General features: G+C 34.8%; 5 protein-coding genes and 1 pseudogene across 7 annotated transcripts; 2 read left to right on the top strand and 4 right to left on the bottom strand.

The window, feature by feature from the left end:
- Nucleotides 1-1,581: 1,581 nt before the first annotated feature.
- Nucleotides 1,582-5,716, bottom strand: LOC132600797 (ATP synthase subunit d, mitochondrial-like). Its single transcript, XM_060314189.1, has 5 exons — nucleotides 5,417-5,716; nucleotides 5,177-5,258; nucleotides 2,911-2,975; nucleotides 2,038-2,124; nucleotides 1,582-1,931 (listed from the first exon to the last, which is right to left on the bottom strand). The coding sequence occupies exons 1-5, from the start codon at nucleotides 5,585-5,587 to the stop codon at nucleotides 1,830-1,832; spliced, it is 507 nt and encodes a 168-aa protein (XP_060170172.1). The 5' UTR covers nucleotides 5,588-5,716; the 3' UTR covers nucleotides 1,582-1,829.
- An 8,136-nt stretch (nucleotides 5,717-13,852) lies between these two features.
- LOC132600799 (E3 ubiquitin-protein ligase RSL1-like) lies at nucleotides 13,853-22,224 on the bottom strand. Its single transcript, XM_060314190.1, has 3 exons — nucleotides 21,470-22,224; nucleotides 16,728-17,497; nucleotides 13,853-14,266 (listed from the first exon to the last, which is right to left on the bottom strand). The coding sequence occupies exons 1-3, from the start codon at nucleotides 22,163-22,165 to the stop codon at nucleotides 14,080-14,082; spliced, it is 1,653 nt and encodes a 550-aa protein (XP_060170173.1). The 5' UTR covers nucleotides 22,166-22,224; the 3' UTR covers nucleotides 13,853-14,079.
- A 12,673-nt stretch (nucleotides 22,225-34,897) lies between these two features.
- Nucleotides 34,898-37,331, top strand: LOC132643811 (uncharacterized). Its single transcript, XM_060360339.1, has 4 exons — nucleotides 34,898-35,070; nucleotides 35,383-35,950; nucleotides 36,182-36,638; nucleotides 37,060-37,331. Exons 1-4 carry the CDS (start codon nucleotides 34,898-34,900, stop codon nucleotides 37,329-37,331), a joined length of 1,470 nt encoding a protein of 489 aa, XP_060216322.1.
- A 2,610-nt stretch (nucleotides 37,332-39,941) lies between these two features.
- LOC132600800 (NEDD8-activating enzyme E1 regulatory subunit AXR1-like) lies at nucleotides 39,942-58,032 on the top strand. 3 transcript variants are annotated; one of them, XM_060314191.1, is made up of 16 exons: nucleotides 39,942-40,096; nucleotides 44,906-45,078; nucleotides 45,173-45,336; nucleotides 46,243-46,353; nucleotides 47,735-47,814; nucleotides 50,985-51,135; nucleotides 51,234-51,327; nucleotides 52,633-52,721; nucleotides 53,562-53,635; nucleotides 53,728-53,890; nucleotides 54,728-54,813; nucleotides 54,988-55,029; nucleotides 57,048-57,131; nucleotides 57,221-57,401; nucleotides 57,538-57,636; nucleotides 57,715-58,032. In XM_060314191.1, exons 1-15 carry the CDS (start codon nucleotides 40,059-40,061, stop codon nucleotides 57,619-57,621), a joined length of 1,614 nt encoding a protein of 537 aa, XP_060170174.1. In that variant the 5' UTR covers nucleotides 39,942-40,058; the 3' UTR covers nucleotides 57,622-57,636; nucleotides 57,715-58,032. The 3 variants fall into 3 exon arrangements, with proteins under 3 accessions (XP_060170174.1, XP_060170175.1, XP_060170176.1); XM_060314192.1 differs by lacking the exon at nucleotides 54,988-55,029; XM_060314193.1 differs by lacking the exons at nucleotides 44,906-45,078; nucleotides 45,173-45,336 and having other exon boundaries at nucleotides 39,984-40,096.
- Nucleotides 58,033-84,956: 26,924 nt separating this feature from the next.
- LOC132600801 (LOB domain-containing protein 1) lies at nucleotides 84,957-87,324 on the bottom strand. Its single transcript, XM_060314195.1, has 2 exons — nucleotides 87,043-87,324; nucleotides 84,957-85,622 (listed from the first exon to the last, which is right to left on the bottom strand). The coding sequence occupies exons 1-2, from the start codon at nucleotides 87,265-87,267 to the stop codon at nucleotides 85,281-85,283; spliced, it is 567 nt and encodes a 188-aa protein (XP_060170178.1). The 5' UTR covers nucleotides 87,268-87,324; the 3' UTR covers nucleotides 84,957-85,280.
- A 29,007-nt stretch (nucleotides 87,325-116,331) lies between these two features.
- Nucleotides 116,332-118,844, bottom strand: LOC132643812 (tRNA-splicing endonuclease subunit Sen2-1-like; annotated as a pseudogene).
- Nucleotides 118,845-144,179: the final 25,335 nt, after the last annotated feature.

Below are 144,179 nucleotides of genomic sequence, written 5' to 3' on the forward strand. Positions count from 1 at the left end.
GTGAGAATATGCTACCCCCTATCTTTGCAAGAAGAAAATGACCCACATTCTTGCAATTTTCCAGTTGCTTGAGAGCCCAATTATAGGTCCAAAGGAGAGAGTAGTTATAATAGGGTAACTTATGTAAGAGAGTAGTTAGGAATAGGATAACTTAATGTAACAAGCTATAGTTTTCAGGTTTCTAACCCACCGTAGCTACTATTTTTGTAATTATAATTCGTAGCTATATTTTACCTGTTTCGCGTGTATACGAGTGTATTCGGTCCAAAATACAGTCAGTCAAATACATATGTATATAAATCAGTCAAACAACATATTAAGTTAAATACTCTACTTTGTCAAAATACAGTCAGTCAAATACATATGTATATAGATTAGTCAAGCAACACATTATATATCTAGTTTGCCCAAACATACAGTCAATCAAATATATATACCTTATAGTTGTTGTAAATACAAATACCTTATAGCTACGATTTGTAATAAAATTAAAGTATAGTTATCATACTTAAATGCTTCTTATATGTTAGCTACACCACGTAAAAACCCCATAATAACTAACAGCCAGCTGGTTACATAAGCCAAAAGGTGCCTTATCTATGTTCCATTGTTATTTTACCCCAAAAAAGTAATTTCCGCTTGGCATTTAACATGAATTGACTTAATACAATAGCTATCCTAAACCATAATACTACTTTCCCCTATCAACCACATAGAAAGTGCCACATCAACCATAATCGATCCTTATGATTCTAGGCGTTTAAAATAAGAAAAGGGCTAAGCACAATTCACATGATGCTAAATAAAGGCACTCATTATCCTCTTGACTCCATTAAGCAAAAGGACCCTGCTGATATTGACTACCGTCTCAAATTATTTATTATAATTATTTAAAATAATTAAGTCAAATTATTTATCATTTAAAAACTTCAAGAAAAAATTAATTAATTTCATTTTATCCTTAATAAAATTTTATCAATAATTGAGATGACACACATAAATAGAGTAAATATTTAATGGCTAGATATTATAATTTAAACATAAATAAGAATAAAGTAGTCAAAACACCCTCCAAATTAATATTTCTTAATAGGCGTGTAAAAATAAAAAAAAAGGACAAATAATTTGAGTCGGAGAGAGCAACCTGTTGCAATCCTATCAAAGTCTATTTCGTCACAGCCAAATTTTCTCTCCTGGAAAATAAAGCTGACAAGCATGTCAGAAATTGGAAAACAGAGACAGCCGTCAACAAAGACCGCAAAATAAAATTCCACAAGAATGTTGAGAAATGGAAATGCAACTCTTCTTTGCACAAGAGTAACAGTTTAACCACGAATACAAAATGCATTGAACATGGAACTTTATCCTGACTGGGTAAAATTTCTTGAACCCGTGATATAATAAATTCCAGGATGTGCTATAATACACTCAGCACTGGATATTACATTAAATATTTGAGAATCTCATCTCTTCTTTTGTCAAACAAGCAAGGATATACCAATCATAACATCAAATCAGCAAAACACAAGTCGCGGTCAGAAAAAAGACAGGAAGATTAACGCCAAATAGTGAGGATTCCAGTAGAAAAGAATTCAAGATTTCTTCAGAAATGGAATTATGATATACTTGTCCACTCAAGACATCTTTGTCCTCCAAACAGATGCTACATTTGTCTCAGAGCTGAAGTACATTGTAGCTGTTAAAATTCTTCAAAATAGCCCAGCAAATGAAAATCAAACCAATTGGTTCTTCCGTTTTATTTCTAAATAACAGATGAACACACAGAATCCACGCCACAGGAGGATCCCAAAAACTGCTCATTAGGCTAATTAGTAGCCCCAGTAATCATTTCGAATTTCATCATCAAATTTCTTCTTTAACTCAGGATGCTTCGCAAAGTACTCTTCTGCAGTCATGGTACTGAGTTTGTTCTGTAAATCAAAACAGAGCTACGATTAAATACGCATATTGAGGAAGAGAAATAACTTGATATGTTTATCTGGAGGTAAAGGAAATTAAGCGGCAGCTCTGCATCACCTTCAACTCTTGCACTTCAGCAACTTCCTTTTCTAATCTTTCAGATTCCTTAAGAGATTGCTTCTCAGCTTCTTTCAGTTCCACCAACTGCAGTTTTGTTTTGAAAAAAAATCATTAAACAATTTCCGGAACATGAAACTTTTAACTATATCTTTGGAACATGGAATTTTAATTTAGCATCAACACTTCTAGAACATGCACACAATATAAGAGGAAACAAGAACATAGGTCTCTATTGTAAGTATCAAATCTGATGAAACATGACAGCCAATTAAAAATCTAGATTTGAAACATGTAAATTCACAAGATGATTCTTGTATTTATCTCATTTTGTTAAATAACTTCAACCTACTTTGCCTTTTGTTCCATTTGAAGAAGTTGATCCCTTTCTGTAAGTAGCTGACTACAGACTACCCCTCTTAAAGAATTCAATTAGCACAGAAGTAAGAGTTCAGAGTAAGGACTTCAGTTCAGAGTATTCGTTCAATTGATAGGACTCTATTTTACAACTAACTTGGCGCACTTAGACTATTTCACGGGGCACCCGCTGTCCCCCACCGGCACATGTACCAGGTAACTGTATCCACCAAGGTTTAGGCAGATGGGAAAAAGTTACTTAGCAAATTTTTTTTTTGTCTCCGCTAGGATTTGAAATCCAGTCTCTAAAGTTTTCATCCACTTCATTGATCGCTAGCCCACACCCTTGCGTGTATTTTTTTTTTTTTTACTCACCATTATACTAGAACGGCATCTATCCTACAACTAATTATCCCACCAGTATAAAACAGAAATAAAATAATAAGGAAACAAAAAAGAAATTACAAGACCAAAAGATCAGTGAAGAGGAGAGAGTAGTATCATGATTTCCCTTACCAAGGCATCAAACTTGGGTTTGTATTGAGGAGTAACTGTGTCCTCAAACTTGGGGATCTCAATGCCTGCAAGACAACATAGTTCAAATCACTAGCTCTAGACGAGGATATTTGAAGGAGTAACGTCACATATATAAGTTGAATCACAGTAAACTAGCTTCAGATAATTGTAATTGCTTCTTTCAATCTATATTAAGCAGGACCTCCATGACAGAAGGAATTGCATATAAACAAGGCTATCTAGACTTCAAACAATCAAAAATTTCAACTGAATACAAAGAAAATTTACAGGAGACAGGTAGGTGAAATTTAGCCCATGAAAAAACAACCCACCTTACCCGCACAGGTTAGGATGGATTGGCTTGGGCAGGGCATATATTCATTGGCGGGTCATTTTGGTAAAAGATTGCAAGAAAAAATCAGATTAAAGAGGGTAGCTCAAGTGGCAAGCACCCTCTCCACGTCCAACGGTTGTGGGTTCAAGTCACCATTTTACCACATCCAAAAAAAAAAAAAAAACGAATTGGAAAAATTTATGTATCCTATTACAGTATTATGGAACAAGCTGAGGGAAAAATGAACAAGACCTAGCAAGAATTCTGATTGATAGGGAGGAGAAGGGAATATATTGAAATTGTTTTTTCCATGTTTCACATAACTAAGGGAAAACTCTTATTATGCTGGAGGGGGCACATATTTCAAACAGGAGCTATGTCATTTCCAGAGAATTCTGAGCCTAGAAAATCGCGGTGGATTGAGTCCTTCGTCAAACAAGTGAAATTTGAGTCGACGAGCAGTTCAAAGAAGCAAAAAGGAAAGAGTCTAAACTCTAACAATCTTTTGTAAAGCTGGTCAGTGGTCAGCTAACCAGATGTAATGCAAGAATTCGAGAGCGAATAACATTAGCTTGATAGAAAAGTTGCAGCTGCTGTTGGCTATGCTAGCTATTGCTTCGTGGTTCGTTCATTTTATAACAAAGTTAAGACTCAGTTTTCTAGTGTGAAAGGTTTCTACATGGTCTTGCAGTTGGAGAGGGAATTTCTCATTTCTTTGTGTCCAAAACAAATTTGAAGGTATAAATAGGAGACCAAGTTTTAAACAAACACATAACTCATCATAACGGTACATGAGGACACTTCATGCTCTTTAGTTCTTCCGAATTTTGCATCAGACCTCAAGTTAAGACCTCTCTATTACTTCTTCCCCTCACCCCTAGCTACCTTAAAGCATAGCTTTTCAAGTCTATCACCCTCATGCTGACGGCCAAAATCTAGGTTTCTCTCAGCCGTGTCAACGTACCCAAAACTTGTGTATCTTGTGGACTTGACAGCTGCACAAAGATATTATGTCTTTCATATACTTGAGTCTGAATAAAACAAAAGATAAAAATCTTTCATCCCCAAGCAAATCAAAGTGATAAACCTGGAGTCCTTAGGCCAAGCTTGATTTAACTTTCATGTAACAAGAAATTCCTTTTTTTGGCTAATTCTTTAACGTTTGTTAACTACCAATTACTTCTCAGGAACAGTCCTATTTTCAGATGATTCACGGCAGAATTGGATCCATCAAGTTCAGGCACCTCACTTAACCTTCATTGCACTAAACATTCTCTGCTGTGGAAAGTCAAACATTCACTCGCCCTAACTTGCTAATTAGCCACCATCAAGAATATTTAGCTTTTCATGTCAAAGATAAATCAAGAAAGTCCCCTAACTCTGGAACGTCGATTAAACCTAACATGACACATGGCAGGTCCAGGCAAGCAGTAACTTATATACATAGACTTTATTAAATAACTGATCCAATTCTAGATAGTAATATTCTCCAAATTATGCACCACGTCAAACAACGAATATAATAAAACGAGCACACATCATTCTTAATAATATTCATTACATCGAGAAAATGGAAAATGATCTCTTGTATGACAAAAGAAGTTGCACAAATAGCTCATTCCAGAAGCTCTTCATCCTTATCAATTACAGTATTAGTTATGGCCATGCACGCAGTAATTTCTCAAGAAGAGGCATCCTTCAACAAGAACTTTAGGATAAGGCGTTTGGAAAACATTCGATTAGAGTTTGACATTTTCTTTTAGCAGTGATGATTTTGATTATTTTCCAGACAGAGTTGCAGACGCAAAGGAAACAAAGATTAATCAAGAAATCATATGCTTGTCTTCACTAGACTCTGCTAAAAAGGGATTTGTGGCCAATATTTCTTAGAAAAGATGGTGAACACAAAAAGAAATGGGGTGTTCCACATACTTTCATAGGCCTCTTTGTACATGTCGACCAAGCGAGAACCAATTCCTTTCCTGTAATATTCCCAGTTTATGGGCTCAGGCTCCTGCATGATTAGAAGCAAAGATCCCTTCTGTGTTAGAGCCTCTTATCCAAGTTCAATTAAATTAAACATAAATTAGAAAAAAAACTGATTAAACAGCAACCTAAGCGCAGATCCAGCAATGAAACCCTAGATCTACACATAAGAGATGAGGTACGTACCTGGCTGAACTTGGTTTGGAGTTGAGAGTTAACATCATCGAAAGCACGACGGAGATTAGAGAACTCCTTTTTAGCTTCATCGGTTACTAAAAGCTTAGCCATACCTTCCCAATCAATAGTCCTACCTGCCTTGAATGTTACATCTGCTATCTTCTTCACTGTTCCACTCATTTTTTCCGATCTCGTTTTCTTCTGCTATTCGGCTCTGTTTTGGAGATGATGCGATTTTCAGGCTCAAGGCAAGGGCTTCCTTCCCCCTATTCTCTCTTTACCCCTTCTTTTTTTCTTTACTTTTCACCCCATTCCACTTTCTTTATCTCAAATTTATCTGATATTACCATTTTTGTTCTTTTTTCCTCTTTTCTAATTTGTGTGATATAGATATGGAGGTTAAGAAATAAAGGAGGATTTTTGAAATTTATGGTCTAAAATAAGTTAAAGATATTTGTATGGTTATAAATTATCTCGTTAAGTGTAAAAGATACTCCCTTCGTCCAGTTTTACTTGACACGCCTATTAAGGAGTCAAAACTAGGATTAAAAGTTTACCATATTACCCCTAATTATTGCTAATTACCGATTGGAATCAATTAAAGGTTATCAAAAAAAAATGTGTAGCCAATTAATTAAGTAATGGGTTCCAACGATTTACCTATTCCCTGTAAAAAAAATAGTTTTGACTAGTATAATTCCAAAGTGTTGGAAAAGGGAATTGAAAATTTTGACTTATTAATACTAAGGGTAAAATAGAAAAAAAAGTGGTAAATTATCTCTTGATTTTCTAAAGTGAACAAGTAAAATTGGACACATATTTTTAATATAGTGGACAAGTAAAATTAGACGGACGGAGTAAAGTTTAAAGTTAAATTGTTGTCAAATGAGGAATGTATCATTCTTTTTGGGATGGTCTAAAAAAAAGTGTATCACATAAATTGGGACAGATGGAGTAATTTTTATCTTGAATTTAAATATGAAATTTTTAACTTTGTTGGTATAAAATTGACATATTAAGAAACTGTGTGACAAATATTATAAAACAAAATTGTTAACATTTCAAATATTTAAAACAACATACCCTGATCCCACCAAGTGGGGTCTGGGAAAGGAAAAATGTTGGGAAAAAGGTCGAAAATATTACTCTACTTTGGGAAAAGGGCCAAAAATATCTTTCATTACAAATTTGGGTAAAAATATCCCTCCCGCTATTAAAGTTTTCAAATATACCCCTGTCTCCCCAAAATAACACTATTTTATTTTTAAACCCGACCCAACTAAATGAAAAACCCGGGTTACCCGCTCCTGTGCCTAGTGACTCCAGATATAGGACTCGGGAACAAGTTGGTCGCATATGAATTTTTTATGTAGTTGGATCGGGTTTAAATGGAGGGGGTTTAAAAATGAAATCGGGTTATTTTGGGAATTTTCTTTAAGATAGGGGTATATTTGAAAATTTTAATGACGGGAGGAGGTTTTTTACCAAATTTTATAACGGAGGATATTGTAGCCCTTTTCCCAAAAATGCATGCAAAGCTTACCCCCCCCCCCCCCCCCCGAAGGTAGGCACGTTATTTCTGATAGGCCCTCGGTTTAAGAGGAAATAAAAAAGCAACACTGATAATAGACAGTAGTAACAACAAGATAAACTTTATTTTTTGTTTTTGTTATGATTCATTATTTGCATCTAATTAGCTCTTCTTTTTTTTTTTTTTTTTTCAGTTTCAACATTGACTTATTTTGCCGAGAAGGTTAGGGTTCGAGTCTGTATAGCCATGTCAAATGTAATAATGAAAAATACAAAAACAATGTATAATTTTCATTTCTTCATTATTATTTATTTTTCTAGGATTGTTGCTCAATTGGTTAGAGCACCTCCCTGTTAAGGCGGAAGCTGTGGGCTCAAGCCTTATCAGTCCTGAATATAACTACATTGGTCTTAGTAAAAGGTATTTTAGATGCACGTGGTTTCAAGTTAATGCTAGATAAAAAAAAATCGGTTATAGTTTTATGTGCGATGGTCCAGGATGAGGTGGTTTGATGACTTGACGTCATCTTTACCTTCCTCCGACTTATCACTGGCAGTCGATTCAAGGTTCCTAACTCACGATGACAATAAGGAATAAATTAGACAAATAAACCATGGATAAATCCAAGCGATCTTTTCATAGGCACTTGCGCCCCGATTGAAACTATCAAGTTTTACTACAGATCTAAGAATAAGCAAATGTAAAAAAGGTACTAATACTCCTGGTACGGAAAAGAAATCGGTGCGGCAACTTACTAGTCCTCTACTCTAATTCTCGGCCTCCACACCGTCCTACCAAGGGTCATGTCCTCGGTAAGCTGAAGCAAGTATGATTCTATATGGGTGATTGTGGATAGACTGACAAAATCAGCCTATTTTCTTCCAGTCAAAACTACCTATTCAGCAGAAGATTATGCAAAGTTATATCTCAAGGAGATTGTGCGACTTCATGGCGTCCCGATATCTATTATTACAGATCGAGGAGCCCAATTTACAGCTAAATTCTGGAAGTCTTTCTAAGAAAGTTTGGGTACTCAGGTAAAGCTTAGCACGACGTTTCATCCGCAAACTGATAGGCAAGCCGAACACACTATTCAGATCTTAGAAGATATGTTACGGGCATGTGTGGTATATTTTGGTGGTAGTTGGGATGACCACTTACCTCTAATTGAGTTTGCTTACAACAATAACTACTATTCCAGCATTCAAATAGCCCCATATGAAGCTCTATATGGAAGAAAGTGTAGATCCCCAATTGAGTGGTTTGAAGTAGGAGAGGTACAACTAATAGGCCCTGAGTTGATACAACAAGCGGTGGAAAAGATCAAGGTTATCCGAGATCGATTAATGACAACCCAAAGTCGCCAAAAATCCTATGCGGATTGATGACTAGGTATTTCTGAAGGTATCACCAATAAAAGGAGTGATGAGATTTGGAAGGAAAGGAAAATTGAGTCCTCGATATATTGGACCCTACAAGATTGTCCGCAAGGTGGGTCAAGTAGCTTATGAATTGGACTTACTTCCAGAACTTGAATTAGTCCATCCGGTTTTCCATGTCTCAATGCTCCGAAAATGTGTCGGAGATCCTACTAGGATCGTGCCGGTAGATGATGTTCAAGTGATAGAAAAGTTGGCTTATGAAGAAGTACCTATCGCTATACTAGATAGGCAAGTGCGGAAGCTCAGAAATAAAGAAATAGCTTCAGTCAAAGTCTTATGGAGAAATTATAACCGAGAAGAAATGACTTGGGAAGAGGAAGAAAATATGAAGTCTAAGTACCCACACTTGTTTCCACCCCCAGAAGATATCCAAGATGAAACATCAAGATTATGAGGTATGTATGCTTTCTTTTCATGCTTTCGGTCGTGTGTGGCCATAAATATATTGCTATTGTGTTGTGGTCCTATGAGGCATGTTCATTGTGGGATGTTGTGACAGGGTGATAGCGCTATGTTACAGGGGAAACTCTGGCGAAATTTCTTTAGAATTCTCGAGAACTTAACATTCGAGGACGAATGTTTTTAAAGGAGGAAAGAATGTTACACCTCTCGCTTTCATAGTGGGGAGAATTACGGTTTTCTAGCCAAGTATGCCTTGAAATGGAAATTTATACCCGAGCATTGAGATGCTAAGCATTTTACCCCGTGTATGGGGGTACTAGTGGGTATTCCAGGTATATTGCAGGATTAGAAGTTGAACGGATTGAACCGACTCAGGCTGAGGAGACTCAGGAGAATCTGCAGACACTAGACATCATCGACGGACCGTCGATCATGTCGACGGGCCATCAATACGAACCGTCGTTATGATTTTGAGAATTCTGATCTGCAGAAACCGATCGACGAGACACGTCGACGGACCGTCGACACGTAGACGGGCTGTCGATCTCCGCCGTCGATATGGTTCTGGAGCTTCTGATCTGCAGAAGCACGTCGACGGACCGTTGACATGTCGACGTGACCGTCGACCCGCTCATCGAACCGCTCGTCAGGAACATTCCAGTTCCAGCTATAAATAGACAAGTTACCCCCCAAAATTTCAGATTTCATTCTCTCTCCAAGTGTTGAAGGTTCTAGAAAAATTCTCTCATTATATCATCACATATTCAAGGGAAATCAAGGAGTACACACCAAGAAATTGTGGAATCAAGGGTGAGGATACTCTCTAGGGTTTGTGGAACTCAAGGATCTTTTGGTGTTGAAGTAGGGTTTTCTCCAAGTGAAGAAATTCCATTCAAAGTCCATTCCTACATCACCAAAGGTAAGCTTTATGTTTATTTCATGCTATTAAAAGTATTGAGAGGTTGAAAGACTTTGATTATGAAAAGGAGGAGAATATGGAGTACAAATATGGAAATAATAATATTCTTGAATCAGGACTTAACTTGAATCATAGTTTTTGATAGGTAAGGAGAATAAGATTGCTATGAATAGTATTAAAGAGGTTGTAGAGGCATTGTGTGGGATGGCTACGGTATGGTGCCACAGTTAGGGTTATAAAGGGGCTTGATAGGGAATGTTGAGAAATTAATAATGTCTAGCTTGATGAAGTTATTGATTGAGATATTGTGGGTGTTGTTATTGATGTTGAGAATCGCTTATTATGTGAAGGAAGTCATCGAAACAAAGGAAATGTTATCCAATTTTCGTTAGCTTTAGCCTAAGCTTAAGCATGCCTTCGATTACCTGATTTTAGTATGAACTTTCTTGAAGGTAGAGACGTGAGTATTGGAGAGAAGCATTCAAGTGATACAGTAGCTAAACGAAAAGGTATGTAAGGCTAGCCCCTTCATTTCTAAGGCATGATTCCTATGATATTATTTTCCTTATTCTCCATGAATTTCTTACATTCTGGAAAATATGAGTCAATGTTATATAGAGCCTCTTATGAGATAAAAAGAATAAGAGATATGTTATGAATACGATAAAGGTAATGATGAACCTAAGTCTAGAGATTCTAAAGCTTATGATACGATATTCTCACGATGTTCATGCTATGAATATGATATGACATTTTACGAGGCTAATGATCATTATATGATTCCTTGATGTATTCATTGTTGCTAAACCCACCTTATAATGTTAGTTCTTTCGAGGTGAGGTATGATGATTACGATTACTCCATAATGGAATCGGGGGTTCTCGACCTTACGTCACCCCGATATGGTTATAGATTACCTTCGAATTCTAATGCATGCTTTATGATAAGTTTATGATAAGTATGTGATGATGATGATTACACCGTGCCTAGATGGCCGGACATATCACCGCGAAGGCGGGCTGCATACGATTCCACCGTGCCTGGATGGCTAGACATGTCACCGCTAATGCGGGCTGCTTATGATTACACCGTGCCTAGAGGACCGGACATGACACCACTAGTGGGCGGCATATGATGGTTACCCGGACGCGGGTTAACGACGATGGTACATATGATATGTTTATATATATGAGATGTATAGCACGTGTTTACTTTTAAAGGTTGATCAGGTTATATCCTCATATCATGCTTCCTGATTTCTTATTATGCCAGTATTATTCATGTCTTACATACTCAGTACACTGTTCGTACTGACGTCCTTTCTTTTTAGACGTTGTGTTCATGCCGACAGGTAGACGGGGAGGTGACCCAGATTCATAGTAGCTGATCAGCGGACTTACAGGAGCACTCCATTATTCTGGAGGTGCTATTTTGTTATATTATTTTGTGTACATAGGTTTTCGGCATGACGGGGTCCTGTCCCGTCCTCATGTATAGTACTCTAGTAGAGGCTCGTAGATACGTATGTGTGGGTATTATGGTTTCATGATTTTCCTCATTGTATATATATTATCTTGATAGCCGAAGGGCTTACGTATATAAATGTAGATATGTTCAAAATAAAAAAATGGTTTTCCTTACGACTAGAAGTGTGGAGCAATAGATAAATGCAGAATAAGTATGATGACTAACAGTATGAGCGGTGTTCGGTAGTCAGCTCCGAGTACCCGTCATGGCCCCCTAGTCGGGTCGTGACAAATCAAATGTAAAAAAGGTACTAATACTCCTGGTACGGAAAAGAAATCGGTGCGGAAACTTACTAGCCCTCTACTCTGATTCTCGGTCTCCACACCGTCCTACCAAGGGTCATGTCCTCAGTAAGCTGAAGCTGCGTTATATCCTGCCTAATCACTTATCCCCAAGACTTCTTTGGCCTACTTCTCTCTCTCCTTAGGCCCACCACTGTCAACTTTTCACACCTCCTCACTAGAGTATCTGCGCATGATCGAACCATCTCGATTTTCCTTTCCACATCTTTTCCACCACGGGGGCTACTCCCACCTTGTCTCGAATCACTCATTTCCCAATATTATCTTTATTGGTATGCTAGCCCATCCATCTCAACATCCTTATTTCTACTACTTTCATCTTCTAGACATAAGCTTTCTTAACTGGGCAACACGTCTCCCCGCATAACATAGTTGGTCTAACCACCACTCTGTAGAACAATTCAAGTATTTAAAAGGCATATGAAAAATTACGGTCAAAGAAAAACTCATTTGACTCTCAAAATAACGGTGCCACATAAATTAGACGGCGGAAGTACTGTAGTACAGGATTGACAAAATGTTATATTTATTTATTTTTGCCTTTCCCATTTATTTATTTTTCCTTTGCGTGTCTATTTTACAGTTTGAATAATCTGAATTAATCAGAGTTTCACTTTAAAAGGTAAAATGGTATATATTAAAGGTGATTTCATTTTTGGAGCTCGAACTCGAAATCTTTGATTGAAAATAAAGAGCTACTTATCCCGCCACGATCTTTGGTGGTTCCTATATACACTTTGAATTGTGAACAAGAATAACTTGCCAAGTTCTGAAATATGAAAAGATTCATTTTATTGATGTAACATATCAGGAATTATACCAGAAAATAATGTAATATATAAATTTAGATTGATTTAGAAAAATTATCTTGATTTTTCTGTTTATATAACTTCCTGGCCGTTCAAAAATAAATAAATAAATAGGAAATTATTTTTAGTCCTTGTATTATTGCATTATTCCAGCTTTAGTTCTTATAATATTCAAATTAAAATATTTGACTTTTAATTAAGCAATGCTTGTGCTTTTAGTCTTTTTACTAACAAACACCGAACATAATGACGAGCTATTAGGTAGTGCAAAAATTTATCCTAATAAAGATGATGTGTTGTTATGCTTGGAGGAGAATTCTGGAGTGGCAGGTATTAGTCGACAAGTCTTGAATTGGGCTGGAGAAGTTCAGTGGGGTGAAACTGTTTGTAAAGACAAAGGCAATGTGGCTACCATCTTTAGAATGACATTAGCAGCCTCTATCTATGACCTGTGGCTTGAAGGAAATTCCAAAACACACAAAGAAATGGAGATGCCATTGTGAAGAAGATAGTTCAAGAGGTGTTTGTTCGAGCAAGCATGCATGTGAAGCTAGCTAGTTGCTTGAATATGCTATATTTTTTATCCTATCTAGCTTAATTTATGAGTTGGGGTAGTGAAGATGTTGGGCATGTCCAGATAGTTGGCTATAGGCACGTCTCTTTTTTCCTTTTGTTTTGAGATGTACAGTGACACTTTTAGTAATAAGATATGCTCAGTTACAACAAAAAAAAAAAAAAAAAAAAAAAAAAAAAAATGATGACTCTTGTAACAATTTTTTTCTCTAGTCATGATACGGGGGCAACCATAACGAAAGCTGAAAATGGTCAACTACCCTTTTGAGCAGTGCTAGGTATATACCAGCAGCCACATACCTGAGGGGCAGGGGCAACATTTGCTAGATACATTTTTGTTCAAGTGTGGTAATTCTGGGAAATAAACGAGAAAGAATTGGACAAATAATTTTGGTACTAAAAAACCACAGATAATTGAGCCTTTTATACTCCTTCCGTCTCAAAATATTTGTCGCTTTTTATTTACACGCCCCGTAAGAAATAATGATTAGAACGTCATTTTTACTACTTTAACCTTGTTTATGTCCAAGCTATCATCTCTCTATATTAAATTTTCAAATCAATTTATGTGTTAATGAACAAATTTATACTTCATAATACAATGATGGAAGTTGTTAACTATAGTGATTGCATTTTGTAAAACGTGATGAAGAGTTTAAAATAACAAGGTTTTCCGATTGTTGGTACTTGCACAAGAGTAACTACACCCCATAAACAAAGAGTTTGTAGTCTTCAAGAAAAATCCTACCAAGGGTCAAATAGGAAAAAAATGTTCAATTTTGCCTTGAACTCCGAAAACGACAAATAATTTTGAGACAACTATTTTTAATAACCACGACAAATATTTTGAGATGGAGCAGTAATCAAAAGGATGTTTGGCTTTCTAAACATAAGTATGCCCTTCCAAGTTCACCTCTGAAAATACACAATTAGCTCGGGCTACACCACCAAAATATATATATATATATCAAAAAAGGAGGCAATGTCCTATACTGATGGAGTGACCAAGACAACCACCATAATCATATGTACAAGAGCATGCACCACAAAATGTGATAATTTCTCCGGCAAATACCCAAAATCCACTAAATGTTCCAAATAGTCAAGTACCAATATATATAGAGAGAGAGAATGATGAACACAGCACTGAGGCTGCCACTACAACGTTCAGTAGTAATCATCAGAATCGGTATCATAATAAGCAACATATTCATCATCATCGCCGTCATCCTCATCCTCATTCTCATCTTCATCAGAATCTAAAATGTAATCCACGTCCCAAAGCTTACAGGAGCAAGTTGCTTTCTTGTCCTTCCATGGTGCCCCACATGTATAACAAAATTCATACCCACATCTGTACATACAGGTCGGAATGTTGTTAGTACATCATACACATACAATAAAACACAATTGTATTCAACAAAGACAGAAAAGTCGAGTAGTCCATGTGACACCCAGCTTAGGAGGAAAGTCTCACATCGGCATAACACAGGAGAGACGTTGGGTATATAAGTAAGCATACCTTACCTCCTAGTAACGCGTTTTAAAGGCGTGCAGGCCTAGGCCCATCGTGGAAAGTATCACTAGCGAGTTGGTTCGTTGTCCATAATAGAGGGTGTAAGTGACACCCCAGCTTAGGAAGAAAGTCTCACATCGGCACAACACAAGAGAGGTGCTGAGTATATAAGTAAGTATGGCTTACCTCCTACTCCTAGTGACGCGTTTTAAAACCGTGCGGGCCTAGGCTCATAGCGGACAATATCACTAGCGGGTTGGGTCGTTACAGTACCGTAAGTATCATGTATGACCACAATTGAGGAAGAACGAAACATCTCAAGACAACAGATGACTAGTTCATCTTTGATCTCTACTACACACATTTAAAAACAAAAAATAGAAAAAGGAGAATAGAGTCACTACTCACTACCTCTAACCCCTCTGACTTTTGTTTGTCCTGCTAGAACTGTAGCACATTCTAATCTTCTTACTGTTTAGTGGTAATAGTAAACTCATATGCATTAGTCTATGGACCTCCTATACATGGCTCCCGATGCACAACAGGATTAACGAAGTTTATTATCCTTTGGCCCGTGGGTACTAATATGATCAACTAAAGCAGAATGTGCATATACTAACCCAAACATACTAGTGCTAGTAGGGAAGTGGTCACCACCATAACTTGATAAAAAGATCAAGACATATTAGCCAGAATTGTTATAATAAAAAAGGTAGTGCTGAAATACTTCTTCCAAGGTCAACCGATATCCACAAAGAGCACAGACCACAATTTCATTACATTGGAAACATGTACCTCCGCACTGATCTTGGAGAGTAAACTTCCAGTAACATGTTACACAAATATATTCACCGAAGTACTTTCTGTTTTTTGATAAGCATACTAAAATACTTAACAATACATCTAGCGGATATTGAACCAACTTGATAACCTAACTCATCCGCTCCACCGACAGGAAAAAGAGGGGGGTGAAATAGAAAAGAAACCATGCAAAGCCAGAGCAGGACACCTCAGCTGAAAGAATCTACTAATACAGCTGAAATAGTGTCTGGAACAAGCGACAAACTTCCATTTTGACAAGGAGCATATGGCTTAATAGTGTTTACTTGATCCAGTCTAACTCTCACGGAGATTATAAATAGCAAATATTTATATTTGGGTTAAGCGGGTATGAGTCGTATCAAAGTAAAGCATAGCGTAGACAGCAGAAATATATTGACAGGACATACTACTTGCATCAAGGAAAAAGACAAGCTAACGTGATTCCAAAATTTGAGTTTACTAATTATTAGGGATGACAAAACTAGCCCAAACCCATTTGATCCGCTCAAGCTTTAATGGGTTTGAGTTAGAGTGATTTTGAAGATGGACTGATTTGGGCTAGCCAAGTTGACCCATCACAAATCATCAGACTGGCCCATCAACTGAGCCCAAACTGACCCATGAATTGTCCTCTGTTCATAAGAATAAAAGCTACAAAACATGATTAACTTTTTTTTTTTACTTGTTATTTAAATTTATTTTTGTAGTTATTTTTATTTTTTAAAATCTTCATGTTTAATTTTCTTTAGAATTTTTTTATTTATTTATTTAATTTTTTATTTCCTTATTAAATTTTTTTACTAGTAGCTTTTTATTTTTAAGTTTTTAATTTTTTTCCTGAGGGTCTATGCTGATCCGTTTTTGTTTAACCGATTTTCGACCCACCATATTCGACATACGTTTGCCACTCTTAGTTATGTACAAGACAACCATAAAAATATATAAATAAGACAAAGGGGTAAAAGAGAGGAATCTGACAAAATCAATATTCATTACGTCAAGTAACATTTAATTTTCTTTTGATTTATTTTCGGAATAGTTTCGAATATAATTTATGTACTAGGATAACTTACAAGGAAATATTTACAGTGAATATCTTTATTATTTTGAGTAAAAACATATGTTTGAGTTTTTTTTTTTATATCCAAAAAGTATTTAAATTTGATTTTCAAAACATCGTTTATTTAAAAAAGCATGAGTGAGAGAATATTTACAATCAAAGAATATCGATATTTTTAGTTTCTCAAAATATTGAAACGGTGGGTTAAGTTGGGCGGGTTGGGTTATGACCCTTCATTTAGCCCATCTTGACCAACCCATCTTAGCCCAAACAAGCTTTGGGCAGGGTTGGGCTTTGTCCCATCTATAGGTTCAACCCATCTTCACCTGCCCAACTTTAGCCCAAATGGCCCATTTGCCACCCCTACTAATTATATGTTTGAGTCAAACAAATGGAACTTGAAACCCATGTCTTTACCTGCAAGTCATGTGGTAGCACCCTGCAGCAAGTTCAATCATGTGGTTGCACTTTACACATTGGCGCCACAAATTCGTTGCTGCCAGAGTTTTCAACTTAACATCTTCCGGAGGAGGAGGATTTCTCCTTCTATACTCATCGCACGTGATATTGCAGTGCCAGGGAACTTTGCAATTGACGCAAAACAGGCCATTGCATTTTGTGCATTTCCTAATTCCGAGTCTTTCAGCTCCCAGAAAGGAACCATTAGAATATTCTAAAACTTCAGATTTCGACATTAGAGCTGAGCACTTTGGGTAAGGGCAGTAAACTTTTTCAGTTACAGGGATAGAGGCTTCCTTGATGTGTTGCTTCATAATATCAATTAACTTAGGTGTCAAAATTTTACTGCAGCTATCCAGTTTCAAATCTGAATTGCACTCTGCATGAGGACACTTAGGCAGTATGCCATGAAGCAGCTTCACTTCAACATGTTGTTTCATACAGGAGACACAATAACGGTGCCTACAACCATCAACTGAGAAAATCTGACCAATATCAGTATCTTCCAAACAAATAACACAAGTTTCGTACGCTTTCCTTGAAGCATCCGACTCTGCGACTTCCTTTATTTGAGAAGTCATCGCCTCTCTTGCAAATCTAAATGCAAACTTCATTTCATTTCGAGGCACAAGAGAGGGCTGGCAGAATAAAAACTTCTGTCGAAGCAAAGCCACTTGGTTTAGTAAAGCAGCAACCTTCTGCTGTTTGGCTGACCATCGGCCTGTAATCTACAGTTCCCCAGACACATAATTTCAGCAAATTAAGCACTATGGAAAGCTTGAGTAATAATCAACAGTTCAATATATGACAGCAAAACCAAAAAACAGTAGTAAATGTTGTATTTTGTGCAAAAAAACTTACCCTAACAAGTCTAGAGTTTTCCCTTTATTGTAGATAGGCTAAAATAAATTCAACTAACAAAGCAACTAACAAGTTTGAGCCATAAATTTTTGGAAAGATAAATTATTCCTTCATCAGGATAGGTCAGCTTAAAAGAAAACACTGCAGAAGGAAACCTCTGATTAGCGTAAATCATGAAATCGAGATAACATTCAATTAAACAGCTCCTTAGTTATACCATCTATGTAGGCTTACACATGTGAGCTCATTCTGCTCATAATACCACGCAGACAGACAATGCAGTGATCCCGTACTATTTTTAAGTCAGGTAAACCTTAACTCTTAGGGGTCGTTTGGTTTGAACACAAGTTATGATGGGATTAATTACGTTGGGATAAGTTATACTGGGATTATTTATGTTGGGATTAATTATTCTGATATTGTTTTTTATTGATTGTTTCGTTTGTTGTATTAAAAGTAACATATATTGCATAACTTTTAAGGAAAAGTTGTTTGTTTACAAAAATATCCTCCACCTTATGTAGTAGAAAAAGGGTTTTGAGAACCTCAAGGCTATTTTAGTCAATTTCACTGTTTTATCCTGGGATAGAATTACTATTCCACCCTCTGATGGATATAAGTTATCCCAGCACTATTTTTAATCCTGGGATAACTTATCCCACAATTAGTAACCAAACAAAGGATAAGGTGGTACTAAATTTTTATCCCATCACTATTTTTGCTTATCCATCATACCAAACCATCCCTTATATCTTAAGAAAAACATTAGCTCTTTAATCCAGAACATAAAGATGTCCTTGTATTGATTTACTTTATGAACCGGGACCAACATTATATCATGCATGTATCCTAATCTGTTTTTCTTAATAAAAAGACAATGTGCCAGCAGATAGCTAGGAATGGAGCTCTAATGACTAATCTTCTGGAGCCTCAGAAGTCAAAACAGATTTGCTCAACGCCGAAAAAATCTTACCGTTCCTAGTCACTTAGACTTTACGGTGTGAAGCTTAATACTCCCACTATCCCAATTTATATGACACTCCATTTGGCTTTTGGGACATCACAAAATATTTGACATGTTTGTATACAACTTTCAATCAAAGTGAATGAACAATTTTTTATTTTATTTTTGATTAAGCACCGGGTGTCCGGGTCTCTTTGAGCCCCGACTAATCCCGGGGGTGCACAGGCCCTCGGCAAGGAGTTTCCCGCAAGTGCACCACGGGTAATTCAGGGTTTTACCCCAGTCCGATGGCCCTCAGAAATTGTTTGCACCCAGTGGGTTTCGAACTTGAGACCTTGAAAGGGAGCACCCCAAGGCTCAAGCCAATTACCACCAGGCCAACCCCTGAGGGTTCTTCTTCTTCTTCTTTTTTTTTTTTTTTTTTTTTTGGCTTTGCTACGATTCTTTTATTTTTATTTTTATGAAAGGCAAAAGGATTTTACTGGGATTTTGAATCCTGGCCTCCAATTGTTCATTCACTTTGAGATAGCTAATAACAGTATTAGCTACACGGGTATTATTTATCTCCTTTTAATATGGGTGTCAAATATAGCCCAAAAGATGATGGCCCGCCCAAAATTTTATAGGTTGGGCTCAAGATAATTTTGCATTGGGCTGATTTTAGCCCAACCCAACATAGCCCATTTTAAAGTGATCTCCAACTTAGCCCAATACCAGCCCTATTCTAGCCCATTATTAAGATTTACTTAAATTTGGGTTTATTGCTTGAGATTTAATTTATCTTTTTCTATGTATTTTCTTTTCTTATATCATGTATTTTATAAATTTGTGGTGTGTTTGATATGAAGGAAAATATTTTTGAAAAATATTTTTCACGAAAAATCGGCGAAAATATTTTTCAGGAAAAATATCTTTTCGCGAAAAACATATTTCTAGAAAATATTTTTCACCTAGAAAAGTGATCCGTCAAAAAAACTGGGTCAAGTTGGGAGTGTACCAACCCATTTCAGCCCAAGTAACTTTGGGCCAATGTTAACCCAACCCATTTATTACCTCAGCCCATTTTGATTGGGTCAATTTCAGCCCAACTCGCCCATTTGACACCCCTACCTTTTAACAATCCTTGCACTATAACCCCTGTATAACCTCACATTGGGATGACAGTATTATAACACCATAGAAATTATTAACTGATACTACCGTTCGTTTCGCCTTGCTATGAGCTGAGGGTCTCCCGAAACAACCTCTCTCTCTACCTTCTCAAGCTCAAGGTTGAGAGCTAAGGTCTGCGTACACATTAACCTCCCCATACCCCACTTGTGGAATTATACTGGGTATGTTGTTGTTACCTCCACCGTTTCAATTTGTTTGTCTTACTTTCCTTTTTATTCTATTTCAAAGAAAATGTCTCTTTCCTTTTTTGGCAACTCTTTAATTCCAACTTTTCACGTTACATGTTTAAGACCACAAGATTCCCACAAACCACACAGGAGAGATAACCCGCACTAGACAAGCCCCGTGCGACGAGCTAGACCTAGATGGCAAATCCCCTGTTGCCGTAGGCCAGGGGTTTCAAACCTGAAACCTCCATTATGGAAGCCCCGTGCTCAACCAACTTAGCCACCCTTGCGGTTTTTTTTTTTTTTTTTGAAACTCTTTAATTCCAACTTTTCACGTGACATATTTAAGACCACAAGATTAAAGGGCATTTTGGTACATCTACATATCTTTCACCAGCTTTATTTATTTTCTTAAACTACGTGCCAAGTCAAAAGCAGACAAACAAATGAGTAACCTTTAGAAATTATTGACTGATAAAATGAAATATGTGGACTTACAAATTGGAATACAGGAAAGTAATCACAAAAGAAACAACCCTTTTCAAATCCAAAGCAATTGTAGCATTCAAACCTTCAATAAGTGCCTTAAACTCAATACACTGTCTATTAATCCCACATCCATCAAACGGTTTCCTCATTTCAAACAACAATTCATCTCTTGAATCACAAATAGCCTATGTTGCTCGGACTCTCCAAAATGTTGCTGCACCCGTGTCGGAGAATCTCACACGCACCCGTCGACATTTCTAAAGAGTCCGAGCAACATAGCAAATAGCAACTCCAATCCCACCAAAAACAACCACCTTCTAAGAACAATAATAATTCTCCAATCTCCACTAATAAACCCTTACAATAAACCCTAAAAACCTCTTTCTTAAACTCCGTGACAAGTCAAAAGCAGACAAATAAATTGAAACGGAGGGAATACTATAAGTCACAATACTTAACAATTTAAAATATTTAAAGGGCATACGAATAACTAGCGGTCAAAGATTTTCTTATTTGACTCTCGAAATCCAAACTGTATCGCATAAATTGGGACAGAGGGAGTAAAAACATAGAAATTATTAACTGATAAAACGAAATGTTTGGACTTACAAATTGGAATATAGGAAAGTAATCACAAAAGAAAACAACCCTTTTCAAATCCAAAGCAGTAGCAGCCTTCAAAACTTCAATAAGTGCCTTAAAATCAATACATTATCTATTCATCCCACTTCCATAAAACGGTTTCCTCATTTCAAACAACAATTGTGGGATTATACTGGGTATGTTGTTGTTGTTACCTCCTCCGTTTCAATTTGTTTGTCTTACTTTCCTTTTTAATCTATTTCAAAGAGAATGTCTCTTTCCTTTTTTGGCAATCCTTTAATTCCAACTTTCCACATGGCATGTTTAAGATTAAAGGGCATGTTGGTACATCTACACATCTTTCACCGGTCTTATTTACTTTCTTAAACTATGTGCAAACAAGACAAACAAATGAGTAACACCATAGAAATTATTAACTGATAAAATGAAATGTGGGGACTTACAAGTTGGAATACGGAAAAGTAATCACACAAAAAAACAACCCTTTTCAAATCCAAAGCAATAGCAGCATTCAAACCTTCAATAAGTGCCTTAAGCTCAATACACCGTCTATTCGTCCCACTTCCATAATACGGTTTCCTCAATTCAAACAACAATTCATCACTCGAATCGCAAATCGCAACTCCAATCCCACCAGAAAACAAACAATCACCCTCCTTCTCAACTAATAAACCCTTAAAATAAACCCTAAAAACCTCATTTTCATCGTCGTCGTTGTTGTTTTTCGACGTTCCTTCACCAAACGGAACCTCGAAATAGTCCCCGTTGTTGTCCCACTCATCTTCAGGCATACGTAGTATCTCTTGAGCAACTTTTTGATCGTGGATTCGACGGTTCAGATCATCTCTCATTTTCCTGAATTCTAATTCGCACAGTTCTCGATCGCCGACTTCGCGTTCGAGTTGGAGCAGTTCCAGTTGTAGGTACTTTGAAACGGTGTCGTTTTCGGGTTTTGGTGGTTGGGTGGGTGGGGTGGGGGTGGGGGTGGTTGACGTGGAGGGTTGTAGAGAGATGGAAGCGTTAATAGCTTCTTGGAGTTGGAGTTGGAAAGCGAAATCGAAGTCAGAGGTGATGTCACGCGCCGCCGTGAGTTGACGGCGTTGCTCGGCGGCGAGTGTTTTGAGTTCTTCAGAGTCCATGTCGGAGTAAAGGAGCAGTGTTATTGTCTTTTAGTGGAAATAATATTGTTATAAAAAGATTTGTTTAACCTTTACCCTTTATATAATAGTGGGACACTTATAATTTTACTTCCCCATTAAGATTTTGGAAGCTTTGATCAAACAGGATATGAATTTTATTTTTTTAAAAGTGTTTTTGGATAAAAATTTATTGTTTTAGATTCTAAGAATATGTTTTTATTACGCTCAGAAGCACTTATTTTCTTTTAAAAATTTAGCTAAACACCTCACGTTTTTAAAATAAGCATTTATTGAAAAGGAAAAAACACTTTTGGGGAAAATAAGTTTGGCCAAATAGGCTATAAGGAGTATTTTGTCTATTAGTAGAAATGAAAATGTATAATTGTGGGACTCTTAGGGTCGTTTGATTGGAAACAAGTTATTCCGGGATTAGTTATTTCAGGATTAGTTATTCCACCCTTCCATAGGAATAAAATAACACTACAATCCCGGGATAACTAATTCTGAGATTAGTTATACTGCGATTTTATTCCAACCAAACGTGGAATAAACTCATCACAAATATAATCCCGGAATTATTTATTTTTATTCCTTATACCAAACGAGCCCTTATATGGTGTTCTTTCCCCCTTTTAGGATGTCATATACTCCCTCCGTTCACTATTACTTGTCCAATATTCTAAAAATAGATTTTCACTGTTGCTTGTCACTTTTAGCATATCAAGGAGAAGACAATTTTTTTTCCTATTTTACCCATAGTATTAAATACTCACTTTAAATCATTTTTCAAATTCAATGAAAATATGCACCAATTAATATAGATATATTGGTAAATTATGGATTTCATTTATTATTTCTTAAGGGATATGTAAAATTAAAATCGGACAAGTAAAATTGAACTGTGAGAGTAACAGGGAATAATACATACGCACCCCTTGCTAACTTGTGTTTTCTCAATTACACACTTAAAAGTTGAGCTTTTGGCCAAAATTATTCCTTATATTTAGGGGTAGGCTTAACTTTTTCCTTTTAAGTATAAGCCTGAGCACTATTTGTTTTTTTAAGGACCCGTTTGGCCATTAGCATTTTTCACCTTTTTTAGGGAATTTGTTTCACTTTATTTGAAAATAAGCGTTTGGTCATGAAAATTTCAAATAAAACTTGAAGTTGTATTTGGTATTTGGAAAACACTTAAAAACTTGTCTTCACTTTTTTTTTCACTTTTTTCACTTTAACTACATTCACATAACAAAATATTCTTTGTAAAAAATATAACCAAACAAAACACCATCTTCAACTCCAATTTCAAAATTTCAAAAAAAGTGAGAAATATTTGGTTGGGTGTTTTTGCAAAGAATATCTGGTTGTTTGAATGTATTGAAAGCAAAAAAAAGTAAAAACAAGATTTTAGATGTTTTTCAAATTTCAACATGGCCAAACAATGATTTCTAAATAAAGTGAAATAATTTTCCGGAAAAAAAGTAAAAAGTTCTCATGGCCAAATGGATCCCCACCCCACCTTCCTGCCTCCCCCTTTTTATTACTTTATTTTCTTGATTTCCTTCTTTTCAACTTTTAATAACGTGCGTAGGGTTAGAAAAATTAGTCAATTATACAAACTCTATATTTACAAGTTCGGAACTTTTCAAACCCAAAAAAAAAAAAAAAATGGAACCAAACTAACCCATTAAAAAAAAAATAACCAAAGTAGGCTTCACGCACAAAATCTTCCATACTTTGACCGAAGATTAGTCACATTTCAAAACACCGGAATATAAATATTTTATATAGAACTTAATAAATTTTTTAGTGTGCAATAATATCGACTCATTACATCAAGTAGACATATACATTTAGGTCGTCGTTTTAGGGATTGTAAAGTGCTCCGAAGTAAGTTTGAAAACTTGTTATATATATACATTTAGATCGTCGTTATAGGGTTCTAATTAATATAGGACGTCGCACGAGTTATTATTAATCGACAATAAATACTAAAATAACTAATTATCATTAAAAAAATAATACCCAAAAATATATATAATATTAACATATAATGTACATTTTATTTACAAATATACAATCTCCTAAGGCCTAAGGATCCTCCTAACCCCACCACCCTCACTATCATCAGGATCCTCTCTCCTCCTCTTAATGACAGGTGGATTTATGCCATGATCATCTTTTCTTCCCTTCTTCAGGCCCTGGGTGAAAATATGCTTCCTGTGAGAGACGGCGGCGGTCGAAACCTGAGTAGCCTCATTAGATGCCTCAGGAGATGACTCAATCGAATGAGACTGGACCACAGGAATAGAAAAATGAACCTGAACAATTTAATTTAGATTTATCATAAACTAAACATGAAATAACATATAAACAATTATTTAAAAAATTATTTCATTGTAAAAAAACAAACCTGTGTATCGACGGCCTCTTGAGATGGCTCGTCAGAGGGCTCCTTAGCTGGCTCCTCAACGGTCTCCTGAGCGCTACCCGGAGCTGTAGCTGGAGATGGAGACGGGTCCACAGGCGCAAAAGAATGAACCTATAATACATGTAAATAATATAGTTTAGATTAATAAAATAATTAATTAATACATTATTTTATTGTAAAAAAACAAACCTGTATGTCGACGGGCTCCTGAGATAGGATGTGAGAGGGCTCCTGAGCGGCCCGCGGAGCCAGAGATGCAGATGGTGTCGTAGGCCTGGCTGTAGGACGAAGAAAGTACTCATCGAAAATAATATCCAAGTTTAAGTCCTTATTGTCCGTCTCCCATATGTAGATCACTAACTGGCACCTGTGGAAATGATGAACAGGGATCATAATGTGTGAATATCTCTGGCGTATATCCAGGTCTCTGTGAAGTTGACGACCTGGAAGAAGAAGTCGATGGGATGTCTGTAGCCGATGGACCCTGACGGGCTATATCGTCAGGCTCATCTACTAGACCTCTGTCAGCCCGACCACCTCTGTCAGCCCGACCACCTCTATCAGCCCGACCACCCTCTGGAACACCCTCTGGTACAGGCTCTGGAACATCCTCATCGACACGATGCCACTCCTGTGCCCGTGTCATGCTAGTGTCAGTAAGCTGAACTATCCGTGCTGCATATGCCGCTATCCCGGGGTCGGTGAACTCCGTAAGGGGAATGCTCTCATGGCGTATCATCAGAGTCATCTGTAGCTGCATATATTTGCAAATTTTAAGAATTGAATAAATTCGTAAAGTAATACATAATAAGACGATGGATTAAGTGTAAGACTAATAAAACTTACCAGCGCCTCATACGCTCCTGAGAGTGATGCATATCCTCGGCCATCAAGACGAGGCATCGGGGTTTGGCAATCAAGGAGCGAGTCATGTATATGTACCACATCATGTACTCATGGACCGGAGTGTCATGTTCGACCGCCGCTATAGTCATCATCCTCGCGTTCCATGCATCGACTTCCTGGTGCATACGCTCCCGCCGTGCTACATTGTCGATCGACCGCTCATTCCTGGTATAGTGGGCGTGCTCCAACGTGTAGTTGCGGGTATGTTCTGTACATGCCCAAACTGCCACAACACGCGGTCGGGCGCGTGATGCTCAACGATGTCCATATGGATCAATGGACACCGTGTCATCCACATGTGCTCACCAGCCCTACAAAACGCCGACAACTGACCCGAAATCTGATCATACGGCGTCCATATGAAAGTCTATAAAAAGAATTCAACTAGTTAACAACAAAAGACTAACAAAAATAACAAACTAATTAACATAAAAAAAAAAAAAAAAACTTACCTCGGGCGTCGTCATGTGGTCTAACTGATCCCTAAACGGGAGAATAACATGGTGCGTCGCCACATCTCCGCGCGTATGGCATATCCTCTGCAACATAGTCATCGGGTGGGCTGAAAAGGTCTCAACCTAGTCCACATCCATATTTGTCATAGTCATCAAAAAAAATATTTATCAATCGTCGTTTCGAAAAAATATATTTAGTGTTTTATTACACACACTTGAATATATTACCTGAAGAAGAAGGCTAAATGCAGCGACCTCAAGCCTCTCGCCCATAGAGGCTCGATCAAATCCTCTGTACATGTAAGCCAGGACAGCGGCGCCCCAACTGTAACATCTTAGCTGGTCTAGATCCTCAACAAAGAGTAGATACCTCATGCTTATATCCGCACCCGACGTGTTCGGGAACATGATGCCCCCGAATATGATGAAAAGATATAAGCGAGCACGTCGATCAACATCAGCCTGAGGCGTCGCCTCGCCAGTCGGATATTGCAGATGTACGAGGCGCAAGTGAGCACGGAGGGAGGACCACAACAACCGACTCCGTCCACGCATATCCCTCTGCAGAGGCACGAAACCAGTGAGCCTAGTCAACTCCTGGGGATACGACAGTTGCGGAAGCTCCACTCTATACAATGCCTGTCCATCAATATGTAGACCATAAATCACCTCGACATCCTGCAGGGTGATGGTAGCCTCGCCAGTGTGGAGATGAAATGTATGGGTCTCCGGTCGGCAACGCTCTATCATGGCCGTCACTAGAGCCCTATCGTGCACAAGCCGACCAACCTCGATGCACCGGTAGATACCGCCCTGACGTAGTATATTTATGACATGAGGATGTGGGGGAATAGCCTCTAGAATATCCCATGTTGAGTCCCCCGAACGGGTACGAACCACTCTACTAGAGGATACCGGTGTATCCCATACATACCGGGACCTATGCTCATGCTGTAAATAAAGTACCCCTCTGTTGTCGAAGGGCCCCGGCTCCATGGAGGTGTCCTATCTATTTTAGGCATTTTAAATTAATCATTAATACATGAAGTAAGGATTAAAGTGGTATATTTTTTACGCATTTTAAATTAATTATTATTTTTTTAATTAATCTCTAATACGTAGTATTAGTTATGTAATCTTTTACCTAGAAATTATACAAATGATTGAATCCTAGACTAAGGATTTTCAATTATATTAGCAAATAAATAAATTAACAATTAAAGATATAAAGATTAATAATTAACAAATAAAAAAAATAACAATTAGCTAGCAAACAATTAGCATATAATTAATAAATAAACAATTAACTAACTAATCAAACAATTAACAAATTATTAGCATATAATTAATAAATAAACAATTAACAAATTATTAGCATATAATTAATAAATAAACAATTAACTAATCAATCAAATAATTAACAAATTATTAACAAATAAACAATTGGCTTAACAAAAACTAAGTAAATAATTAGCTAGTCTAACAATTGAAATAACTAATCTAACAATTAACAAATACTAAATAAACAATTAACAAATAAACAAATAAAAAAAAATGAAAAAATGGGCAGAAACAGCCCCCATTTTGCGCACAAAAAAAGTGCGTAATTTTTTTTTTTTGTCGATATCTGCAAATAATACACAATAGTAATGCTTAGGTTAATAATGTAATAGAAAAATCATAGTAAAATACCTAGATTGAAGCTTTGCTTTTGAGTTTTTGAATTGAATCATACGCCTCTTTATTGCGCAGAAACTTGTTCCTAGACTTCAATATACCAAAAATATTGACTTTTGGGTTGGAAATCAACAAGAAAACGATGTTTTTGATCGCGTAGGACCTCGAAAATGCACCTTTAATGGCTGTTTTTTTTTTTTTATTTTGATCGTGGGGGACCAGTGGTGGGGAAGATGGAGTCGGTATATTTAAGAGCTTTTACGCATAGAATCTGTGCGTAAAAGGACTTAAGTGTAAAACTACACTTTGGTCCTTTTAAGCACAGATTCTGTGCGTAAAGCCTGTTTTGGTTTTTTTTTTTTTTTAATGGGTTATTTTGGTTCCAAAAATTTATTTTTGGGTTACAAAAGTCTTGGACTCCTATATTTACCCCATTATCTCATAATTATACCCCACTTAATTTTTCATCTGAATACAACACTGCTCTCATCTGTTCCCTGCAAACATTCGGTCATACAAGTATTCGATCCGTCATTTAAGCTATTTACATTATTGTTCCAAGAGATCGAATAAGAACTTCTTCCTCTTTTATTATTCAGTTCTTTGATTATTATTAACTGTCTCGCCTTACTTTTTAGTTGTTATTCGTTGCTTCAAACGTTCAATCAAAGATATACAAATTGTTGAATTAATTTTCATTGCTAAATGCCCTTTTTAAACAAATTCAATTGGTTTTTCTAATAAACTAATTTTAGGCTAAACAATGTTGATAACAATATCTAGTTGAAATTTATAACACGGAAATAACAACAATAAAAAAATAAAAAGTCATAAAAAATCAACTCAATTGCAAATCATGATAGAATTTTATTAATACTAATTTATTTTCTTTCTAATCACATCACTGTTTGATCACTATCAAGAACCCTGGAAGTGTTTCCAATTAAAGTTGTTATTTGGATGCGTGACGTCGTTTGAGTTGTTTTTAACGGCTCACTCAAAGAGTCGGAACCAAAATACCCTAAAAAAAACATTTTGAACTAAAATATCCCAAATAAAAAAAAAAGTAACCAAAGTACCTTTAGCGCAGTATTTTACTGCGCTATAGCACTTGACGGAGACGGAGCCGTTAAGTGCTATAAGGCAGTAAAATACTGCGCTAAAAGAAACTTTCTCTCACCTATAGCGCAGTATTTTACTGCGTTATAGGAGCTTGTCTCTCTCCTATAGTGCAGTAAAATACTGCGCTATATTACTTCACTATAACTCGATCGGGTTCCACCACTGGTCCCCTCCAGTGGAAAAAAAAATTCAAAACGTCATTGGAGGCGAGCCAAGGTGGTCCCCACGTCTTAAAAACGCCGTTTCCTATTAAATTTCATCCGGAAAGTGTAGATTCTCGGTATATTCAAGTCAAGGAGCAAGATTCTAAATTCGAATTTTAAGAAAAAGCGGCGTACAACTCGATTAAAATAACTCTACAAAAAATCTTCGATTAAGGTTTTCTACTATGAACTTTTGTTATTATTTTGTTATATACATTATATTGCATGCACGTTTAACATTTAATCGTCGTTAATTTCCAAAAAAAATGCATAAATTTCGTTTTTTTTTTTGGTTGATCGGGCTGGGCAGTGGCCTCAGCCACTATTCTGTTTTTTTTTTTAATTCATTATTTGTTAAATGTTTATGAATTGTTAATTTGTTATATGTTTATGAATTGTTAATTTGTAATATGTTTATGAGTTGTTAATTTGGTTAATTATTTATGAATTGTTAATTTGTTATATGTTTATGAGTTGTTAATTTGGTTAATTATTTATGAATTGTTAATGAATTATTATTTTGTTAATTGAGTATTTGTTAAACATTCTTTATGAATTGAAAGAAGTTGATTGGTAATGAATTATTATGTTGTTAACACTTTGTTTGGATGATTATTATGTATTGTTTTGACATTTATCGTATTGTGTTGTATTGTATAGGACTAAATCAGTGGTTACATAAAATAGAGTCGTTACATAACAATATAATTAAAGTAGCAATCAAAGCAAACATTTTATTTAAATTAACAACATAATATAATACAATAGGTAACAGCCATCCAAACAAGTTGTAAACGATTATGAAATGTTAATCTATATAATTTTAAAAGCGTGAATATATATGTTAAATAAAAAAAGATTATCTTAAAAAGAATAGTTAAAGTTCTTCTTTTCATAAATACATAAGCTAACGAAAAAAATGTAAAGTTTATAGAAAAATATGTGGTCGACAAATATACTCTTTTAGTTTAATTTTATCGTAGTTGTGTTGGCTATTTGGTCAACTAAAAATATATCACATATTCAAAATAGAGTTCCAAACAAATATTACTGCTGAATTTCGATTAGTTAATATAATTTATCTTTCATTTCAAGAATAATGACTAATTTAGTTTGTACAGACCGGACTCTTTCATGGATCTGAATGTTCCCCCTGGGCCCGATGTTCCCCCTGCGCCCGATGCTCACCCCGGGCCCGCTGTTCACCCGGGGCCCGCTGATAGATCAGTATTGTCTTTGCAAGACAATCATAGGTCAGAGTTATTATGGGTCGGTACTATAGGGATATCTACTAGGCTCCGTCCCCGTAGGCTGCAGAGAGTGTGGGCTCTTTTACGCGAGCACCCCCCACACCCTCGCGTGTTGGAGATATTGTTTCGGGGCGGAATCTACCGTTGCGTGTCCGTTGGTTGGGTACAACATGATTGGGCGCTCATCACGGCCATGGTTGAGCGGTGGAGGCCAGAGACACATACCTTCCATCTTCGCATTGGTGAGGCCACGATTACGCTTCAGGAAGTGGAGGTCCTCTTTGGATTACGGGTAGATGGAGAGCCACTGTACACTCGGTACGAGCCTCCTCCTGGTAGGACATGGGTGACGGAGTTGACTAAGCTCACCCACTTCGTGCCTGATGCCGCGGCCCAGATCTCGGGACAGAGTCGGGTTCAGCTTAGTGCACTCTGCACTTATTTGGAGGGTCTGGATCCGGTTGACGACGGCACCCCGCAGGACGATGTTGATCGCCATGCCCGTTTGTACCTGCTTATTATATTCGGGGGCATCTTGTTCCAGAATTCATCGGGTGCCTTTGTCAGTTTACGTTACTTGGTTTTCTTGGAGCATCTGGACCGCTTGGGAGACTACAGCTGGGGCGGTGCTGTTTTGGCGTATCTTTACAGATGCCTGTGCCGAGCGTCTATAGGTGCTGTCAGAGATGTGTGTGGATTTTTTGCTCTTCTCCAGGTAATATTTTAAGTGTGTGTTCCTTTAATGTCAACAAACCTCTTAAAAGGACGACTAAAAAATCGTATTTTCTAATATCGCTTACAGTTATGGGCGTAGGAGAGGATGCTGCCTTTTCAGCCCGTACCTAGGCATCACCTTGAGATTGACATGCCTTATGCGAGGAGGTGGACAGCGGGTTTTGACCGGGATGTCGATATGCACCACAGTATTCTTCCATTCCGGGACCAGCTTGATCACATGACGGACAATGCGGTAAAACTATTTAAATTTACATTAATAATTTAATTAAACATCTTTTCTACTTGGTGATCACTGATTTGTATTTATATGTTATGCAGCTATTTATATGGACGTCGTACGCTACTATATTAGATGGTTTGCCCCCCTTCTGGAGGGCAGGTCAGCGGGTTCGGAGGTCGCGGTGTCCATTGATACACATGGACATCGTAGAGGATCACATGCCCGAGCGTGTCTTACGACAGTTTGGGTATACACAGAGTATACCCCCTGATGTCCGTCATGAGCTCTGACACTACCAGCGGGACGATCGGGTTGCCGTTGATGACGATTTTTTGGCTTTCATGGATGTCCAGCTCCACCGTTGGGAGAACAGGTTGGGCACTTTAGCGGTGGTCGGCCATTTGACTCCCATTGAGCAATACATGCGCTGGTATCATCAGATCACACGCCGATTGATCGGCAACCCAGCTCTGCGTCCCCCTAGGGATGTAGGATACTCAGCACTCGCGGGGCAGTACGAGGCATCGGTAAGTTTATCGTATTTAGATTTATCTAATTTCATTAATTGTTACGTTTTAAAAATAAAGTTTTTTTTTGTTTTTGTTAAACACAAATGCAGCTGGTGGTCGTACAACGTTTACGCATCTTGGGGTTATAGCATATGCCTTACCCTGGGCTTGCGGGGCTTGCCGTGGAGATGGTTAGGATTTCCGAGGATGGTATACGGCAGGCATGCGAGATTAGACGCATGGCGGAGCCTGTTCCGGAGGCTGAGTATCAGGCAGCACCGGGTGCTCCCAGAGGAGGAGGCCTTACTGGCAGAGGACGCCGTGCTGCCGGAGGACGCCGTGCGCATAGAGGACGCGACTCTGCTGCTAGAGGACCTGGTGGTGGAGGACACCATCTGGTAGATGAGGCGGATGAGGTCGATCCCATTCCAGAGGGTGTTCACGGTCTAGTCCATCCGCAGCCCTTCCAGGCCGGTGCCAGCTCACCTACGTTTACGCCGGCGCTCTTACTTGCTGAGATACCCGGGTCTTCATCACAACCGAGCCAGGATGCATACATGGAGGAGTGTGATAACGTTGATTGGGCGGCGTTAAGCGCTTCATTAGCTGATGAGCGGCCTGTGAGGAATTTAGAGGGAGCCCGGATTCTTGACTTCGATGAGTTTTTGATCCCGGTTAGTATTTAAAATACTTATTTGTTCATTTAAATTATTTATTTTAAATATATATATGTTACTCATTATTTAGTACTATTTTATATTTTAGGATTCGGCGCCAGCGGGTCCACCAGAGCCACCCACTCAGGCATTTTCTCATGGGCCTGTCGAGCCAGCGATGTCTTCCCATGTGACTGTCGAGCCACATGTAAGCTTTTAATTAAAATTAGTTTTATTCAATATAAGGTCAATATTTAATATACATATTTGATCATTTAAAGTACTTACTATTTCATTTTTTTTCATATTTTAGGATTCGGCACCAGTGGGTCCACAGGAGCTGCCCATTCCGGAGCATTCTCATCAGCCTGCCGAGGCAGAGGTGTCTTCTCATGAGACTACCGAGGCGCATGTAAGTTTTTTACTTAAAACTAATTTTATTCAATATAAGTTAAATATTTATTTAATTTTTATAACCTTTACTTGGACTTCGAACAACATGTCGTCCAAGAGACTACCTCATATTCACCAGCACACCCATCTCAGGAGCCTACGGACCCATCTCAGGAGCCTACTCAGGCGCCCGTTGACACACAGGTTTGATTAAATAAATAACGTTAAAGTATTCAATATAAATAAGAAATGGTACTAATATTTATATACTTTTTAGGTTCATCGTTCGGCGCTTGCGGTGGCGACTCCCGACGAGGAAGAGGTCGAGTTTCCAGACCCAGCTCAACCTGAGGTTCTGAACGTGCCAGCGGGAACAGATCCCAAGAAGAAACACGTTCTAGTTAAGGGCGCAAGGGCTAGGGGAAGAGGAGATGATCATGGCTTGGAGCGCCCGGTTATTAAGAGGAAAAAGGGCGATGGAGACGATGGCGAGGGCGGTGGGGATGGTATGAGCCTTAGGCCTAGGGATAGTCTCCGGCATACTACATGTGGGACCCATCCTCGATAGTGTATATACATTAGTGTTGTACAATTTATCGTAAATATTATCTATTTTTTGCATATTTATAAATATTATCTTAGTCTTTATTATTGTTTATAGTTTCACATCCTAAATTGATAATAAAAAAAAACGTGACACATTCGAAATAAAGTTAAACATTAATTTAAAACTAAGACGAAACCCTAAAAGATAAATAACTTAAAGCTAATGACTGCAAGTCTTCAAACAAAAAAGGACTTCGAGCACTTTTCAACCACTAAAATGACAATCCAAAGTATTGCGAATTCTTCATGTGTTGAGCCTGTTTTATTAATTGTACAAATATAACTAGAGTTCTATATAAAATATTGAAGTTCCGGAATCTCAAAGCATGATTAATATACGGCTAAACTACGTAAAAAGGATAAACTACGTAAAGAGGAGAGAAAATGTGATGTTCTTGAAAATGGCGGACTCCTATAACGCAGTAAAATACTGCGCTATAGGTGAGAGAAAGTTTCCTTTAGCGCAGTATTTTACTGCGTTATAGCACTTAACGGCTCCGTCTCCGTCAAGTGCTATAGCGCAGTAAAATACTGCGCTAAAGGTACTTTGGTAACTTTTTTTTTTGTTGGGGTATTTTGGTTCAAAATGTTTTTTTTAGGGTATTTTGGTTCGGGACCCTCACTCAAACATGGACTAAAAATGCGACAATTTTGTGTAACTAGAGGACCATTAATGCTCCAAATTTTTCTACTTTTTAGAAGAGTCGGTTTATATAGCAAGATCGTCGTCCGTCCTAGGCCCACTTTTTTATTTTTCTACAATATTAGAAGAGTGGGTTGGATCTTCGTCCACCCACTCTTCTAATATAGTTAAAATTTAAAAAAAAGTAAAACTTACACAAATAGCTACCTTTTAATAGCCTCTAACAAGTTATAGCTATAAGTTGAATATTTACTTTTCGTAGCTGGTTTTTGATATATTTTAGATGAATCTCGGCTAGCTGAAATATAGTGAAATACATTGATATATAGATCGGCAGTTGAGTAAAAAATGGCTATATTTATGGCAATAAGAATCTTTTCCAAATTAAATGGTGATTTGTATTAATGTTCCATGATTCACGCAAACCTCATGAGGTTCCATTACAGCTAACGTCTGTCAATCAAATTAACTCCATTCAAATACTTTTTGAATTCAAAAAACAAAATCAGCATCTTATCTTTCCCAAAATATAGCAAAAGTTCCTTTTTTTTTTTTTTCAACAATCTGCTTTGCGCTAATACAGAAAAAATCTCTTTCGTTTATTAAATTTTTCAACAATCTGATTGGAGATACGTTGTTCTAGTGGAGAGCAGTAGGAAGATCAGATTACAACGTATCGCTCTATTTGTAATGATATAAATGGCCAGCGTAACCGCTTTGATCCGACATTCTGTTTTTTTTGGAACGATCAAAATTGTTTTGTTAACTAGAAAATAGATGCAATTGTATTCAGTGATTATTGCAAATACGATGAACTGGTTGCTACGATTTCAACTCAACTTGGTTTGGATAGTTGCAGAAACAAAATATCAATAAAATATGTTGTTGAGGGGGATACTCAACCAATGGAAATACACAACGATATGGGAGTTAGGGTGTATGTTGAGCTTAAGAGGGAAAAAAGTGTTTTGGGGATGTATCCATTGTGCGTTAGTATTACAGATAATGATATTGAGGAGATTGCAATTGTTGAGTGTGTTTTTAGAGACGATGTGCTTCAACTTGGATATGATGATAATTTGGAGGATATGGATGCGTATGATTCTAATGAATTCGATCTATCAAATTGTGGAAAGGTTGTTGTATTTTTAGAGGAGGACAACAAATTGATTATTTCCAACACAGAACAGAAGGAAATTTTTGTAGATCAAATTTACTAGGATAAGGATACATTGAAACTTGTAATGGCGAATTATGCTATTTGAGAACGATTCAATTTCAAAACTGAGAGATCAAATGCTATAAGGTATGTGCTTTCCATATTCTAACTTTGCGGGAGATAATAAATGCATTACAAACTGCTCGTTACTGAGAATGACTTCATACTGATCTATGTTTTATTTTGTAGCTATACAGTCGTATGTATGTCGCCTGAATGTGAATGGAAATTACGAGCTTCAAGTGTTGGAAAATCTGAACTGTTCAGAGTTAGGTATTTCCATGACGAACATACATGCCCTTTGAAGGACAATGTATATTCACAGAGGAAAGCAACAAGTTGGTTTATTGGGGAATCGGTTGTTAAGCCGAAAATAGCTAACCACAAGAGGAAAGTTAGCCTTGGGGATATAATGGACGACGTAAAAAATGAATTCGGCGTAGATGTTTCTTACATGCTGGCCTGGAGAGCTAGAGAAAAAGCTATGAATGATTTGAGGGGGGATCCTGCTGCTTCATACAATAAATTGCCGGCATATGTCTATATCCTAGATAAAACATATCCTGGATCACATGTTAAAATGCATAAATCATGTGAAAATGAGTTCTTGTATTTATTTGTTGCACTCAAAGCATTCATAAAGGGATTCGAGTGTTGTAGACCAATAGTGGTAGTGGATGGTGCACACCTTAAAAGCACGTATAATGGTACATTTGTATCCGCAAGTACTTTGGATGGTGCAGGTATGTCTATTCCTGTGTGTTTAATTTCAATAATATAAACTGAAAATACATTGTATAAACTGAAATATACTGTGAAATATATATTACATTACTCTTATCTAGACTTAAAATATAGACTGATAAAAATACACAGTTTATGATTAACTTTTTAAAATTCAAATGTATATACAAGTAATATTCTACCACTGCCATATGGTTTGATAGATTAGGAAAATGATAAGTCCTGGACTTGGTTCTTTGAGCAGTTCAAGCTAGCTTATGGTATTAGGGATAACATGTGTGTCGTGTCCGACAGACACGAAAGCATAATCAAAGCGGTGTATCGGGTGTATCCTACTGTTCCTCATTTGTCTTGCATATGGCATTTGTGGAAAAATGTGACTAAGAAATACAAGTCAAATGATGAAGTATTGAGTCCTGTGTTTTATCCACTTGCCAAAGCATACACACAGGATGAGTTCGATAAACTGATGGAAAAGATTGAGAATGTTGATATACGGGTAAAGGAATATTTGGATGATGCTGGAAGGGAGAAATGGTCTCGGCTATATTCACCTGTTAATAGAGGTTGGACGATGACTTCGAATATAGCGGAATGTATTAATGGAAAACTAGTAGCGGCAAGAGAGTTGCCTGTTTTTTATTTCCTTGAAGAAGTTAGGAGGATGTTTGGGAGATGGAATTGCACAAATAGAAAAAATGGTACATACACATTCTCAACACTTTCGAGACGATACCAAGAAATGCTTTCAATGAACGAGTATAAATCGTTACGCATGAGGGTAAGTTTTTTCTTGATGATAAAACTAGTTTGTTTATATCTCAGGGTACACTTCTCTGTGTTTTTATGTATTTCATTGTATTTAGCTAACTGCCTTAAGTTTTCTTTTAAGTTTATGGAACCTGACATGCAATGTATTTTTGTTGTTGAATGTGCATGTTTCTTAGGTTGAAGCATCAACTGAATATGTTTATACGGTTAATGATGGACCGCGGCGTTTCATAATTGATTTGAAGAGGAAAACTTGTAGTTTCCGGATGTTCCAAATGGACGAAATACCATGTTCACATGCCTAGGCTGTCTGAAAGAGTAAAAATCTAACGGCTGATGCATATTGCTCAGAATTATTCAAGCCAAATACAGTGGTGAATACGTATGATGTGCCGATTGATCCACTTCCTCACGAGAGTGAGTGGAATGTTCCAACACACATACTGGAGGAGGTTGTTCTTCCACCGAGATACAAGCGACCTCCTGGTAGGCCAAAAAAGAAGTGGGATAAGCCATTAATGGAGCTGATGATTGGTAAACGTAGGAATGCTTGTAGTACATGTGGACGTCTTGGTCATAACAGGCGTTCGTGTGGTAATGAGCCACTTAAGAAGAAGAAATAAATGTCTAGTCTTCATTTGTGTTTTATTTCTAGGACAGTTGTCCGATGATGTTAAAAAAAAAAAAGAATCAACTATATTCCATCTTGAATTCATTTTTTTTTTCTGTGATGTATTTCACTGGTGTTATGTTATAGAATTGAACTAATATGTTCAATATAAAATTACAATGAAATAAAATTGAAATACATTGGTCAATACTTGTGCCTCAAAAAATGACTTTATATGTGCAATGATTGTTTTGGGAATACATTTGATTCATACAGAACAAATTGGCCGAATTATAATACAAAAGGAAAAACATTCTGGAGTTTTGTAAATTCACCTCATCAGTTTTGGTGGCTGTTTGGACGTTGTGAGTGGTTCGTTCCGGGCTGGTTGTTTCCTAACAGTAGAATCTGTAACTGAAACCTGTCTGCGTTTCTTATGAGGGGGTGAATCAGATACGGCAGACCGTTGTTGCTGTTTACCCCTTACATTGTGTGGTGGTGTGGTACTGAAGTCATCATAGCCATCATCAACCATCTTGTTTCCTTCGGCAACTTCAACTCCGTCTGTTGGGTTGGGGATAGCTTGTGAAACAACAGGAGGCAAATTAAGTCGTTCCAACTCAGCAGTGGTTGGAACAACATCATCAAAAGTACAAATCTGTGAAAAAAAATAGAAATAGTGAGATATACATTAAGTACATAAAAAGAAATTGAATGAAATATATTTGTATGGATACATATAATGGTGTCAACAAAAATATATGGAAACATTTATGATATTTGAGGGCTATAATGAGAAAAACAGTGATATAGAGGACTGAGTCGATGAAAAATATAGTGAAATACATATGATTACACCCCCTGAAAAAGCGATGATCTACATTACAGTAAAATAGAGTGAGAAATATACTGAAATACAATAAATATATATGGAAAATACAAGTGATATACATTAAGTACATCAAAAGAAATTGAATAAAATATATTTATATAAATACATATAATGGTTTCAAAAAAAAATATATGGAAACATTTATGATATTTGTGGGCTATAATGAGAAAAACAGTGATATAGAGGACTGAGTCGATGAAAAATATAGTGAAATACATATGATTAACCCCCCTAAAAAAGTGATGATCTACATTACAGTAAAATAGAGTGAGAAATATACTGAAATACAATAAATATATATGGAAAAATACAAGTGATATACAATGGGATGCAAATGAATAAACTTTGATTCAAATACAGTTAGAAAAAAAAAAAGGAATGCATGTGTAAAATTTACCGGGTGTATGTCATCTCTAAACATGCCTTCCATCAAAGCATCAAATTTCGGTCTTTCTTCAACAGTCCGCCAATTCAAGATTCTTGGAATTAAATTTTCCGACTTAATTGCAATATTGGATGGGACTTTTGAGCAAGATTCATACAGCCAAACTTGCATGGCAATTGACATTCCGTGAATCCTATAATATTGCTTGAAGTCGGCATATTTCTGACTAATGCTTGTAACCAACTCTTTGAAGGACTCTTTGCCCCAAGGATAATCAACATATCTCCCATCCTCTACAACGTCAAAATGTATCCTAGGTATGTTCGATCGAATAGGCTTACCGCAGAATACGAATGTATTTATAAAATACGATTGAACTATTACTGAATTATAGATCCCACCAATATTTGGACCATGGAAAAAATACTTAAAAGAAAGAAGGAGGTAAAGTAATATTCAATAAAAAAAAAAGTATTTCATCGAATTAAATCTAACATCAGGTTTTTCATCTTAATCTTCTCTCGAGTCGCCACAATAGGGATTCAGAAGAAACACCAAATCAGACGTAAAAGAACACGACACAATTAATATTGAGCACAAAAAGTTGCTAGCCAAATCTTATTTAGGTCTCTATTTCTATTCCTTCTACCAAAACAATCTACTTTACAATTATTTAAAAAAAAAAAAAAAAGAATGATCACAAGATTGTACACAATAGTAATGACGTGATTTAGTATATTTATTTTAGGATGGTAGTTTTAGAATTGTAGTCAGATAACAATTATTTATTTTATTCAAATCAAAGTCCTAGATATGTGGAATTTCTTTTTTATATATTACAATTATATCCACTATTAAACACTCTTTGACAACAAATCAAAAATTCTTTTCAAGCTTAATGCTAGTAAAAGTCTATATGAATAGTTAGTAACTTCACTCCAATGTCCGTAATATTAAGGTCAGTTAGAATTCAATTAGTGTTTGCATTACGTTAAATTCCTTTCTACTAAAAATTCTTCCTCCTAGTTAATATGTATTTTCAGTTGAGTCCTGTTCTTATTTGTTATTGAAAAAATTAATGTAAATAGTTTAACCCTTTAGGATACGTTATGTATGCCTTCATATTCCAAGTAGGATTTTATTTGATTGTGTAGTGGAAAGTTCATAACTAACCTCAAAATCCTAAATTTTACTTAATTCAAAATTAAATATTGATGGTGATTACAATTTTATCCTAACTTAACTTAAAATTGAAAGATATAAAAGTCGTTCAATATTTAAAGAATATTTTAATTAATCAACATTTATATTCATGCTTTTATAATAATATAGATTAAAAAAAAATACAATACTATTTTTTGTATTGGGTCTTCCCCCAATTCTTTCAAGGTTTCGCGTTAAATAATAATATATGCTCTTCAGAAAAATCCCAGTTACACTCTCTCTATATCAACTGTTCAACAATGGCGGAACCGAAAGTAAAATACGATCGTCAGCTCAGGTGAATTAATTACTCTATACTTTTCTTATATTTCCATTTGTAGCTCTTATTGCTCTTGCACTAAAATAAAAATTGATAGCTGAAATGAGAAAATGCCTCTGTTTTTTTAGGTTTGTGCAAAATCATATATATAAAAAAATATCAATTGATTATGACTCAATCCCAAACTAGTTGATGTTGGCTGGGTAATCTTCCATATCTAATCCACTCCCATTTTGTTCCAGCACTAAGTAGGCGTTTCGACATGCGATTTGAAACCATGAGATGAAATTAGCGTTTGGACGTGCATTTCATCTCATGGTTTCAAATCCCAAATCATCCAAAAAGGCATGATTTGGGTTTTCAAACGATGGTTTCAAAAAATTTAAATATAAAACTTGACCCATAAGTTTATATTTTGTAAAAAAAGATCCATAAGTTGGTAGATATTTTTAAACAATTACTCCCACCAACCATTTACCAACCTTTATTTATGTCCACCATGTGGGAGGATTATATTAAAGAGTAGTTACATTACTATTCATGTTAAATTTTCTTTTTTATTGAACTAAAGTTTGATCAATTGATGTTGTATTTTTAGAAAGGCCTTCTAGTAGCGTATTAATTTTGTTATGAACTATGACTTGCTCATTTGGTAAGATTGTATAAGAATTGAGAATATTTTAATAATTTTCACAACTTGTGAGGTTTTTATGTCTATAAGAAAAAATACAACTTAAGAAATTCAAATTGCATGTTCAAACATGGTTTCAAACCATGGTTTCAAACCATATCCAAACGGCTCCTAGATATATAGCACAACGGACGGAATGAGAAGAAATCCCTCGGATTTTCACCTAGGGGGTTCAAATATATGAAGAAGCCAAGGGGTTCAACATTACTGTATATACAAAAAATAATAATTTTAATTTCTGTTAAACTTTTTCTGCACCGAGGTTTTATGGTATATTTTACTTCTCTATAACAACATTTTACCTATAACAGTAACAACCAACTTTATAACAGTACGTCTCTTTGTAAAATTACCCCCATATAACAACTATTTTTTTTATTTGGTAATATAATAATTAACCATCTTTATAAAAATAGAATATCTATAATTTTCAATAATAAGTGTAGAGATTTTGATCACATTAGACGGAGATGACAGTCATACTTTCATAAACTCTTGAACGAAGAAGGGGACAGAGACATTGTGTTGGGAGATTTGGAGTACTCCGATAGGCGTCGCGACTTTGGATATTGTAGGAGTATAAAGGTTGAGGAGGTTAAGGGAGCTGTTCGTAGGATGCGCAGGGGAAGAGCGACCGGACCTGACAAGATCCCTGGGGAATTTTAGAAGAGTGCGGGCAAGGTAGGCTTGGAGTGGCTGACTGGGTTGTTTAATGTCATTTTCAAGACGGCAAAGATGCTCGAAGAATGGAGGTGGAGTACAATGATTCCCTTGTATAAGAACAAGGGCGACATTCAAAGCTGCAACAACTATAGAGGTATCAAAGTGTGGGAAAGGGTGGTGGAGATGAGGGTGAGGAGAGGTGTGTCTATTTCAGAGAACCAGTTTGGATTCATGCCGGGATGCTCGACTACAGGAGCCATTCATATTGTAAGGAGATTGGTGAAGCAGTATAGGGAGCGGAAGAGGGATTTGCACATGGTATTTATCGACCTAGAAAAGGCTTACGACAAAGTGCCAAGAGAGGTTCTATGGAGATGCTTGGAGGCTAAAGGTGTACCTGTGGTGTACATTAGAGCGATGAAGGACATGTATGATGGAGCCAAGACCAGGGTAAGGACAGTAGGAAGAGACTCGGAGCACTTCCCTGTTCTGATGGGGTTGCACCAGGGATCAACTCTTAGCCCATTTTTATTTGCCTTGGTGATGGATGGATTGACGTGACAAATACAAGGTGAGGTGCCTTGGTGTATGTTGTTCGCGGATGACATAGTCTTGATTGATGAGATTCATAGCGGAGTTAACGCTAAGCTGGAGGGTTGGAGACAGACGTTGGAGTCTAAAGGATTTAAGTTGAGTAGGACCAAGACAGAGTACTTGGAGTGCAAGTTCAATGGCGTACCATATGAGGCTGGCGAGGAAGTGAGGCTTGGTACCCAGGCCATCTAGAAGAAAGGAAGTTTTAAGTATCTTGGGTCCATTATTCAGGGAGATGGGGTGATCGACGATGATGTTTCACATCGTATTGGTGCAGGATGGATGAAATGGAGGCTCGCTTCTGGAGTGCTGTGTGACAAGAAAGTGCCATAAAAACTTAAAGACAAGTTCTACAAAGTGGTGGTTAGACTGACTTTGTTGTACGGGGCGGAGTGTTGGCCAGTCAAGAACTCTCACGTCTAGAAGATGAAAGTCGCGGAAATGCGAATGCTGCGGTGGATGTGTGGGCACACTAGGAAGGATAGGATTAAGAATGAAGATATCCGGGGCAAGGTGGGAGTGGCATTGGTGGAGGACAAGATGCGGGAAGCGAGGCTGAGATGGTTTGGACATGTGAAGAGGAGAGACACAGATGCCCCAGTGCGGAGGTGTGAGATGTTGGCTATGGACACTTTCAGGAGAGGTAGAGGTAGGCCAAAGAAGTATTGGGGAGAGGTGATTAGACAGGACATAGCGCAGTTTCAGCTTACCGAGGACATGATCTTAGATAGGAGGTTGTGGAGGACTCAGATTAGGATAGAAGGCTAGGAGGTAGTCTCGCTTATTTTTTTCATCCTAGTAGTTGTAGTTTGCTCATTCGTTTATTGCCATCTGATTTCTGCTTATATTGTTGGGTCGTGTACTTCGAGTATCTTATTTATATATGGTAGCTACTGTTTATCATAGCTCTCTCGCTTTTGTTGCTTCTCGTTTTCATATTGTTTTGTTATGCTTGTCCTTATCTGACCTTTTGTCTTGTTCTTGTTCTTTCTTGAGCCGAGGGTCTTTCGGAAACAACCTCCTCACCTTTCAAGGTGGGGGTAAGGTCTGCGTACACTCTGCCCTCCCCAGACCCCACATTGTGGGAATCTATTGGGTATGTTGTTGTTGTTGTAATGTTATATAAATATATATTTTCATCATTAAAAGATTTCTCTTCGTTATACAAAGTGTAATTAAGCTTAGGATTTGACAATTAAAAAATGAAAAATTAGATTTTATGCATCTTTTTTGCTGATAACAGCGAAATATTATTTAAATGTTAATGCTGTTATAGGTGTCTAACAACAATTCACTATAACAGCCAAAAAATTTCGAACCCAATAATGCCGTTATAGAAAGGTTTGACTGGATATTGGGATCCATTTTGTTCCAATAATAAATAATTTCAATTTTAAGACAAATTTGAGATTGAAGGGTAGCCTTGGAGTAATTGGTAAAGTTGCTGCCATGTGACTAGGAGGTCACGGGTTCAAGCCGTGGAAATAGCCTCTTGCAAAAATGTAGGGTAAGGCTGCGTACAATAGACGCTTGTGGTCCGACCCTTCCCTGGACCCCGCATAGCCGGAGCTTAGTGCACCGAGCTGCCCTTGGGTTTCTCTAAAGCTAGAGGTAGGTTCTCCAGTTTTTAAGTGTGAACCTAGTGTGGTAATTTAATGGAGAAGAGGGACGGGCATTATCCACGGATTTTTGAAGCCGGGAATAGCAGATTTCTCGGTTATTATAGAAAGAGAAAAAAGAAGAGATTATCTACTTACATGTTCGAGCTGTGGAAACAACCACTAATGCTTGCATTAGGGTATGCTATCTACATCATACCCCCTTGGGGCACGGCCTTTCCCGTGACCCTCCTACGCGGGCTTTGTGCACTTGGCTGCCCTTTTTTTTAGTTGTATATATTCTGGAGAAACTCCTAGTTTGTAGAGTAAGGTGATGTCAACTGTGTTAAGTAGATACATACTTAATGCTGTTATTTGGATTGCCAATTGGATTATAGAAAACATGTTCTTTTTTAGATTTTGAAGCTGTATATGTTGTTATATCTATTTATGGTTCATTTTGCGGGGAAGAACTTATTTCCCTAATATTGGGCGGTCATAAAGATTGATCATGTTTGTAACTGTCTTCTTATACCAAATTGAAATTGCAATTTAACCTTTCTCATACTTATATGGAAAATGCAGATGACTTATTGAATCTTCTTGGCTTGCTTTTGTTTTTTCTTTACTTTTCGTCCTTTGTTTTCCCTATGTTATGCTTAAGGTTAGGCAGGGTGTCAATTCTTGCATATTCATGTGGATTTGATCTAAATAATTCTTTGCTGGTCCTATGGAGGGCACTTAGGACTGAGATACACTGAGTCTTTAATATGCATAGAAATGGTATATAATGGACAGTCATTTTATTTGGGAATTATAAAACACCATAAATAATGATAGGAACTTGAAAACCACATAACTTGAGGCATATAAGGCAGACACAATGTACATGTATCACAAGCCACATATCATCTACTGTGTTAAGCATATGTTAACTATAGGACTTAAATTTATTCACGCACGCTTAGCGTAAAAATAGATACTCCCCAATTTATGTGATGCACTTTCTCTTTTAGTCTGTCCTGAAAAGAATGATGCCTTTAAATATTTAGTACGGAAAAGGTCCAAATATGCCATTAAAGTATTCGAAATTGAGCAGATATGCCCTTCGTTAATAGTTTAGCTCACATATGCCCTTACCGTTTAATAGTTGGTCAAAATATGCCCTTAATTTAATTGGAACCCACAATTAACCTAATTAGTTGATTAACATGCGAAAAAAGGGCCAAATATGCTGTTAAAGTATGCGAAATTGGAGATAATAATGTAGCTCTTTTGCAGGATATGGGGTGAGCAAGGACAAGCAGCGCTGGAGAAAGCCAGTATCTGCTTACTTAACTGTGGTCCAACTGGTTCCGAAACTTTGAAAAATCTTGTTCTTGGTGGGGTTGGAAGCATCACTGTTGTTGATGGTTCCAAGGTTGAAGTGGGTGATCTTGGAAATAATTTCATGGGTATGCTACATGGTTGTGTGTATGCGTGTGCACTACAGTTTTAGAAAACCTTGGCTTTACCATAGACTTATTTTTTCTCTCCTATCTCTGGTAGTTGATGAATCAAGTGTTGGAGAATCGAAGGCAAAGTGTGTGTGTGCATTTCTTCAAGAGTTAAATGATGCTGTTAATGCCAAGTTTATAGAAGATTGCCCGGAGGAACTAATTGAGACGAATCCATCATTCTTTTCTCAGTTTACCTTAATCATAGCTACACAGGTCACATGAATCATCTTGTACTCCTCATAAAAACATTTGACTTTGTCAGGATCCTGTGTATCCAATTTTTTTTAAAACTTAAGTTTCATTATCAGAAAAACTTCCTTATATTGTTTCCCTGCATATATATATATATATATATATATGTGTGTGTGTGTGTGTGTGTTTGTGTGTGTATGTTATATGTATATGCTATATGTATATGTATATGATGTATAAACACTCTCTCTCATATAGTCTATATAGTACACACCCAACTGTATCAATTTCTTTTTGTGTTTGTTTTGAGAGAACTTTTGTTACAGTGTCATGTTTGACTATTTAGTAGAATCTGCTTTGTCTGAATTCTGATTATGTTTATGACTGGAGGAATTCCAGTAACTCTATCTACTGTGTAGCATGTCAATTTTGACGAGTCTTGACAATTATGCCTCTTGACTAGCACTTTGTGAGTTACAATCATTTGAAGACACTTTTTATCTACTATATAGTGTGTTGGTTTTTGAGTGTCTCTGTACTTCCGAACTAGTACTTTGCAAGTTACAATGTTTCCAATTTTTCATTGCTCTGAAATATGTTGATTAGCATCATATTTGTCTTCTACACTCCTTTTTGAAAGAGGTAGGACCATGTTGATTTGAAAAAGCGAACAACTAGTTTTGGTATCTGCATAATTATGCTAGCAGGTCATCCAGTCTTTAACTGTGGAAGCAAGAACAACTCCCTTCCCCCCGTCCCAAAAAAAAAAAAAAAAAAAAAGAACAAAGGTTCAAACAAAGTAATGATTTGTTTCCTTTGCCATTTAGGTCAATTTAAATTCGTAATATGGCTAATTGTCTATCAGCAGATATCAGTGCAAGGGAATTTCTGATAATTTTGTCTTTTGCTTTGTCTTTTCTATTTCAGCTGGTTGAAGATTCCATGGTGAAATTGGATAGAATCTGTCGGGAGGCAAATATTATTTTAATATTTGCACGTTCCTATGGCCTCATGGGTCTTGTCAGGATCAGTGTGAAGGTAATCTTAATGCTGCTTTCTTGCTATTTCAGGACTGGTCTAACATTGAAATCCAGTTTTGATGGTCCAGACCAGTGACTACCATTATCATGGATTTTTTGTCAGGATCAATTTCATTGTGAGGAACTAACTTGAACCGAAACAACTGTCAAGTGATAGGAAGAGAGTGAAAGAATAAACGGAAAAGGGCCAAAATTACCCCTGAACTTTGGGAAATAGTTTATTTATACCCTTCATTATACTATTAGGCCAATTGTGCCCTTATTGTTATACTATTGGGCCAATTGTACCCTTACCGTTATACTATGGGCCAAATATGCCCTTAAGTTACACGGTCTGCCACGTGTCACAATCACAATGGCCCAACCCATTTCCCCCTATAATTACACCCGGATTAAATTATCACCGGATCCGACTCGCCACTTTATTTCACCCAACCCATTTTCGTTATTTCAAGATTTTTTGTTACAGGATTTTTAGTAAGACTAGCACATTATTGCAGGATTTTTTGTTGTCTTGTTATAATGTTCAAAACGGAGAGTAGAAATGAACAACTTTTTTGTTTTTCTATTATATTGTGTATAATGTTCACATTGAATTACATTTACCAGTAAAAAAACTTGTGAAATGAACTTCAATATTTCAAGTTGTAGTCCAAATTCTTTTGAGAACTTAAACAAACTTCAAATTTCAAATAAAGTTAACATTATTTTCATGTGAAGTTGTTAGAGAAACGGGCGCTTTAGATTTTGCTATAGGAAGCCGCAGACTTCAATTTCCAACATTTAAGTTGCATTCAGTCTCAGTAGAATGGATCGATTGGAAGATGAACATATTGATTTATTAACTTTGAATATTTGAAGCACAAAAGAGGCGCCTTGAATTTTCTTGGATCTATGAAAAAAATGGTGGCTTGTTGTTATGCTATTGAAGAATTACTCCAGGGATAGGGAAATACAGTTTCGGAAACTGCACAATTTTTTAGAGATAATCTGCAATTACACTTCTTTTTGGAAACTGTACAAAGCAGAGATTATAACGAAAATGGGTTGGGTGAAATAAAGTGACGGGTCAGATCAGGTGATAATTTAATCCGGGTGTAATTATAGGGGGAAATGAGTCGAGCCATTGTGATTGTGACACGTGGCAGACCGTGTAACTTAAGGGCATATTTGGCCCATAGTATAGCGGCAAGGGCACAATTGGCCCAATAGGATAACGAAGGGTATAAATAAACTATTTCCCAAAGTTCAGGGGTAATTTTGGCCCTTTTCCGAAGAATAAATGAGCAAAGAATTGACAATGAGTTCGTTTGATAAAGCTCTCAGCAAACATGATATATTTTCTGTGTGTTAACCAAAAATTTATCTTCTATCTGCAGGAACATACAGTAATTGAATCGAAGCCTGATCATTTTCTAGATGATCTTCGGCTTAATAACCCATGGCCAGAACTTAGGAGGTCGGCTGTTTCTTTGTGCTTTCCTTTATGCTTGACATGTTATAGTTCTACTTCTACAATGCATAATAGTCTGTTCACTTAGGAGCCGCTTGGACATGATTTGAAATCATGAGATGAAATCATGATGATTTGAAATTGAAGTTTTGTTTGGACATGCAATTTGGATTTCTTAAGTTGTATTTTTTCTTATAGACATAAAAACCCCACAAGTTGTGAAAACCATCAAAACTTTCCCAATTCTTATACAATCTTACCAAAGGAGCAAGTCATAGTTCCTAACAAAATTAATACGCTACTGGAATGCCTTTCTAAAAAATACAACATCAATTAATCAAACTTTAGTTCAATAAAATGGAAAATTGAACATGAGTTGTAGCGTAACTTTTCTTTAATATAATCCTCCCACATGGTTGGTAATAGTAGATTTGTTATATATATACTACCAACTTATAGATCTTTTAATATTTGATATAAATGGTTGGTAAAGATTGGTAAATATATCTACCAACTTATGGATGTATTTTTACAAAATATAAACATATGGGTCAACTTTTACATTTAAAAAGTTTGAAATCATGATTTGGAATCCCAAATCATGTCTTTTAGGATGATTTGGGATTTCATCTCATGAGATGAAATCGCATGTCCAAACGCTGATTTCATCTCATGAGATGAAATCGCATATCCAAACGCCTACTTAGCACCATCTCTTATTTTCATGCACCCTCGTTTCTTATGTTTCTTCGGATGATTTTGAGGACTGAGGAGTATATGCCAGGAAGCAGGGGCATATAGTTCTACTTCTACAATGGATAATAATCTGTTCACTTGGCACCATCTCTTATTTTCATGCACCCTCATTTCTTATGTTTCTTCGGATGATTTTGAGGACTGAGGAGTATATGCCAGGAATAGGGGCACCCCAGGGTGTAGCATAGTGGTCAATCAAGTGCATATAGACCTCTTAACCAAGATTCAAATCCCAGTAGAGATAAAAATTACTAGGTGATTCTTGTTTTCATTTGCCTAAGCCTTGGTGGGGAGACTTACCCGATTCTCGTGCTGGTGGGAGGTTGAGGTAGCGGTGAAATGATTGCGATGCACAACTTGGCCTGGACACCATCGTTGTCCAAAAAAAAAAAAAAGATATTCCATGGAGTAGAGGCTATAAGATTATCCTATTCTTCCAAGTTGCGGATGATATCACCATATTCTTGTCAGATCATAAAAGAAGCCTCTTCTTTTATGATCTGACAAGAACATGGTGATATCATCCACAACTTGGAAGAAAACAATAATGTTATAGACCCTCCTGGAATATCTATTTTACATTGCTCGGTAACGTCTAGTTTGTGGTGGGCTACGGCACTGGTTTGATCTTCAATGGGTTGATGCCAGGCACGGTCAAAGAAGTATTGGTTAGCTGGAGCTTTAGAGGGCGGAAGAGAAGATACAGGGCCTAGGGTGTTTCTCTACAAGCATTTATGTGGACTATTTGGAGAGAGAGAAATAGGAGAGCGTTTGATAGTATAGAGAAGGACTAGGTACACCTGAGGCATAGCCTTGTTTCCCTGATTCCCTTTTGGCGCATCCATGAGGTCCCTATAGGTATATAGAAGATTGGCTGTCGTTCATAGAAAATCATATCTTTTTGTTGGATTTTCTACTTTTTGGTATATTTCTGGTATGCGGGTGTTTGATGCCCTTTGTTTATAAGATCTTATTTCTTGATAAAAAAGGCTTCTTCTATGTCTTACCTATTCTTTACACTTTTTATGAGTTATAAATCCCATGAACATGATTATGCCAGGAAGTGTGTGTGTAGAATTTATCTCCCTTATTCCTGCAATGGCAGGATGCTCTTTTTAAGCTGACATTTAAATGTATCCAAAAGTGTCCAAAGAGACGATCTAGAGCCGTTACATTTTGAAATGACGTTCAACCTTGTGTTTTTGCATTACCTTTACTTTTTCTCTATGCTTAAGATCCCTTAGGGAGTTGCTAGCAAGATATTCCATTGATGTGACTACTTCTGTGAAGGAGAGAGTGCGACTTGGTCGTTTGTCAACTCTTTTTAGTAGAGAGTTTTGTGTCTTAGGTGCCTCTGGTATAGGAGAATAATTCTTTAAGTGGATAGCTTTTCCCCAAATGGATAGGAAAATGGCTGTTGTTCTTTAGGTGGAACTCTCATTTTCATAGTATGTTTCCCCTATAATGAATGGCAATGCTGTTATCTTTAGAGGAATGGATGACCTTGTTCTTAATTTGGTTTCTGCCAGCATTTTAACTTTGTCTAAAAAAGGGGGCAGCCGTGCACAAAGCATCCCGCGTTAGCAGGGTCTGGGGAAGGCTGCACCCCATGGGGTGTGATGTGGATAAGGAAGCATTATTGGCTGCTCCCACGGCCAACCTATACTTTGTCTATGTTTTGAAATGTCTGCCTTTTAATTTGAGATCAATTAAGTTTTCTTTCTCAAAAGCTTCGTTCTTCTAGATTATCTGTTCGTTCTTTCTCAGAATCTTCTTCTTGGGCTTCTTTTATTGGAATAAAAAAGGTTTCTGAGTTGAAGAATTTAGTTAATCTTCTAGTCATGGTTCAAGTACCAAACCGCTCACTGATGTTGGGAAGACTTTAGAAGCTTCAAAGCTTTGAGTTGTGTGCAATGTGTAAGATGAAAAATGATCAGATGCATTTGTTTTCACCTTCTTCCTTTGGGTAGTATAATTGGTTCTGTATTTTCCGGGAGGCTTGTGTTGCCAACACAAAAATTTGCAAGCTTGGTATCTATTCTTAGGTTATGTATGGATTTGGGTAAATTTTTCAGCATCTTTTGGTGTAAAGCCATTGCTGTATTACATCTTTTTAGATATGTCTTTGATGGGGATTGGAATTTCACTGATGTGAGTGTTTTACTGGGATGCATCCTGTGCTAAAAGAATACAGTATTTGAGGTATAACTTATACAGTATTAGATATGCAACAATTGAGAACACAAACCAAACGCTGGATTACTTAGTTCATAATTTTTGTACAATGATTATTTCATCTAATACACCAAATCGGACGATCCTATGCTCTTTCTCCTTATTAACAAATACATTTTCCCCCCATCAAGAGATGGCAAAGGATAGAGAAAGGAAGGGGCTGATTTCATACGTATCCCTTACAGGTTCACAGAAACTATTGATTTGAACACAACTGATGCTGTTGTACATAAGCACACGCCATATATTATTATCCTTGTTAAGATAGCAGAGGAATGGGCAAATACTCATGGTGGAAATCTTCCCTCGACCAGGGAAGAGAAAAGGCAATTCAAGGTTTATAAATATATTTTTATATTCTTCTAAAATTTCATCCTTAATTGTTCTATTTTGGTCCATGTAAGGTGATTTGATCAATTTCTTGAATGCCTTAGGATTTAATTAAGTCCAAGATGATCACAATGGATGAAGAGAACTATAAAGAAGCCATGGAAGCTTCATACAAGGTCTTTTCTCCACGAGGGATTGGTGAGTACTTTTGTGAATTGTGATATATTAGAAACTCATAATGTTATTGGTGGTGACTCTTATAGTCTGTTGAGTCTTTGGATGGAGTCTTAATGATTCAAATCCTGTTTTTTTTTTTTTTTGATAACCAATGATTCAAATCCTTGAAGGGGAGCCTTGGCGTAACTGGTAAAGTTGCTGCCATGTGACCAAGAGGTCACGGGTTCGAGCCGTGGAAACAGCCTCTTGCAGAAATGCAAGGTAAGACTGCGTACAATAGACCCTTGTGGTCCGGCCCTTCCCCGGACCCCGGGCATAGCGGGAGCTTAGTGCACCGGGCTGCCCTTTTAATGATTCAAATCCTGTTTTTAGTGGATAGTCGTTTCTTTTCACTGACATTGCACCCACATTAATAACAAAAATTCTCTTCAGTCCATCTGCTAAGTACTAACTCCCGTAGCTGAATAATATTTTCAAATATTGTTTTAGGTAGCCCTCAACGTGATGCCATGGGAACAATCTTATGCAGTTTCCAATAGATTTAAAAAATTTCATAGTAGAAGATAAAATTAAATATTTTCTACTATAAAATCTATTAAATCTCTTGGAAGCTGCATCGAATTAAGCCCATAACCAAAGCCTTGCAGTAGTCAATAATACATGATTTAATTTCTTTATAGAGAGTGTGATTATCGTTCTTCTGAATTAAAATCTCTGAAATTTCTTTGAAGCTGCATAACGCTTTTCATCTTTTGATTCCCATTTTTAAAAGTAATTAGGGATATTTCTCTTTGCCTATAGAATGAATGTATTCTCTTAACTGTGTATGAATCTAGAGTAACCGGGGGGGGGGGGGGGGGGTGCTGGAGAATGTGTCTATTAAAAATTAGTGGACTAGAATGGACTTTTTCTGTATCTACAGAAAACTCAATAGCTTCAAAGCAATAGTTAGATGTATCAAGATATATAAAAGCAAAGCAGCAAAGTAAAACCGACACAGAATTTTTATACTGGTTTGCGTACGGATGTGGTACCTACATCCAGTGCCCTTGAGCCACAAGGTTATATGATTGCTTCTCAGTTTTCAGTCAACTACAATTGTGGTTTTAGAACTCGTTCACCACCAATTTAGGATGAATTGTCTTAGTGTCTTATATTTTTGGAGTAAAGAGTCAGGAATTTACTTAAGAACTTATCTGGATACGAATACTCATGGAGTAAAAGAATTTATCTGGAAACTTGATATTATATTGGTTTCAATATAGTTAGGTGGAATCTTAATTTGGAACAGACATTGTATACTGACTTTTCTCTTTTGTCTACCAGGTCCAAACTTACAGAAGATTATTGATGACAGCTGTACAGAAGTTGATTCTAATTCATCTGATTTTTGGGTGATGGTAGCAGCCCTGAAGGTAACTTGCATTTTCTTGGAAGAAGCATAAATAGGAAGGAAGGGGAAAACAATTTATGGAATTATTGCAGCTTTAGTTAGCTGAATTAACCTGATTAATAGAAGAATTGATGAGTTGACAGCACTACTTAAAACATGATTTTGCCTGCTGATGTTTTGTTATTCTTGTCCATTTCTTTAGCTCTAAATAGAGAATTGACGTCTAAATCAGTCCATATAATTGATGGCTTTAAGTTGATTGTAAAGCGTCGAAGTACCAGTTCCTCACTTCCACTGGTTCTTCCCTTGGTGATCTGCTTGTACATATTTCAGTATCTTCATTTAAATCTTCCTTGTCTGCCCTTTCCTTTAAAAAGTGCAAGAGGGCAGGAGATGGAGGAAGAGCCTTCGCTGAGTTCTTCACCCGAGTAATGTTGCAACAATATAAAGGCCTAAGCTTTGGCTTTGTCCTCTATAGTGCTATGGTCCTTCTGACCTCTGTGTCTTGGTTGCTAGTCCGCATTTGCACAAAAAAATTTGAGTTGCAAAGCTGATTAGAGAAGTGTAGCTTAATTTGGGAACTAATTTGAGATTCCTTGAAAAATAATCTTCCCAATAGTCAATGTCATTCTTTTAATTGTTTTATATGCTTATTTGTATATTCATTATTCTTTTAGGATCCACAGGAAACTAGCACCTTGTCTTTCTTTATCTTACTTCAAATTTTCTTCTTTTTCTTTTCCAGCAACTAAATAATCATTGATAGCCTTTATCAAGCAGCCTACTTAAGTTCCCTTGATTGATATTTCCTTGCATTGGTTGAAATGGTGATCAATATGATTTATTGTTTTTTGCTTTCTAGGAATTCATAGCTAATGAAGGTGGTGGGGAGACACCTCTTGAGGGGTCGATACCAGATATGACATCATCAACTGAGTTAGTGGTTTAAGTTTCTCCACAACACACTAATTTTTTATTATAATTTATGAGACTTTGTTTATTGACTTGTACTGTTGACTCTATTGCAGATTGTATGTAAACCTGCAAAAAACCTACCAAGCCAAGGCCGAGGCTGATTTTCTTGTTATGGAGCAAAGAGTCAGGGATTTACTTAAGAAAATCGGTAGGGATCCAGCCAGCATCTCCAAGGCAAACATAAAGAGCTTCTCTAAAAATGCAAGGAAGCTTGCTGTAAGGGCATTTCACTTCCCCCCTTCCATTAGTTATGTTCATTCATCTAGAATTACTTATTTTTGCTACGTGAATATTCTTCCAGTTTGACAATTCAGAACACATTGTACTTCTTGCCATAGAAACCACCATATATTTGTTTGACTCTGATGAAGAGGAATTCGTCTGCTTTTAAGCTTGATGTTTTTGTGGTATGAGTTTGTGATCCTGTCTGTTTTTTCTCTTTTCTCAAAGCTCTTCTTGTCTCCAACCCCTTCTTCCAGTGGTAAAACTTTAGTTTCATTCTGAGGAGCCATCCAGAAAAGGCGTTAATTATTAAATGTGTCACCTTGTTTAGAACATGCCTTCTAGGTCCTTCACTACGGCTTTGAAGGGTGTGGATCCTGTCAGGCAGAGGGATGCTAGGTTGGAAACACACATTTCCTGGTCTTGCCCCTGTATTGATTCAGGCAGTTGTCTGAAAGTGCTCAATGGCTCAGAAGAAAAACTATATGCTTCACTGAGTGTCTTCAGCTACTCTGTGGGGGAAAGAATCTTAAAATCTCCTCCTACATGCATGATTTTGGTGACTGATTTTGTTGTTATGTTAGTGATATAATCTTACAGTAATGATACTTTATGTTAATATCAAGGGGGTGACTGTTGGAACCGAATTTTCAAGAAACTGTGCTGATATAATGGGTGAATGTTTTGATCCTTAAGATAACAACGATCCTTAAGATAACAATGATTCCCACCACTAATTGTCAGCAAACTCCATTTAAAATTTGAGATCATTAGTTCTGGAGGGATATTTTAGTTTCTGGTCATTGAAATTTTCTCTTTTCATTATGTTAGGTTTGCAGATATCGCGTCGTTGAGGATGAGTTCAACTCTCCTGCCCAACCAGAGTTACAGAAATATCTGACAGACGAGGATCATGGGTACGTAATTGCTTGCCATAGGAATATGGTTTGACATGGTCGAATCACTTCAAGTTGGCAACCTCATCTGTGATATTAATTGAAGTAGAGAGGGCTTCTTGGGATCATTTAAGCTCTTCGAACCCACGTGATCCTTTCATGATACTTTGATTGTTTTGTGATACCAAATAACAGGACTTTGCAAGAAGCCAACTCTCTTAAAGTACTTCCTGAGAAGTAAGTTTATCGAGCTAAAGCCCCCCTGCCATTTCGTGGTGGATTTTTTTTCTTCTGGATCCGTTTTCCAAGGGCTTCTAGTGAAGTAACATATGAACTTCCAAATGTTGAAATTTAGATTTTAAAGACATAATTTAGGTTATTACGTCCTTTCTGTTGAAGTAGGAGTATATCAAGTTCTTTAAATGAATCTCTCTTCAGGTGCCTGCGTACTTAAAAAAAAAAAAAAGGGCAGCCCGGTGCACTAAGCTCCCGCTATGCGCGGGGTCTGGGGAAGGGCCGGACCACAAGGGTCTATTGTACGCAGCCTTACCTTGCATTTCTGCAAGAGGTTGTTTCCACGGCTCGAACCCGTGTCCTCCTAGTCACATGGCAGCAACTTTACCAGTTACGCCAAGGCTCCCCTTCAGGTGCCTGCGTACTTGACTTGATGAAATGTAGTATTTAGTCTAGATGCCTCTATGTTATCAGATAACCAGGGTTTGATCTTTTTCTAACTATGGTTTGATTGAAAACTACTTTGCAAGTGCTGCTCATCTTTTGTTGAACAAGACATGTAGAGCAAAAAGGTAATAAGAGTCATAGGACTAACTGCCTAGTGATGCTAATCAAAGCGTTAGGGGAAGCTCAGAAGGAATAAAATAAGCATTGCCTTGTGAATGAGAGGTTGCTGATTCATACTACATAAAGTCTTCTTTGGTTGGATGACTATATTTAATTATGTAAGCATTAGGACGGAGTAACTTCTGAAGATCTACTTTGTTTGTTTTTGTTGGTTATGTTACACTTGTCTTAAATGTTCTTTGGAGATTGTGTATTTTCTAGTTATTTCGGTAGTCATGCTGATACTGCACTGGTGCACCACTTAATATTTGCTATAGTACCTTGTACTAAGAAGTGGTAAATCAATGGTTAATTGGGAAGAAAGTAAACGAAAAGAGAAAGTTCTTAAATACTTCTATCGATAGAACTGGAACTGCAGTTACTTAGCCATTTAGGTTTGACAAGAACTGGCACTACAACCATCTTGTTTTCAGCCAAAAGTAATTTGACAGTTAAATGTTTTGCTCTTCTTTGAGTATCAGACTTTAGAAAAATTCGGGATGTAATATCGTCCAAGCTTTGTTTGAATTGCTTTCCACCATGAAAGTAAAAATAGGATGTGGAAGCAGAGAAACACTGGCCACAGTTATGGTATTTGATGCTATGTAGAAATGATGATAGACACTCTGCCCTTGACGCAGTATAGGCGTTTGGATGCTGGAAACTGGTTTGTTGCGTCAACAGTTGCCTGTCTGATGTATCTGTTAGATCCTTTTCCATTAGTGGACTACCTTTGGCGTGTAACTAAGGGGAAAAAGAAACAAGAAATGAAGATAAAAATGAAGCTGATGGAGAGTTTGGCTTAAGATATTAATTGTTGTGGTAGAAAGGAGCTTCAGAATTTAAATCTCTCTTCCCACACTTCTCCTTTTCTTAATTTATGTTTCATATTGAATGAACTACATGTTGGCCAAAAGGGACTATTTCCTCATTTATTTTCTCCTGTTAATTTAAACCTAGTAATAAAGAAACTTCTAAGCTTCTGCTTCTCTGTCTGCTGATAGTTATTGACTTGAAAAACTTTCCAAGTGTATTCATCGTGCAGTATATTTATTTGTTCGTTTAGTTGAATTCTTGTAGACAGCAGATATTCTGTGATACTTTTCATTCTCTTTCTAAGTTATTGGCTTTGTGAATTGATGTTGTTCACACAAAATTGAGACATCTGCCAGAACGTTGGGCCCGTGCTCAGCACGGCATCCCTGTCTAGTAAGAGACCATATTGAACCTAAGTACCTAACACCAAAGATAAAGGATCATTTTTCGCTGAATGGATGCTCAAAGATTATCTTTTTGCTGAACTGTTAAAATTTTGCATTTGGATTCATATATGGTTGTTGATCTTTCAAAACATTAGGTATTTTGCATACATATTCTTCATTTGGAGCTTTTTTCTACCCCCTTTTTTATGGCAGTACTGCTGTGGGTCTTTATATTCTTCTTCGAGCAGCTGACCGGTTTGCTGCAAACTATAATAAATTTCCTGGCCAATTCGACAGGTAAAACCTGATGTTTTCTCATCCAAACATTTTATTTTTCAGGAAAAGTTATTTATGGCTGTCTGACCTTAAGAATTTTTTTTTGGTAGTGAGATGGATGAGGATATATCTCGGTTGAAAACTACGGCTGTTGGCTTACTCAATGACCTTGGTTGCAATAGCTCCGCCTTATCAGAGGACCTTATTAATGAGATGTGCCGGTATGGTGCTTCGGAGCTTCATGCAGTGGCTGCCTTCGTCGGAGGAGTTGCATCACAAGAAGTGATCAAGGTTTGGATCTCCTCCAAATGTTTGATCTTGAATCTTGTTTTTCATCAAAACTACTAGTTTATTGGACATATAGCTAATAGCTATGTGCCATAGGAGCGGTAAATTTAAAATATCTATTATGTTGTGTTCTCTGTAGCTCATCACGAGACAGTTCATTCCCATGTCCGGGACTTTCATCTTTAATGGCATTGATAACAAGTCCCAGCTGTTATTGCTATAATCCCTGAATTCACAGGCATGTCCTTTCTTTCACCTTTACGCTGCATTCTTAGGTTCACTGGAAATGATAGTTTTTGCTTTCACCCCTTGGCAGATTGCATTTCGTATGGCAGAACTCAGTTTTTGCGGGTTTTTCAATCCAACTTTATCTTCAGAAGAGTTATGCAGGAGCATGTGAAAAAAGAAAGTTGCCATTAGCAGTAAATTTAGGATCAGTGTAAGAGTTTTAACAAGAGAGTACCATCTCCAAATTTGCACAACAACATTATCCTTTTCAAGGGAGGAAAATGCTACTTTCAGCTGTCCTAGGAACATATATATGGTGAGAGTTTAACTTCTATACACTAATAGTTGATCTGATTGGAGTTTACTTCATTTCGACCCACAAATGAAAGCAGTTATTTTTTTCGCCTTTCGCCTTCTCAGTAAGCCCGTCAACCGGTTTAACCGGAACCGGAACCGGTTCCGGTTTACCGGTTTGAAACCCCAAACCGGAACCGATCCGGTTCAAACAGTCCAAAACCTTTTTTGTTTTTGTTTTTCGTATAGTATATATATATTATAGTATTTATTAGTATATTGTAGGTATATTTACATATGTTATATAAGTTTATAAGTAAAGTTTAAATATTTACTGACTAATAGGCTAACAGCAAGTCAGCAATACATCATATACATGTATATACTTGAAAAATAACTAAAATATATTAAGAATATACTGATAATATATAGTATATATATATGTTTAAGTTATACTTATATGCTATATATTATAAGTATATATATTATATGTATACTTAATATATATTATAAGTATATTCCAAATATATTTTATGTATACTATATATTCTTAATATATATTATATGTATACTATAATATATATTCTTAATATATTTTAGTTATTTTTCAAGTATATAACTTTCTAGTTTTTAATTTACGTAGATGTATATTATAAGTATATTCTTAGTATATTTTAGGTATATTCCTAACTTAATAAAAGAAAAAATATGAACACAAGTAAATAGAAGAAAGCTCAATGAGTCATATATTTATTCATTCTTGGATAACATTTATTTGCAAGTTGTAGTTTTTTTTAACTTGCAAATAATACATGAGTTGTAAAGAAATAGTAGAATAATAAAATCACCAATTCTGAATCATTTCGTTAATTTCCCCCATATCGTATTCGGCCATGGAAATATCTTCAAAGTCTTCCATTTGGTCCGGTCCACTTGCTATCAAATCTTCATATTCTTCCTCTTCGCCTTCCTCCGCTTCTGAGTTTTGGTTGCGTCGCTCCGATCTAATCCAATCGCGAATGCACACTAGTACTTGCAAGCTAAAGCCGGATAATGAATGTCTATGGTCTCCAATTTGCTGTCTTCCTTGGCTAAATGCGCTCTCCGAAGTCACAGTTGATACTTGAACCGTAAGGATATCTCTAGCCATTCTTGAGAGTATCGGATGACTTGCCTTGTACTTCTTCCACCATGCTAAGACGTCCAATTTATCCAGTTCCTTGATATCCACATTTGGCTGCATCAAATAAAAGTTATATTCATCAAAGTTTGCATTACAAGAAGAAGTTGGTTGTGAATGTAAAACTTTTAAATGCGACAAACCCGACAAGCCCTTTTTGCTACTTTGAGAAGTAGTAGGGCGTGGAGCAACGGGTGTAGCACGTTCGTCCAAATTAGAATAATGAGTAAAAACTTTTCTAAACTTGTCATCAATAGCGAGTTCGGCTTCAGCTAAAGATGGTTGAACTCCCGGTTCAATTTCTAAAAATGTATAAATTTGATCAACCAATGCTTTAGTATAAGACACTTTTAAACAAGGATTTAAAAGAGAACCCAAAATAAATAAAGTTGGGATGGGAAAAAATACTTCTTAAATTTGATTATCATTTCAAAAATAGCCGCTTGATAACCGGGTTTATATTTATACTCTTGTAAAACTCTAGCTATTTCTGCTAAGTAGGCTAAAATTCCGGTTACCGTGGGATATAATTGTCTAGAAAAAACAAGAGTTGCATTATAAAAAATTTCTAAGAGTTCAACACATTCTTTAACATCTTCCCAATGCGAAAAATTTAACCAATCATCACTATCAGTATTATATTTGTTGTGAACTTGTTGTATGGGAATCCTATACTCATATGCTTGTTGTAGCATAATGTAAGTGTAGTTTCACCTAATCTCAATTTCTACTTGAATTTTCCTAGGTCTAAGGTTATTTTCTACACAAGCATTCTTAAAATCTCTAAGTCTTTCTCTATTAGCATTATAAAAAAGAAACGCAACCACATCTCTAACTTTTTGAATAGAATCGTCAAAACACACAAGACCATTTTTAACAATTAAATTTAAAATGTGACAACTACATCTTACATGAAAAATATTTCTTAGCGGAGGGTTTATTTCTCTTTTTAAAAGATCAATTGCCTTTGTATTATTAGAAGCATTATCTAAAGCAATACAAAGTGTTTTTATATAAATATTAAAAAATCTCATTATAGTAGACATTGAATTCGCTAAATTTTTTCCATCGTGACGACCTTTTCCTTCATCATATAAAAAAGCTATAATTCTTTTTTGCATAACCCAATTGTCATCAACCCAATGACATGTAATAGCAAAAAAATCTAACTTGTTAAGACTAAGACCCAAATCAGCGGTAAGAGAAACATTACAATTTAAAGAATTAAATACATGGCGCAAATAAAATCTATATTTTTTATACAAATCTATAACATCCGCTCTACAAGTATTTCTAGGAATACCCTCAAATAACGGATTATAACAACGTTGAATGTAAGTAACAAACCCCAAACCCGAGGGAAAGGAAAATGGTAAACAATCATAAGCTACCATTTTAGCTATTTCTACACGCTCTTTTTTCTTGTTGATAACGTCCAAATACACTCCTCAAAGAGAAAGTGTACACGGTCGTATGCAATATATTTACCCAACTATGAGTCGGGGTCGATCCCACAGGGAACAATATGCTAGGCGATTAAGAAAGTAAGGAACTTTCACCAACTAAGCTAAAGCCAAACGATAGATAATATTTTGGGTTTTTGAGAAAATTATGACTAATGCGGAAATGTAAACTAACCTAGAAAGCAAGTAAAATGATCAATGGCCACAAGTTTGGATAATAGGAAATTACACTCAAGTAACGATCCAACGTATTTTATGATTTTACAACTAAGAGCGGGTTTGTGTCAATAGATAATGATTTCTCAAATCTCATTGAAAGTCTTCCAACCAAATCAATGAATTTCACTCTAAGCTTTTCCAAGCCTTAGAGTGTGATATTAGGCACAATCAATTTAACCTCAAGTAACTATCCTCTTCCGAGCTCAAGTTATTAGATGAGTTTAATAACCCAAATTCTTGTTAATTAATCTTTCCCAACCTAGATTTTCTCTTCCAAGCTCAATCTAAGTAAATGGGTGAGTCCTAGGGTTAGCTAATCCCTTTGGAAACATTCAAGAACGAGATTAATTAAATCAACAGAGACCCACTTCAATAGCAATAAAAATCATTCAATACATAAGCAAAACAAGAGTTTCAATCCAAACTTTAATCAAGAATACTTTCATAAACGAGATTCAAGTCTAGAAATGAAATACTACACACTAAAATATTCAATACAAAACAAGGAATTGAAGAAAGGTTTAAGAATTATCTCATTAAAGTGCTTCAATCTTCTCTTCCAATGGTGTAGGTGAAAACCCTAGCCTCCAAAACTTGCAAAATGGCAAAAGATGAAAATGATATGCCCCAAATCTCTCTTTTGTAGCTGCCCTCTATTTTTCCAAGTCCAAAAAATTGTCAAAATCTGCCCCTATATTTCTGTTTTTGCAATTCTGCCCGTTTTTGCAAAACTGTCCACTTTTGACAGTTTTGCAAATCTGTCCCGTTTTTGCAAAACTGTCCAGTTTTGACAGTTTTGCAAAAATGTCCAGTTTGACCTCTTTTTGACTTTTTTTTCACTTGGTATCTTCCGATCACTCATTTCAGCTACTTGGCTTGTTTTGCTCTATTTTGTTCCATTTTGGTCCATTTTGATCCATTTTGCTCTTTTATGCTCTCCGGGCATCTTTTCCTACAAAACAACATAAAAACACAAAAAGTAACAACAAAAGTGCTTAAGGAGTCACAAAAGCTTAAGGAATTAGCGTCGAATATCGCGTAATTTCACGACTGATCACTTGTCATACTTAAAATTTCTACCAGTTCGTGGATCTATCGTCATTTGAATACCCCCTACATTTGAACCCGTTTGCTCTCCCCAAACTTCCATATGTTTAAGTCTCATATGATTATTTAGTGTATCCGTTCCACCATCCTTACTAGTTCCTTGCCTAAAAGCAAATACTTGTCCACATATGGTACATTTAGCTGTTTGGCTTTCCTTATCATTAGTCATAAATTTCTAAATTTTAGCGGTTGGCTTACGAGTTCTAGGCGGTTTGTCTTGTGTATGTGATTGTGCAGGACATGTATCTCCTATGGAATTTTCGGGGGTTGTGTTTCATCATCATCACCATCACCATCATCATCAATTTCATGAAAAGTGTCGGTAAAATGTTGTTGCATTGGCTCATGACCTAAAAGTGGATTATTTCCACCAACATCAATACCTAAATTAGGTGTTTCTTTCACAAATGTTTCCTCATTAAGCCCACCCCTAACAATACCACTACTACTACCGGCACCACGTCTAAATCTCTTTGACATTATTAAATAGAATTAATTTAAATCACAATCAAATAAATCAAAAGAAAATAAATTGCAACAAATTAAATTGCGAAAAATAAAGATAGAGTTGGAACGAAGGTACCAAATTGCCGGATTAATTTCCAACAAAGTGAAGGCGGCTAGAATTGCAAATCCACCAAAGCTACTTCGGATTGTTGCAAAATCACTAACTCCACCAACAATATTATAATTGCAAAATTAATAATTGAAACTATAATAAGACTTTGTAATATTTATTTGAGAGAAATATAAAGTGGTTAATTATTGCAAAGTAACTATAATTGAGAGATTGAGATTTGAGAGAAAGAGAAGAGTGAATTGGTGTGGATTAAAATGAAAATGAAGAAGGGTTTATATAGAGGTGGGGGATGGGTTAAAGTGCTAAAAAATAAAAGTTTGGGGGGTTGGGGGGGGGGGGGCAAAATTTAGTTTATGGCCGTTTGGAAACGGCCATTTTTGCAAATGGACCGTTGCCAACGATCCAATAATGAACAGCCCATTAGCAGCCAACGGTTATATTTTTTTTTTTCCACCGGTTTTACCGGTTCGGTTTCAATTTTATCGGTTTAACCGGTTCCGGTTTCAAAAAAATCGAAACCGGACCGGTAAAAAATAAACGGTTAACCGGAACCGGTTCCGGTTTTACCGGTCCGGTTACCGATTTGAACCGGTTAAACCGGACCGGTTGACGGGCTTACTTCTCAGTGTCTATCATTCTCAAGACAAAGGTAATAGAAAACGTTAGACAGCTAAATGTTAATGTTGTGTTCAAAACCTTGAAAAAGAAATTGGGTTTATTTGATAAATTTTGGCTTTACTACCCGAAAATTACAAGGCAGTGTTATTCACAAACACTTGATTATCCCCACACCTCGTGAATTACAAGGACGAATCAACAAATAACACCATTTGATAAACAACTCTCTCCGCTCACTTTTGTTTTTTCACTTCTCGAGAGTCAAACATGTACTTTGACTAACATTTTAAATTGTATTTTCTCATCATATTAATATGTGAAGTATTGCAACTTATAATGGTTTTCGTATAATATATACAAGGAGAGATTGTTCACAATAGAATTTTGCAAGTTTTTATTTTAGTTTTTTCAAATATTTTAATTTTGAAATATATCGTAACACAGAGTGCGTATGTGTACTTATATTATATATATAAACATGAAAAATTATTAAAAGTTTAACAAATATTGAATTTTGAACTTATAATTTTGTAAGTCTTATGACTTCAACATTGAGAACCTGAAGGTTGAACTTATCAAATTAAATACAACTCTCCACAGATTGAAGCCACAAAGGCAAATTTCGAGATAAGAATTTCTTCTCTTTCCAAAACTTTTATTATCTTTTAAACAAATTTAATTTAACAAAACAATGACATCTGAGACCGGAGGAGCAACTCTCTCTCTCTCTCCTGTGTTTTGAACTTTCTACAATGCCTAAATTAATGACTAGTTTCAAAATTTCTTGCCGTTTCCAAGTTGTCTAGATGAATGACTAATAAAATTTCATATGGCACAATAAAAGTAATAAACCAGTTGAGATAACTGATAAGTATGTCACGTCATCTTTTTATTGAAAAAAAAGTACAATTGTGAGTGTTAAGTCTAAAGACACAAGCCTACTTTCTGGATTATATAGTTCCATAGGTTTGAAAATTCTACTTTCTGGATTTTATAGTTCCCATATGGTTGAAAATCACAGGGAAAAAGACAGATAAAGAGAATTAGTCGGAGGCACTGTGGAGAATTTTCCATTATACTCAATTGACAATATATGTGATTATCTCTGATTTATCATATGCCATTAATTAATTTGTAACGCATATAGACCCCCTTCTTTCTAGCTACTACAGAAATTTTGACATTTAAATGACTTCAATACTTTATAATATAAAATGAAAAATAGAGAACTATTGAATAAGCATTAAGTATGTTTTAGAAAAACATTAATCAAATCCTCCAACTTTTACGAATCTTACCATTCACAATAGTTGATTTGACTTAGATCATGTTGAGAATTTGGCGTGATATTACATCAAGTCATGGTATACCAAAATCACTTGAAAGTATAGCTAGCTCCTAAGGCTGGAATTGCCTAACATTCAAAGAATTGGAGTGACAATTTTAGGAATCAATGTTCCAATTTCTGTAGAAATCACACTAGGTGAATTGAGGTTTTATTTGTCTAAACTTCGGTAGGTAGAACTACTCAATATTTGAACGGGGAGGGCGACATGTGCATTCAGGGAGAGACAGAGACTGTGAGGTGGATAGTTCATTCGGGGCTAATGCCTCCTAAAGAGTAACAAAAATGTACTTGCGAAGGTAGCCTCAAGTTAAGATTCATGAGCTTAATAGTATAAGTTTGCATGAATTATTTAGATCGACTTGTCGTACAAAGTGCGCCATAATGAGGCGGTAATTCTGTGTGAAAGGGCTCTCGCTCAACAGTTCAAAGGCGAAGAAACAAAATATGTTTCAAGAAAATAAAAAAAGAAACATCCAATTATATTTTATATCTAAGAGTGCTGTAAATTAGTCGAACTACGTACAAGCTAACATCAACATATCACTATTACTTACAGAATAACTTCAAAACCAAAGAAACCCTGAGCCTATCACCAATGGGTGTCAAACAGATGGAGAAATGGCTTTGTATCATATTTGACTAAATTTACTTGGTTTTGTCACTTGGTATGACCACAATTTCGTAAAATAATTTTTTTAAGTGATATAAAAAGAGCTGTTGAGATATAATATTGCATGATTACAATGATGTAACAGTCTGATTATGTAATTATAACGACCACACCTAAACTTTCTTTTCACTGAGAATGTTATAGGATGGAAATAATTTTCTAGAGAAAATGTTTTCTTGGAACATGAAAAATATTTTTTTCACAAATATACATGTTAAAGAGTAATAATAATATCAACAAATTAAAGAGTATTGTTTTGAGTAATAGAGATTAATAATATTGTTTAAATGTTAGTTGATAGTTGAAACAAGTATATGAAGTTAAAAGATAAAATAGTTATAGAAAAACTGACTCAATTCTTAAAAAAAGCTGTTGAGACATAATATTTCATGATTACTATGATGTAACAGTCTGATGATGTTATAACGACCACACCTAAACTTTTTTTCACTGAGAATGTTTTAGGATGGAAATCATTTTTTTTAGAGAAAATGTCTTCTTGGAACATGAAAAATAATTTTTTCACAAATATACATGCTAAAGATTAATAATAGTATCAACAAATTAAAGAGTATCGTTTTGAGTAATAGAGATTAATAATATTGTTTAAATGCTAGTTGAACGTTGAAACAAGTATATTATGAAGTTAAAAGATAAAATAATAGTTATAGAAAAACTGACTTAATTTCGCTCATAAGAGCGGGAAGTTATTTTCCTATATTTGGTGAAAAATAATATTTATGAATTATGAGAAGTTACTTCCTTCATACCAAACACCAAAAAATTTCTCATAAAAAACATTTTAGCGAAAGTAATTTACCCTCGTATCAAACACACACTCAGTGTCAAACCTAAAAGTAAAAAAAAAGGTAAAAATAAAACGTTGACTTAAGAGAAACTATAAGAGATGAATAATGACTGATGATGAAGAAGAACAAATAAATCAAAATAACGTGTTTTTGCAATCAAAGCCTGTAATCAACTTTCTGGTACTACTTTCATCAAATTTTCTTCCCTTCTTAATTTCTTGTCCCACAGGCCACAGGCAAGAAGGAACAAACACAATTTGTTTTGGTTTCCCATTCGTTACTCAGTTATTCATATTGGGATTTAGATTAATCCAAATTTATGACGTGTAATTAAGTACCATTTAAAGGGAAATATTCACTACTAGAATTTCTTTTATATCAAGACTCAAATCCGAAACATCTAGTTAACGATGGAGGGTTCCTATCCATCCTACTATAACCCCTGATGATACTGGAAAAGTTATACACACTCGTGTATATATTGATCGGTTGTAGTCCAAAACTATGCTTTAAATTCTTTTTCTGAAAAAAAAAAAACATAGACAGTCAACGTAAGATTATAAAATGATGTTGGTTTTACATGCATCATGGGTTTTATGCTTTGGCTGTTAATGTAAAAGGGTATGGTCTAAGACTGCGCAAATTGTTGTACATTCCAATTCTTTTGCATGAAGAAATAAATATTGGGCAGAATATATTGATAGCCTCTCAAATTTGTCGATAAATTTTCATTTAGACACTCGAATTATAGTCTGTTCGATTGAACATACATGATAAATTGTTCCTATTAGACACTTCAGACTCAAATTTTGAATCTTTTTGCACATGTTCTTACTTTCTTTAATTATACACATCAGCCTCAATTAGTCAAACACAAACAATCACTTTTCAAAAGTACTTTCTAAAAAAAACAATTCTAACAAAAATTACTTTTAAAGTAAACAAATGTTGAAAGCTTGACCAAACAGATTATAAAAATTTAATTTTGGTTCGTCGCTTGGCATATATGGCCACAATTTCTCAAAATGAACTTTTTAGGTGATATTAAAAAGTGTTCAGACATAACAATATTGTATGATTACAATGATGTAACAATCTGACGATGCATAGCGATCAGTCGATCACTCATATAAACTTCTTTTTTTTCCACTCATTGTGTCAAACCTAAAAGTGAAAAAGTTAAACAAGAGTGTTGACTTTAAGAGAAACTAATAGCGTGTTGTAATAAACTTTCTGGTTCCACTTTTCATCAAATTTTCTTTCTTTTTTAATATCTTGTCCCACAACCACAAAAGTTACACGAGTCATACGCACACTCGTGTATATATGATAAGCTGTGGTCCAAAATATGCTTAAAATTCTTTAGAAAAAAACATGGACAGTCAACGTAAGATTATAAAATGATGTTAGTTTTACATGCATCATGAGATTTATGTTTTGGTTGTCATTTGTCAATGTAAAAGGGTATTGTCTAAGACTCCGCAAATTATTGTACACTCCAATTCTTTTGCATGAAGAAATAAATAAATTTAAACTAGAACAAAGAATGAAAGAAGACGTAGTGTAGATGAGATCATGAAATATTTTCAGGATTTTCGGTTGGTCCCATGAGGCAATATGATTAAAATAAAAAGTACTAGAAGTAATAAGTGGTTGGCTTAGCCATAGTATCAAAGTTTCAACAATAATGTCTTGGTTCGCATTTTGTGTTAAAATAAACTACTTTTACCGCACAAAGTTTTGTGGTGGCAAAGAGTGCTTTCAAACTTCGGGAGGGAAGTTGATGGGGGTTGGTGAATGATGTGCCCCGATCGGATGTGGAATGGTGATAACTGGACCATCGATCGATACCGTCAATTTATTTAAGTTTTAGCCTGGCGATCACTCCTCCGGAATTGAAATTTTTTGATTTCTCGTAAGGTGCCGGCGGCTAAGAAGCAACATTCCCTACGAAACCATAATTTTCATTAAGGCAATTAAAATATAAAACAAGTTTCAATTGACACTCTTTGAACAAAGGTGGTTTCGATCCCTACTATGTGATTGGATGAATAGGACCCTTCTACCGTTAATTAGAAATCTCGAATTCGAGCCATAAAATGGAAAAATCCTACTGTAATAGAAAGCGCTTATTTCCCTTTAATAGACCTTTCGCGGTAGGGATTGATCCGGGTCCCAAAAAACTACGTTACACTGAGTGAGAAACAAGACATGTTGGTAACCGTCATCTATTTGTGAGTTGTGACAATACATATGACCAAAATTTTCATTGTCCCTTATGTGTGTGTATCATTTTCTGAGTTGCGACTATACATATGACCAAAATTTTCATTGTCCCTTATGTGTGTGTATCATTTTCTGAGTTGTGACTATACATATGACCAAAATTTTCACTGTCCCTTATTTGTGTGTATCATTTTCTCACGACACATTAGTTCTGTCCTACTCCTTTCTTTCTTTTTTCACATGTTGCTGACTTAATCAATTTCACTAAACACAACGGTATAATACATACAAGAGTTTAATTTGATAATTTGCTTTCGGATTTCTGTGTATATTCTCAGTTCTCACATCAAAATTATAGGTGCATGTATCCTCTCTTCTTTAATATCTGTACAATTATTACACGTAACGCTATTTAATAATACATTGATTAGTAACTTAAAATATACACGGGAGCGGCTCCCCTCCAGTACCAATCCTCTCCATTTGCTCCAGTGGTGCATTATAATTTTGACATCTGTCACTTTAAAAATTAATGGACAAGATTATTTTGATTAACTAATACTACTAATTAGTCTTAACCACAGTCAAAGTAATCTCTCTAATCCCTCCCACCACCCCATCCTTTATTTCTTATGCTTCCTCCTTAATCTTCGAGAAACTAGAAGAACCAGAAACGCTAAAAATTTTAGCCGCTACCGCTAGCCCTTTTTTTTTTTTTTATCTATGATATCATTAATTTGTAATTTAGTTTTAGTCGAGGATTTAGGAGGAAGCATAAGAAATAAGGGAAGAGACTACTTGACTCTGGTTAAGACTAATTAGTAGTGTTAGTTAATCAAGAGTCCGGAGCCAAAATGGGTTATTTTTGCAGCTATTAGGCCAAAATAGTATGTTTTTTTTCTTTTAGACCAAAATGGGTATTTCGTTGGATAACCAACGAAATACCCACACTCACACTGTTCCGTGCCGAATGAATTGTTGCATTTCGCTACATGTGTAGCGAAATGCAACAAATTAATTTTTTATTTTTATTTTTGCATTTCGTTGTGCAATTCACGAAATGCAACAATTTTTTTTTGCAATTCGTGAAACTAATGAAAAAAATTGCTTTTTTTTTTTTTTTTTTTTTTTTTTTTTGCATTTCGTTAATTGATCAACGAAATGGGGTTTTTTTTTTTTTTTTTTTTTTTTTGCATTTCATGAAATTAATGAATTTTTTTTTTTTTTTTTTTTTTTTTGCATTTCGTTGTGCAATTCACGAAATGCAACATTTTTTTTTCTTTTTTTGCAATTCGTGAAACTAATGAAAAAAATTGTTTTTTTTTTTTGCATTTCGTTAATTGATCAACGAAATGGTTTTTTTTTTTTTTTTTTTTTTTTTTTTTTTTTTTGCATTTCATGAAATTAATGAAAAAAACTGTTTTTTTTATTTTATTTCGTTCATCTAAAAACGAAATTGGAATATATATATATATATTTTTTTTTGCATTTCGTTGGTAGATCAACGAAATAGGATAATATATATATATATATATATATATATATATATATATATATATATATTATTTTTTTGCATTTCGTGTATTAAAAAACGAAATAAGATAAAAAAAAATTAGTTTTATCCTATATGTTGAGAAAATTAGTGAGCTTTATTTTCAAAAATTGAAACCACATAAGTGAAATTGACATTCACAGCTACATTACTCCGAAATTTTTATGTTGAAGTCTATTGCGCATCATCATATTATAAGTAAAGAAAACTAAAAATTTCCCGTCAATTTGGGGGAAAATTAAAATTGGAAGGGAAAAAAGAGGTTTTCTAGAAAATCGGCCCGGCCAGTTTGCGCTGCTAGATCTCGGAAAAATATGCAAAATCAAAAAAAAAATTGCATAAATCGGATATCCGAGCGCAAAGTTATGACTGTTTAAAGTTTCACCAATTTACAACTACTCTTTCACCAATTTACTACTCTTTCTCCTATATTTTCTAACTATGTTTTTATCTAATTGAATTAGATTTATATTCAAAATAAAGTTATGTTTTGATAAAAAATAAAACACTTAAACAGAGTAGTTGTAAATTGGTGAAAGAGTAGTTGTAAATTGGTGAAACTTTAAACAGTCATAACTTTGCGCTCGGATATCCGATTTATGCAAAAAAAAATTTGATTTACATATTTTTCCGAGATCTAGCAGCGCAAACTGCCGTAGCCGGGCCGATTTTCTAGAAAACCTTTTTTTTCCCTTCCAATTTTAATTTTCCCCCAAATTGGCGGGAAATATTTAGTTTTCTTTACTTATAATATGATGATGCGCAATAGACTTCAACATAAAAATTTCGGAGTAATGTAGCTGTGAATGTCAATTTCACTTATGTGGTTTCAATTTTTGAAAATAAAGCTCACTAATTTTCTCAACATATAGGATAAAACTATTTTTTTTTTATCTTATTTCGTTTTTTAATACACGAAATGCAAAAAAATAATATATATTATCCTATTTCGTTGATCTACCAACGAAATGCAAAAAAAAAATATATATATATATATTCCAATTTCGTTTTTAGATGAACGAAATAAAATAAAAAAAAACTATTTCGAAAATTGATTCACAGAATGCAAAAAAAAAAAAAAAAAAGTTTTTTCATTAATTTCATGAAATGCAAAAAAAAAAAAAAAAAAAAAAACCATTTCGTTGATCAATTAACGAAATGCAAAAAAAAAAAAAAAAAATTCATTAGTTTCACGAATTGCAAAAAAAAAAAAAAAAAAAAACCCCATTTCGTTGATCAATTAACGAAATGCAAAAAAAAAAAAACCAATTTTTTTCATTAGTTTCACGAATTGCAAAAAAAAAAATTGTTGCATTTCGTGAATTGCACAACGAAATGCAAAAAAAAAAAAAAAAAAATTAAAAAAAGCAATTTTTTTCATTAGTTTCACGAATTGCAAAAAAAAAAAAAAAAAAAAATTGTTGCATTTCGTGAATTGCACAATGAAATGCAAAAATAAAAATAAAAATTAATTTGTTGCATTTCGCTACATGTGTAGCGAAATGCAACAATTCATTCGGCACCGGAACAGTGTGAGTATGGGTATTTCGTTGGTTATCCAACGAAATATCCATTTTGGTCTAAAAAAAAAAAACATACTATTTTGGGCTAATGGCTGCAAAAATAACTCATTTTGACTCCGGACTCAGTTAATCAAAATAATCTCGTCCATTGATTTTTTAAAGTGACAGATGTCAGAATTATAATGCACCACTGGAGCAAATGGAGAGGATTGGTACTGGAGGGGAGCCACTTCCAATATACACAACATGTCCGATATTATTAGAGACGGAACTAGGATTTGAATCTTATGAGTTCATGATTTTAATTTGTTTAAGTTCGTAGTTCTAACTTGCACGCCCCTTAAGAAAACATTAACTAAAAAAGTAATTTGACTAAATTATTCTTATTCATTCCTTGAACTCAATTTAACTACTCTCCTTTTGACCATATTAATCTTTCTCCACATTTATTGAGTAAGGATAAAGATGGAAAGTAATAACTAATTATATCTTGATTTTCTAAATGACAACTATTTTGGACCATCTATGTTTGGTAAGGACGACAAGTAAAATGAACTGGAGGGAATACTCTCAAAATATTTGTCGCATTTTGCATTTACACACCCCTTAAGAAAACATTTATAAGTGTAGCATTTTGACTATTTTACCCTCTTAACATATTTCATGTAATCTCTCCTCAATAAATATCTACTCTATCAATAGTGAGAACCTCTTAAATGTTACTAATTAATACAAGGATAAAATGGGAAAAAGTTACTTAATTTTGTCTTGAGTAAATAAAACGATAAATATTTTTAGTAAGAACGACAAATATTTTGAGATGGAGGGAGTATATAATTTGGATCAGAAACTACTATATTCGGCCGAACCATAACCAAAGAGCTAGCTCCGTCCTTGAATAATAGTTATATTTAATTTTCCGAGAACCACTATCTATATATATAACAAAACAAAACAAAAAAAAATAGAGTAGTTCAGAACAAACGAGTTTCCCTTTCAAGTCCCGCTGAAAGGGAAAGAGCCCACACATGCCTTATCACATTGTCGACATGAAATTTTTGCTAAAGGATCCACTTTATGTGGGGAAGTACATGACTTACCTATCTATATTCTTTATCATCTATATATTTATATTATTATATTATTTAAACGATAATTACATGTTATAATATTTAATAGTAAATATTGTTACAACATTTCTGATAGTAGGATAATATCTTTAATTTTTCGCGGACCACAATCAAAATAGATAACACTAAAATAGAGTAGTTCAGAACTAGGGAGTTTCCCCCTATTAAAAGGGAAAGAGCCAACATGCCCTATCACATTGTCGACAATACATTTTGCAAAAGGATCAATTTATTGTGGAAAAGTACATAACACAATAACTATCTATACAATTACGTTACTACAAGATAATTACATACTCCCTCTGTTTCAATTTGTTTGAACCTATTTCTTTTTTAGTCCGTGCCAAAATGAATGACCTCTTTCCTAATTTGGAAACAAATTCACTTTATGAATGATTTACAGCCACACAAATTTTTAAGACTTATTTTGAATCACAAGTTTCAAAAGTCTTCCCTCTTTCTTAAATGTCGTGCTCAGTCAAATGAGTTTATATAAATTGAAACGGAGGGAGTATTAAATGGTATTACAACATTTCTGATAGTAGCATAATACCTTTAATTTTCCGCGAACCACTATTAATATATACTATGACACTAAAATAAAGTAGTTTAGGATAAGCGAGTTTCTCTTTTAAGTCCCATTAAAGGTGAAAGAGCCAACATGCCCTATCACATTGTCAACAGTACATATTGCCAAAGGATCAGTTTCACGTGGGAAGTACATGACTTAACTGTCTATATTCTTTGTCGTTTACATATTTTTTTTTTTATTATTTTTTTTTATTTTTTTTTTTGTCGTTTACATATTTGAAGATAACACAAAGCACTAAAAATGTCACAAGTGTGCAACTATATCATCGATAATTCGATATACATAGGAATTGCGACAGAATCTTCTTTTCCTTTCCCACATTGGTTAACTATCTATATTCGTTATCATCTATATATTTGAAGATAACAAAAGAACACTGAAAAGGTAAAAAGTATGAAACTGTATCATAGATATATATGGGGACTGCAACAAAATCTTCTTTTTCCTTTTAACCACAATGATATGTACAAATTATATCTTTGTCATTGACAGCTATGGGAGAAAATTTGAATTTTAATTTATCAACAGAGTTGCTAATAAATTATAATACGTATCTAGGAAGCTGACAAAAAACTGATTAGGTCTATCTAGTGTGACATGTATTTAGTAATTTTGTTAGAAATTATAGAAAGTGAGTTTAAGTGAAATAGATCTTGGAAAGAATGGCAAATCACCATTATTGCAAAATGAGTTTGTTAGATTGTTGTTCTTTTGACAAATTGATGATTGAGGTTTGTTCTTTATGATATATGAAACTTAAGTTTTACATTTGAACTTATTTGGAGTAGATTTGGGTGTTGAATCATGTGTTGGATTATTGAAATTCAAAGAGCAAATATTTTTTGGCAACAAAAGTTCAGACACATAACTGAAATTTTAGCCAATTTTTACATGTGCTTCAGTCATGCATGAATGAAGTGCAGGCATATACATGAAAAATTCAGACACACATAGCTGAATATTTAGCCATTTTTTCACGCATCTCAGTAAAAAATGTCTGAAGTTAGCTTTGACAAGTCGGATAAAACCTCAGTAAAAAATATCAGATATTTGGCCTTGTCAAGTCCACAACTTCAGCAAAATGTGTTCGAACTTGGCCTTTAGCAAGCCATACTAAACTTCAGACAAAAATATTCAAAATCAAACGCGCCTTTTCAAGTACTTCAGCCGCGTAAGTTTGAAGTTTTTGTTAAAGCCGATAAACTTGCAAAAAAAATTTCAGCCACGGATATAAATTAAATGGCCCCCTAAAAGCGAGTATTTGTGCGCTTCACCTAGCTCTAGATATCCATTACTCGTGATACTTATAACATAAATGTCACTGCCCATCGATGATGGGCAGCAATGTTTCTCATGAATCCTTTTTTTCGCCTCCTGTTTTGAATCGACTTCTTTTCCGATTAAAGAGAATAACAAGAACATATATAATTGAGAAGGATTTATATAGTCCAATAATTGACAGAGAAATATTCAAGTACTATTAATCCTCTTATTTCATGTTACCACAAAACATTTACATCGAAATAAAAAATAAACTACTGTGTAATTGGTTAGGTTTCGATAAGATAGTAATATAATACGGAAAAGGGTAAAAAATGTCCCTAGACCATCTCAAAAGATTTAATATACTCTCCATTCACCTATTTTGCTAAAAATATCCCTTTTCTTATCTTTTTGACTCACTTTTGCCCTTTAAATTAATGGACATCTCTTTTATTTTGGGTGAAGGGTCATATAAACCAAGAAAAGTGATTTGGTTTATCTTTTCTTTTGGTTAGTTCAAAAGAGTGCGCAAAATTGCAAGATGGTCATGATGAGACATTGTTGGTTAACTAATTGACAAGACACGTATGAAAATGTCAAATGTGGAAAGGCGCCATATGTTTGAATTTGAAGGGTAAATAAGCCACCAAAACCAAAGACTAGAGAGTCAAAGGTTTCGTCGAAAGGGAATTCACATGGTACATCAATTCAGAGCCCGTTTGGATTTGCTTATTAGCTGGTTTGACCAGCTTATAAGCTGGTCAAAGCCATTGTTTAACTTATTTAAATGTTTGATAAAATAGAAAGTAATTTAAATTAAGTTAAAAAGTGCTTAAAATAGTTAAAATAAGAAGTTGCTCAACCCTAACTTATTTTGTTTTTTAGCTTAAAACCCATTTTGAGTTGACCGACAACTTTACCCTTTTATCCCTTATATTTTCTGATAATTTCAATGGTATACTTACTTCTAAAAACCCTTTAAGCACTTTTATCCAAACACTTAACTTCTTATTTATAAAATAACTTTCAGCACTTAAAAAAAATACTTTAAGCACTTATGCTTAAAAACTACTTTTTTTCAGCTAATCCAAACGGGCTCTCAATGTTTAGTAACAAAAAAAAAAATCATTAGTAACAACATGTAGTGGAATGATTTTTTTTTTTTTAAAATAAAGTCCACTAGGCTGTGTGCCTAGGGCTAATTTTATAATTTTTTCTCAAAAGCAAGAAAATAAAGTCTTTACAACTGTAGCTAATAAAAAAGCCCGAAATAAACTAATGACCAACTTAAGACTTATATGATGTCCTAAGTTGGTGCTACAAATTGCTAAATTATGAAATTGGCAAATAACTAAAACTTGGAAAAATAAATTGTTGATATCATCAAGCCTGCACATCCGTATGGTGTTGTTCCTTTTGTCAATTCATGATTTTACTCGTATACCTGCATTTATCATTAGTACCAATAACATAGTGCCATTATGATGCACTGAAATTTTAGCAACAACCCATCAGCAGTTCAAATGACCTGCTGCACTGTTCTAAAATTATATATTTGGTATTTTGAGTAAAAGACCAAATCCTGCTATCCAATTCCTGTCCAAACTAGAGTCACTACACTTCATATCCACTGGTACTTCCTCAGTAGAAATGAGTACATGGTACTAATACCACCCATTTAAACAAGACCAATAAATAGTTCATGTATGCTCTAGTATCAATGGTAGTCCTTAGCAGTAACTGTAAAAACCAACTATGTCCCATATCATGTTCAATCAATGGAACATTAGTAAAGTTCAGCTGTAGTCTTCATGTCCTTAAGAAAATTTTGTTGTGTCACATCATTTCCTATTTTAGTAGGATCAGTAACACCAACCTTGTCCCCACATGTCCATAATAAATTGTAAACCAAGATGTACAACTGTAATATGTCAGCTGTAAATTTGCTCCAACTATCCTTAGCATAGTTTATATGACCATATCTATATCACATCATTTCCGACATGGTTAGGATCAGTAACATTCTCAGCATATCTCCAATTAGCAATCCTGATGGCCATGTTTTCCAAATTGGTGTAACCTGCAAAAAAAAAAAAAAAACTGTGTTAGTGTAAAGAAATACCTCCATACTCTCCTCCCAGAGGATTTGAGTATGATGGCAATGATCCTTTATCAAAAATAGCAGCCACCAAGTTTGCTCCACACCAGCAGCCAAAAAGAAACTAGGTCTGCCCAATATTTCCTTTCCCCCGGTGTCTTCAAGGTAGATATATTCAAACCAACTAACAACCAACATCCACCAAATCTCATCTGCACTAATATCTTAAGTGAAGAACATATATCAGTCATATCACTTCCTGACTTTGGATCAATGAACTGCTTATTATATTCAGCCTTGTACTATATCTTTTTTCTCATCTTTGCACATATTTCTTGCCAATACTTGAGTTCAAACCTCCTGTTTTCACATCAGTAACCAAAAACCATTACATGGCCATTTAATGTCCTTATGTCTCCATATAGCATTTCCTATCACCAGGCCCCATCCCTTATCATTTTCTATGGAATCAATGGAATAGAAGCAAATAAACCAGAATAATACCAACTCATATCTCACTAGTTGAGACTCCTTACAAATCTTGATAGTTGTACGTATTGCACAGTAGTATGCTGCATAATATTTGCAACTAGCAGATCCAATATTATAAGCCAAATCTTGAAGCACCCTGATGTCAACGCTAGCAACCAAAAAAGATTGATGGTATGCCTATGTTTCCATGTATCCCAAGCTTCATTCAACACAAAGGAGCTAATGTAATTTGCAAACCAAACAGACACCAGCAACAACCACTTTTGCGTAAACCAATCAGTAACCATCAGCAACAACCAAACTTGATGGTCAGTTATAACTGTCTTTAAATTCCAGGTATGCACCAAATCATTTCCAAAAATTGGATCATTGCTACACGCTAACCACCTGACTTCACAGTTAACAACCAACATTAACCATATTTGCACAAACTTGCCAAATGTGCCCTCGGTCCTTTTCCTGATGACTCTACCATTAAATAAAACCATTATGCCCTCCTCCAAGATGATTTGAGCATAATGGTATATTTCCTTTCTCAGCACCACACCAGAATTCAACAGCAGCCAAACTTGCACCAAATCATATCCAGATACAGGATCAAAGGCACAAATAAAGATCTGAGTATTTGCATTCCTTGTGTCATAGCAATTACTAGAATATCCAGTTGTAATCAGTATTAGACTCCAATCTGCAGCTTTTGTCAAAACTACCTCTGAAGTTAAAAGTAGCATGTACACCTTGAATTGCACCATGTTAACTGTTCCCATATCATTTCCTGTGCAAGGATCAAAGAAACAGATGATAGAATCATTATTGAGTCACTGTTGTACCAAATCATTTCCATTGAGACATAGATCATTAGCACAACACACAATAGTGAAAATTAGACTACTGCTCCTACTCTTCCTTTCATGGTTATCATGAAAATAGAAAAATAGGTAAGTAGGAAGATATACTACCTTACTCTCTTCCCATAGGACTTGAGTAAGATTGCAAGGCCTCTTCCACTTTAAAGCACCGGCATCCAGCATCAATATCTTTTCTGAGTTCTTATTCTCAAATAGGGACATTGTAACTTGTCACTATTCAGAATCTTTCTTCCTTTTGGGTCCAGTTCTACAAAGGAATTCACAATCACCTCCCCATGATCAAGAGCATAATTAGCCAAATGATCAGCTAATTGATTACCCTCTCTCATGATATGCAAAACCTGAACATTTGCATTTTCAATAATTTCCAGTAATTCTTCAACCACAAAGGTAATGTTCCAAGGTGGCTTCCATTCCCTATCCAAAATGTTCTTTATCAAGAGTGAATCTGTTTCCAATATGAAGGAATATACATGTTGAGATAAGCAATACTTTGCAGCTTCAAGCAATGCCTTGGCTTCAAATTATGTGTTAGCACCATTCTCCATTTCATTCGCCATTGCATAAACCAAATCACCTGAATGATTTCTAACACAGAATGCAAATGAGCTCCTACCAGGATTGCCCCTAGTAGCTCCATCAGTGTTACATTTCCACCAACCTTCATTAGGCAAATACCACATAACCTTAGTCACCTGTAGTTTAGGAACAAATTTTCCCAAAATCTTCAAAATATCAGGCCATCTATGAGGAACGATTTTGATGCCTGGTTTCCTCACCCTTACCAGATATTGAATATCACTTGAAACCTGATATATAACCCTGCTGATAGAAACTTTATCTCTATACTTGTCCCCATTCCTCTTCTTCCACAATTGCCAAACAATAATAGAAGGAATAGCATAGAATATAGGTTTCATTCTAGGTAACACATCAGCTGTCCACCACTTCACTATAACCTGATGCAAATGCATTCCTGAAATATTAATACCAGCAGCAGCATAAAAATAAGACCATGTCCTCTGAGCAGTTTCACATCTAATGAATATGTGAGAAACAATTTCTTCTTTAGGTGATGCACAACAAGAGCACATAGATGGCATATGATATCCCCAACTCCTGATCACATTATCCAATGGCACTTTGAAATGCCACACCCTTCACATTAAGAATGATATTTTAAATGGCAACCCTTTCACCCATATGTTCTTGTAAACATCCCTTTTTTCTCCTTTGCTTATAATATACTCCCATGCAGACTTGACAGTAAAATCTCCCTTAGTTTCAAGCATCCACCAAGGCTTATCTAATTCATTCCCTCTGGTAGGTGGTTGAACATCATTCAATATATAATCAACAATTTCTTCAGGCAAGTTATTTCTGATACTAGGCTCATGCCACCTACCTTCTGTCACTACATCAGAGACATTATTAATTTTCTCATTGCAGTAAAAATCAGCAGGTGTAAGGAAATAGAGAGGGCCTAAACCAGTCCAGTTATCAAACCAGAACAAAGAAGACCCCATTCTAAGCTGCCACCATATCTGATGGTCAATCAAATCTCTTGCTTGAAGCATTTTCCTCCAAATATGTGAACCTTTCTTCCATGGCACCAAAATAGGATTGTTATTCTTCAAGTACTTAATGCTCATGAAAGAACTCCACAAAGATGACTTGGTTCTAAAATTCCACCATAACTTAGCAAACAATGCCATGGACATGTCACTAAGCGATCTAAAACTCAAATCACCTTCATCACAAGATAAGCAAACAATATCCCATCCTGCCCAATGTCTATACCGTTCACCAATTGTGTTGCTCCAATAAAACTGAGCAAATATTTTATGCAATTTCTTTATCACAAAGGACGATGGATCAACAACAGATATCAAGTGCATTGGCATAGCCTGTAACACATGTTTCAACAAAATGACCTTTCCACCAAAGGACAACAACTTCCCTTTCCATCCCTGCAGTCTGTTTCTCACCTTAGTAATGAGCTCTGAGTAAAATGACATCTTACTTCTTGCATAATAAATAGGGCAGCCTAAATACAAAAAGGAAATTCCTTCCTTGCAATGCCAGTAACTCTTTCTACCTTCTGAAACTCCTCCTCATCCACCCTATCATGCAAATAGACAGAACTTTTAGCCTTGTTTATCAATTGCCTAGAAGCTTGTTCATATTCAGTCAAAACATTCATGATCAAACCCAGGGATATCTCACAAGCTGATGAAAATATGATGGTATCATCTGCATAAGCTAATTAATTAATTTTTGGACTCCACTTTGGCAAGCCAAATCCAGTAAACCATAAATTGTTATGCAATGCATTTAAGCCCCTAGACAGCAAGAATAAACAATGTAGGTGACAATGGATCACCTTGCTTGACACCCTTAGTAGAATGAAAGAATCCATGTGGCTGACCATTAATAAGAACATAATACCAGTTATTACCAACAATTTCATAAATCAGGCTGATAAACTGTTCACAAAATCCCATTTTCCTCAGAAAATTTGTAAGAAAGATCCATGAAAACCTATCATAGGCCTTTGTCATGTCCAATTTCATCACAACATTAGGAACAATAAAATTGGCATTCTTCTTGCCTTTATTTGTTCTGAGTCTGAAATCAGTTATTATTTCTTGAGTCAATAAGATGTTCTCCACAATGCTTCTACCCCTTACAAATCTTGCTTGATTATGTGAAATCAAATCAGGCAACAAATGCACCAGCCTCTCATGCACTATTCTGGAAAACACCTTATTCACAAAGTTACTCAAACTAATAGGCCTCATGTCGTTAAAAGTCTAAACATCCTTCTTCTTTGGCAATAACACAAGATTAGTATGAGTAATGTACCTTGGCAATTCAAAACCTCTGAAGAAATCCCAAACCATGTTGAACATATCATCACCAACAATATCCCAGCATGTTTGGAAAAACAGGCCTGTAAAACCATCAGGACCACCTGCACTTGCACTATTTAAACAAAAAAAAGCTTGTTTCACCTCTTCTTTAGTAGGAACTGCAACAAGTTCCCGATTCTGCTCATTATTGATCATGGAAGGAACATGTTTCAAGATATCAAACTGTGTTGGAACCACACTTTCATAAAATTGAGCTTGGAAAAACCTAACTGCCTTATCTGCAATATCCTGCTCATTATCAATCCACTGGCGAGCACTATTTTGGATTCTCTTCAATTGCAACATCTTTCTTCTACCATTTACATGTGCATGGAAGAATTTTGAGTTCTTATCACCATCTTGAAACCAGCTCATGCCTGCTTTCTGTTTCCAGAATTCTTCCTCCAAATGCAAGACTCTAGTATGTTTTGCCTGCACTTTCATTAGCTTTTCCCTATTAGCAAAGGACGGGTTAGCTTCAAAAAGTGCTTCATGAGCCTTAATAACTTCTTCCAAATTGGTTATCTGCTGAAATATATCACCATAAGTAGCTTTGCTCCAAACTGATAAAATTTTCTTCAATTTCTTCAACTTTACATTGAATGCCATAAAGGAATTAGCAACCACATCTGTTTCCCAATTCTCCTTTACAACATCAACAAAAGTAACATGCTTGGTCCAAAAGTTTAAGAATTTGAAAGATTTCTTAAAATGTTGGACTTGCTGCTTACATTCTAACAACAAAGGAGAATGATCTGATCCCAACTTGATCAAATGTGTGATTTCCAAACCTGGAAACAACTGTTGAAGTTCAAAATTACCCAAGCACCTATCCAGCCTTTTGAATACACAATCATCTGCCCCCCTCCCATTCCACCATATAAAAACACTTCTCTTGTACCCCAAATCAGTGAGACTACATGTTTGAATGCAATGCCTGAAATCTTCAACTTCATTCAAAGATACTGGTAATGCACCATACTTCTCATCTTCATCAGTAATGACATTAAAGTCACCACCTACTAGTTATGGAACAGACATGTCAGAAGAAAGATTATATAAAGAGTCCCACAATTCAATTCTTTCAGTTCTATCGCACTTAGCATAAACCAGTGTGACCACCATCTCTCTATCAAGATCCCGGTTGAACAACTTCAAAGTGAGCTGCTGTACACTATCAATCAATACAGAAACTTCATATTCCTCATCAATAAAGACCCTTATTTTGCCAGAAACATTGCAGATAGCAGTCTCTAGCCCCAACCTCCTTCTGTAACTTTCCAACTTATAAGCTTGTTGAAATGGCTCCATCAAGCCTATAAGAAAGAACCTGTGTTTTGTATGCATTGACAAAAGCCTTTTGAAAGCTTTTTTTGTATTAACTGATCTAATATTCCAAATTAGTGCATTCATCATCACTACAATTGGGATTTAGATGCAGTTCTCCTTGTATGCACCCCAGGGACTTGAGATGCTGTGTTTTCTTTATAAGGTTTCTTTCTTCTACCAATAACTTTTTTCAACTTGTTTGGGAGATAAATCCCCTTCCCTGGTTGCATTAAGGAAATTCTGTGTAGTGGATTCTTCATCAAGGTCATTTTTGCCACCTTCACTACCTGGTACTACAATTTGTAGAATTCCACAATTTTCTTGAACCTTAGCAACCTATTTTTGCTTCTTTGTTGCAGAAAAATCAGTTTGTACCATCTGCTGTTGTTTCACTCCAGAACTACCCTTATTCTGTTATTGTTGCTGTGATACATCCTTGCCTCCTGATTGAGCTTGCTCTTTTCCACTTAATTTATTCTGCTTTGCTGCACTAACTTGTTCCTTTGTTCCAATCTTGTTCTCATGAACTGATGGAGATCTTTCCTGCTGCTGTGTCTCACCAGAAACAAATTTTTGTTGTATTTGCATTGGTTTCCCTGCAAACTTTCCAGGAATTTCACTAGTACCATGTTCTGCATCAGTACTTAATTCTTGATCAACACCTCTAGTATCTGAAAACTCATTGACACTCTCACTTAGTGTGTCAATATTTCCTTATATTTGGATTAACAGTCTCCATCTCATCTGAGTTTTTCCCAAACATGACTTCTACACCATCTTTTGATGATTCTACTGATTCATTAGACTGGTAATGATCCTCTTTATTCTCATTAGGAATTTCATCTTCTTTTATGTTCTCCACTTGGTCACTCCATAGCTTCCCATCAGAACAAGATTCATTAGTAGTAACTACAATCTTAGCAAGCTTTGAAAAGGAAGATGCCACCCATTGTTTTGTACTTGGTGAGTTTTTCCTTTTCTTAGGTGAATAAACTGTAGCATTTACATTTAGAGATTTTGAGATAACCCTATCTGTAGCCACAACACATGATATTACAACCCCAGGTGTTGTAACCAAATGTTTCTCTGCATCCTTCTCAACACTTTCCACATGCTCAGAAGTCATTTGTTCAGTGCAAAGCACTGAAGCAATTTGCTTAGCAGTATCGGCAATATTTCCCACAGTATTGTGCTTGTTCCCATCAGCTGAAACAACTGCATTATTCAACTGCTTCTCTAAACTTCCCATCACCACTGGAACTATTGGCAGAACTGTAGGATCAACATAAATTCCATCTACACTGTTAGAATCGGCTGTAGTCATCTGCTTTTTTGAATTAACTACTAGTTTATCTGCAATCTCAACCAGTTGTTTCCCTTAATCTCTACTTTCAACTTCATTATCACCTTTCTTGACCACATTATTTCCACCAGTACTGTTAACCCCATCAACAACCTGCTCTTGCTCATCTTCGACCCCATCTAAAGCATCAAATTTATTGGCAGCTTAAACATTATTTGAAACTGTACCAAGTTGTTTCCCCACATTGTTTGGGCCATTTTCTTTAACTGCTGGCAAGGCCAGTTTTGATTGTTTGTTTCTGTTATCATTCACCTATTTCTTACCTTTGTTATTTTGCCATTTGTATAAGTCCTTTACATTGCCAACCACTTTCCCACTCTCCAACACCTTAATCATATGATCCCTATTTCTATAATTTGTTTGCTTAAATTTTGACTGCCTTGTAATATTTTTGCTTGTACCTGGTTCCTGCACATTATTTGTAACAGCGGGCTGCTTACCCTTGTCCTCTACAGTATGAACTTGAAATTCCTCCTCCTCACCATCACCCTCTTCTTCAATTTCCTTCTCAGGGAGCAAATCTGGGTGAATTTTCCAACATGTTTCTTCATCATGGCCTTGCAAGCAACACTCTTGACAATACTTCGGCATGAAATCGTATTGTATCTTCATCCACTTGGTTTTAATTTCTCCAGTAGAGTTATTAACAGCTTGAATAGCCACACGCTTAGGAAGCTCCTTTAACAAATCAATCTCCACTTTGACGCGAGCACAACTAGGCTGTGTCCTATTTTTAGTTGCCAAATCCAATTTTAATGGCTTTCCTACTGCCGAAGCCATTGAAAACAGTTGAGTTTGTCCAAAATAATTTGGTGCTAACGTTGGGAATGAAATCCAAGCAAGTGCAATGCTCGTTTCTTTCTCCGGATCAAACCATGGGTCCCATTTAAGTGTTCTCATAGGATAGTACCATTGTGTCTCCTTAATCCAAAACGCAGGTTTAGACATGAGCGTCACATAATCCTCAAATAACGTGCACCTAATCAATATATGTCGATTACATAAAAGCCCGATAAAATGCTCTCCTTTGAGTTCACATTGTTTAGCAATTGCTGAACGTAGAAATTGCATGTCAGGCACTCCATACGTAAATTTTCCAATAACAGCGTATTGAAGTTTTTCTTGTATAATCATTGCATCTATTTCGTCCATGCTATACTAAATTGTTGGCTCCCCATGCACGTAAATAATAGGTTTCAAAGGAATAGTGGGAGCCAAACTATTTTCTCCACTGTTTGCATGCAAACTGGTGGCATGTGGATCAGATGTGGCGTTAATAGTTGCTGGTTTGAGAAGTTTCGAGTAGTCTAAGGTGATGGGAGGGGGAGCAACCTCGTGGGGAGGTTTCTCATTGACCGGAGTGGCCATGGGCAGCCGAAAAAGTCCCAACTCCGGTAGGTTTTTCAGTTCGCCATGGGAGAGAAGCTCTCAGACGTAGGGTTTTTCATGATGTTCCTACATGGGCAAGTTTTTTTTTTTTTTTTTTGCGATGTTCTTGTAATAGACATTTTACGGCCTTTAGTGAATATATATATTCAGTAGGAATTTGAATTAATTAAGTGAACTTGAATATATATACCCAATGATTAAACGAAAAAAATACTAGTAATATTTAGTAAAATCCAATAAATACAATAGGTGACCATCAAATTTGCCTTTAGAATGTGCAATGAGAATCGAATCGTATAGAATATAGAAGAACACCATCCATTTTTTCTCATAAATTAGCATTACAAATATAACATGGCGGGATGACGCGTCACTTTCATGTGCGCTATCACAATCATATTACAAAAATTAAAAAAAATAAAAAGAAAAAAAGAAAAAAAGAAAATTACCTGACTAGACATTGACACAAATCTTTAAAGAGTTGGCTCAATCTATTTTACAGTTCAGTTTCCTTTCACTGAGATACAATATTACATAAATTTTATTCTTTTTACTATTTTACTAATTACCTAGGAACTGAGTTAGAATTGACGAATTTGTTGATAGAGAGCGCTTTTATCTTTAATCGTCATGTCCATAGGGGCTCCCACGCTGATCCAAAGTTGTTGTTATCATCTAAGAGGCTCATTGGGATATTAGTGAAATTATTGTCCAAATTATATTGTTGAGGTGGTGATGCTTGTGGAGATTGGTCCATTTCCATGCAAATTAGTGCCATGAGATTAGCTTGTTGGCATTGCATGTTGACAACCTCAGCTTGTGCCTTTGCTAATTGTGCTTGGAGTTCATTCACTTGCTTTTGTAATTGGCAAATTGCCCCTGCACAACCATATACAGGATCCCTAAGTCTAGCATTTGCTTCATACACCATGCTGCTCACAGCATCTGCTCTTTGAGATTCTGGCAATTCCTAAATAAGATTGCAAAAAAGAAAAAAGAAAAAAAGGAGTTAATGGTGTTGAGATTGATAATAATACAAGTGAAAAAGTGTATATAATTGCTAAACTAATCAATTTGTCAAAACAACTAGCTAGTAGTAATTTATCATGAGAGAGACAATAAGCACTGAAAACAAGAATCAATGATAGACAATTTCTGCGGCTAAACATAAAAAATTATCGTTAATCTTATTTAACGAAGGATTAATGACAGATTATCAAAAGGTTTTATTAGCTACGCACTATTTAGCGACACTCGATTATCGACGAATTTCGTAGCTAATTCATTTTTTTTTCTTTGTAGTGAAGGATTTTAATTATTTTTACTCAAGAAGCCATATTTGTTATTTGGTGTCAACATGCAATGATGTAAACTAGAAATTAAGCGGAGTCAATACATATAACAGCAATTACTATGTCGCAGCCCCAAATAAGATGGGAGGTTGTCTGCAAACTATAGCTAATCACGTTACTCTATTTAAACTCATCTCATACCAATATTATGCAGAAATAAGTAAAAAGTATTTGAAGTTCTCGATATTTTGTTAAACGAATAAGTCTTTGAAAAGGTTAAACCACTCCTTAGAAAATATAACAAAGTCACTGTCTATGACCCAAAAAAACAAAATAGATAAAGAAAATGTAGACATGAAAAGAGTGGTAATAATATATATAGGGATGAATGAAATTACAGAAAAGACCTTCTCCTAATAATAATGATCAATAAAGGACATGTGGTTGTTGCTTCTCATTATTATAGTCATAGATCAATACCTAATTAATTCTTTGAATTCATTTTGGCTTTGAGAAATCAAACTGCCTCCACTAAGAAGGGAAATATGATTGGGATATTTCACTGTCAATTACTTGTTCTGTCTATGTCAACAATCAATTCGTAGCCTAGGCATTTTTTTTTCAAATTTGCAACCAGAAACTACCAAAATACCACACGTCAAATTGGTAGACATTCATGCATTAAACATTTGTGATTCTAAACCAAGTCTTCTTAAACATTGAAATACTCCTAATTAATAACCACCATAGAATAAAAGAAAAGTCTACTAGGAAGTTTTTTCCGAGCAAAGAACACCCTATTTATGAGTTTGACTTAGAAAAATTGATAATTATGCATACAAATAAAAAGAATATTATTTTTACCCTACTAGCAAACTAAATATTAAGACGTCACAAGAAAATGAAACTAAAAACTTGAAAATAAGGCAGATATATTATATGCGTTACAACATGTTAAAATACTTTAAATCCTTAATTTATTTATTCCTAACATATACACGAATACTATACTTCATTTGGATTAATTTACAAGAATTTCATCTCGTGAAGTTGAAATTACATATAAGCAGTATATACTATAGGGTAAAAGATGTATACCTGCAAAAACTTAATAATATTACTAGCACCAAAGACACGATGAGCAGTGGTGAACTTGATAGGATCATTAGGAGGAAAATAAGGTGCCAACACACATTTCTCAGCACATCGCCGCCGTAATATCTTACAGGCGGCGCAAGGGCTGGCCACCAGTGGAGAGTTAGGAGAAGACGAAGATGATGGCGAGACTGAGCGAGAAGAAGATGGAGAAATGGTGGACTCCATTTTTTTTTTTTGTTTGCTCTTTGTCTTAGAGGAGAGTACTTGGGGTGCTCTAAGATGGAGCGAACAAATGGTATATTTATAACCCAAGGGGGAAAAAAAAAAGTGGGATGGGAATGATGTCATTAATAAGAAAATGACGTCAATTTCTTTTTGGTCTTTTTTTTTTTCCTTTTACTTTTCTTTCTTTCATTTTATTTGGTACTATGATGATGATTTGAGCTTAAATGAACAAGTAAGGATTTATATAGTCGATATTTACTTATTTTAGGAGTAAATTTCATGAATGATCACTTAACTATCACATTTTTTCACTAAAGTTACTTAACTATGTTTTCTAACACAAAAGTCACAAAATTTTTATCTTACCAACAAAAAATCGCACCTACAGAAAAATTCAACTTCCGATGGGTAATATTTTTTTATTTTTTTATCTAATGGATACAAACTCAACTAAAAATAATCGACCTGATACAAAACTCATGCAAATATTAAAATATTAAAGAAATAAAACCAAACCTTCAATAAACATATGATCCTTCTCTCGAGGGGCCTCCAACGAAAAAAGTGTGAATTGTATTGGCCCTTTTTTCCAATATTACTACTATATAGAAAGGTGGGTGTGGACACTTTTTCGTCGTCCGTTTGTGGGCCCAAAAAAAAAATTATGAGCTCACATATTTTAAACAACTACTAATATTTAAAAATAACTATTAATTTTTTTAAAAAAATTGTGGCCCACATATTTTAAACAACTAATAATATTTTTTTTTAAATTGTGGGCCCCATATTAAACACCAACCAGTAATAAAAAAAAAATGGAACCCACCACATCCAAAATTATGGGCCCACATATTTTAAACAACTACTAATATTTAAAAACAACTACTAATATTTTAAAAAACAAATTGTGGCCCACATATTTTAAACAACTACTAATATTTAAAAAAAAAATTGTGGGCCCCATATTAAACACCAACCAGTAATAAAAAAAAAGAGAAGAAAAAAAAGTGAAACCCACCACATCCAAACTCACGGGAAAAAAAAAGTGGATCCCATATTAAAAAAATCAAGCAATATTAAAAAAAAAGTGAATCCCATATTAAAAAAATAAACAATGTTAAAAAAAAAGTGCGTAGAAAATCAAACAATTAAATCAATAATGATGGCTTCATTGCCACATGCGTATCAACCCATTAGAGGGAGCAAATGAAATTATTGTACAGCAACATACTTAAAATACAAAAATGCTTAGAAAATCAAACAATTAAATCAATAGTGATGGATTTATTGCCACATGCTTATCAACCCATTAGTGGGAGCAAATGAAATTATTGTACAGCAACATACTTAAAATACTTATATATATATATATATATATATATATATATATATATTCGTTTTCCAATTTTTTTTTTTGGGCCCATATAGCCTGATAGATTCATTGTCACATGCGTATCAACCCATTAGAGGGAACAAATGGAATTATTGTACAACAACATACTTAAAATACAAAAGTGCTTAGAAAATCAAACAATTAAATCAATAATGATGGATTTATTGCCACATGCGTATCAACTCATTACTGGGAGCAAATGAAATTATTGTACAGCAACATACTTAAAATACTTTTAAAAAAAAGTGTGGTCCCCATAAAAAAACACCAACCAATTAAGCATTTAAAAAAAAGTGTGATCCCCATATTAAACACCAACCAATATTAAAAAATAAAAAAAACACCAACCAATATTTTTTTATTTTTTTTTAAAAGTAAAGAAAGTGAAACCCACCATCTCCAAACTCACGGGAAAAAAAAGGTGGACTCCATATTAACAAAATCAAGCAATATAAAAAAAAAGTGAATCCCATATTAAAAAAACAAACAATGTAAAAAAAAAGAGTGCAGACTTTGTATTCGTAACAAACACTAATATAATAAAGTTTTAAATACGGAGCACAAACTACAATGTTATGTTAATCGTGTTTTGAACATAGTATCCCATATTGACAAAATCAAACAATATAAAAAAAAAGTGAATCCCATATTAAAAAAACAAACAATGTCAAAAAAAAGTGCAGACTTTGTATTCATAGCAAACACTAATATAATAAAGTTTTAGATACGGAGCACGAACTATAATGTTATATTAATCGTGTTTTGAACATAGTATATATATATATATATATATATATATATATATATATATATATTATATGCATAAAAATAGTGCAAACTAATAATGTCCAAAAGGGTGGGCCCCATACTAAACAACACCAAGCAATATAAAAAAAAAAATTATATAAAGCATGGGTTTAGACCTATGCTTCGGCGTCCCTTAAAAAAAAGGGGGGGGGGGTGGGCCCCATACTAAATAACACCGAGCAATAAAAAAAAAAAAGGAAGAAAAAAAATAGAACTCACCATCTCCAAACTCATGGGAAAAAAAAAGTGGACCCCATATTATCAAAATCAAACAATATCAAAAAAAAAAAAAAAAAGTGACCCCATATTAAAAAAAATATAATGTTTTAAAAAAAAAGTGCAGACTTTATATTCGTAGCAAACACTAATATAATAACGTTTTAGATACAGAGCACAAACTACAATGTTATAGTAATCGTGTTTTGAACATAGTATATGTATATATATTATATGCATAAAAACAGTACAAACTAATAATGTCCAAAAAAAAAAAAGTGCACCCCATACTAAACGACATCAATCAATATAAAAAAAAAGTGGATCCCACCATCTCCAAACTCACGATAAAAAAAAGTGGACCCCATATTAACAAAATCAAGTAATATAAAAAAAAAAAAAAAGTGAACCCCATATTAAAAAAAAATAATGTAAAAAAAAAAGTGCACACTTTGTATTCGTATTAAACACTAATATAATAAAGTTTTAGATACGGAGTACAAACTACAATGTTATATTAATCGTGTTTTGAACATAGTATATATATATATGCATAAAAATAGTGCAAATTAATAATGTCCAAAAAAAAAAAAAAACTGCACCCCCTATTAAAAAATCAAATAATATTCATGTAATTTCCAATGTATCTCATTAAGTCAATAATGATGAATTTATTACCACGTGCGTGTCAATCCATGAAATTGCTTTTCTTCAAAAGGTTAAGTAGTCAAACCATACAATTTTTTTTTTTTTTTTATATTAGCCTGAGATCTAATCTAGATATTAAACTGTTGTATTTGCTATTCCGCCATGTCATTTATTTGTTATGTTTACTAAAATAAATATACTTAAAATATTTATATTTTAAAATAAGATAGAATTTAATTAATTTTTTATTTCTTACTCTAATAAATGTGAAAAGAAATTAATGTCGTAAAAAAAAATATCAAATGCAGATCAAATAATGAATAAGGTAAATTAGTCAAATTATAATTCTAATCGATGTTTTCTTAAAAAACCATGCAAAAGACAACATGACAAGTAAAATGAGCTAAACCGAGAATATTTACTAAAAATTTAAAAATAGTATTTCTTCGTTTAAATAAAAAATTAATTTCTACTTTGTTTCGTTTTAAACATGTAAAATTAATTTAATAATTTGAATTAGAATTGTCCAAATCAAAATTTGATAAAAAATAATAAGTATTTTACACCTTTAAATTAATCAAATTAAAATTGAAAGTATCAACTGATGCTTAAATATTGCTATTGTTTTATCTCAAAGAGAAGAAAATAGTTTCCTTTTAAACAAGTCTTCTCTTTTAAAAAATATTAATAAATTTGCCGATTTTGTGTTCATAGCAAACATTAATATAATAAAATTTTAGATACGGAGTACAAACTATAATGTTATATTAATCGTGTTTTGAACATAATATATAGTTTATATATATATATATATATATATATATATATATATATATATATATATATATATATATATATATATATATATATATATATTATCACTATTCAAAAACAACTACATACACATAAATGCACTATAATCTAAAGTGTTGGCGCACGGACATAAGCCGTCTAGTCTATTGAAAAGTGTTGCATGCTGTTGGATAGTATGAAATACAATTATACGGAGTAATAGTTATTACTATTTGCATCGGAAGTAATAATCTTGTGATAATTTTTTTCAAATTTATTCACCCTTTTCGTATTTTGATATCTGCTATGAGTTTTAGACCGGGTTGATTCTTTTTCATTGAGTTCGTATCTATTAGATTTAAAATAATAAAAAAAAAGAATATAAATATATTACTCATCGGGAGTTGAATTTTTCTGTAAGTGTGACTTTTGTGATTTTTGTGCTAGAAAATATAGTTAAGTGAATTTGGTGAAAAAAAATAATAGTTATGTGACTTTTGTGTTAGAAAATATAATTAAGTAACTTTGATGAAAAAGTGATAGTTATATGACTTTTGTGTTAGAAAACATAGTTAAGTGATTTTGGTGAAAGAAAGGATAGTTAAGTGACCATTAATGAAATTTACCCCTTATTTTAGACCGCGGCATTGTTGTTGTTATTATTGTTTGTTTTTCTTTTACTTTTCTAATCTTTTAGACTTGAGAGTTTAGTCAACTACTTGAACTTTGATCTTGTTGATTAGAATTTGATTCTCCACTTTGTAATCCGCACCCGTTTCTTTTATCTCCTCTCCCCCTATATATAATAATAGAAAACAAAAACAAATCTTTTTGGCGTGACTGAGTTGATGAATAGTGCAAGACAAAACAAATAAAAATAGAAAGTTTGATAGGATTCGAACACTACATTGAGGTGATGCACAATAATGTGAAATTAATCTAAACAACAATATCAGGTAACTAGACCAAAAATACGGGATTAGTGTAAATTTCCTTTAGTGTCAACTATGCAACTAATTAAATCCTAAAAGTAATACTAACATTATCCTCCCGTGCTTGAGAAAACAAAATATAAAATAAAGGTTTTTATTTTGTTGCTGGTTGCGGCGACCTTCTGTTTTCACTAGAACTAGTACTATTACTTCTAGATTTCATTGCTTTTTTTGGCATTTGCATGTGAAAACTCAAAAAGTAGCTTTGAACGTAGTTTAGCCGATTACTGAGAATTATTATATTAAATTAATCAAACAGGGATGTTTAATTAGGTCTTTAATTAAATGGTTGTTGTAAACCAACCTCATCATGCAAACAATTAATTAAGCCCGGAGATTTTGCTAATTACTAAAGAGATAGAAAAATTTGATCTTCTTCTTCATAGAAATTTATATAAAGGAATTCAAAAAATATTAAACTGTCATAGTTGAGATTCAAATTTGTGACCTAAAGCAATATTGTACCCCCTTAATCATTATACAAGAATATCCTCTTATATCAAGGAAATTCAATAGTTTTATACAATTAAAAAGTTCTATTTATCCTATTTACATCGTATAATTTTTTAAGGAAGAAAATTCAATCGAACTCCACTGCTCCTTACTAGTACGGTCCCTGCTAAGGATGTAATCTTCCTGAATTAAAAATAATAATAATTCTTTGAGAATTAGGTGTAAGTACAATTCTGAATCCAAGTGTTATTAACAATGTAAAGCGAGACAATTGCAACAGTAAATATTTATTGATATCTTTTATATGACTCTCAGAAATAATTGAAGTCATTCTTTATTCCAAGAAAAGGGGGGAAAAAAAAAAGGACTCTCGTGTTTTCTAAGTACTCTCGTTTTGTGATGCATAATATATTGAGATCAAATTTTATTAATCGTCACTCTTAGGTGATTTTTTATCCCATCAAGTTATCTACAAATATTTACAGGTAACCCCACTTATAATGTTGGATTTCAAATTTTAAAAATAAAATATATTACATGTTACAATAGATAAAAATGATTTGATAGTATAAAAAATATTTATACTCACGGTAGATATTAATTAAACACTAACATATTATGTTGTGAACGTGGAAAAATTATTGCATGCAAAGCCATCATTAAGGAATAAGAGTAAAAGATGGGATAGTCATCAAGTGCTTCCCTAACTAACGATCCTTCCTCGGTCTAATATTTATTATTCGAACTTTTAAAAAATAATAATAATACATTATCTGTTCCAATAAATAAAGATAATCTGATAGTATAAAAAATATTTATATATACTCACATTATATAATTCATCTGTCTATTTTTACTTGTTATGTTTGACTTGACACACCCCTTAAGAAGTATAATTAATAAAGTGAAAATTTTACTATATTACCTTTTGAAAATAATAATTCAATATTTTGAGAAATGCATTGAGAAACAATTATAGTTAATCATAAGATTAAATTAGAAACTAAGCGATAAATTATATCTTTATATTTCAAAGTGGACATCTACTGCTTTTAGTAGAGGGAATAAGTAAAAGTGAACGGAGTGAGCATTAATTAAACTCTAATTTATTATGTTGAGACCGTAGAAAAATTATTGCATGCAAAGCCATCATTAAGGAATGAGAGTAAAAGATCGGGTAGTCATGCAATTGCTTCCTAACGACCGATCCTTTTCATTGGTCTAACATTTATTATTTTTCTAAAGCAATCCAAAAGTGCTTCACACACAGAATAGGATGTTGCTTTTCCGGAATGATTCAAGTGAATTTAATATTTTCAGCACAAACTATAGATAAATTAAATAATAATTTGGTATATGAAATATTCCGCGTTCGAATAAAGTTCGAGAGTGGATCGCATTCAAAATCATTTTCATCCCTCAACTTTTCTTTAAAATCAAACTTCCCCCTCAACTCTGAACAACAGACATTCTTCCCTCTTTATCCAATGCAACGACTATTTCACCCTTGCTTTTTTCAATCCTCCATTTATGTCATATATTTTTATATTATATATAATATTTATCTTTTTAATCTAGATATTTATAGATTCTAATTTAAGTTCATTAACATTATAAGTAGAATAATACTTCTATGAATTTGTGACAAAATCTAATGCTATTTTTACGATTGTTATTTGAATATTATATACAATAAGTATGTATATATGTATGTACATGCATGTGTGTATACTTAAGTTTCACTTTTCTCTTATTATCTATTATTTATATAAATAAACAAGTGGTTGCCACTAATGAAATATTTCTTAAATTATAATAAAATTTATTTACAGCATAAATAAACCATTCTTAAAAATTTGCCTCTATTTTTTAATTGTTTTTGCATTACCTGCATAGAATATATTTATAAAGTTATTATGACTTGTAATTTTTCACTTGTATAAATAAATATTAAAGTTTTGGATTATTTTTAATAAAATTAATTTTTTGTTTATTCTGTTTATTTATTTTATCATAGAACATCATTAACTTATATAATCAATTAGTATTTCTCACTTTTCTTCGCCTAGAAGATAGGATTTATTTTTTATAAAAAATTTGTTACATGAATTAACAAAAATGAAAAATATCATTATTTAAAAGAAGTAAAAAAAAAGAAAAAAAAAAGACAAAAGTTGATAATGTAAGGGTAAAATAGGCATTTAAAAAGTCAATTAGATAAAGGGGGGAGAATGTCTATTGTTCAAAGTTGAGCGGGGAGTTTGATTTTTAAAGCAAAATTGGGAAGTGTAAATGATTTTCACCCAAATAATGCCTATCGACGCAATGTTGATTCCATAGGGATGAAATATATACATATGTAAAAAAACAAAAAAATTAAAATTTTAAACTTTTAACCCGTAATTTTAAAGGTATAATAAATCTGGTGGTAAGAATCTCATAAATTGAACCCGTCAAATTTAAATCTTAAATCTACCTCTACTCACACTTTAATTTAATTTCAACTTCAGAAGCAGAAGTGAGTGGAAAACAAACAAACCAACACAAAAGAAAATAGGTAAAAACTTACTCGCATCTTGTATTTTCATCGAATCATATTGATTATCATGGTTATAAGTGAAAAACTAAGCTGCTTAGTATTAATTAATTATATTTAATGATAACAGTATTAAATTGGTGCAAACAACTAATGTGAATGGGTATTTACCAAATTACGGAAAGGAGGTAAAAAGAATTATTCTATCTTACACCTTTTTATGGACTACGACTTAACACAAAAGTTCAAGCATGAGTCTTTTCCTGTATGAACTATCAGCCGTTAATTACTCTACCTCCTTATACGCTAGCTAGTAAATTGGTTAATCGTTTTTTTTTATAATTGTAGATTATTTGTTTTAATTCGATTTAAGAAAGTGGAGATGTTATTCTTTTTCCATCTCTCATTGGAAAAAGGAAAAACAAAGTCCTCCAGCTTTGTTGGACTTGAGTCACACTAAAAGAAAGTCAAGGGTGAGTGACAACTTACCTTCAACATAGAAAATAGGATCATTACTTTTACCCACTTAGTACTAATCTAGAATATTAGATGTTTCATTTAGCTCCTTTTGGTTTTTGATTGACATGACGAGTAATACGTCTAAGAAAAGACCTTATCAAACTTCATTATTTTGAAACTAATTTATCCTCTTGCAATTAAATTAAGCCACATGTAACATAAAAGTTTGATTGTGGTAAGTGGCTGTTGGTGAGCAATTAGAGTTATTATATTTAGGGTTAATAGCGTTATTGGCCCCTCGGTTATATATGGATAAACTCTTATTTCAGTTTCTCTAATAATTGACTAAGCACATGTAATACTTAATAAATTTAAATATGTATTTTATTCTTTTATTTTTGAATACTCACGAATTTATCATAACATTAATCGTTCCACTTTAATTACTCATGGGTCTGTTTGGAAAGCCACGTGGTAATTGGAATTGGTGTAATTACACAGTATTATAATTACAATGACATGTTTCTTTGTTATCATGTAATTATAATGTAATTACAAGCTTACTGTTTGGTTGCACAAGTGTAAATACACAATTAGTTTAATTTAAAAATGAAATTTAATTATCAAAATTAAAAATAATATTTGAAAAATATGTGCCTTTATAAATGATATTAAATTATGTATTTAACAACACATTATTTCTTGAGAATATATTAATTAATAATCATATATTTGTAACTAATATTGTAAAAAATAATTGATATACATTTTTCTAATTAATAATATTTTAATTTTAATTAGTTATTAAAATTAAAAGCAGACTTTTTTTGTGAGAACATCATGGATTGAATATTTGACAAAAAAATTTAATATTTATAAATATGATGCCATAACATTATTTAAATGTTTGACAAAAAAAAAAAATCTATCACCTGTAGGTGAAAAATAAACAACATGCAATGTGAAATAACAAGTCAATAGTACTAAAACAAATAATTTTTTTTTAAAAATATAACCTAAATTCAATAATCATTTTTTTTTTACATAATACTCTTATGTCAAATTCCAATATTAGATAAGTAAGTTTCAACGTAAGTTAAGTAAATAGAATTTAAAAGAAAGAGAAAATATAAGTATATAACCTCATTCGTAACAAAATTCTACTTTAATAACATCATTCATTATATGCCAAGTTTGTTAATGACTCGTTCTTTCTAATACTTAGAGGTGTAGTTTAAAAAACTAGAATAATAACACAGTTATGTTAAATGAATAAACTAAAAAAAATAAAATTACATGGAATCACAAGAAGTAACGATTGAGAATAAGAAAAAAAGGAAATAAAAGATAAATAATATAAAAATAAAAATAAAAATAAAAGTAAAAAAAAACAGAAGAAGTTAAAAATAATATAAATAAATAAAATAAAAAATAAAGAAATTAAAAAGTAACCCTGTAATTACAGGGTTTAATTACACCCAATTCTCAACCCCTCCTTGAGAATTGGAGAGTGTAATACTGTAATTACACCCTCTCAATTACACCCAATTCCCACCTAACCAAGTAATTACTTGATCAAACAAACAGGTCAAACTGTGTAATTACACCCAATTCCAATTACTTGGGTGCCTTTCCAAACAGGCCCTAAGTTTGTCTCGTTACTCCATATTTGATGGTAATATAGTTCTAAAAATAATTCAAATATAACATATTTTCTACATTAAGAGAAAAAATACATATTTTAATTAGTTTTAGGTTGTACGCTGAGGCATATATCACAAGAATCAGTGCCGGCTGAAGGGCAAGGCAGCCAAAGCAATAGCTTTAGGCCCCCAAAATTTGGGGGTCCCATTTTCACTAATAATAGGTTTATGAATTATTAAAAAAAAATAAAAAATTACTCCATCTGTCCTAATGCATGTGATACTTTTTCCCTTCTGAAATCCAAATTGCATGAACTTTGACCAATATTTTAAGATGTATTTTTCACCAAACTGATATGAAAAAAGTTGTAACTTATAGTAGTACTTTTTATGTAGTTTTCAAATATATAAATTTTAATCTTAAAATATTGAGTTAATCTAATTAAATTTAGCTTCAAAGTTTAGTCAAGTTGACTTTCGAAAAGTGAAAAGTATCACACTACTTGGGACGAAGAGAGTAGTATTTAAAAGTAAAAAGGTATGATTTCAACTAAAAGGGGGAAGAAAAACCAATATACTTGTTATCGGTGTTGATTGCACCAGTTAGAAAAATAGACTACCTAAATATAAGAAGTTTTTTTTAAGAAAAATTAGAGTCTTTCATCTAGATTTGACTTTAGGCCACTCAGAACGTTGAGCCAGCCCTGACAAGAATCAAACTTAAAATTTATCAATAATTAAGGACCAGTGCAATTATCCCTATATTTTAGGGTTTGACTTAATTAAATTTATATTTATATCTTCTCAATTTTAGAGGAGAAACCTTGATGGTCAAAAGTACATGAAAAATGGTTACCCAAGATTTAAGCGCATAATCTCCGCAACAGCTTAATTTCTTCTTTTTGACGTAGATTTCTGACTAGAAATATACATGTGGATTTGTATAATAAAAATTTCAATATATACACAAAAGGATAATAAGATTAGTGGTTGGCATTGTGAGTTGCCACACTTAGTGAGACAAGGTCATATTCATATTTCCTACTACCCTAACCACCATTTCATTACGTGTCTTGAAAATAGAAATAGAAATGACAAATTAAATTCACATCACGTTATTAATAGAGACAAAGGTCAGCTTGTTTGGCACATGCTTTAGAAAACACCTTCTTAATATTAGCTTCCCTTTTTTGCCTGATTATGACCTTTCTTTATTTTTTAAATTCATAATAATTTATTCACTATAATTTTGTCTAAATAAGTTTGTTCAAATTTCTGTCTCTCATTCAAATAAAAGAGCAGGATTGTAATAAATCTCCCATTAAAGTAAAACTAACTAATTTATACTAAGTAGACATGAAAACCAAATATTTTTCACTTTATTTGGTATTTTGGAATTGGAGTTGAAGATGGAGTTTTGTTTGGTTATAGTTTTTGCAAAGAATATTTGGTTGTTTGAATGTATTGAAAGTGAAAAAGTGGAAAAAAAAGAGTGAAAAACAAGTTTTGATTGTTTTTTTATGGCCAAACACCATAAAGTGAAAAAAGTGAAAAATATTCCGGAAAAAAGTGAATAATGCTCATGGACAAACGGGCCCTAAATTTTCACAATATATTTAAAGAGCAATTAATCTAAATAGCCGCTAATTGAGTTTCTTAAATTAAAAAGTCGGCGGATATAACACACACACAGTGGCGGCACACTGTTTTTACAAGGTTAAAATTATTTTTTATGTATATATAGTAGATGTTGAACCCCCTTAGGCTTCTTCGTATGTTTACCTTTTTATATTTTGAACTCGCTCGACAGAAATCCTGGCTCCGCCACTGCGCGCACACACACATAATCAATGTATAATCTATATATTCCAGTTAGAAAACAGTAAAACTGGTTGCCTATTTATGCATAAATCCCTAAAGTAAAACAATACTGACGCTGAAAATTCACATAGCTAGTGAGAGTCCGGCACTTTTGTAACCCAACAAAAAAAAAAAATTGGAACCAAACTAACCCATTAAAAAAAAAAAGAACCAAACTAGGCCTCACGCACAGATTCTGTGCATGAAAGGACCAAAGTGTACATTTACATTTTGGCCCTTTCACGCACAGAATCTGTGCGTGAAACCCTTACCTAAAAACCCCCGACCCAACCTTTATTCATTCTCTTCTCTTTCATTTTCTCCATCTTCACCCTTTCAACACACATTTGTACTTCCAAAAATATGTCTCAAAGTTTTGAAATTTCAATGTTCTATACAACCCGATATTTGCGAATGCAGTTATTACTGTAAACTAAAAACATCAAAGACCCAAGATAATCCGGGTCGCCGTTTTTGGCGTTGTAAAGTGCCCGAAGTAAGTGTTTTTACATTTTTTAGTGTTTTTTTCACGTTATCCATATATTTTACTTTAAAAACTAATTTTCTTGTAATGTTTATAGGATATGGGCGGTTGCAAATACTTTCGGTGGGAAGATAGCATTCACATGGATAAAACGGTGGTGACGAAGTTTAAAAATCCAGTTTTGGATAGAGATACCGCGACTTCATGTATCTCTAGAGATACCGCTAAGTTGGACTCGGAATTTAAGCTTATGGAAGCTGAAGAAAAAATTGAAGGTTTTGAGGTGTTGCTCACCGATTCCGAAAAAAAAAAAACGAAATTTGCTGAAGGCCAAACTTAGAGAGGCTCAACTCGAGAAAATAGCTTTGAAAGAAAAACTTAAATTGTAGAAGATTATTTGTGCTATCTTGTTGTTGTTCATTATTTATATATATTTGGTTTATTAAGTTTAATATTTCTATGAATTATGTTTTTTACTAGTTGTACCTTTTCCCCTATAATGTAATCTGCACCCTTTATGTACTAATTTATTTGTGTTTCTTTGTTAAATTGTCAATTAATAAAAGACTTTAACAATAAAAGCAAATTACAAGCATGCCAAACTAATTCAAATTGACGACTTCATCATAAAATAAAAATACAAATTAACAGCCTTAGTCTGAAACTTAAATGACCCATAATCTAAGACAGTGAGCCTAAATAGACCCTAATCGTCATCAGAATAGAAGTCCTCAATATCATCCTCAGAACGATATTGGCGGTTTCTTAACACACATATTTTTTCAAGAGATGTTAGTTGTCTATCAGTTGATGATGCTTGTTCTTTAACCAACTTTAGCATGTAAAATCTACAACGTCTTGCCAGCATTCCGTTGTTTTCTTTTCTAATCCTTTGTACGACCATCTCGCAAGTTGCCGGACCTACTCGAGGCATGGTTAGTGAGTACCTTGTTGGGATTGGAGGGTTGAGATTTTCCAAGTCACGAACAAGACGTTCTGATTCGGCAATCCGATGTGACCATTCTCGGTGTAAACCGCAATAATATTCTCGCGGATCTGAATATTTCACACTGCAGAAATCATCATTACGCTCTACAAGAAGGTGCAGATTTAGCTCGTCTAGTTTGAAATCACTGGTATCACTCGAAAAACTGCTATGATTTGAACTCTCATCATCACTGCTATTTGGTTCTTTTGGAAGGAGTAAAGACCAAGCTGAGTTTCTACTACTCGACATTGAATATGGTGTAGTCTAATAACAAAAGAAAGGGCTACTTATATAGTTGCAAACCCCCAAGTACCCTGGGGGGGGGGGGTCTTTATGACCCTACCTACTTACCTTATTATAAGAAAAATATTAATCTTCATCGGACATTTCACAGTCCGAATCCCACTTGGATCTAAATCTTGTGCTACCATGTATACCATATTCTACCCTATGGTAACGTATTTGCGACGGCAAATGAGGAAACAAACATATCGTTACTGAGCGTACACAATCATGCACTTGTGGTAAGTGGCAAACGTACCACATGCCATGTTCTCATGTAGTCAAGTGCTTTGAAAGAATGGCCAGAAATGTAACTGATTATGTGGCGGAGGAATATAAGGTCGTAAAATACCTTAAAGCATATTGATGTGCCGTGAAATTACGGGATATTCGATGCTAATTTCTTAAGCTTTTGTAACTCTTCAAGCACTTTTGGTATTACTTTTCGCGTATTTATGTCGTTTTGTAGGATAACATGTCCGAAGAGCATAACAGAGCAAAATGGAGCAAAACAAGCCAAATGAGAAAAAACGTGACCTGCGAGTCGCAGGTCACACTGATAACGTCCAAATACACTCCTCAAAGAGAAAGTGTACACGGTCGTATGCAATATATTTACCCAACTATGAGTTGGGGTCGATCCCACAGGGAACAATATGCTAGGCGATTAAGAAAGTAAGGAACTTTCACCAACTAAGCTAAAGCCAAACGATAAATGATATTATGGGTTTTTTGGAGAAAGATTATAACTAATGCGGAAATGTAAACTAACCTAGAAAGCAAGTAAAATGATCAATGACCACAAGCATGGATACAAAGGAAATTACACTCAAGTAACGATCCAATATATTTCATGATTTTACAACTAAGAGCGGGTTTATGTCAATAGATAATGATTTCTAAAATCTCATTGAAAGTCTTCCAACCAAATCAATGAATTTCACTCTAAGCTTTTCCAAGCCTTAGAGTGTGATATTAGGCACAATCAATTTAACCTCAAGTAACTATCCTCTTCCGAGCTCAAGTTATTAGATGGATTTAATGACCCAAATTCTTGTTAATCAATCTTTCCCAACCTAGATTTCCTCTTCCGAGCTCAATCAAAGTAAATGGGTGAGTCCTAGGGTTAGCTAATCCCTTTGGAAACATTCAAGAACGAGATTAATTAAATCAACAAAGACCCACTTCAATAGCAATAAGAATCATTCAATACATAGGCATAACAAGAGTTTCAAACCAAACTTCAATCAAGAATATTTTCATAAACAAGATTCAAATAATGGAATAAATACTACACACTTAGATATACAATACAAAACAAGGAATTGAAGAAAGGATTAAGAAAAATATCTCATTAAAGTGTTTCCAATCTTCTCCTCCAATGGTGTAGATGAACCCTAGCCTCCAAAACTTGCAAAATGACCAAAGATACTAATGTTTTGCCCCAAGCTCTCTTTTTGTAGCTCCTCTAATTCTTCCAAGTTCAAAAGAATGACAAAATATGCCCCAACTTTCAGTTTTTGCAGTTCTGTCCCGTTTTTGCAAAACTGTCCACTTTTGACAGTTTTGCAAATCTGTCCCGTTTTTGCAAAACTGTCCAGTTTTGACAGTTTTGCAAAAATGTCCAGTTTGGCCTCTTTTTGCCTTTCTTTTCACTTGGTTTCTTCCGATCACTCATTTCAGCTACTTGACTTGTTTTGCTCTATTTTTTGTTCCATTTTGGTCCATTTTGATCCATTTTGCTCTTTTATGCTCTCCGGACATCTTTTCCTACAAAACAACAAAAATACACACAAAGTAACAACAAAAGTGCTTAAAGAGTCACAAAAACGTAAGGAATTAGCATCGAATATCGCGTAATTTCACGACTCATCACACATATGCGAGCCGCATGTTCTGCAGCAAGTTTGTACAGAGATTTTGAAAATTTGAAGAAATTGGATGCAGCATCTGCGAGCATCACCTGCGAGACGCAGGTACCACCTGCGAGACGCATCCATGACCGCATGTGCTCCAAGTCATCTCTGTACATTGCAAGACCTGCGAGAGTTTTGTACAACCTGCGAACCGCAAGTTGAACATGCGATACAACCTGCGAGACGCACGTTGCGCACACATGTGTATTTTTGTATAATATTGGTGCTCTATTCAGTTTTATGTGATTTAGAAGTGATCGAAAGAAACCAAGTGAAAACAAAGTCAAAAAGAGGCTAAACTGGACAGTTTTGCAAAACTGTCAAAACTGGACAGTTTTGCAAAAACGGGACAGATTTGCAAAACTGAAACTTTGGGGTTTATTTTGTCATATTTTGACTTGGAAAATTTGAGGATCTACAAAAGAGAGACTTGGGGAATATCATTATTATCATTGGCCATTCAACACAAGCTTTGGAGCTGGGGTTTTACACCACACCTTTGGAGGAGAAGATTGGAGCTCATTAATGATAAATTTCTCAACCCTTTCTTCAATTCCTTGCTTTGTATTGCTTATTTAAGGGTGTTGTATTTTATTCTATTACTTGAATCTTGTTTATGATATTATTCATTACCAAGTGTTGGGTTAAAACTCTTGTTATGCTTATGTATTGAATGATTTTTATTGCTATTGAAGTGGGTCTTTGTTGTTTCAATTAATCTTGTTCATTAATGTTTCTTAAGGAATTAGCTAACCCTAAGACTCGCCCATTTACTTTGATTGAGCTCGGAAGAGGAAATCTAGGTGGAAAGATTAATTAACAAGAATTTGGGTCATTAAACCTATCTAATAACTTGAGCTCGGAAGAGGATAGTTACTTGAGGTTAAATTGATTGTGCCTAATATCACACTCTAAGGCTTGGAAAAGCTTAGAGTGAAATTCATTGATTTGGTTGGAAGACTTTCAATGAGATTTTAGAAATCATTATCTATCAACACAAACCGGCTCTTAGTCGTAAAATCATAAAATACATTGGATCGTTACTTGAGAGTTTCTTGTATCCATGCTTGTGGCCATTGATCATTTTACTTGCTTTCTAGGTTAGTTTACATTTTCGCATTAGTTATAATTTTCTAAAAAAAAAAAAAAAATATTATCTATCGTTTGACTTAGCTTGGTAAGTGAAAGTTCCTTACTTCCTTAATCGTCTAGTATATTGTTTCCTGTGGGATCGACCCCGACTCATAGTTGGGTAAATTATATTGCATACGACCGTGTACACTTTCTCTTTGAGGAGTGGATTTGGACGTTATCACATATTCCGGCCAATTCCGTCCCCTTGGTGATCAAGCTTACTGGCCAGCCGCGCCGTTTTCTATGATTGCGAACAAGAACCATATCCGTAAATTGGGAAAAAACAAGCTAACCCGTTATCATAATCAAATGGATGTTAGCGAAAAGACTTACTCTCGCAAGTGCTCGACATGTAAGCAATTTGGGCATGATAAGCGTTCATGTGGGCAAAACTCCCGTGGTGGCAGCACATCTGGAAGTAGAAGAGTGTCTAGAACTTTTTTTTTTTTTTTTTTTTAAGTCTATTGTAATTTAATGATAGATTTCGTTGCTAATGGAATGATATATTTTTCAATTATTATGAACCTCTCGTATTGGATGAATTATTTTTAAATATTATATTTATTTTTGCACATTCAAAAAGTGCGGATTACACAATACAATAACAAAATAAAAGAGACATAAAAGAAAAAAATAACCTAATACAAAGCAGAGTAATTTTTTCTTTTCTATCTTTCTTGAACCAAAAAAGTACTTTCATAGCTTTGGGAGTAAAACAAAAGAGATTAATCAAAACCCTATAAAATATGGCACTTAAACCTAAATATAACAAGTTTTCAAACGTACTTCGGAGCACTTTACAACCCCTAAAACGACAATCCAAATGTATATGTATACTTGATGTAATGAGCCGATATTATTGTACACTAAAAAAAATATTAAGTTTTATATAAAATATTTATATTCCGGTGTTTTGAAACGTGACTAATCTTCGGTCAAAGTACGCAAAAAACCTTAATTTTTGAGTTTGATTTTCAAAGAATAAAGTTTGGGTCGGGGGTTTTTAGGTAAGGGTTTCACTCACAGATTCTGTGCGTGAAAGGGCCAAAATGTAAATGTACACTTTGGTCCTTTCTGTGCGTTAAGGTGTTGTTATTGTTGCTCATTGTACGTATGACACCATAAAACCAACCTGTTTCTAGATCCTGATCAAGACCAATAATTTTTGTCACATGCACTAATCCATGGTTCATGCACGCATATAAAATGGTATACTTTTTCTTTCCTTTTTGTGGTCCTGAGATGGTATGCCAATTGAATTAAACTATTCAATTACAAATTAAGAAAAGAAAAACAGACAATTTTTTTTCTTTGTGAATTCGCAAGTGATTTCCCACGGTTTACACAGTTTGTAAGGTAATGCTCGTTTCTTTTAGTTTCCCACTAGGTAATTCGGATTTGCGCCATGTAAAAACAAATTTAAGAAAAAAGCGCCCGTTGACATGATTTTTTTCATGCAAAGGAGTCGAACCCAAAACTTTTAATTAACGGTGAAAGAATCCTATTTATCCCAGCACAACTAGAGACACCTTGTAAGTTAAGGTAATGCTCATCATGATTTAATGAGTTTCACCAGTTTGTTCTTCAAAAAACGAATGCGAGGACTTTCAAGTTTCTCTGTATACTAACCTCATTGAGCTTTTTCATATACTTTTTATCCGAACACACTAGGATCTACGTATTTTTGCTGTTAAAATATACTCCCTCCTTTTCAATTTATGTTAATCCATTTAATTGGGCACGGAGTTTAAGAAAGAAGAGAAGACTTTTAAATCTGTGATGTTAAATGAGTCACATATATTTTGTGTGGCTATAAATTATTGTATAAAGGTAAATTGTTTCCAAATATAGAAAATGAGACATTCTTTTTAGCATAAACTAATAAGAAAATAGGTTCACATAAATTGAAACAAAGAGAGTAATAAATAAATAAAACAATTAATAGAGCAGCCAAGCGTATAAAAAACATTCCGTGTTAGCAGGGTTCGGCGAAGGGCCGCACCCCAAGGAGTGTGATGTAGACAGCCTATCTAATGCAAGTATTAATGCTGGTTCCACGGTTTGAACCCCGACCTAATAAAACTATTAATTTATTAATTAAAACCAAAACGACTTTCTGTTGTAGGAGTATCACTTAAGTGAATTTGTGTTCCAATTTGTTTTGCGTATTTATTTTAATCTGAGGAGTTAAGGATTTTTTTTCTTTTGACTTACAATTTTTAAATGGTCTTTTAAGTATTTTTAACCATAAAAATTACTTCATGATTTTTAATAATTTTCAAGTAGTTTCTAAATATGCAAATCATAATTCAAAAAGATTAAGAGTAAAGATTAGACGTGTTGACTCTCATATGAATTCTCTTTTTAAAACGAACATTATTCTTTTTAACATATTATAAACTTGTTATCAGCATAGCTAATACGTCCAAAGGTACATGTCTAATTTCTAACTTTTCAACCGAATGACAGAAAAATGAAAATCTACTAATTAAATAAACGTTTTTAACCTTTTCAGTGGAAGCAGTTGGACTCCTGTCATTCCATTCTCCACCGTAGAATAAAAATAGAAAGAAAGAAAGAAAGAAAGAAGATTTGAGTCCTTTTGCGTGTGGACCTGTTAAAAGGAGGAGTATTGTTGTCTCACAATCAAGTCATTTGCATGTTTCATGACAAAACAAGAAGAAGTCATTTGTATGTTTGAAACATGTAATATATTTTTTATTTCCAAGATTTTTAAGTAGGCGTTTGGTCACAGAAATAAAAAACTTTTTCACTTTTTTGGAATTTTGGAATTGAAGTTGTGTTTGGCCATAGTTTTTGAAATTGTAATTTTTTATTGAAATGTAGTTGTTTTGGTTTTGAAAACGTGAAAAACTTGAAAAATAAGTTTTTCTTGTTTTTCAAAATACAACTAGAAGTTGTATTTGAAATTTTCATGACCAAACGCTGATTCCGGAAAAAAGTGAAAAAAATTCGGGAAAAAAAGTGAATAATTCTTATGGCCAAACGGGACCTAAGTTTCACATTTGTAGGAGCCTAACCTGTAGATATTTTTGGATGACCAGATGTGTAAGACACTATATAAGAAAATGTTTTTTACTTTCATCAGGTCATCCAACGAATATCTACAGGTAGGACCCCTTAACATATAGCATTTTGAAAAATATCCATGTTTCAACAAGTAATTAAAGATTACTTGATAGTATAAAAAATTATTTATATAGATAATGTATAAAACTTATACTGGTTGATATATATATATATATATATATATATTAACCATTTGAAAACTAAAGAAATTAACTATATAAATTGATACTTCTTATAATAAAATTGTTTTTGCTTATTCGATGTAATAATTTGAACCTCTCCTCGAAAAGTAGATTGATGTGTACAAGGCATTAGGTGTTTTTGTTGGTCCAAATACAAGGCATTGGTTAATTCTGGAATATTTGATCGAAGGTATGTAAAGGAATGGTTCTTACTGAAACGAATTAAATCATGATTATCGTAGATTTTTTTTTTTTTTTACCGTAAATACAGACCTACACAATTTTCTAGTTATTTAAAAAGTTGGACTTTAGATAACGTGAAAATGTAAAAATTTTCATTGGACAACCTATTTTGATACGTCATTTAATATGTACTCACATTTGTAACCTAACTTTAGATAAAATGTCAGATGTTTCATATCGCTAAAGTTCAGGCACATATGACTGAAGTTCAAGTGTTCATTCATTTTTTCATATGGCTGACATTCAATAATATATAGTTGAAGTTTTAGTCACTTTTGCTTGACTTCAACAAATTTTGTTTGAACTTCAGCCATATATATATGCATGAACTTTGATAGAAACGGCTGAAGTCAGGCAAAAATGACTCAATTTCAGCCATATAAAATTTTAGACCTCGTGTTTGAAGTTAGATTTTGTAAAAAACCAACTTCAGACATCGTATATTTGAAGTTGTCCTGAAGCAGATATACATACACTTTTATTAAAAAAAATCAAGCACAAGGCATCAAAATCAAATATTCGCGCACTTATTCCAAAAATCCTTTACCCAATATAAAACTAAACCAAAATTAGAAAAAGAGAAGTCCAGATGAACTAATACAACCACTAGATGTAGACTTCAAGATCAAAAGACAAGAATGGTCAAGAACTACAATATTAAAACAAAGTGGAGGCCACCATATGTTATGAAAATAGGGACCAAATGCCTTCTCGACACGAATGTCTTCGTTCTCTGTACTTAATTTTCCTTTCAAATAGACTTGCTATTTCCTATCAGAATGACGTGCTTCACATGGCAGTATTCTCTTTCTCTTTCAAACGATACAAAATATTTACATATAAAGATTCAGCTATAAAGGATTTCTTATACTATGAGTGAATTTTAGAATGTGATAAGAGACTAATACAATTTTTACTAGGTTATCAATTAATGTACTTATTAAAGAGATATACGTATAATTACTTAATAAGTGATCCGATTGTGTATATATTTTTTACACCATCAATATATAGAACTTAATTAAAGTCATATACCAAAAGTTTATATTTTATGCACTAACAAGTGTAAGAAAATATTTACACAATCAGATCACTTAGAAGGTATAATTACTGGTAAAAACTTGATAATAAACTTAACTTGGTCACCTGGTAAAATATAATGGAGCAGCAAACCTACCACCATAGATTAAACTAAATTAATACGTAGTATGATTTCTTAAAACAATATTTTTAGTATATGTAACTTATATCCATATATCCATACCATTGTTATGGTGTTACAGGAACGCTAATTTTTTTCTCCCTTCCAATTTAGTTGTATCTATTACAATTGAAATTTAAAATAAAGTTAGTGTATTTGCTTCGTTTTAATAGGTAGCTTCCGAGTTATGTAATGATAAGTTAAATCGTGTGATATTTCTAAAATAAAGTATAAGGGATCTTTTGATACTTTGGAAAATATTAGATCAATCTATATATGTATTTATCTTGGCATCTTACTTACTATTAATTCCCGAGAAAGTAATTGTTGGAGAGATTTACATTCTACATCTAAAAAAAGAGAGAGAGCGAAAGGGGGATAATTACACAGATTATGCAATTTAGAATTTAGATAACTATATCATCTCGATCATATTCTAAAAACAACAATAGCGATAACAAAAATAAGGATGATAATTACCTAACCACAAATGTACGTCCTAGTCCTCAATCTCATATTGTCTTTTATATGTCTAAGAAACGAATTCCAAATTAAGAGAGCTTCTTTTTCCGTAAAATAAAAGGAAAGGCATAAAAGAAAAGATGACATATATTAATGATTTTTGCTGCATTTGTTAACTAACAAGTTTAGGAGGTTAAATTATATATAGAGATTCTATACCACACCTAACTGAAATAAAGTAATTAAGAAGAAAGAATAATCCGTCGATTTCTTAAATGAAAACAAAGGATTTTCTTATTTTAAGCCTTTAAGGTTGTAATGTGGTAAATAATGCCGCCTTAGTTATGATTAAAAAACTACTCCTTAAAGTAACAGTATGATCTTTAATGATATTTCTCACTTTGACTCAGTCTCATTGACCAATCAAAACAAATTAGTATGTCATAATAAATGAAATGACCAATATATACTCCAATAGGCCATGCCCATCACCATAAATTTAATCATTTACGGTTCAAACATTTTATTTCCTAACCTTTTCTTCTTTATTATCAAAAAATAAAAAAAATTATTTTATAAAATGAAACAATGAATAGGCTGCAGACTCAATTAATACAGCACTAGCATATGGTCTTCATTCCTTCAAATAAAATTCTTGCATTGACCAAATTAAATGAATTCAATTTTCTTTGTTTACTAGTCGTATGTACTATATATAATTATTGTGTTCTTAGCCGAATTATCTTCAAGTATATTAAATGTGGGAAAAGGAGAAGAATTTTGTGTAGGACAATGGACTAAGACCGAACATTGATTATGATCATCACCATCAATTAGCTCAACCTAGGTTGTGTACCTAATTAATACTGTGTAGAGAGACCAATAAATACTCCATGATCATACCAAAAGAATACTATAGCTAGTAGTACTAACTAGTCAGCTTCCACGTCTTCATTCAGGAATTAATATTCCATTCTAGTGGGTTTCTAGATCCTTTATTCATTTCAAACGGATTACATATTATCTTACGTATGGAATTGTCTAAAGGTCCTCCTCAATTACTCTATTCGGCACCAATGCTAATTGCGTAACAAAGACCTCATCGACAATGGCAAATGGCCTATATTTTATCTCCTCTTTTTCCCAAAGAAAACAAGAAATGTCCAAGTTGTCAACTTCGTTGAGTTAATTAACACCTCATAAAGGTTTAATAACAGCTATCTATATTACCATTTTTAGTTGTTTGAAATAATATGCAAAAACAAAGTAGAGATGAGTTTTAAGGTCCACACGGGTTTGAGTTTTAAGCAAATTAAAGGTTACGGTGATATTGAACCAGTTTCCCATGGAGACCTCTTACTCTACTGTCATACTAACATGTATACACTTGACTATAATTAAGATTTAAGCGTTAGTTTAGAGTCATGTTAATTTGCAGTATATTTTTTTTCTTCTTTGTAATTTTAATTATTTCATGTTGTGTATACTGATTTTTTTTAATTATTACTATTAGATTAAGTTAAGCTACAATTATATATAATTCTTTATATTAGAACCTAATATTAGAATATGAAAATTATAAGGGTGTGCTCGGTCGGGAGGAAAAGATTTTCCCAAAAATATTTTTCAATTACCCATTTTTCGTTGGTCAAACTTTTTGAAAAATATTATTTGTAGGAACAACAAGTTCCTTAAAATGAGGAAAATGACTTTCTAATGAAATAGGGAAAACGAATTACATAAGTGACGTTCCACATCAATTATTTCCTGCCTCTGCTCCAACATACTCACTACTAATTAAAGATATTTTTTTAGAAAAACCGACAAAAAAAAAAACTGAGGGACTACATCGGTTTTCCAATGACTTTTTTCTTTTTTTGGAGAAAATCAACGACCGTCCACCAGTTATTCTCACGGAAAAATGCACAAAAAATGCAATTTTTTATTTTTATTTTTTTTACAAAATCGATGGATAGGGCTGTTCACAGGAAACCGATAAATCGAATCAAATCGGAGAAAAAATCAAATATTTTTTAGGTTTGATTTGATTTTTAATATTAAAAACCGACAAAATATGATTTGATTTTGATTTTAAGTATAAAGTAACCGAAAAAACCCGAATCAAAAGGGAACTTATTTGCCCACACAACCTTAGCTTTTCCTATCTAAACCTGTATATGCTTTACTTCGCCTTCAGTGAAAATTCTTCAACTATTTGCCAAGTGATGGTCGAATCAAGCTTTCTTAGTCATGTTCCAAATTATTAACTACTTTGATTTCTTATTGAATCCCGTAAGTGCTTCATTTTATGTATATAAATAAGAAAAATAATAATCTTATTAGAAACCGATAAAAAGTGAAAAAATAGAAAAAACCCGGCATAAACCGACTCAATGAAAACTGATTAAGTTGGTTTGATTTGATTCTTATTTGAAAAACCAACTTAAATGATTTGTCATCTTTTAAGTAATAACCGACCCAAATCGAATCATGAACACATCCGTCGGTTTTTAATTTTTTTCTTCTTCAGAAAACCGACAGACAACGCCGATTTGTAAAGCGCAAAATTGCAATTGACGATTATAAATAAAAGAAAGGAAGTAATTGATCAAGAGCTTGAATGGTCTAGAGGTAAAATTGTTCAATGTCATGGTTCATACTCCGTTTTCAATCCAGTTGTTGCATCTCATTGTTTTAATCATTTCCAAAAAACCGAGTCCCTCAGTTTTTTTTAAATTTTTTAAATCGAGTTTTAATAAAAACCGAGCGAAATAAATTTAACCAAACTGTTGGTGTCCCTCGGTTAAACCGACGTAATCCGTCGGTTTTCATCAAAAACCGACCTAGTCCATTGGTTATGGCCCTTGGTTTTGACCCTGTTTTTAGTAGTGACAAACCAATCCCCCCTCTCCCCCCCACCCCTACCCCCACCCCCCACAATATTGTTTGCTAAAGTAATATCAAATACTTTTGGGATAATATTTTCTGCGTACTTACTAAACACCAGAAAAAAAGTAAGAAACTCACTTATTCTCCAAAAAAATAGAAAAATATTTTCCTTCATACGAAACACACCAAAGTAATAACTTGTAATATCATCTAAATTACGTTAATAGTATAAAAATTCTTGATTAATGTATATAAATTAAGCTCAATTTTGAATTTTTTTTTTTCTTGTTTCTTATTAGATAATGAGTACGTAGAATAACAAATATATCACATGTGTATACACTGAGTTTAGCTGCTTTCCAACTCTTTTTTTTTTCCTTCCACCTTGCAACTCTTTCTTCTTCTTCTTCTTTTTCCCCCCTTTTTTTGAGAGGGGTGGCTGAAAGGAGTTTCAAAACTTGATCGATTTGTTGAATAGAAGGCAATTACAAAAGAGGGGCTGATGCACAATTAAAGTTACGGGTTCAGTCGAATCCAATAATTTTGATTCAAACTCTATATGTGTTAAGAAACTTATTAAATATGTATAATATCTTAAATTTTGAACCCAGTGACTTAAATAACTAGAGGGTTCGGTGGCATCCCGAATCCATAAACATTAAATCTTGAATCCACCTCTATCACAAAATCTATAGTAGCACTTTTTTTTTTTTTTTTTTTTTTTTTGAGAATTGGTGGTTATACGAATGCAAGGAAATTTCAACTTATCATTTTTTGTTACTCATGTTGTTCCACTTTATATGATGAAGTTATTGTTTGAAGAGTCAAAAGAATTTCTCTTTAACCTGAATATTTTCATATACCTTTTAAATATTTTGAATTGTCGATTATTATGACTTATATTACTTTATGTTATAGTTAATAATAATGTAAATCTTATTTCCAAAAAACTTGGATATTCTACGTCCGAACTCACATCGAAATAACCCTTGTATTCCCAATCGTCTCATATAAAGTGAGACGGATAGAGTATTATTATTTAGTGGTTCATATGAAACACCTCTACTACTCAAAATTAATTTCAAAAGATATATAAGCCGTGAAACCCAATTCCAGTCAAACAATTTGACATGGTCGTGAAATTTGTATCCAAATCATCCTAAAACATGAGTAGTTTATAAGAAATATAACTTGTGAGACATACTTCTTTCTTTTAAAGCAAGACATGGTCGTGAAATGTGTATTCAAAATTGTCTAAACAAGAGTACTTTATAGGAATATTGACTAAAATATTGGTGACATGTAATTTGCTAGATATTCTAGAAATTCTTCGTGGGAATTGAAGGACAATTTTCTGTTCCTTTAGCTATTTTTCACATTATTAGTCTAGTCATTCCCAAAGAATATTGAGTCCATTGACAAGATTGAGAATGATAGCTTAAGTTGAACACGATATAGTCAATAACTAACCCTTCGTCTCTAGGGTCCTACTAATAGTTAGCGTCACATTCGTATCAACAAAATAAAGAAATCAAAGAAAAAAAGAGAGAAATTCTTACATAGTTTTGAGAATCCACAACAAAGAAAGACTTACCAAATTCTATACGTGACCCCACCACAATCAATTTTATGAAATGAAATAATGGTATATTATGAAACATTCAATAGTGTGGTCCAACGTTAACTAAATTGGATGACAATCACGAGAGATCAGAGTTTACAAAGGCAAGCGCCAGGTGATTTTGTTTCACTACACAAACCAAAAAGGTAGCAGATATCCAGTGAAATAATCGATGTGCGATACAAGTTTACATTGTTATTATAACAAATAGTATATAAAATGGGAGTAGAATTTTAGGGACTAAGCTTCAAATAAGGACAAATGCTAGTTGAGTTAGGTTCGGCTTGACCAAATATACAATATTAACTATTCAAACTTAACTTCTGTTAATTTTCAAATTTTTTATTTAAAGGTCAATTTTCAAGGTTAAAGAATCCAATTTTACCCAGCAGTACATTGATATGATTATGGATTATGATAGTAAACTAGTTACTTTGTGGATTATGATACCAAGTAGTTACCAACATGATTCAATTATGACTGTTTGGTATAGCTTATGATTATGTATTACAAAATAATTTTCTAGAAGTGATATGTCCTACCCAAATTGATTAGTGTACGTACCAGGGACAAAAAGAGCATATCTTGAAAAAGTTAGAACAATGGAACTTGTTTCTGTGCTCCTAGCATAAAGTTCTCTTGTAGTTGGGGAATCTAGAAATATTCAATCATCACTAATCTGTTTTAGTCCCAAATTAGTTAAAATGATTAGTTAGAATTAGATTATTTCCAAACTGACTGTCAATCTACCGCAACCTTTCTTTCGAGTATTCATTATACTTTGCGGAACTCACATAGGTTGACTTAATTAGAAATTTTGATTGTAATCTTTCTCTTTACATAAATAACCGGTCGGATTCACTTTCTTGCTCTTTTTAGCCGACATACATAGTTAAACACTTATTATACATATATCATATATCCGCCAGCTATTTCTAGTTTAAGTTGGTGGATGAGCGGCTATTTAGGTTAATTCTTCAAAAAAAAAAAAAAAATGAAGAAGAAGAAGAAGAAGAAGAAGGAGGAGGAGGAGGAGGAAGAATTAACCTAAATAGCCGCTCATCCAAACGCTTGAACTAGAAATAGCCAGCAAATGTATGATATATGTATAATCCATATAAGATGTGTATATAACCATGTATAGTTAGTGTATAATTCATGTATACCGGCTAGGAAAGGTAAATAATGAGGCCGACTATTTGTGTAAATATCTAAAATCCTTCTCTTTTTCCCACGTGTCTTAATCTCCAGAAACCAAATTGTCACCCATTAACATACACCAGTGTACCATCCATGACAATATGTACATAAAATACTCCAGGCACATACATCATTATCCATCTTTACCTTAAAAAGTTGCTGAAGTGCAGGTAGCTGCTGGGACTTCCACCTAAACCTAAGAGTTGGAGCAACAGTTGTGGTTCCAGCAGTTAGGTGTATGGATGTTGCTAAAAAAAATGTACCATGCTCGATTATATTATATTTTGAACTCATAATTTCAAAATATGGACACTAATAAGCTGATCCCAATATCCTGGTTTGGGGAGGCGAAGATTTTTATTTTCTAACGCGATGGAACCCTCAAAATCGCTTCTAGTCCAAATCAAGACTTCAAACGACCCCTTTCTCCCAAAAATTTAAAATGAGTTGACTGAAAAAAATAACATGATAGGGAATCTCTTATTCAACTGAAGAGCTATGAGAAATGTTTTATGATACAGTACAAACAAAGTTAGTTGCATTAACATTTTAGCTACCTATCGTAACTGTTTCAATTTACAGGTACATTTCAAGCTCCACTACTATTGTCAAGCAAGTTCACACAATTTGACTGGAGAAATTAGCTTGCCTCTAAGCAAATCCATTAAGCAGAAACGCTGCCTATAACATATTGGAATGAGAAATGACACAAGAAGAAGGCTGCCTGTAACATACTGGAATGAGAAATGACACAAGAAGACACGAATTGGCCTAATGTTTAGTCAAGTTATAGCAGGATAATGAGTTCTGCTGCTACCTTTCAGACATAAAATAATCCTAAATAGTGACATATTAATAAGTTGCATTTCAAGCTTTAAATTGTATCTGTAGTGGCCAAAGCCCCAGCAATTTGATGTTACCAGAGGATCTTGTATGCTAGTGATCAAGTGTGTCACCTGAACTATCACAGCATTAACTAAATCTGACCATTAGCACCCTTTTGTGCATCTTCAGCACTCGCTCCACCTTTAAAACACCCTGCCAATTGTGGCAAATTGAGGCTTGTTAAGTCATTTAAGCTAAAGGAAAAGAATGCTTGAAAGTGGCAATTTCATGCCTGTAGCTATTTGTGCTTTAGCAAATGTAATTGATGACGGATGACCGCTATGTCAGACTCTCAGTAATGTTGCGCATCTCAGGACCAAGCACATAGTTCTTGGAATTTCTCAAATCGAAGAACATCCTCTTTAACATTTACACGTCTCAGGATACCTCTTAAGTGAAGTTTAGGTCATAAAATGATTTTCTTGACATCACCGGTGAAGCACACTTAACCAATGGATAAAACGATACACAAGGAACTGTTCGTGATGCGTGGGGATTAACATCAAGCAACAAATATCACCAGAAGAAGTAAAGGCATACTGACAAGTCCTGTGCTTACACACACTTAGCCTCTTCACTAACTTCACAGTCCACGGCCAAATATTTTCAAAGAAAGACTCTTGGACTGTTCTGGTGAAATATGGTAACTGAGTTGCCTGATTGGAAATCAGCCCTCAATAATACCATGTCAATAAACAACATACATGTAGATATCTATAACATCAGTTAAGTATTCGTCAATCAGGATAGAACGCTTAAGATCCACCTCAACTTCATCTTCACAGTAGGTCATGAGTCCATCACTATAAAATATCTGCATCACATAGCCACCCACTACACAGGACTGGGAGGGTCGGAAAGCAGCACATGTACAACATTTCCTCCAAGTCTTGGCTCTTTGGCCCCTCTTGGCTGTTCAATTTTAGTTCCTAATGGCATTGGATCTTTTCCTATCCTCAGCTGCATCAATCGAATCAGGTGAATACTTCAAATGTGGACAAACCAGCTCCACTTCTGCACTTAATCATCTAGATCATAGCACGCAAATTCTCCCATGTTAACTAAAAAAGCTATGTGGACATTCGGGAAAATACCTTCATTTCCAAGGTCTCCTGAAGCCTTCAGTCCCCATAATCTTGTTAAAAGCATCAAACGGCCCACTATATCAAGGGATGGCAGAACCTGACTTGCATTCTATTGTCTGCTTGGATCCTAACTTCGACAAGATCAGCTGGGGGCTTGCCACACCTGATCACAAGGAGACATGCAATATAATGTGTTCCAGAATGAATGCTGCCGAATGGAGGGAATCAAAAAGCTAAAGCATAACAAGCCAGTACACTAAATATTTTTCTGCAAAGCCTTTCATACTTCACTTGCTTCTTATTTTATATGCCTTTTTTTTTTTTTGTGGGGGGGGGGGGGGGGGGGGGGGATTGACAAGTAGCAGAGCATACTTCACATTTTCATAGATTAGCAATATCAACATTCCCTAATCGATTTAGCAATATCAAAGTTTCTTTTATGAACTTCATATTTTTCGTCTCAGATTATCAATATCAACATTTCTTTTATCGACTTAGCATTAGCCGATCATTTTTACATTCTCCTCGACATGCACAAAGCTATAGGATATCAGAGATGAAATACATAAACAAGATAGCGTCATGAGGAATCTTAATAGTGACTGATGCCATCTTTAGTGGGGAGATGAAGAGAGCTAGACTATATAAAAATGTAATAAGTTGATAAATTCTAAAAACGTCAGAGCATACACTCTTCATAAACCCTTCCAAGGACAGCTACCACCATATATATCTAGGTACAGCAAATTAAATTTCAAAGGAAAATGAAACTGTTCCAAAGATTGTTTAGGACACCCGACACTTACATGGAATGAAGAAAATAATCAAATAGAATACGTGGTTACAAAAAGTGACATGATTTATTCAGGTCCACAAATACAACAAATGACAAGAAGCAAGGAACCCAAGTTATGTTCTGGTGATGGCTAGTCATCCATCTTATTACTCATAATTTTCCTTTAGCACCTGGAAAAGAGGATTGACAAGGTAATTCACAATCTAATAGAGATATTCTTATTCCCTAAAGAATGTTGAATCAATTGCTCAAAAAGTTTGGCAACGTGCTCTATAAACAAAAGATTACAGCTAATAGAAAACAAGTTCTTTTTTCTTTTTGAGTTGGTAAAGTAAGCTTGTAGAAGCAAGTTCATAATATGTTTCAAGCCACGTTCTTCTGGATTTCTAATGATAAGTCCCATTTCAAATGCACAACAAAAACAGAGTTAAATCTTACGCTACCAACTCATGTAGGAGTAAATATTGTCAGTTAATCACTTAACAACAAACAACAACAACGCGTCAGTCCAAAGCAAGTTGGATTCGACTACATGAATCCTGACTGTCCATGTCTCTCCGTTTACTCAATCTATATTATGTCGGCTATATAGTGGCAGTCAATCTATTGTCAAGTTGGGTCAAATTAATATTGTGTCTTACCTTCACGACGTTGCTCTAGACTCCATCTTGTGATTATTCTCTCTTCAACTACATAACTCTCTAAGCATGACTGAAAAACTGCATCACCTTGGTATTTAGTAATATTTAGAATTAGCAACATTTTCGCTACACTTCCACATAGTCGAAGAGTGCACTGGAAGTCAGACCAAACCCTCAGACAACCATTGGCATTACCATTTCGAGATGACAAAACAAGCACAGCATACTCTGAATGAACGGAAGCCGGATAATGACGATACACAACAAAGTCCACAGCATACTAAGACACCAATTTGACCACCCAAATTTTACTTCTTAAGTGAGAATAGGCTTTATATAAAACAGGAAAATTTTCCTTCTTTGAAGTCATATACTTCCTTAACTCATTGTTGTTCTCTTCACGATCATTGTGGTCTACAATCTTGATGCATAGTAGAGAATGGTACTGGTTAAAAGCTTCCTCCATAGAGAGTTGAAACCATTGTTCATTTGTTTCTGTTGTTACCTTTGGCCTACCAAAACGCAAACGATTGAGGAGTTCTTAAAGCACGCACATATTGGAGAGCAGCCCTCGAGAACTTGATTGGATGAGAGAAGATTGAAACTGGGAGACTATCTCTGAAATGTGATCTGCTAGAGCTTTCGTTTCAGCACTCTTCGCTTTTCACCTTGGTGCCATTATTATCATTCACAAAAATGTCAGGTTCCTATTTATAACTGTTATAGAACAAAGTAAAAATTCTGTAGCCAAAAACAGAGTAGCTTAACAGGGCTGACACACATATTAATACGAAATAAGAGTTGAGATATTTGTAAATGAAAATGAATCCGTCCATAAGTCATTAAGGTAATTTTTCATCTTTTGATGGAAACTTTTTTCTGTGATTCGAGGTGACCAATCACGTGAACATTATTTCCTCAAGGAAAAATATTTCTGACCATATCAAAACACCCTGGATATAGAATGTGGACTTCTTCGAAGGGCACCAAAATGCTCGATCGAAGAAAAACAGTAGCAAGTTAACCAACAAATAACACATCAAAAGGGCAGGACAAGTGATCAAGAGCTACAGTCAACAGCATGTCAAACACTATTCTTTTATTTTTTGCTGTAAACACTGACACAGAATCACAACCATATGAAAACACTAATCACCCACAATGCAATGACATACCACTAAACCACATTTTCAATTAAAACTACACTATTTTAAACTATTTATAAGTAGCAACTTACTTACAGTATATCATATATTTCTGAAGCATCTTACCATTTAAACTCCTAAAACTTTAGACCACCATTTCTTTAAAACTCGTAGAGCTTGTTCAGATAAAGGGTATTCCAGGATCCGCTATTGTGGAAACAAATCAAAAAAAACAAAATTGAAATTCTCTCCTGGCATCCTCAAAACCTCAAAGAAGAAAAGGAAGCTTAACATATTGTCTTTGTGGTATGTCAGAATTGTCCATGCATACATAGGGACATATACCTCTATTCATTTTGTACAGACCCTTTTAACTAATTTCCTCTTAATATTTGATCATAAAAATGAATCTATTCAACCTGATTAAGGCTACAAATGATGACGAGGATAATAGAGGGAGAAATAGTTTTTTGGCCCTTTACATTTTTTTTTTTAAAAAAGTTTTATGATCCTTTTCCGGGAGACAAATACATATACAACCCCTTCAACTTGATATTAAATTTCATTTTGACATCTAAACTAAGATTTATTTCAATTAGATACTCCAACATAGTTAAAAAGTGTATCAATTAAACACAAAATGTTAGACTATGGCAAAATATGTACTTTTTACCTTCCTAAGGCGGGTGAGTTTGTCTCAAGTAATATATATATATATATATATATATTTTTTTTTTCTTCTTAACAACTCATATTTTCTCTCTCTCTATGTTACCACCTCCTTTTACCATCATCCTCTTTGAGTCTTGTACCACCATCACCCTTCTCTTCTTTCAAATATTTATTTAAAACTACTGTAGACTTATACTAAACAAAACAAAAACAAAAAATCTTCTTTTCTTGATCAAATCAAGCAACGTCAAAACTTCCATGAAAGAATATGTCTGACCTAATAAATCAAGAAATAGAAACAATTCAACTTCGCTACAAGTAGCCTTTTATGGGTAACAGAGCATGAAAATCATCAAAATAACAGGGCATTATGTATTGGAACACTTTTATCTATGTTGGAGTGTCAAATTGTTACAAGCCTTAATTTAGGTGCCAAAAAGAAATTTAATGTCAAGTTTAAGGGATTGTATATGTATTTGGCCTTTTATTTTTTACACATAAGATATCTGAAAGGGTTATTTTTTTTTCTATTCAAATTGTAAGAGGACAAAAAATTTATTTTTTCGAAAAGATTGCAGAGTTTCTTCAAATTAACTGTTGTCTTAACAAATGTGTTGAGAAATGAAAGAATGATAGAATTAGGTGTAAATCTCTGGAAACCCAATGAACCAACACCATTTTCTGCTGATGTGTATACTGAAATAAGATACATATCTTAGGTGGTTAATTTGTAACGGATGCTTGAAAATATACGCAAAAGTTATTCTAACACACTTTATGTTGTATTCAGATGTGTAACTCGAACAAGTCATATTTCAAGCATCTAAATGAATATACTATCAAATTTAGAGGGTTAAATTAAACCTTAAATATATGACAACTCTTTTTTTTTTTTTTTTGTTTAATCGGATACTTCTTATATATAAAATATATACGCTAATTACATACTAGTTAGGGCAGCATTGCCCGTTGCTTGTCTTGGGTTAACACCCATTTACGGATCATTACAAAACGGAATAAGTCTGTCAAAAACAGTGCCCAATACGTCATCAAAATAAGCATTATAGACGAAAGGGAGGGACTAAGGTAGAGCTTGGTTGCTCGAAGTTGTATATATATGACAGCTCTTAATCCATACCAACTTTTAGTTCTCATCTTTAATGTACCTTAGATTAATGTCAAGAAAAGATCTAACAAATATTAAAAGAAACCTTGATACGTACATTAAACGTCAAAAAATAATATAACAAATAGTTTCTAAGATACAATTATTTCACTTTTTAAGGACGGATTTTTAAATGTTAGAATATAAACAGGACAAGAGTCTCTTCCTTAGTATTTTGTTGTATATATTTTGCATTACTGATATTGACGTGCATTTTGTCTCCTATAATGTTATTAGTGGTTGTGATAATACATTGACAGATACTGTTAAACAATCATGACCACATACTCCACGATAAAATATGGAGTAAATCCCACTAAACCCTCTTCACATTTTTTGTTTGAGAAACAATACCCCTTCCACCTTTTTGATCTTAAATCTAATGGTCAAGATGAATTGAAATTTTTTATGTATTATTAGAAGGTCATAAATGACCTTCAATTGTGATATATTACTGTACATATTTTCTAAAATTTGAAAAAATTACCAATACCCCATGCTCCTTTAGCGTAAACTAAAAACTCTTTGCATTAACAATTTACTGAGTTTTAAAATTATAAAACATCTGATTTTTAAGATTCAAACTGTAAATTTTTAGTTGTTATGCTTATTAGTGAAACGTTTTAAGCAATATGAACTATTTAAATATGTAAGAATGACATAAAATATTATAAGTTATACACAACTAGTAAAAATACTAGCGATAATACAAGTAATGAAGTAACATAATGGATTAAGACACAATAGAATTCAAATTAAACAACATGGAAATATTCCAAACAAAATTGGAAACTGGAAATCAAAAGAAGAAAAATAAATAGAATAAACAGATAAAATATTAATTTTTTTAAAGTGGAACTTTAATTTATATGTAATACTATAAATTATTCTCTTAAATAAATTGTAAAAATGCATGTTAGAATCCTGAGTAATAATTGAGGGTCATTTATGACCTTTTAAAAGTACATAAACTTTGGCAATTCATCTTGAGTTCTTGACCGTTAGATTTAAGACTAAGGGGGGTTTATTGTCCTATTCAAAAGGTGAAGAGGGTATTATTTCTCAAACAAAAAAGATTAAGAGTGTTTAGTGAGATTTACTCTAAAATATGCAAAAAGAAAAGGGGAACAATTATAAAATAGTCTCATTATTTCTCCAATTAGAGAGGGATATGTAACTGCATTAAATTTTATATTCCATATGAAGGAGTTATAGAATTTATCCCTGTAAGGGTTTTTAAAAGAGAGTAAATTGCCCTAGGTTATTCCACATATTATTATTAATCTTTTAGATTGGATGTTCAGATTCTTTCACATAGTATTCAAGCCAAATTTTGAAATGTCCGTCTCCAAGACCAATTTCTCTCATTGTGTTCTAGTGCTCTAGGCTTATTTTATTTTTTATTTTATGTATTCCTATATTCGACCCATCAAGTCGTTAACATTGCTCACTATGCACTAACTTCTTTATAGTGCAGTCTAAGGAGATGCTCTTGCTTCTTTATGACTTTCTAGAGCTCGTTGAGCCATTAATATTACTCTAGACCCATTTAAAGGCCTGTTGAGCATAATTTGCTTCCCTCTCCTCGCGACTCACTCTTATTACATCTCTCTCGTTCAAAAACAAAATTCACATGTAACCGATTTACACGTACATAAGGGTGTTACAGAACTTACTCTCATGGAATTGTAAGGATTTTGAGGGGTTTAAAAGCTCCTGGACTACTTCGCAATGTCCCTTTGCTTTTATAAGATTTTGAGTTGGATGCTCAGATTCTTTTATATGGTATCAGCGCTAATTTTGATGAACCCGTTGACACAACCCATTTCTCTCATCATGTTTTAGTGTCTGAATTTTTTTTCTGTCTCTAAATTTAGTCCATCGAGTCATTAACATCGCTCGCTACTTGGATTCTCATTATCTCAAGAATTTGGATTGAAAGTTCATATTTTTCTCACAGTTAAATGACTTGATCTATCTACATCTAACTTTCCTTTTTGAAATATTCAAATTAACATGAAATATAAGGTTTATTTAAAAAAAAAAAAAAGAGATATAAGTATAAAAATGGTTTAGAACATAAGATATATCAATATAATATTGTTTCTATTTAAGGAGTTTAATTACTCTTTCCTTGATTACAAATTTGCATATACTTCTTATAAATGTTCATTATTACGAAGAATATAAATAATTTTGCTTAATTCTTAGTTATGTAAATTTCGTTTCAAGCAATTTGAATAACCAATATTCACTTTAAAATTATTAAAAATTTAACATTTAAGCTCATACTCGGATTCTTAATTCCTTTAATTTTGTACAAAGATGTGGATCAATTAACAAAATAGATAGGAATTTCAAAGTCTAATAGAGCGACAGAAATAGTTTGTTTTAAAAGGTGTGGACGTAATGCGGCGTTTTACATATGCCTCAACAGGGCGTAAGCCCCGAGGCACAAGGTGTAAGCCCCATGTATATTTAACTTTAATATTTTATAAATTAATAAAACAAGCATACAAATAAAAAATACATTGAACTTATAGAAAAAATAATAAAATTATTAGAAGAATGTATATATCTATTATTAACATGCTAACATCTTCACGAACCACTAAAAAAAAAGCTTGAAAAAGTGAATGACGTAAAGATGCATTGCACCAATAATATGACTATGATGAAACATAATTAGAGTTGTGAAAATGATACTCTATCCTAATAATTCAAAGATAAAAACGACAATAATATAAAGTTATTGTTAAAATCTAAAAGAAGATAATAAATTAATACTCATTATAATATAAATAGTCAGAATAGAGTCTTCAAACATTATCTAAAGTAGAGCGATACCAAAATAAATTATAAAACCAAAAACTATTTTGAAAAGATAAATTGAAGAATGCTAAAAATATTTTGAAGAAAATAAAGCATAAATAAGGAAAATGTAAGCATAGAAGCATAGTAAGAAATGGAGGACAAAACTCTTTGCTTTGTAGTTTACATTTTGCATACCAAGGTTTAACGTGTATATGTTATTATGTAGACAACAGAGAGAGAAGATTACAAAATTAGGATAAACAATTAGAATTTTTTTTTTTTGAATTTTTGAGATTTTTTAGTTTGAGAATTTAGTGTGAGTTAACATTTCGATATTTAACTTTTTAAAAAAAGATTTATTAAGCAATTTTGGCTCAAATTTGAAAACGTTCTCAGGGCTTACGCTCTCAATGAATGCCCAGAATGTTGGGCTTACATCTAAGCGAACGCCCGGAAGGTTGGGCCGTACGCCTCAATACTTACACCCTACACGTACGCCTTTCGGCGTTTTTGGTACACCTCTGTAACACCTCGTGCATTCGGGCTAGAGTTTGACTTGTAAGACGGGAGTATGATGAAACCAATACGAGGAGTATAGGAAGAGTTTTGAAAACTAATCAAGTCATGAGAAGAGTCTTTTGACAAAACAAAGTCGGAAGCCACTCTACGGATCCTGTTTTCAAGTGAGTTTACAGAAGGTCTTACTTCAAGCGACTATAACACCTTTATTAATTGGGAATTTGGGAAAACTTCCTAAATGAAAGTTGTATCCCTTTGAAATAGCTTTCCAACAGTATATTATGGAGGTCAAACAGACATCTGTACAAAAAGTTATGGCCGTTTTACTGAAGGGTCGTAGAGCTATCCGCTCACTGGAAATTGCCATGACTAAATACAGACCAAATAAACGGTCCGTATTTTGAGATACAATCTGTATATATGACCGTATTTAGTGAGAAAATCACCCCAACATTCTATTTTTGTTCCGTGAGAATATACGGTCGATAAATACAGACCGTGTCTCAAAATACAGACCGTATTTATGGTTCGTAATTCTCCCGACGCAGTTAAGTATAAATACACCAGTTCAGTATTCTAATTCTATTTTTCATTCCTTCAAGCCCTAGAACGAAGTTCCTCTTCTCCCATCAATCCAAGACATTAAGGTAAGCCATTCCATGCCCTTCCAAGTCAATTCTAACATGTATTCGTGTAATCTAATAAGGAAATCATTGTTCCTAACCTAGGGTTTTCAAGAAAACCCAATTTCAAGGGTTAAGGTTTAGGCTTTTGGATTTCTTAAGGGTTAAGGTTTAGGCTTTTGGATTTCTTCTTCATTTATCACGTATTGTGGAGCGATTAAGATATGTAGGGTTTCTATCTACGTGTGAGAATATCCTTGTTCTTCCCTATGCCAGGTTCATCCATGATTATACAAAGTTCACCCAAAACTAGGGTTGTAGACATATTTATGATGACCCTAATTAAGCTCACGTACCATGAAATACCATGTTTGCATTGATAATTTGTTCTTGTATTCTTGATATTCCATTTTAGTTATTGAGAATCTGTCTATAATTCATGAAAACCCATACTTTACATTCCATGGGTTCTTGCATGCACGATATAAATTATGATGCTTATTTTCATGAAAATCCTACATGTCTCCGTGTTTTCATGCAAGTTATATTATGTATCTATGTTCATGTTAAACAATAATCATCAACCATGTTTTGGGAGTGTTATACCCTATTTTAACCGGGGTCAAAATAGTTTATAACATTCCGGTAATTCCGGGGTTAATTAAAGTTAGGAGTCGCCACCTAATTATTTATGGTGAATTAGGGCACCTAAGGTTATTAAAGTAATTATCCAAAGTTGATTTTATTTTAAAGACTACGAAACCAAATGATTCTAGGTACGGGTTCAACTAATTTAAAGGGAAGGTATTAGGCATCCTTTAAATTCCATTAATAATGGTTAACCGACCAGACTTAAGATTAATTAGGCTAAGTGTAAAGTATAAATATATATAGACGCTAGATATCAAATTGATATTTTGTTATGAAAATCCATTTTAGTAAAGACCTGGAATGATTTTACAAGCCCACAAAAACTCTTCTCTATTAAATATAGCCTCACGTTATCGACCTGAAAAATCATTTATATTTGGAGTTGATGACCAAAAGAAAACGTTTATATTTGAAAAGAAAGAAAACTGATTTTGTTAGCAAGAAAGATGACTGATTTATAAAATATGTTTTCTTGGCACAAACACTTAGACTCGACTTAAGGGATAAAGTTAACAGAACATGCCATCGACTGATTGCCTGCTCAAACTTATCATCTTTTATCTAAATGTCGTGTTCCATCTAGAAAGGGGGATAATCGATTGATATCTAAGGCAAACTCAAATGAAGCTTAGTCTTAAATTGTAGCAGCTTAAGTATCAACAAATAATCATACAAACAGATGTTAGTCATACCAAACATATAAACAAAATATCGGAGAATGAAAATGAAATGGCAAAGATGATGTAAACGGGTTAAAAGCCATTTTTTGACTTTCACAAGAGATAGATATATTCCGTGATTTTCGGCTCAAGCAAGATTGGGCGCGGACAGTGACGATACGCAGACTCCATAAGCGGTGTCGTTGAGTTTCGAAGTGAAACTCTTCGGCTCCGGTTGTACATGCGAAACAAAGAAAATAAAAAGACAAACCATTAGAAAAGGGACATCTGCCTCTCAAACATTAGTAAGAAAATAGCGAAAATGAAATAGGTGCAGCCAAGTAATCACTGTGCAAGCTAATATACATCAAAGTTTGCCATATCATAGATCTAAAATGAGAGTACAAAGAAAGAGATAAACAGAGCCTAGTGTTATTTTAAAATCATGATTTTTAGTGCAACTTGTTGTCAATTGCATAACCAACTATAGTAACTTGCAGATATCTTCAAATCATTTTAGCTTTAGCATACGGGCAGGATCTCTAACTTCGAAACAAAAGAAAGTTCAAGTCGTAGTCGCTTATCACAGACTTAATCACAAAAATATTCTAGCCAAATAACATCTGGGTTTAGAGAAAGATATCTAATATAGCATGACTTCAACAATCATATTTGGGCCGCAGCATATACACAATGTTTAAAAAAAAAACAAATTAGCAAGCAATCTTTTAGCAGCTGGGATTCAGATCATTTGAACTAACAGTGAACCAGATGGCACGAGTTTCATACTTAGGAAAACAGGCATACAAGGGCAGCAGATAGATACAGATCAAGGGGATAAGGTACTGGCTATCAAACTAAGTTTTGGATCCAAAGGTGAGAAAGGAGGAATGCACAGATTGAAACTGGAAATCATTCAAATGCACAATAAGATCAGTTAGCACCTCAGATTTCTCATAATATAAAATGAACCAAATCAAACAGAGATTGCTATTTTATTAGTTCGAACCACAGTTATGTATATTTATCCCAAAATCCGCAAGTAAACACCTACTGATTTGTAATACGAGAATTATGACGAAAGAATTATGATCATATTTATAGGTAAAAGGCTAGGGTTTTTCAGACTTTTGAATTCAAAATTTTGTAGAAAAAGAAAAGTCACGGGTGGAGATTTTCTGGTATAAGATCCGAATCGAATCAAAATGGACCGTTCAAATTGAACGTTGAAAGTGTTTTTGAGCAGGTAGTCACGTGATTCGGCTCAGACATGGCTGAAAAAGTGGAGATTCGTGCTGGTATCGTCATTCACATAAGGTCACAAAATAAAGTTTGCACGAAAGTAGGCGAACAGACCTGGAATGGCGAAAGGCGATTAGGGCTTTGCTAAGAATGGGAATGGAGAGGAAAGGAAGAGGGGTGAGCAGATTGCACGAAAATGGGGTGCTTTGCTCTGCCATGGTTGAAAAGGGTAGGCGACAACGAAATGGGGAAGATGAGAGTGCAGAGTATTGCATGAAATAGGAGTGGCACGGTCTGCCATTGCTGAAAGGAACTGAACCTTTTGCTAAAAATGAAAGAGATGAGAGAGAGAGAAGGAGCTGCGGCTTCCTTTGTTGAAGAAGATAGGATTAGGTTTTGTTTAGGTTTCAACTGGTTAGAATAGATGGACCGGGTCGGGTATAACGCGGGTATGGGCTGGTCTGGGTAGAGGAATGGGTAATGGGTGAAATGGGCTGGTCCGTTTGGGATTAAAATGTGGGCTGGTCACGGCTGATTTGTTTTGGACTTGGAAATGGGCTGCTCATTTGGGCTGGGTAGTTTAGTTGAAAATCCTCTTCCATATTAATTATTCTTTAGGCTTCTAATTTAATAACTAGTACAATATATACTATGATAATTAATGATCTATATGTAGAAAATAAAGGACTTGATAAAGTATAATTAATTTAATGAAAATAAAGTGATGACGAACCTTTTTGAAATTTGTGATGAAGTAATACTAGTAATGTTTACAGTAGAATAGTGAGGATGTTAATAGTAGTAGAAAATAAAAAATAATAGTGAAAACAAAGTATTTAGCTCGTTAATAAATTTAAAAGCCCACAGAAATAAAAAATAGGAATAAAGGAGGGACAAAATTGGGTGTCAACAGGGAGTAGTACAAATTACCGAGAAGGCTCAGACAGCCTGAAACTACATTTGCCAGCGTAGGATAAGGATCGCTCCGCCCAGTTAGGACGATACCTTCATGTTTACCCATTGCAGGTTATTGGATCCATTTATGTTAATGTTCATGTCTTGTACCCCGGCAAGGTATAAGATGGGTTAGCTGGTCTGGCAGAGATCAGATGCTACATACTTACGTGGTGGTTACATGTCGGTTGTACTAAGTCTCTCCCACTTAAAATGTTTTACTCATGTTATATATATATATATATATATATATACTCATGCTCATGTTCAGCTATAGTTTCAGTTTCAGTTCTATTACTTCATGTGCCATGCTTATTTCATTTAGTATTTTACATACTAGTACAATTCGAATGTACTGACGTCCCCTTTTATTTGCCTGGGGACCTGCATTTCACGATGCAGATTTACAGGACGACGGATCAGCTCGTTAGGACTCTACACGTACCAGCTATTGGTGAGCCCCATCTCATTCGGGGTTTTATCTTTATTTAATTATTGTCAGTTATGTAGTAAAGGTATGTTAGGGAACTTGTCCCGGTAAACAGTTTGGCTGTCAGACTCATGTCAGAAGTTTCATAGACTAGACTAGTCTAGTTATGTCATGTCAGATGTTCAGAGTCATATAGTCAGTATTGGCTCATTACTTACTACGTTTTCAGACTATTCCTTATTCATGATAAAATATTATTATCAGACTTATGATTATGAATCCCCATGCTTATTACAAACCATGCATGTCTTATTATGTTCCGCATCAGCTCATGCCCCATGTTAATTCAGCAAGCCATGTGGTTCACTCGATCACATGCAATCAGGCACCGAGTACCGTGTTAAGCCCAGGTCATGGTTCGGGGCGTGACAGCCTCACCCCGGAGCTAGTCCCAGGGCTCACCCAAAAATGCCTTTTAAAACATAGGTGATCATAACTACTTAATACTCCCTCCCTTTCAATTTTTTTGGTCTGATTTTGACTTGGCAAGAGTTTAAGAAAGTAAAGAGGACTTTCAGAATCTTGTGGTTGTTAACTAAAAATACATAGAATGTATTGAAATGCTCTTTAATATTGTGGTCTTAAATATGTCATATGAAAAGTTAGAATTAAAGTGTTATCAAAAAAGAAAAGAAGTATACTTTTTGAAACGGAGTAAATATAACAATAAAATAAACAAGTTGAAACAGAGACAATTACTAGGAGCATTGAAATAATTTAGATATGTACAAACATATCTTTACATAATTATTATTTTTATAAAATGAAAAATGAATCGATTTTTCAAAATTCCTTATGGATTTTTGTGTTCTTTTTGGGGAAAGCAAAGGTTCAAGTTTAGGCACTGTAGCAAGTTTTACACCGAAACTGGAATAGCAGAACACATCACGGCGTCATATTCCCTCCTCAGATGTCAAATCAAAACAAGTTTCTCAACTCTTCACGTATTCCAACAATATAATCCTGCCTCTAATTTATGTGAGATCGTTTGCTTTTTAGAATCGGTTTGAATGGGCTTATGTATAAGTCAAAAGCAATAAGTTAGGAATTCTAATTTATGACTTTTGGCTTATTTTTGTTGTTTTGGCTTAAATACAAGTGCCCAAAAAAACTTTTCTATGAAGTTGAGAAGATATTCAAGTCAATTCTTATTCAAAAGCAGAAAGAAATAAAAGGAAACTTTTTTCTTTGTTGGTTTTCGAGTGTTATTGGGATTTAAATCCTTTCTAAGAACGGATTAGACCTAGTAGTACAAATACATGCTAGCTAGGATTTATTAAGTAGGACAGAACATAGAACCTAAGAGTATTCAATCTTGTAACTTACTTTCTCTCTTGATATTAATAAAAGTGTCAGCCGTTCTCCGTGGATTAGGACCATATTGATCCGAACCACGTTAATTACTGTGTTTTTATCTTTTTCGCGCTAACAATTGGTATCAGAAGCCTACAGGTCGTGAGATCTAGGAGAAGAGGAGACTATGACATCTAAGAAGTTTGAGGTAGCGAATTTTGGTGGGCGAAATAATAACTTCAACATCTGGAAGATCAAGATCATGGCGTTGTTACGGAGAGAAGGATCAGTCTATGCTTTTGATGACTTGTATCTCAAAAATACGAAAGAGGCCGAGAAGCAGAAGATTGAGATGGATGTGTTTAGCGCAATTCAATTATTCTTATCAGACATCGTGTTATGTGAAGTCAGTACCAATAAAACAGTTGTGAGTTTGTGGAAGAAACTTGAAGATCTCTACCAGAAGAAATCAGTAACAACTAGAATATTGTTAAGGCAGCGTTTACATTCCTTCAAGATGAAGACGGGTACAACTTTACAGGATCATCTTGATGTTTTTAGTAAATTGGCTATGGATCTTACTAATGCTGATATTAAAGTGGGAGATGAAGAACTATTGTGCACTCTACTGTTTACATTATCACCGACGTACAAAGACGTAGTTAATTCAATGATGTACAGTAAGGATGCGGTCATGTTATAGATGGTAAGACATGCATTGAATTCAGATAAATTAAGAAACCATATCAACAATGGTGAGAAAGAGGACCATGGTGAGGGTTTGACGGTTAGAGGTCGCTCGGGCCAAAGAGGGAGAGGCAAATCTGTAGCTAGGTCAAAGTCTAAGAAATGGTGAGTATGAAGGATGCTGAATGTCGGGGTTGTCATCAAAAGGGTCACTTTGAGAGGAATTGCCCGAATAAGAAGATTGATAAAACAAGAGCCAATGTATCTACGGTTCAGGTAGCTCAGACATCTGGAGAAGATTATATGCTAACTTCTTCAAGAAATGACATTCAGACACACACAGTGGATTTTAGATTCAGCTTATACCTTTCACATGTGCTTCCGAAAAGATTGGTTTACTAGCTACGAGCAGACAAGTGGGACTGTACTTATGGGTAACGATGCAATATGTGAAATAGCAGGCATTGGTTTAGCCCGTATACAGTGTCATGACGACATCATAAGAACATTGTCTAATATTCAACATATTCCTGATATGAAAAAGAATCTGATCTCTCTTAGTACTCTTGATACGCTAGAATATAAGCATGCGAGTGAAGGTGGAATCTGCAAGGTGACCAAGGGTTCTCTGGTCATGTTAAAGGCCAAACTGTAGGGTGGTATTTATGTACTTATGGGCAGCACCTTTCTAGGTACCGCGAATGCTGCAACCTTACAATTATCAGATGATGACAAGGCTAAGATGTGGGATATAAGATTAGGCCACATGAGCAAGAGGAGTTGGCAATTTTGAGCAATTGAAACCTTTTGAAATGTGAGAAGATTAGTACACTTGATTTTTGTTAGCATAGTGTCCTTGGAAAGCATAAACGGGTCAGCATTAGCACGGGCAAGCACAAAACTAAAGGGGTACTTGACTACATTCATTCAGATTTATGAGGTCCATCTCAGGTTCCATTCAAGGGTGGAAAGAGGTATCTTCATACTTTCATTGATAATTTTTCACGCAAGGTTTGGGTATACTTCTTAAAGGCTAAAAGTGATGTCTTTGAGAATTTCAAAAACTAGAAGACATTAATTGAAAATCAGTGTGATAGAAAGATTAAGTGTCTTCGAACAGATAAAGGCTTGGAATTTTGCAATGAAGAGTTTGATAATTTCTGCAAGATTCATGGTGTATTGAGCCATAGAACTGTTAGGCATACACCAAAACAGAATGGAGTAGCTGAAAGGATGGACCGCACTCTTCTTGAGAAAGCACAATGCATGCTCTCTAATGCCAAGGTGCCCAAGGAGTTCGGAAGCAGTAAATACTGCTTGTTATATTGTTAATTGTTCTCCAGCGTTGACGATTGACTTCAAAACTCCAAATGAGGTATGTTCAGGTAAACCGTTTGATTACTTGTACTTAAGAATCTTTAGATGTCTCGCATATTATCAAGTAAGTGATAGAAAATTAGAACCTAGAGTTCGAAAAGGTTTATTTATGGGATATGCTGAAGGGGTAAAAGGATATAGAATATGGAGTTTAGATCCTCTTAAGTTTGTAATAAGTAGAGATGTTACTTTTGATGAACTTTTGATGAGGCCTCTATGCTTGATCCTGGAAAGACTTCTATTGAGTTTGCAGGATAGAAAGTTCTTACAACAGAAACGGCGGAGGAAAATGTGAAACTCACCGAGCAAGGGATCAAGTGACTCAGGTGAAGTCAAATAATGAAAAAGCTCACACAGTAATACCTGAAGGTGAACCATATAGTATAGCTATTGAAAGGGACAAACGAACTTCGAAGCCTAATCCAAAATAGTATCCTCAGCCTTCGCAAGCTAATCTTGTGGCCTATGCATTAGCTACTGTCGAGGAGGAAATAAAGTATCTAGAACTCTCAAGCTATACAGAAGCTACTATGTGTGGTGAAGCTGATCATTGGCGTTTAGCCATGACCGAAGAGATGGAGTCTCTACACAAGAACCAGATATGGATCTTCATAAAAAAAGATGGCATTCCGGGTGTAGAAGATGCTAGATACAAAGCGAGATTAGTTGCTAAGGGATTTTGTCAGAAGAAGGGAATCAACTACAATGAGATTTTCTCACCAGTCGTGAAGCATAGCTCAATTCCTTTGTTACTAGCTTTGGTTGCCCATTATGACTTGAAGTTTCATCAGCTTGATGTCAAAACTGCATTCTTACATGGTGAACTTGAAGAGATGATCTTCATGAATCAGCCCGAGGGTTTCCTTATTGAAGGAAAAGAAGATTAGGTTTGTCCATTAAAGAAATTTTTGTATGGTTTGAAACAGTCACCACGACAGTGGTACAACATATTTGATGTGTTCATGATTACTAAAGTTTTCTCGAGAAGTGCATTTGATAGCTGCGTGTATCACATGACGGTGTCTGGTAATTCAAATATTTATTTACTGTTATATGTTGTTGATATGCTTATTGTTGCTAATAGTATGACAGAGATAAATGATTTGAAGAAACTTCTAAGTAAGGAATTTGACATGAAAGATTTAGGTGAAGCTAAGAAAATCCTTGGAATGGAGATTCACAGGAAGAACAGTGAGGTACATCTTTCACAGAAGAAGTATATTGAGAAGGTACTTCAGAGGTTTGGCATGGATAATTGTAAACTCGTTACTTTACCGTTAGCATAACATTTCAGACTTTCTTCTTTGATGGCACCGCAATCAAAGGAAGAGGTGGAGTACATGTCAAAAGTTCTTTATTCTAGTGTAGTTGGTAGCATTATGTATGCTATGGTTTGCACTCGGCCTGATATTGCTCAAGCAGTAAGTGTGGTAAGTCAATTCATATCTAATCCTGGTAAGACACATTGAGAAGCAATTAAGTGAGTATTGAGATATCTTAAAGGTTCTTCGAATATTGGTCCAACTTTTTGTGGGATGAGAAATGAAAGCTTCTCGACCCTTGATTATGTGAATTTTGATTTTGCACGTGATCCTGATAGAAGGAGATCAATAACAGGCTATATCTTTACTCTTGCAGGTAGTGCCATAAGTTGGAAGGTAACTCTCCAGTTTATAGTTGCCTTGTCCACAACAAAAACTGAATATATGGCAGCAGTAGAAGCAGTAAGGGAGGCTATATGGTTGAAAGGTTTGGTGTTAGAATTGAGTAGGGTTCAACATAAACCAACTCTAAAATGTGATAGTCAGAGTGCTATTCACTTGATAAAAAATCAGAGACTTCATGATCGCACCAAACATATTGATATCAGATTCTATTTTATTCGTGACGTTGTTCAACAAGGCATAGTTAAGGTCTTGAAGATTGACTCAAAGGACAACGTAGCGGATATGTTGACCAAGGTGGTTCCTCTTGTCAAGTTCAGTCATTGTATGAATTTGGCAGGAGTTCGCATCAACTGATGCGTCAGGATGGAGAATGGCAGGGCAAGGTAGAGCTACTAGTATGTACAAGGTTTCGGTTAGTGTCACTTGTTTCCTACACGAAGTTAGCTTACGTAGGCTTAGAGACATTGGACTGAATGACGTTCATACGGAAGCTTGAAATTCATCTCAAGGTGGAGATTATGAAGTTGAGAAAATATTCAAGTCAATTCCTACTCAAAAGCGGAAAGAAATAAAAGGAAACTTTTTTCTTTGTTAGTTTTCGAGTGTTATTGGGATTTGGATCCTTTCTAGGAAAGAATTAGACCTAGTAGTATAAATACAAGCTAGCTAGGATTTATTAAGTAGGACAGAACATAGAACCTAAGAATATTCAATCTTGTAACTTATTTTCTCCCTTGATATTAATAAAAGTGTAAGCCGTTCTCCGTGGAATAGGATCACATCGATCCGAACCACGTTAATTACTATGTTTTTATCATTTCACGCTAACATACTCAAAACCACAAAAGTGGTTAAAAGCTATTTTGGCTAAAAAGCACCTAAAAATAAGCCAATCCAAATAGGTTCTTAGTCCATCCAAAAAATAATGATATTTTTCTATATTTAGTACTCTCTGCGTCCCACTTTAAGTGTATTACTTGTCTGTTCCAAAAAGAGTGTCTTTTCTATATTTAGTAAGTTGGCAATTCAATTATATTACATGACAAGTTTAAAACTACAAGATTAAAAGAATATTTTAGTACATTACACACATTTTTAATTTAGGACCGCAAGATTCAAAAATCTCTTTTTATTTCTTAAACTTTGTGCCAAGTCAAACTAAGACATTTGAATTGAAACGGAGGCAGTAATAAATTACATGGAATAGTTTCTAGCAGAACAAATTTTTATTATTTGTTTTAAATCCTAAATTGCAAAACTTTCCTGTATTTATTAAACTTCGTGCTTAACCAAACACACTCGTATAAAATGGGATAACATGGCACGGAGGGAGTGATACTTCATGCACCTTCCCATGTTTCGCACGCTAAAAACACTTACGTTTCTAACGAGCAACTCAGAAGAGAATGGTTCTAATTAAGGAGATGTATCCTTTTAGTACTATTATTTTCGTTATGTAATTTACCAGGTTCCTGCCTTTATCAGTGCTTGTTTGCGTTTAGATTACATTCATGCTTAAATGATATTCCCTCTGTTTCAATTTGTTTGTCTTAACTTCCCTCTTAGTCTGTTTAAAAAAAATATCTCTTTTGTTTTTTGACAACTCTTTAGTTTCAATTTTTCACGTGACATATTTAAGAAAATAAATTGAAACGGAGGGAGTAAATATGTTGATCATTTAAGCGAATATAGTACTCCCTCCGTCCCAATTTAAGTATCTTACTTTATATTGTCTGTTACTGTAAAGGACATTTTAGTACATTACAAATATATCTAATTTAAGATCATAAAATTTCCTTATTAGGAAAATAAAAATAAATTAAGACCATAAAATTTAAAAGTCTCTTTTTATTCCCTAAACTTTATTTTCAGACAAACTAAGATACTTAAATTGAGACGGAGGACGGAAGGGCTATTTCATAACAGCATGCACATACTTTAATGTATGAGTTAATTTCTCTTAATTAATTTTTGTACATGTGTTTTGTTTTTCAACAATGATTGGTTGAATGGTTACTAAGAATAGACTTCATCGGACTTGAATTGTTGTTGTGCTTTCTTTGATTTCAATTAGTGTACATGCTTGATTATGGTTTGTATCAATGGAGATGAGTGTATGTCACTACAAGAAAGTATAGAAATGGCAATAAAAAATTTAATATTTGGCAACAACTTAATTTTCTTGTTGGCAAATGAACTTTTTTGTTGTCATAGTATTGATTATTGTTGCAAAAAATACTTTTGACAACAATAAAAAAAAGTTATTGCGCGTTGTTGCAATAACAGCCGTTAGGAAAAGTCTATGCAACAACAAAAAAAAAATTATTGTCAAAAGTACTTTTTGCAACAATAATCAATTTATGGCAGCAAAAAAAAAAATGTTGTCAAATATATTTTTTCTTGTAGTGTGTACATAGTATAATTTTCCGGTGAAGGGCGTCCAATTGACTACTCTTGAGCTGGCGGTGGAGGCAATATTTTCACGAAGAGTTCATCATCTACTATACATACAAAAGAAAATTTGACCTTGACATTGTATATACAATGCGATTTTATGAACCCCTTCCACCCCTCTAGCTCCGCGGTCTTGCCATAATGCCATTGCTTTGTATGTTGGTAATAGCCAGAGAGTGGATAAAAAATGTGGTGGAGAAGAAACCCTCCTAAAAAGTATTTTATTTTCAATTGGTTCGACAGCCGATTAGCGCAATGTTTGATTTTTTTAAGTAAAAAATGCCTGTTTGTTTTGATATTTCCTTGACCAATGCCTTCTTTGTTATTGCATGCTTCTCTGAAGTCGAATTGTGATGCCTTTGTCACTAGAAGAGGTATGCAAAATCAGCAAAGTTGAGGATCATTTAGTATATTATAAAAAGTTTTTGATGAATTATTGATATTAGTGTTGAATTTGCACTGTAGTATGAAATAGCCCAGATGTATGTGGTCATGAAAATTCAACAACAGAGCACTACTGGTAATGAAGGGGTGGAGGTTTTAGAAAACAGGCCATTTAATGATGCTGAATTCGGGGAGGTCCAGGCCATTTGGTTTACAGGGTAGGTTGCTTTCTTGGATCAATTTAACAATTTTGGGAATAATTATATCACAACTTGTCACAACCTAAGCATATGACACGTATTGTTCTCTTTGCCCCAACAAACTTCACGGCTTTGTCCTTGGGTTATGCCACAACAAACAATATGGATTTTTCCCTTGAGCTATGCCACGTTGAGCCCAAAACTGTGTAGTTCATATGAACTTGTGTACTCTCTTATATAACATGTCTATTTCCTTTCTTGTCGATAAGGGATTTGCCTAAGGTGTTATATGCGTCCTTTTGCTAGAACCTTGCCACCCTAAAAGCCTGTCAATCGTTGTCCTTGACCCACCCTCGACACTCGTTGCCCCTCATGGCCGCACCCTCTGTCATAGGTGTCACACAACTGTTAACTGGAAGTTCTCGAGGTTGTAGCATATATAGTTCTTTATGGAGGCATTGGTTGTTCAAAGCTCTTGTAATGGCACATTTCGTATGGCATTTGTCGAGCATTGCTTATGTTCTGGCACAGTGCTTTCCCCTTAAATAAGAGAAGCCCCGTGCACTGGCTCCTGCCTATTCATGAGTCTCAGGAAGGGCTTGACCACATTGGATCTTTCGTATGAAACCTTATCTTACATATCTGCAAGAGGGTGTTTCCGTGATTTGAACTCGTGAACTCCTGGTCACACGACATCATCTTTTACCATTGTGCCAGCCATTTCCTGTTATTTGGACTTAAATTATAAAGCATCACGGTTGTGGTTAATTTTTAAGTTATTGTCTAATACTTTATTCACCCTACCATTGCAGCAAAGCTCCAACTTGGGTGACTAAATTTGCATCTCCGAATACCCTTGCGGTGACAGAGGAAGCTTGGAATGCTTATCCAAAATGTCGATCAGGTTTATGTCCATACTTGCAGCACTTACAAGAATATTCTTTTATTTGTTATAGTTTTGTATTAACCAATTTACTGGTTTTTTTGCCTGGAATGCGGAATCATTTGATGCAGTTATTAAGGTAATTTAACATTCACGGCATTCCATCAATCATGTACTTTGTGCAGGTATCTTCCGTGTATTTACTGGTTCTCTTTTTTGCAGTGTCCGAGTTTTTCAAATTTCTTTATGACCGTCGACACTATCCATAAAGCTGATAATGGATACTCTGAAAATGTAAGTTTAATGTACTTAACTATGGTGCTCAGTGGGAGTTGGAATAGATATGTTGAAATTCATGCATAGACTTGTGACATCAATTTTCATCTTTCTAATTGTTATATTATGTATATTTCATAAAGTTGTTTGACATGGGCTTAAGAAACAACTCAAATATAGGTGCATGGTCTGAGCAAGCAACAACTAGCAGCCAGGCAAATGGAAACTATTGATATTGCTTCGGCTGCGAGTGATTATTGGAGTTACATAGTGGGAAGAAGCACTGTCGATTTGTCTAAGTTCAAATCTTCTAGGACTGGTCACGGGCCGCTCTTGAATGGATGGAAGGTTTATATCTGTTTTTCAACTGCATTACAGAGCTAGTGTGTTAGAGGTGGATTTGAATTTAAACTCTATTGGTTCAATCTTTAAGATTCTTAATATTGAACAGATTATATTTAAAATTATGGATTCAAACCTACTGCTTGTTGCAATTTTAATGAATTTTTATGACATAAATTTTTGCTCTGCGAGGAAAGTATTGCGTTCAGACCATCCCCCTTTTTTGAAGGTATGGCTACTATAGGACTTGGATCTCTCTAATTGGTTGGGGGTGGGGGGGGGGGGGGGGGGGGGGGATTTTGTTCTTGAGTTTTGTTGGAAACTTACTTTGAAGAGAAAAGTGGACTTTGCTGCATTTGCAAATTGGGGATCTTAGATTTATTGCTTACTTTTTGGATACTACTTTTCATTTTTCTTGCACTTAACCAGATAGACATTACATTTATGAAGATATTATATCTAACATTATTCAGTTCTGAAATCTGAATATACAAGTGATGTCTCAAGACACATGACTGGTCTAGCTAGATGAACAAAAGAAGTTCCGGTTTTGCTCAATAAAAGATTGAGTAATGCTTGTGGTATCAAGAACCTCAATCTTATGAATTGTGGGGAAAAGAATTGAAGAATGACTATTATAAGATTCTATAAAATCCAGTAGAAAAGATTATTGTTTGGCATTGTGTGCTAAGTGTTAGACTTAATTGGTATATATTAGCCAAACTTTAATAAGTTGGCACAAAATGGCCATTAATTGTACCACATGACCCATAAATCAACCCCCACATATTTGTTTCCCATTTTCTATCCCACAATTTCCTCCACTCTCTTATTCATCATCCTAAAATCTCTTCAATGTTTCTCTCGTATTTCTTCCATCTCTCCACTACTGTGTATATCTCATCCATTTTTTTCACTCTCTTTCCTTCCATCTTCTTAAATTTCTCTGATCAAAATCGAAAATCTATCATGATATATTGTGAAGTGCCATGTATACATTCTGAGAATTCGATGGAGAAGAAGAGTACCATGTATATATTTTGGTATATATTGTTGAAATACCATGTATACATTCTGACATGTATATTGTGAAGTCTCATGTATACATATTGATGTATACTATGAAGTATCATGTATACATTCTGACATATATTGTGAAGTACCATATATACATTCTGATATATAATGTGAAGTACCATGTATACATTCTGGGAATTCGATGGAGAAGAAGAGTACCATATATACATTCTGGGAATTGTATTTTAGGGGCTGAATACAAATTTGGCTACATAATGCCATTATTTCTCTCTGTAGCTTTCTCTCCTCTGCTTTCTCTCTCCTTTGCCCTCCAACTTTCCACCCCACCCGCCACCCCGTCAGGCGACCAGACCGCATCACTGTTCAGGTAACTCCGACGACCAGGTAACGCCGGCCACTTTTCCGACCAGATCTACTTTTTTCCGGCCAGATCTACTTTTTTCTCTCTTTCCTTTCCTTCTTCTCCTCTTCTTCTTCTCTTCTCCTTTTTTCCTTTTTTTAGCTGCTTCTGCCGCTGCCAGAACACAGCTGCGTCATCGCCGGAGACTTTTTCCGGCACCATTTTCCGGCCAGCCCTCTCTCTCTCCTTTTTTACTTTTCTTTTCTTGTTCTTTTTTCTTTCCACCCCCCCCCCCCCCCCCCCCCCCCCCTCTCTCTTCTCCCGTTTCAGGTCTCTGTGAGCAGAATTCCGGCAGTGAACAGTAACTCAACAGTGAATAGTGTGAACAGTAACTCGGACGTTGAACAGTGTTTTCCGGCGGCGTCCAGGTTCAGTTCAACTGGAGTTGGTACCTCCGGTTGCCACATTCATTATTTGTCCATACACTTGTAGTTACATTTTGCTAACTTTAGACTTTTGAATAATTTATTAGTTCATACTCATTTTCGTGGCTTTGCTTAATGATGGTAGACTAGGATCATGTTCTCGTTCGGGGATGGAGGCGAGTGTTAGGAGGGGTAAGTGGGTTAGAGGAGCGTCTAGGTTGAGAGTAGGATCTTGGAACATTGGGACGTTAACGGGGAAGTCCATAGAGCTAGTTAAGACTCTTAAGAAGAGGAAGATTAATATAGCTTGTATCCAAGAGACCAAATGGGTAGGTCCTAAAGCTAAGGAGGTAGACGGGTATAAGCTGTGGTTCTCTGGTAGGTCGAAGTATAGAAATGGGGTGGGCATTTTAGTAGATGGTGAATTAAGGGATCAGGTGGTAGAGGTTAGGAGAGCCACTGATAGGATGATGTCGATTAAGGTGGTCGTTGAAGGACTCGCTGTGAACATTATTAGTGCATATGCGCCGCAAGTGGGTTTAGGCGACGAGGAGAAGAGGCGCTTTTGGGAGGATTTGGACGAATTAGTAGGAGGCATACCGCCTACTGAGAAGCTATTTGTAGGAGGTGATTTCAATGGACACATTGGGCCTATTTCGGGAGGTTATGATGATGTGCATGGAGGCTTTGGCTTCGGGGACAGGAATGGAAGAGGAGTCTCACTTTTGGATTTTGCAAGAGCTTCTGGGTTGGTGTTAGCCAATTCGAGTTTCCCAAAGAAGGAGGAACACTTGGTAACCTTCCGTAGTTCGGTGGCTAAGACTCAGATAGACTTTTTACTCCTTAGGAAGGATGATAAAGGTCTGTGCAAAGATTGTAAGGTCATTCCGAGCGAATATCTTACAACCCGACATAAGCTCTTGGTGATGGATTTAGCGATCAAGATGACGAGGAAGAAGAGGGTCGTGGAGGATCGACCTAGGATCAGATGGGGGAGTTTGACCACGATTAGTGCCCTGGAGATGGGAGAGAAATTGAAGGATATGGGGGCCTGGGATAGTAGTGGGGATGCGACCAGTATGTGGGATAAGACGGCTAGTTGCATTAGGGTGGTAGCAAGGGAAGTGTTGGGGGTCTCGACAGGTAGTCGTGGTCAGCATCGAGGGGACTGGTGGTGGAATGGAGAAGTTCAAGGGAAGGTGGAAGCAAAGAAGGTGGCGTATGCGAAGTTGATAGAAAGCAAGGATGAGGTGGAGAATTGGACTAATACAGAACTTTATAAGATGGCGAGGAAGGAGGCGAAGTTGGCGGTTTCGACGGCAAAACGACAGCTTTTGAACGCATGTATGCTGAACTAGAAGAGAAAGGAGGGGACCAGAAATTGTTCAGGCTAGCCAAGGCGGGGGAGAGGAAGGCACGTGATGTGGATCAAGTAAAGTGCATCAAGGACGAGCATGGCAAAGTATTGGTAGAGGAGACTCTCATTAGACGGAGATGGCAGTCATACTTCTGCAAACTCTTGAATGAAGAAGGGGACAGAGACATTGTGTTGGGAGAATTAGAACATACAGGAAGGCATCACGATTTTGGGTATTGCAGGAATATTAAGGTTGACGAGGTTAAGGGTGCTGTTCGTAGGATGCGCAGGGGAAGAGCGACCGGACCTGACGAGATTCCTGGGGAATTCTGGAAGAGCGTGGGCCCGGTAGGTTTGGAGTGGCTGACTAGGTTGTTTAATGTCATATTTAAGACGACATTGATGCCCGAAGAATGGAGGGCGAGTGTAATGATCCCTCCATACAAGAATAAGGGAGATATCCAGAGTTGCAACAACTATAGAGGTATCAAGCTGCTAAGCCATACTATGAAAGTGTGGGAAAGGGTGGTGGAGATGAGGGTGAGGAGAGGTCTGTCTATTTCAGAGAACCAGTTCGGATTCATGCCGGGACGCTCAACTACAGAAGCCATCCATCTTGTGAGAAGGTTGGTGGAGCAGTATAGGGAGAGGAAGAAGGACTTACACATGGTATTCATCGACCTAGAAAAGGCTTATGACAAAGTTCCAAGACAGATCCTATGGAAATGCTTGGAGGCTAAAAGTGTACCTGTGGCGTACATTAGGGTGATCAAGGACATGTATGAGGGAGCCAAAACCAGGGTAAGGAAAATAGGAGGAGACTCAGAGCACTTTCCAGTTGTGATGGGGTTGCATCAAGGATCAGCTCTTAGTCCGTTTTTATTTGCCTTGGTGATGGATGAATTGACGCGGCAAATTCAAGGTGAGGTGCCATGGTGTATGTTGTTCGCGGACGACATAGTCCTGATCGATGAGACTCGTAGCGGAGTTAACGCTAAGCTGGAGAGTTGGAGACATACTCTAGAGTCTAAAGGGTTTAAGCTGAGTAGGACCAAGACAGAGTACTTGGAGTGTATGTTCAGTGAAGCACCTCAGGAGGCTGGCTTGGAAGTGAGACTTGGTACCCAGGCCATCCAGAAGAAAAGTAGTTTCAAGTACCTTGGGTCTATTCTGCAAAGCTGCGGGGAGATTGACGATGATGTCACACATCATATTGGGGCAGGGTGGATGAAATGGAGGCTTGCTTCCGGAGTGCTATGTGACAAGAAGGTGCCACCAAAACTTAAGGGTAAATTCTACAAAGTGGTGGTTAGACCGACTATGTTGTATGGGGCGGAGTGTTGGCCGGTTAAGATCTCTCACGTTCAAAAGATGAAAGTTGCCGAGATGAGAATGTTAAGATGGATGTGTGGCCACACTAGGAGTGACAGGATTAGGAATGAGCATATTTGGGATAAGGTGGGGGTGACCTCGGTGGAAGATAAGATGCGAGAAGCGAGATTGAGATGGTTTGGGCATGTGAAGAGGAGAGACACAGATGCCCCAGTGCGAAGGTGTGAGAGGTTGGCCATGGATGGTTTCAGACGAGGTAGGGGTAGACCGAAGAAGTATTGGGGAGAGGTAATTAGACACGACATGGCGCAACTACAGCTTACCGAGGACATGACCTTAGATAGGAGGGTTTGGAGGACCCAAATTAGGGTAGAAGGCTAGTAGATAGTCTCGTTTTCCGTTCTTATTAGTAGTCGCATTATCGCAATATAATTTCTTCTGCTCAGATTTCTGCTATTATCTGTTATTTCCTATGCTTTGATTATCCTGTGTTATCTGTGTCGCTTGCATTATTTCATTTCATATCGCTTTGATTCTCTTAAACTTATCTGACTTCTTTTTATGCTTTTATTGAGCCGAGGGTCTTTCGGAAACAGCCGTCCTACCTTGGTAGGAGTAAGGTCTGCGTACACTCTACCCTCCCCAGACCCCACGATGTGGGATTTCAATGGGTTGTTGTTGTTGTTGTTGTTGTTGTTGTTGTTGTTGTTGTAATGCCATTATTTTTAGGACTACTTTTGCTAAAAACGTTTTGGGTCAAAAAGATGCCAATTTTACGTAGGACTGGTACCATTGTGTCAATTCTCCAAATTAAAAATCCTGGAACTCAAGTGTTATTTGGTTCCAAAGTGGGATTGCACTGGGCTTTACAACTAAGGTGATCGCCGATGAGATTACATGAACTTGTGTCTCATGTTCCTGTCATTGGATTAAGGGGGTTTGATCTGGTGTTTTTAATTTTACATTTACATGAAATTAGGCATATAGATTAACAAACTAAATTCATTTCTTTTGAGTTTTATTAA

Source organism: Lycium barbarum, chromosome 6 (assembly GCF_019175385.1).
Source record: "Lycium barbarum isolate Lr01 chromosome 6, ASM1917538v2, whole genome shotgun sequence".
NCBI classification, from domain to species: Eukaryota; Viridiplantae; Streptophyta; class Magnoliopsida; order Solanales; family Solanaceae; genus Lycium; species Lycium barbarum.

Excerpts from the sequence above, each read along its gene's own strand:
- LOC132600800 (XM_060314191.1), top strand. The coding sequence starts at position 40,059 with ATGGCGGAACCGAAAGTAAAATACGATCGTCAGCTCAG. Across the intron at positions 52,722-53,561 it reads TGATGGTAGCAGCCCTGAAG|GAATTCATAGCTAATGAAGG; the intron begins GTAACTTGCATT and ends TTTGCTTTCTAG. Across the intron at positions 54,814-54,987 it reads CTGACAGACGAGGATCATGG|GACTTTGCAAGAAGCCAACT; the intron begins GTACGTAATTGC and ends ACCAAATAACAG.
- LOC132600801 (XM_060314195.1), bottom strand. The coding sequence starts at position 87,267 with ATGGAGTCCACCATTTCTCCATCTTCTTCTCGCTCAGTCTCGCCATCA. Across the intron at positions 85,623-87,042 it reads ATATTATTAAGTTTTTGCAG|GAATTGCCAGAATCTCAAAG; the intron begins GTATACATCTTT and ends AATCTTATTTAG.
- LOC132643811 (XM_060360339.1), top strand. The coding sequence starts at position 34,898 with ATGGGAGTTAGGGTGTATGTTGAGCTTAAGAGGGAAAAAAGTGTTTTG. Across the intron at positions 35,951-36,181 it reads GTGCAGGTATGTCTATTCCT|TTCAAGCTAGCTTATGGTAT; the intron begins GTGTGTTTAATT and ends TTCTTTGAGCAG. Across the intron at positions 36,639-37,059 it reads TTGCACAAATAGAAAAAATG|AATTATTCAAGCCAAATACA; the intron begins GTACATACACAT and ends CATATTGCTCAG.
- LOC132600799 (XM_060314190.1), bottom strand. The coding sequence starts at position 22,165 with ATGGACTCTGAAGAACTCAAAACACTCGCCGCCGAGCAACGCCGTCAA. Across the intron at positions 17,498-21,469 it reads ACTTTTCCGTATTCCAACTT|ATTACAGGCCGATGGTCAGC; the intron begins GTAAGTCCCCAC and ends GGGGAACTGTAG. Across the intron at positions 14,267-16,727 it reads TGCTACCACATGACTTGCAG|ATGTGGGTATGAATTTTGTT; the intron begins GTAAAGACATGG and ends CTGTATGTACAG.
- LOC132600797 (XM_060314189.1), bottom strand. The coding sequence starts at position 5,587 with ATGAGTGGAACAGTGAAGAAGATAGCAGATGTAACATTCAAGGCAGGT. Across the intron at positions 2,976-5,176 it reads GTACAAAGAGGCCTATGAAA|GCATTGAGATCCCCAAGTTT; the intron begins GTATGTGGAACA and ends GTTGTCTTGCAG. Across the intron at positions 2,125-2,910 it reads AACCCAAGTTTGATGCCTTG|TTGGTGGAACTGAAAGAAGC; the intron begins GTAAGGGAAATC and ends ACAAAACTGCAG.